At 44.2% G+C, this 144179-nt stretch overlaps 1 protein-coding gene across 1 annotated transcript; it reads right to left on the bottom strand.

Annotated features, from left to right (window-relative positions):
• Positions 1-73061: 73061 nt before the first annotated feature.
• Positions 73062-141120, bottom strand: CHD1L (chromodomain helicase DNA binding protein 1 like). Its single transcript, XM_062192098.1, is given in 24 exon segments — positions 73062-73923; positions 75219-75327; positions 75950-76064; positions 78860-78930; positions 80873-80971; positions 82731-82954; positions 83435-83598; positions 85138-85286; positions 90329-90494; positions 97176-97329; positions 98233-98347; positions 105287-105397; positions 107252-107325; positions 109155-109251; positions 111383-111460; positions 111463-111474; positions 113464-113619; positions 115799-115961; positions 121873-121954; positions 125054-125085; positions 125612-125726; positions 126203-126309; positions 131200-131312; positions 140996-141120. Coding segments are annotated over 24 exon segments (2694 nt in total). The 5' UTR covers positions 141105-141120; the 3' UTR covers positions 73062-73844.
• Between the last annotated feature and the right edge of the window lie 3059 nt (positions 141121-144179).

The raw sequence follows: 144179 nt of genomic DNA, 5'->3' as shown, positions 1-144179 counted from the left end.
TCATTCTAATATTGAAATGCTGTGTTCTTCTGTGGGGGTGGGGAGTGGGGGTTATGGTGACTTCTTTATTCTCATTTCTTGAATTTTGGCTCATACTTTTGGCATTTGTGGAGTTGATTTTCAATTTTTTTCTTCTGTTGGTTTTTATCTTTGGGGTTATGGTTCTGTGGTTTCATGGAATGTCTGCCCTTTCACTGAATACCAGAAGGTGTGTGGTGGGTGTGGCCAGGGGGCTCTGGTCAATCCTCTAGGGTGGGGCAAGGCTCCAGGGTAACACCCAAGTTGGTTATAGTACAGCTCCAATCCCAGCTATGTCCTATACCTTTTCTTGTAGTCACAGGGGCCCCAAAGTCTCAGCACTTAGGGTCCCCACAGATGCTGAGACCAGAGGGCACTGTTGGCACGGGTGCCCCTCTGTCTCTCCTAGGTGCCCAGCTGCCTTCCTACCGAGCTCTAATGCAGTGGGGCCTACAGGTTGTTCCCTTGGCTCATTGCTCTGGATCACAGGTACACACTAGAGTCACTGACTTAATGCCTGCCCACCTCAGCTGCCAGTGCTATGTTCAGGTATCTCATCCGACAAGCTGTCATATGTCTAAAATGGCGCCTGCCCTCTCTCAGTCAGATCATGGATTCACACAAGTTCAAGCCATTTCTTCTCCTCCATTGGGGGTTCCTGGGAAGTTTTCTCTCCACTTCTCTGCCGAGCATGTACTTCTTACACTATTCCCTGTGCTGCTTCTTCCTAGCCCTGAGAAGTGTGCCACTCCCTAATCCTCCATTTTTCCTCCACTGGCCACAATCTTTTTTAAAAAATATTTTATTTATTTATTTAAAAGTCAGAGTTACAAAGGGAGAAAGAGAAAACAAAGAGAGAGAAAAAAAGATCTTCCATCCACTGATCATCCCCCAATTGGCTGCAGTAGCAAGTCTGGGCTAGGCCAAAGCCAGGAGCCAGGAGCTTCTTCCAGGTCTCCCATATGCGTACAATGCCCAAGCAGTTGGGCCATCTCCTGCTGCTTTTCCCGGGCCATTGGCAGGGAGCTGGATAAGAAGTGGAGCAGCAGGAACTTGAACCTGTGCCCTTTTAGGATGTCCGCATTGCAGATAGTGGCCTGACCTGCTATATCACAACACTGGCCCTGAAATCTAATCTTAAATTAAAAACCACTTTTAAATATTATAATTATCTCTAATATTTTTGGAATTTCCTCTGGACCTTTTCAAGTTATGGCAAACTTACTTTGGAGGTGCAGCAGTGAGAGCTGCATAAACCCTTTCAAGCAGACACATATTAGGTCCCGGCTCTGTTTCCAGTGTAGTTTTTAATGGTTGTCTTCATTTTCTATGGATTTTTAGCAGATGCAGAATATTATGTACATATTCTGGGATCATTATTTAATAACTGTGAATATTTTTCCTGAGCAAAATCTGATAAGGGATACACTTTCAGTTTATAGGTTTATTTATATTGTTTATTTCTAAATCCATTATTTTTCCTCACACTCCTCATTATAACCTCTCTGAAAGTTGTGCCCACTGACACAGACTTATCTGATTATTCTGTAATTTCTCTTTCTTGGGGTGGCTCTCCACTGCCTGGAGACCATTTGTGTGTCTTAGAGACTGAGACTGTACTGTGTACTCCTTTGTCATCATGTATAAATCTATCAATAGACCCTGCCCTAATATGGATTCTTGAACAATTAAATAATTAAATGACTATCCAAAGTCATTGGTTCCATATTAGGAAGGTTGTTGGGTAGGGTAGTTATCAGCAGTCTCTAAGTGAATAATAGAAGGGCTCCAATGGAATGAGACGATTGCTTACACTGTCTCTCTAGATTCACCTGAGAAGTCTGGATACACCGAATTTTATTTCCTTTTCTAGAAAAAAATATTTTTTATTTATTTGAAAGGCAGAGTTACAGAGAGAGGAGGATAGCCAGAGAGAGAGGAGAGAGAGAGAGAGAGACAGAGAGAGAGACAGAGAGAGAGAGATCTTCCATCTACTGATTCACTCTCCAAATGGCCAAAGCCAGGAACCAGGAGCTTCCTCCAGGTCTCTCATACGGGTAAAGGAGCCCAAGCACTTAGGTCATCTTCTGCTGCTTTCCCAGGCATACTAACAGGGAGCTAGATCAGAAGTGGAGCAGCTGGATCTTGATCCGTTGCCCATATGGTACGCTTGCATCGCAGGCAGAGGCTTAACCTGCTATGCCACAATGCTGGCCCCTTATTTCCTTTATTTATCTATTTACTTGAAAAATTTGGAAATCATGTTGCATTAGTCAGCTTTTCATTACTATAATGAAATACCTGAGTCAACCATCTTTATGAAGAGAAAAGGTTTATTTAGCTCACAGTTTTGGCACTTCAAGTCCAAGATCAGATGGCCCTATTAGATTTGTCTGTAGTGAGGGCAGCAAATGGCAGTGGCAGAGTGTGTACACAAGGATCATATGGCAATCCAGGAAGCAGAGAGAATGGGTAAGTCCAAACTCGAGTTTTATAGCAATCATCTTGACAGAACTACCTTCCATGGCCATGCCTCCAGTGACCTAAGGACCTCCCACTAGACCCAACTCCTAAAGGTCCCATCACCTCCCAAAAATGCCATGCTGGGGACCAAGCCATTGACACATTGGGCCTTTGGAGGACATTCAACATCCAGACTACTTTCTAAACCATACCTGTTGCACAGTTGAAATACATTATTTTTGTTTTAGTCTTAAATCATCTTCTTTTATTCAACTTACCCAATAGGGAGGGGAAATTCACCAGTTGGCCCATATTGGGACCAATTCTAAATGGAGGTCATGTCTATAATTCTCTGACCTCACCGTCCAAAAGTGGATCATCCATCTCCCATTTTCATCCTTGGAGCTCTATGAAATTTACAAATGCATAAACAGATGGCAGTCTTAAAGAGATATCTTCATTTGCTATGACAAATTCCAAGTTGAATGTGTTTAGAACTTGGGATATGTATACCTCCATGTAGCTTTATCTGCTCTTCCTCCATCACTCATCACTTGAGAGGGGTGAGAGGAGAAAAACAGAAGAAGGAAAGCATTTTAGACTTCTGTGGATCTTAGAAGGCTAAAAGAAGTGGCTCTTGTTTTATTGATGGTCATTTCTTTAGCACCTACTTTGCTGCACCCAGAAGTAATCCCATTCTCTCCTGAGAATTCTGAACCCGAGGCCAAGTACAGATGAAAAGATGTGATAATAAAATGAGTACCAAAGGAAAAGAGGTCTTCAGAACTGAGCAAAGTGGTCAGTTGTGGTGAGAGTGAGCTGGAGGGAGGGGGAGAGAGAGATGACCTGGGAGACAGCATAAGCAATGGTCACGTTCCGCTGGAATGTGTCTGTCACTCTCTTAGAGATTCTCAAGCCAGAGGTTTTGGTCATATGTGGTTTTAAAGATTGTTAGTTACTTGCTGCCCTGAAACTAGAAACATCTTGTATCCTTCTTATTATTTTCACCAACTTCTTCTGTGATGTAACAGAAACTAGAAAATTCACTGTGACTACCAAGCTTGTTCCAGCTGTTTGCCTGATTTACTCAGGACAAGGAAAACCATCATTACTAAGTAAGACATGAAAGTGTTATCCTGCATAACAGAGAGGTTCCCCAAAGATTAGTAGGTTCACTCTGGAGTAGCTTTGCAATGGGATTAGGTATTCCATAGAAAACAATTCAAGGAGGTTGAGGCAAAAAGAGCATTATACAAGTTATTTTGAAACTATAATCTTTGGCAACAAGGATCAGTAACAAGGGCAGCATCAATCCAGCATTAATCAGGCAGTTGTTGGGCAGGTGTCCTTGCAGAATTGTTTTCTGTACCAGGTTGTGGTGGCCTTTGTGCAAAGCTGGGGTCCAGGCAGAGTCTTTTGTGGCAGTTCTTGTTACCGGGACTCAGCATGAAATCCCCTTTCATAATCTGGCAGCCTTATTTATTTTACTGTATTATTTTGTTATGGCTTGGCATAAGTGATTCCATTTTGATTTTGATGGCTTTCTTGCAGGAAACATTACTTCATGGTAAGCAAGATTTTGCAGCATGCACTGTTAAAAATTCGTATTGACATTGGGAACAACCACATGTAAATCCAACAAATCAGGACACGACAGTGCCCTTTTTAAGTGCTCGTCACATTTATCTCCAGAACTCATTCACTATCCTTCCAGAATTCAGTAATTAATCTGTAAAGATAACTGAAATGACATTTACAAGCACCGTAGATTAACTGTGGAAGAGTGAATTACTCATGTTAATATAGATAATAATAGTAAATATTTCTGAAATAGGTTTTATACTGAGTATTTTCTATACATGTTATTTAATCCCAACAATAGTAGTATGAAGCACATATTATTATTCTCTCCAATATGTAGATTAAAAACACTAAGGATCAAAGAGTTTAAAAGAACTCTCAATGATCACACAACTAGTAAGTGTAAGAACTAGTGGTGAGACTTACTCTGTCTTCTAGGCCCAAAGCCTTCGTTCACTTGTGTCAAGTGAAAAAAATGAAGAAAAAGAACTGATTAGAAATACAAAAAGAGTATGATTGGAGCAGGAATTTTGAATCAGGTTATGTAAAATGTCAAAAGCTGTTGATTTGGAATAAAGAACTGATTTTTTCTCTGACTTTACAGAAGGTACTACCAGATCTAGAATTTTCCTGCGCTGTGTCTTCTAAAAAATATCCCAAGTTTGTGATCCATATGTTTATGGAAGAATAAGAAATATACTTAGTCTTTATCCCTAGTTCCAGGCACAAAAATCTTGGAAGTTCAAGTGTGCCAGGAATGTTTACTTGGAATGACCCTATATTGATCAGACCTCAGTTTATGCTAATGAGATGATGGGGGTGGAGTGTCCCTAGATATACTTGGCATGAGAAGGACCAAGTGAGTAGAGTTGGAACTCTCAGACCCAACTACTGACTCCAGGGTAGGGGAAATGGATCTCAAAACCAAATGCTGTGAAAACTCTGGCACATGAATGAAGTCTGATGAGCTTCAAGGGGCTGCGAGGGTGGTGTGCCAGAGAACCTTCTAGTTGTTTCTGAGGTCTATCCTTTATAATAGCAAACTGGTTAATGTAGGTAAAGTGCTTCCCTGAATTCTGTAGCAATTCTAGCAAATTACTGGACGCTGAAGAGGGGCTTGTGGGAACTGCTGGTTGGTAGCCAGTGAGCCAGAAGTATAGAAGGCTTAGCCTGGTGACTGGCATCTGACGGGAGGACCAACCTGTGGGCTGAGCCCTCACATTGTGGTACACTGTCTAGGTACACTGTCAGAACTGAATTCAGTTGTTGGACAACTAGCATCCGAGAATGGCTCAGGTGTGGGGAAAATCCCACACATCCAGCGTTAGAAGGGGTCTGTGTGAGGATGTAAGGAGAGTGTGTTTTCCAGAATGGCGCATGTACAAAGCTGTACAATTGCAACGGTCATAAAGTATGGGTGGTTCCAATTACGCTATGATGTAAACAAGTAGTGCTGGCTGTTTCTACCCAGAATTATGAGGGAAATTATTCTTTAAAGCCCCGATATTGTGTAAACAAGTTGCTTGAGTGATTTTCCCAAGCGAAATAAAGGATATTATATCACAGATGCGTACATATTTCCCTTTATTTGCTTCTCCATGCTATTTTTAACGTGGAGATTACATCCCCATTATATTGCTTCTCTAGAGGGAATCTGTGACAGCTACAATATTCACTCTGAAGACCTGAGTCAGAGTGGTTAAATAGGAAGGACTTTTTGATGAAAAGAGATGTATTAAAAGGGACATTAAGAGTGATTAACTGCTCTACCTGAACTTGGCAATAAATTATCTGGAAGGAAGTCACTGAGTTTGTTATGACTTTATTGCAGTCCAACTTCCTGGTAGTGCAAGCAACCAACTGAGGAAAAGCATGAGAGAGCTATGCACAAAACAACGAGATGATGGGATTCTCACTTCTTGACCCATCAACAGAGGCCACAGAAACAAGGTTTTTGTTTTGGGTTTTTTTTAGTGGGGGGTAGGTGGTCAAGCAGCAGGTCATGCTTGTCATCTTCACCTGTGACTTTGGGGTACTCCTTGATGTTACTATGTATTAACCTTAGCCATGGAACTACTGCAGAAGAGACTTGGCCACACCTCTTTGGTTCCTAGAGCAAGAATGTATGTGTCTAGAGAAAGAGTGTATGTGTCTGGGAGCCCAGCCCAGATGGCTCCCAGGAAGTGAGCCATATTATCTGTGGAGGTCACACATTTCTGTAGGCAGCACCCAAGCTTAGGACTCAGGACTGGGTTTGAATGATAGCCAGTTTCCACTCTAACTGCATCATTCATCTCACAGCTAGAGGGGACCTTGACTGTGGTGAGCCTGTGGCTGATGCTCTGTCCTCATATCCTCGCCTAATGCAGTCGTCTCTGTTACAGCAGCCAGTGTGTACCTGTTCCTGACGATTCGCAGTTGCCCTTAAAAGGAAGAGGTAGCAAAGAACTGGAAACAAAAGCAAAATCATTCCATTCTTGAAGCTTTGTTTTTCTTTAGCTTCTCTAGGAAGTGTCTCAAGTTGTGTCCCCTTAGCTTGCATATCATATATTTTTATATGTGTACACACAATATGGAATGCATTCATATATGTGTATATATATGTATATATGGAATATAACCATTTTTATCACCATTCTTGGACTAAAAAGAAACAGAAATATCATGGAGTCTCAGTCACAAATGGTTTCTCCAGAAATTGGGTTCCCAACAACCTCATAAATCCATAATACAAAAGATAAACAGAAGTATATTTTAAATACCATGAAAATATCCCATCACCATAACCCCCTTGCCTGCCAGAGAAAAGACACTAAAAGCTGTCAAGAAACATAGAACATGGCTGGTTGCAAGTGCACTGACAGACATGAGTGACAGCTGACAGCCTGACAACAAATAGCGAGCCAAAGTCACTTAAAAACACGGAACAACTATTTTGAAAAAGAGAACAATCTGGGCCACCCAGCAGAGGGACAAACTTCCCTACACACTTCAGCAGTGGCTACAGCTGTCACTGTAGTATATAACACAGTATGCCTTTAAAAAAAAAAGATAACTATAGGCTATCAATAAATTATGAAATGGTACCTATCCTGTTTAACAAAGCAATGATACATCTAAGATCATTTTAGAAGAGATCATCCAGGATAAAAAGTCAAAAATGTAAAATACTTTGGCACATGAAGGAATCAGCTCCCATTATACAGAAAATTATGTTGACAGCTCATTTGGGGGTAGCAATGACATTTCTGCCTTTGATAAACTCAATGGGTGAGTCTCGCAGCATTTCTAATGTGAGCTTTTTTATTTCTTCCTAAAAATAAGAATATGGCTAGTCCTATTTGAGCCTGAAATTCCAAACACCATTCATGTGAGAGACTTATTTCTTTGTGGCAGTGCCCGGTGTAACCACCTGAATAAACGCCTCATTAGTCTTTCTTGTGATCTGACCAGATTCCATGGTTCTCAGTGTATCAGGCACATACAGTTCCTGGGATGAGCTTACTTCCACCCTACTGCTAATGTGGCCTATTTGGAATTAAAAAAGAAAAGATATAACCAAGTATTATTAGTGCTGAAAGGGACTAGAGTTTTCTAAGAATTTTAATTGAGAGATGGAGAGATTAGGGCCCAGTGGCTTACTCAACGTACATGAATGGTGAATCCACAGCTCAGGACCAGAAGCAAGGTCTACTGATTCCTAGTCCGGTCTGATGCTGCCTTTATCATGATTGATTCCACCAAATGAGTAATAGTCCTGGGACAGGGGCCGGCGCCGTGGCTCACTTGGTTAATCCTCTGCCTGTGGTGCCGGCATCCCATATGGGCGCTGGGTTCTAGTCCTGGTTGCTTCTCTTCCAGTCCAGCTCTCTGTTGTGGCCTAGGAGGGCAGTGGAGGATGGGATATCTATGGCACTTAGAGATGTCTTTGAAACTTCCCCAGAATCTACCAGTCTATTACAAATCGCTATTTAGACATTCAATGAAACCTACTACTCAGGTAAAAAGATAAGATGATCTTCATCAATTAATGACTCTACAAATGTTTGACTAAATAGCATACTCTGGTGGCAAAACATTTTTAAAGGAAAAGTCAATAAGAGAGATAAAGAAAACATTTAAATGTGTGCAGATTGTTAGTAGACCATTTCTTAAACCACATTCCCAAGTTGAAGTTCCAAGGCAGTGAGGGAAGTTGAGATGAGGTGGAGGCACAGAGTCTCCCCGTTATGGGGCAGCTCCTCAGCTGTCTGTCTTATGGTTCAGAACTGTGCATGAAGTTTTGTCTTAAGAGAATTTATTCCTATAAGTAGTGTCTGAAAAACATCACCTGTATTAACAAAGGAGCAGGACCCAATTCCTCAGCTGGAATTCTTGCACCTTGGTGGCCCGTATCTCAGGCTGAGAGTGCCAAGGCTATGCTTCAGCCTCTCATGGTTTGGCCTTTAGCTCTTTCTCTACCTAGTGCATCTTTGAGAATTCTGCTCCCTCATTGAAACTGAGGGCTTTGTGTATTAGAGTGTTCAGGTAGGGGTTCCCTACTTAGTGAATCAGCACATCTCCTTTATACCTGGTACTAACAGTGTCAGTGGTCTTCTAGGAATTAATCATTTGTATCCTTTTACAAATGTGAGGCCATGAAGAGTAATTGCAAGTCCATCTACTCCGAAGGCTTTCTTTATAGTAGTAGCTTTGAAGCATTGCATTCATTTAATGGTCAGTACTCTGTGAAGATTTATACAGAAACTATTTTAGAAAATCTCTTGTGGCAAATTAGATACAATATAAAGCTTGCCATTATAAACCATTTTTAAATGTATATTCAGTGGCATTAAGTACATCCATAGTTTACTGTTATTTTCTAAATCTTTCCCATCATCACAGACACCTGTACCCTTTAACCAGCAACTCCCTATTCCTCCTTTTCCCTGGTCCCTGGTAATCTTTATCCTACTTTCTGTCACTATGAATTTGCCTATTCTAGGTACCTCATATAGTGGGATCATGCAATGTTTATCCTTTTGTGTCTGACTTATTTCACCTATCATACTACTTTTGAAGTCTATTAATCAACATTGTAGGATATGTTAGAATTGCATACATTTTTACAGATAGATACTATTCCATTGTGTGTGTATACCACGTTTTGTTTATCCATTCGTCTACTGATGGTTTGTTTCTATCTTTAGCCTATTCTGGAAAATGCTGCAAGGAACACTAGTATACAAGTGTCTGTTAGTCTCTGCTTTCAGTTCTTTTGGGTAGATACCCAGAAGTAGAATTCCTGGGTCATGTAGTAATTCTATGTATGAGGGTACTTCCAAAAGTTAATGAAAAATAGAATCAAAAGATACATTTGATGCAAAGAACTTTAGAAATATACACAGTTTTTTTTTTCATAGTATGTGTTTTTCCATGAACTTTTTGAAGATTCTTAATATAACTTTTCCTGGACCCATTAAACTGTTTCCCACACAGCTGCACCACTGACATTCCCATGAGGAATGCAGAAGGGTTCCAATTATTCCAAATCCTTTTCTCACAGTTTTAGAGTGTAGGGAATCCATGCTCACAGTGTCAACAGATTTGATGTTTGGAGAGGGCCTTTTTATTGGTTCAGAGAGGGCACTGTCTGTTCTATCGTGTTCTATCACAACTGCATCCCATATCAGAGTGCTCTGTTCAAGTCCGGGCTCCTCCATTTCCGATCCAGCTTCCTGCCTATTCATACCCTGGGAGGCATTGTAATAACAGCTCAAGTACTTGGGTCTCTGCCAAACTGTGTAGGAGACTTGGATTGAATTCCTAGCTCCTGGCTTTGGCCTACTCCTGTTCTGGCTGCCGTGGGCCATGGGGAGTGAACCAGCAGATGAAAAATTCTTTCTCTCTCTCTGTCTCCTCCCCCTGCCTACCTATCAAGTAAAAAATGAAAATAGATTCTAAAAAATTTTAAAGAATATTATAACCTTGGGGGTCAGGGTTTCAACATATGAATTTTGAGATGAATATTCAGACTATTGCATTCATTTATCAGATTTCAGGCTTGCAAATATTTTCACTCTGCTGATAGAATCTTTGGATACACTAAAGTTTTTATTTTGTTGAAGTCCAGCTTAGCAACTTTTTCTTTTGTTGCCTATGCTTTTGGTATCATATCTAACAATCTGTTACCAAATCCAATATCATAAAGATGTTTCCCTATATTTTCTTCTAAGAGTTTTGCGGTTTTAGCTCTTATATCTAAATGTTGGATCCACTTTGAGATAATGTTTATATATGGTATAACGTAGTGGTCCAATTTCGTTCTTTTGCACATGGACATATGGTTTACTTGGAATCTACAGTTTATATATGCAGGAATATATATTATCACAAGGGTTAGGGCTATAAACTGCATCCAAGAGGGTTTGAAAAGCCCAAACTACTGCAAGTTTCAGACATCTACATCAAAAAAATAAAAATGCATGACAAATTTTCTGAGTTAATGTAGTGAAATTTTTTTGACTATAGATATTTCAAAATCACTATAATTTATTCTAAGAAGAAATGGCATGGAGAATATTGCAATTTCTGGAATTTTTGTGATGGGTTTTTTTTATCAAACTCTAAAAACTCTAAGTTTTTGCAAACTATTTGTGTATATGTCTCATGTGAAAATAACTTGTCAATATGAAAAGTAATAAAAAGCATGTATCACCCATTTCCTTATTAAGAACACATATAATCCAAAACTAGCAGCTTATACAGTTAGTCTTTTTTATGGTATGTTACCTATAAACTCCTGCCAGCCAAGAAAATACGCACTCAATATAAGTAATAATATAATTTCTAAGCAATTTAAATCTGTAGGACCTTTTTTAAGCTTCTTCTGTACTTACAAAGTAAATAATAATTGACTTATAATGTTTAAAATGCTTTGTTCCTTTCAAACCTGGCAGCAAATTATTTTTCCTTCAGAAAAAGGGGTGATCAGGGTGTCATATTTGTTGTCATATTTAAGTTGTCTTCAAACAAAAAGGTTTTGAATGCCATTGATATAAAAGGATCAGAAAAGGGTTATTCTAAATCAGAATCCTGCTCTCATGTCTAGACATTTGTTGAAATATCTCATCTGCCAATGCCTATTCCATCACCACCCTGGGTTCCTGCAGGTTTTTGGTGGGTTTTTTTTTTTTTTGATGTTGTTATTTTTTTTTCATATCAGCTAGAGAGAAATAAATAGTTTATACAAAGAACAATATACAAACTAAATAAAATATAGTAAAACATAAAGAGAAAAATCTCATTCCGCAGTTAGAGAGGAGTAACCTCTGGAAGATACACATTCAGCCCTTGGTGTCTGTGGATTCCACATCTGCATATTCAATCAACCATGGTTTAGAAATATTCAGAACAATTGCACTGTCTGTATTGAACATGTACAGACTTTTAATCTGGTCATTGTTCCCTAAGCAACACAACTACTGACATAGCATCTCATTGTACTAGATGTAATAAGCAATCTAGAGATGATTTAGAGTATGTAGAGGATAGGCATAGATTATATGCAGATACTAGAGCATGTTAAAGAAGGGACTTGATCATCTGGGGATTTTGATATCTAAGTGGAGTCCTGGAACCAATCTCCTGAGGATACCAAGGGAAAACAATATAACACACACACACACACACACACACATACATACACACACATATACATATAAATATGATTTGGTATGTATATATACATATGAAGTTGGATATATAGAATTTGATCTCTTCCACCAATATAAAGAATTCATCATTTAATTCTTTCTCATTCTTTTTTTTTTTTTTTTTGACAGGCAGAGTGGATAGTGAGACACAGAGAGAAAGGTCTTCCTTTTTGCCGTTGGTTCACCCTCCAATGGCCGCCGCGGCTAGCACATCACACTGATCCGAAGCCAGGAGCCAGGTGCTTCTCCTGGTCTCCCATGCAGGTGCAGGGCCCAAGCACTTGGGCCATCCTCCACTGCCTTCCCAGGCCATAACAGAGAGCTGGCCTGGAAGAGGGGCAACCGGGATAGAATCCGACGCCCCAACCGGGACTAGAACCCAGTGTGCCGGCGCTGCAAGGTGGAGGATTAGGCTATTGAACTGCGGCGCCGGCCAATTTAATTATTTTTCATAACTGCTCTTTTAAATCTCCTATTATTGAGTATTGAAGCTGCTTCTAATTTTTCCCTGTTTTAAAATTGCTGTGTAAACATCCCTGTAAAACTAACATACATAAAAGCATATATTGGATTGTTTCATCAGGATATAGTTCTGTAATTCAAACTGATAAACCAGATTATACATCCATTTCTAAAGCCTTTGGTTCCTATTACTAACTTGCTCTATAGAAAGGAAATGCCAGCTTACACTCCCTGAGCAAGTTATGAGAAAGACCCTTTCCCAAAGATTCTTTTTTTACTTTAATATGAGAGAGACTTGAGCTTCCTAAAGACTGGAAAACGCAGTAGTTGCAATGAGTGAAAGGAAAATAGAGGGGGAAGGATCACTGGCGGAGCAAGCTCTGAGAAAGACCAGAAATGGTGCAATTTGGAGCATGAGAGGAAGGTTCCTTCTTGGGCAGGAAGGACTCCTCTGCCTTGCCGTGTTGATGTGGACAAGCAGGCAACAGGCAGGGGCAGGAGGATGAGGGAATCTGCTTAACAGCCTCCTGAGCCTTGGGAAGATAAAGCGACTGCCTTGGATCACGTGGTGAATGAGGGATCCAGCTAAGATCTGAGATCACGTATCCCGACTGATACATGACAGTGGCCTCATTAAAACTGCACTTTTTAAGATTTGCTTAAGATAATTTTGTGTCTGCTGGAGATGATCATGAAATTAAATTTTTAAAATTTCCTATTATCATCATGCTCAAAGTATGACTATATATCTGCTGGATTGCATTATTGCCAACAAGAGTAGTACACCATTGGTCGAAACAATACAAATTCATTTGAAAATCTGGAAAATGTTGTTAAACATAAAGAAGGAGAATTTCATTGAAAATGAGCTTTTTAAAAAGTTGCTTCAAGTAAGCAATATTGCTTATTGTTAGAATGAAATAGGCTTTAGCATCAATTCTACTTTTACTTTTTATTGTCATAACTTTCATGCTAAGAAACCAAACTGAAGTAAATGAATAGCTGGAAATGGAACAGGTTGTGCTATGCCACTATCACTCAATTCCTTTAACTCCTCTCTGAGATATATTCTAAAGCCACATAGTATTATATAATCAGTACTATTAAAGGATATCTCTAGTCCTTAAATTTTGTTGAAAGCAAAGAGTTGGAAACCACCTGACTTATATTACAGATTGATTTGTTACCTATTCATTACAGTCATTCAGTTTTTCATTTTCTGGGAAGTATCCCAAAAAGACTTTACCAAGACTTGTCAAATTACTACTAATTATGCCTGTCACTCTCCCACTTAGAGGTACTTCCTTTACTCTATAGACGCAAACAGTGGAGAAAATCAAGTTACTGTTCATTTTATTACATCTTTGCAGGTCAATTTTTTGATTAAAATGCTTTTATGTTATGATATGCTTTTATCAGAGTCTTGGAGCCCACCCACCTCATTCAATTTATGGTAAATATCTACTGCACAATTTAATTGATAAAGCCAGCTCTCATTGTCAGATCCATCAGCTGAATCAGAAAATAAATGACATCATTTTTTGATTTAAATAAGCATATTACTATGCATCCCCATGACAGTCCTCCAACTGCTGATTTTTAATTCTAAGCTAGATAAGTACACAAAAATATAGAGACCTTCCTTCTGCTTTATTTCTTTCTGGGGGCTCCACTTGCTTTATTCTCACAGGACCAGGACAAATGTGCTCTTGTTAGGCAGTAGAAGAGGAAAGATCTTGTTGAAGAAAAATTGTCACATCTGTTGTATCTATAACCTATCTGGATTTATAACATCTCATAGGATCAAAATGACACCACTTAACAGAAATGTGTGGAAGACTGGAAAAGACAGTCACACCAAGGTGCTTTGACAACGAGATTTTCTGTAACTCAATATTGTAACTGGTCCCTCTGTTTGGCACTCTGAGGCAATGAAAGAGTTCATTTAGATGGGTAGTTGAGGGATGTTCTTGTAAAGAAGAAAGGCAAATGTAAAACTGGGGCTGAAAAAGAATCAACAGGAGACCTCCAGCCTAAAAAGAGTTCACCTAGCACCTTGAAAGTCTTTCCACAAACTAGGTGGGTTTGGGCTTTTAAAAAACAGTATGGGAGCATAGAGGGTAAAGCCACCCTCTGTGACTCTCCATCCCATGTGGGCATCAATTCGTGCCCTGGCTGCTCCACTGCCAATTCAGCTCTTTGCTAATGGCCCCGGAAAGGCAGTGGGAGATGGCTCAAGTACTTGGGCTCCCTGCCCCCAAAGTGAAAGACCCGGATGAAGCTCCTGGCTCCTGGCTTCGGCCTGACCCAATCTGGACCATTGCAGCCATCTGAATAGTGATCCAGCAAATGAAAGACTCTCTCTCGCTCGCTCGCTCGCTCACTCACTCACTCTCTCTAACTCTGACTTTTAAATACATAAATTAATCTTTAAACACCAGAGTGTGTATAGCAGACAATGGGCAGGAGACAAGCTGATTTGTCAAGTGCACCATTAATTGTACTTTTCAACTAATCAATTGACCTGAAACGCTGGAAGACTATTCTAAACAGTATCCAAAAACCCAACGATTAACCAGATGGTTACTGTGCCCAGTAGCACACTCAGAGATTTCCCCAAACGTTCACTGAAATTAACCATGAAACAACTAAAAGTCAAACAGGAAGGAGATGAATTTTTGATTAGTAGTTTCAGATGAACATACTGGACTTCCCCCAAAAGTGTTTTAATTAAATCACTCCCAGCTCTCTTAAAGGACAAATGATAAAGAGTACAGAGCAAAGCTATTCAGAAAATGATGAGAGAAACTGTACGACCACAAGCAGTTGAAAGAACTCCCAGAGTGATTAGTGCAGTGGTCGTAACTATAAACCAGCAAGAACTTAACTTTTTTCCATCTCCCTGTACCCACTACTCCTACCAAAATTGATTTTTTACAGGCTCGTCTTTTCTTTCCTCCAGTCCTCTTGCCTTGATGCTACTGAATCTGGAGCTGCATCACTGAGTTTTTGAGGAAAACAGAGGCCCCATCCCCTTTTCCACTTATCCTCTACTCCATTAACACTGCCTCTGGTTTGCCTAAAATCAGTTCTGACTATTAGTTTCATTGCTCACAATTATTCCAGATATTGACATGGGGAATGCAGACTTTCAGGTTCATTAGCTGCTGAACTTGAAAATTGGAAGCTAGGTGTTGCTCAGAAATAAGAGAGAGGTAAATCAGGGCTAATGGGATTTAGGCAAGAAGAGGTAGGGTTAATTTTTTAAAGTTTTATTTATTTATTTGAAAGGCAGAAAAGGGAGAGAGTCTTCCATCCACTAGATCACTCCCCAAATGGCCACAACATTCAGGGCTTGGCCAGGCTGAAGCCAGGAGCCTGGAACTCCATCTGGCTGCTTCCCAGGTATGTCAGTGGGAAGCTGACTTGGAAGCAGAGGCAAAGGCGGACTGTATTCTCGGCACTCCAGTATGGTGTGTGGTTGCCCCATGCAGTGGTTAACCCACTCACAATGCCCACCCATAAGGTTAAAGTTTCTAAATTATGCTAAATCATAGGTCAGAGTTAATGTTGAACTTATTCTTTTTTGCTTGAGTTTATGAATTTCTAATAGGAATCTGAGATGAGTTTAAAGTCAAAAATTAGCTATGAAGATCTTCAAAAGTAGATATTGAGAGGCATTTATTGTGGTGCAATGGGTTAAGCCATTCACTGCTTGGGACACCCACATCCCATAGTGGAGGGCCTTGCTCAAATCCCCTTTCCTCTGCTTCTGATCCAGCTTCCTGCTAATGCACCTGGGAGGCAGCATATGATGGCCCAAAATTTGGATCTCAGCTATTCACGTGAGAAATCCACATAGGAATTTCTGGCTCCTAGCACTGGCCTGAGCCAATCATGACTGTTGCAAGCATTCAGGGAGTGAACCAGCAGATGGAAAATCAATCTCTCTCTCTCCACCCCCCTCTCTGAAATTAAATAAATCTTAAAGCCAGAAAGAACAGACATCCAATCCTTCCTGGAAAACTGGGAGTAGGTGAAAGATGGAGATGAGAGGACTGTTTTTTCTTGTGATCTTCACTGGAGAGCTTTGTGTCAGTTCTTTGCTGAACCAGGCTGTATCCCCTAACAGCCTACCTCAGGAAGCCTAAACGCTAATCAGTGGCCAATTAAAAGTTTCACTGGGCACTATTAAAACTTTCAAAGTCAATGAGTTGGAGTAGCAGTGGCAAATGAGTGGCAATGGGGATTGTTAAATAGTCAGTGTTTGCAAGATACATCAGCCGTAGGAGTGTGCAAATTAAAAGATTTCTCCTGTGACACCAAGTCACTGGGAAACTCATTTAATCACATCCCTAAATAATTAGAATCTCCGTGCCTTCATTAAGAACCAAAAATAAGTGCTTGCACCATGTGCAGGTAAATGACAGCAGGGACATGCAAAAGTTGTTTTCTAGTTCAGACTCAGAAAAATGTGTCATTTTTATTGGTTGAAGAAAAAAATTCCCTGTAATAATTTTGTGATTATGCACTCGTTAGGAGCCATGAGAGAACTCAAGAAGCCCAGAGCACTCATAAAGTATCCTGTTATTTCTATCTCCTCCTCAATAACAGTTTTATGGTAAAACTAACATAATGAGACTCAGTACTCTTTAGCCCTTTTGCCTGGGGATTCCATGGCATTAGACACATTAAGGTTAATATAAGCCTCATACCAACAATAACAGGTGGCCAGAGATCTACACGGTTTACATTGCATGGAGAGAAACTTGTCCGAATATCTTTGGAGGTTGATTTGGCAAGAAGGAGTGCAGAAGGAATGAGAGAACTATGTCATCTTTTAGGCACTCTTTAATGGGAAGGAATGGGCCCCACAGATACTGTGGATAGTCTCTTGTACCAAGGTTGTCAGCTCTGTTGGGATGAGCCTCTGATACAGATGCTGTGCTGGACGCTGCCTTGACGTAGCTTCCACTCGAGCAGAAGTAGGAAGAATAATTGAGCTGAACTCCTACCAGGCTCAGAATTCTGGTGTAGGCATTGAGGGGAACAAAGTATAGCATCACTTGCAAAGCCCGACTTCAAGAGCTTATGTATGGGTGGAGAAGATCAGCAAGGTGCTGAGTGCTGATAATACAAGGTGTAGAGAGGCCCAAAGAGATTTCTAGAAGGCATTGTTAAAGTTCTTTGGAAAAGGCAGCTGGGAACTGGAAGAAGACATAGATTGTCTTTATAAGATAATGATGACTCTCCTAACTTTTGTAATGTGCCGGAGACTCTTCCAGGTGCTTTATTTCTAGGTATGTCTAATCATTATATGCTGGGAAATGAATGAGGTTCCAACCGTCTCCTCTTAGAAATACATTTCATATATCTAGGAAGATGATACAACAACACAAATAAATAGCAGTAAACAAGTTACAGCCTAGTAATTTATCACAAAGCAACACTTATATAACCAGTTAGTTATCACTGATCAGGGGAAAATGTCATTTGTCTTTTTGAGACTGGCTTATTCCTTTTTAAAAAGATTTTATTTATTTATTTGAGAGGTAGAGTTACAAAGAGAGGGAAATACAGAGAAAGATCTTCCATCCTCTGGTTCACTTCCCAAATGGCCACAACGACCAGGGCTGGGCAGATCCAAATGCAGGAACCAGGTACTTCCTCCGAGCTTTTCTCACGCAGGTGCAGGAGCCCAAGCACTTGAGCCATCTTCCATTGTTTTGAAGACTGGCTTATTTCACTAAGCATAACCACACTTCCCTCACTACCCTGCTACTCCCATCCCCCTCCCTCCCTCCCTTCCATAATCAGCTTTTTTTTTAAACATTTATTTAATGAATATAAATTTCCAGTGTACAGCTTATGGATTACAATGGCTTCCCCCTCCCATAACTTCCCTCCCACCCTCAACCCTCCCCTCTCCCGCTCCCTCTCCCCTTCCATTCACATCAAGATTCATTTTCAATTCTCTTTATATACAGAAGATCAATTTAGTATATATTAAGTAAAGATTTCAACAGTTTGCACCCACATAGAAACACAAAGTGAAACATACTGTTTGAGTACTAGTTATAGCATTAAATCACAATGTACAGCACATTAAGGACAGAGATCCTACATGAGGAGCAAGTGCACAGTGACTCCTGTTGTTGACCCAACAAATTGACACTCTAGTTTATGGCGCCAGTAACCACGCTAGGCTCTCGTCATGAGTTGCCAAGGCTATGGAAGCCTTCCAAGCTTGCCAACTCTGATCGTATTTAGACAAGGTCATAAAAGACAGGGTAAGGATAGTAACCAATGATCCTAAGAGTGGCATTAACCAGGTCTGAACAATTATACAGCATTAAGTGGGGAAGAGGACCATCAGTACACACAGGTTGGAAGTAGAGCCATTGGTGGTAGAGTAGAGGTTATGATTACAAAGGAATGAGGCCCAAGTGCTCTAGACAGAGTCTAGAACAAAGGACAGAGTCATTATTAGAGGAGCTAAGAAAGGTGCTGTCTAAGCTACAATTAAGTTTTCTGATTGAGAGGCAAATAGAACCTGATAGAAGGGGCTTGATAATAATCTGGTGGGCTTTAGGCCTTGTAAGTTAAGAGGCCCAGACATATCTATCTCTTCACATGGGGTACATCCTAAGGGAGGTGTGAACCTCCTAGGGGAAGGCACTCTGTTGACTTTCATTACTTAGCTGGCCTGGCAGGAGAGCTGGCCAGGTAAAGGCAGGTGGCATCTCTAACAAGAAATTTACAGTTCTGCCTGCAATGTTGCTGACCTTACTTGGCTGTCCCCTCAGCTGCAGTGGTCACTTTAGAAGTTGGGCTGAGTGAAGGGCTTTTCAGCTTAGAGCCAATAAGATCTGTGGCTCTGACCTGAGCATCCTCGACTCCAGGGCAGGTCCATTTCCAGTGATCCAACTCTTGGCAGAGCTGCCAGGGCTCTTCACAAGCTGACTTCTGCTGAAGCTCAGGCTTACCACATTGAAAGCCACTGCAGTGGACTGGCCTGTTGGGTCTCCTTGAGGGCAGATCACTGTACAGATCAGCCGTTAATAGGCCTGCCACCCATTGCTTCTGATGCCTAGCTTTCTTTTCCTCCTGGTTTTAGTTAAAGCAGACCAGAGGATGCAAGTCAAGGGAGTGCCCAAGTCCCATCTCTAATCTTCGGTGGCCTGAACTACAAGTCTATAGTCACAGGCATGTTCTATAGTAGTTTTCCTTTTTTTTCTTTTTTTTTTCTTTTTTTGACAGGCAGAGTGGACAGTGAGAGAGAGAGAAAGAGAGAAAGGTCTTCCTTTTTGCCGTTGGTTCACCCTCCAATGGCCACCGCAGCTGGCTCGCTGCGGCCGGTGCACCACGCTGATCCGATGGCAGGAGCCAGGTGCTTTATCCTGGTCTCCCATGGGGTGCAGGGCCCAAGCACTGGGGCCATCCTCCACTGCCTTCCTGGGCCACAGCAGAGAGCTGGCCTGGAAGAGGGGCAACCGGGACAGAATCCGGTGCCCCGACCAGGACTAGAACCCGGTGTGCCGGCGCCGCAAGGCGGAGGATTAGCCTAGTGAGCCGCGGCGCCAGCCTATAGTAGTTTTTCTAAGGTAGACAATGCCCTTGAGGAAAATTATATACTCACTTAAAAACTTTCTATCCCTTTGGTCTGAAAGGAAGGTTTTTTCTACTTACTGTTTACTTCGCTGATGGCAAAGTAAATCTAGCTATGAGATTATAATTTAAGCTCTTATTTTGGCTATGCTATTACAGAAAAATGTTAGCCATCTCTTTTATAAGGTCTAAAGATTAAATTGTGCGTCCTACAGATTCCTTCATAATAGAATTAGTTTCCTACCTTGAAGAGAATAGAGAAATGAAAGAACAAGTTGGGCTTAGAATAGAGAAATGAGGGAGCAAGTCCTAGATCACTTGCTGACAATAGCAATATCACATGAATACTTAGCAAACAGTTTCAACCATTAGATAACAACTTAAGAAAACATTTACCAGAAGGTCCAATGCCTTCTATAAATTTTAAGAATCATGTATTTGGAAACACCTCTTAAATATATCTAACATGGTGTAGTTTGTTTAACCAGTAAACTTAAGCACAACCATATAAAATGTTTTTAGTTTCTTTCTACCAACAAGTATAAACCATATGATGCAGAGATTCAGGTCACACGAATTAAAATGTATCTTTGATTAATTTTAGAAGCTTAAATGTATGGACAATCTTATCTATAAGCCAATTAAAATAAAAGTCTTAATAAAATTTTCCCATGTGTACATACAATATGTACACACATATAACATAACATTATAGACCAATATAGCAATTTTAATAATAGCTTTTAAAATCTTTAACTCTTTTTGTAGATTGCCAATTGATTTGAATTGCTTTTTGTTTTTAGTAACCTCAGTTAACCATACTTTCTCTCAGTTGGTACTGTTAATACATTATTGGCTTCATCTGTTTACAGAGCCATCCCACAGTACTGAATACAATAGAAGTGGCTGGAAAAAGTCCATAGGAACCTATAGGAGGACAGCTAAACACAGAACCAACAATGCTTTAGTTTTATGAGCAGCAAATCATATATAATTGTGGATGACAAAAGAATTTAAGTTGCCATGTTTAAAATTATAAACTCATCAGCCAACAAGAGGCACTTGCTTACTTCACAGTATTTTTGAAAGCACCTGTAGGCTTTGACAAGTATTTAAGCCTTTAGGCCTCTGGGGCTTTCTCATTAAGATAACTATCATGTCTAGTAACACACGATCATTAGACTTTTTAATTCTCAAACATTTGTATTAATAGCATTTTCCATTATAGAAACTTAAAATTTAGTACCACGTCACATCTTGACAGTACTTCTAATATAATCCAAATAGCCTGATTAGTTGGTGTCTCTATAAGATGAGAGACATAGGTCCTTCGATTTTTTCAGTTGGGCCCACACTGGAAAAACCAAAGTCCAAGATTTACTGGAAATTTTAGAGTCCAGATTGTTTGAAACTTTGATTTTTTGAATGCCTGTCAAGAATGCCAAGAAGGCTCAAAATCCAAAATATCTGGTTGAAATAAGATTCCTTAAAATCATGACATAACATAGACCAAATTTGATCATTGTTACAAGGTGATTATTCAAATCTATGAAAATAAGCACATATTTAAATAACCCATAGCTCTTAATAAAAATTCAGCTGTTTTTGAACAATTAGAATTTAACAGATATCAAGAGAACATAAATTACTTTAACACATTGCTTTAACAGAGAATCAGATTTTAATTCTATGTCAAAGAGAAATTGAGCTTCCTGTGATCTTTTGCTGTGAGGTTTCCTTCCTTTACCTTCTTTCATATTGATGACCATGTTTCTGTGTTTCTGTGTGTAACACATCTTTAAGCATCTTTTGCAGGGCAGGACAAGTGGCAACAAATTCTTTCAATTTCTGTTTGCTATGGAAAGTCTTAATTTCACCTTCATTCACAAATGAGAGCTTTACAGGATATAATATTCTGGGCTGGCAGTTTTTCTCTCTTAGTACCTGGGCTATGTCTCGCCATTCCCTTCTAGCTTGTAGGGTTTCTGATGAGAAGTCTGCTGTGAGTCTAATTGGAGATCCTCTGAGAGTAATCTGACGTTTCTCTCTTGCACATTTTAGAATCTTTTCTTTATGTTTCACTGTAGTGAGTTTTATTACAACATGTCGTGGTGAAGATCTCTTTTGGTCATGTTTATTAGGGGTTCTATAAGCTTCCTGCACTAAGATGTCTCTGTCCTTCTCCAAACCTGGGAAATTTTCTGCTAGTATCTCACTAAAAAGGCCTTCTAATCCTTTCTCCCTCTCCATGCCTTCAGGAATTCCTAGAACCCGAATGTTGGGTTTTTTAATAGTATCCTGTAGATTCCCAACAATATTTTTTAGATTTCTAATTTCCTCTTCTTTTCTTTGGTTTGCCTTTTTCCTTTCCTGTTTTCTGTCTTCTAAGTCCGATATTCTCTCTTCTGCTTCGCCCATTCTGTTTTTAAGGCTCTCTAATGTGTTTGTCATTTGATCTATTGAATTCTTCATTTCATTATGATTTCTCATCACTATCACAGTTTGTTGTTCTACTAGTTGTTTCATTTCATTTTGATTCCTCCTTAATATTTCATTTTCTTTTTTTTTTTTTTTTTTTTTTTTTGGACAGGCAGAGTGGATAGTGAGAGAGAGAGAGAGAAAGGTCTTCCTTTTTGCCGTTGGTTCACCCTCCAATGGCCACTTCGGCCAGTGCATCTTGCTGATCCAAAGCCAGGAGCCAGGTGCTTCTCCTGGTCTCCCATGCGGGTGCAGGGCCCAACCACTTGGGCCATCCTCCACTGCCTTCCCGGGCCATAGCAGAGAGCTGGCCTGGAAGAGGGGCAACCGGGATAGAATCTGGCACCCCGACCGGGACTAGAACCCGGTGTGCCAGCGCCACAAGGCGGAGTATTAGCCTGTTAAGCCACGGCGCCGGCCTAATATTTCATTTTCAAGAGAGAGATTTTCTATCTTGTCCATTAAGGATTTCTATAGTTCAAGAATTTGTTTTTGAGAACTTCTTAATGTTCTTATCAATTTTTTGAGATCCGCTTCTTGCATTTCTTCGATCTCATCATCTTCATAATCTTGAATTGGGGTGTCTTTTTCATTTGGGGGCATCATAGTGTCTTCCTTGTTCTTGCTACTTCGGTTTTTGCATTTGTTGTTTGGCATGTTGGAGATATTTGGTTTCTTCACTGTGGTGTTTTTTCTTGTTATACTATGGCTCTAGATTAAGTGGACTGTCCACTTTCGATGGAGCCTTAGAGGCTTGAGATAAGTGTGGCCTGAGAGCTCTGTTTGGTTCCTCAGGGTTGAGGGTGTGTCAAAGGTGACACTCCCAGGTTAGGCGTGGTAAATCTCTCTCTCTTTCATTCTTTGTTTTTTTATTCAAAAGGGAAGTAATTCCACACAGCTGAACGGAATTGGAGGTAGTTAGCAGGCGAATGATATACCCACAGGAGCCAGAGATTGGAGCTCTTTCCCAAGGACCACACAGTGAAACTCTGCTGCCCTCAGTGTGGGCTCCAGTTCTCCTGCAGTCTCCCACTGGGTTACCAAGTTAGATCCTAATCTCCTGTTATTTCACTCCCCCAGAGTCAGGTTTTTCTGCTAGGCTCAGGGCCGGTGCAGACCTGAGGTCGCCCTGCTTATGACGTATGTCCAAAATGGCGCCTGCTCTTTGTCTTGCTCGCCTTTGAGAGGTGAGCGGAGAGAGAGAAACTCGTGTCCATATCGGTCACTTTTTTTTTCTCTCTCTCTCTTCTAGTTAGCCTGGTGAACTTTTCCCCACGGGGTTTCAAGCCTCGTTCCCTCTAGTCTCCTCTTTCCGCTTGCCCGCCAGTGTCTTGGGCTATTGTGGTTCGGCTCAGCTCGCGTTCCAGCGCTGGTGTGTTGAGTCTGCCGCTTGTGTCCCGAACTTGGACTGCCACGCTCTCCACACAGGTCCACTGTGAATCACCAGTTCCGGAAGTGTTTTCTCTGCTGTTTCTTCTACTCTTCCTTGAACCTGCAGTATCTCCACTTTTAATAAACTGTCTCTTCCCGGACTATCAGTGTGCTCCCTTCCTATTCCGCCATCTTGCCGCTCTCCCTCCATAATCAGCTTTTAAAAAGACATAATTTCAATCCACTGCATATTCACAGGCTTAATTCACTACTAATCACAACAGTCAGAAAATGAAAAGTAGGAAGACCACACTTCCACAGAAGTATAAACAAGGGCTAAAAATAACAATCATATCCCAAAATGACCATTTCATTCCTATGCATTTTTTGCCACATATCAGAGAAAACATATGACCTTTGTCTTTTTCAGACTACCTTATTTCACCAACCATAATGGTTTCCAATTGCATCCATTTTGTTGCAAAACACAAGATTTCATCCTTTTTATGGCTGAATAATATTCATAGTGTATATATACAACATTTTCTATATCCAGTCATCAGCTGATGGACATCTGGGTTGATTCCATATCTTAGCTGTTGTGAGTTGAGCTGCAATAAGCATGGGGGTGCAGATCACACTTCAAATGCTGTTTTCATTTCGTTTAGGTAAATTCTCAGAAGTAGACAGGCTGGGTTATATGGTAAGTCTAATTTCAGATTTCTGAGGAATCTCTCGACTGTCTTCAATAGTGATTATACTTGTTTGCATTCCCACCAACAGTGCATCAGGGTACTTTTTTTCCACATACTCACCAGCATTTATTCTTTGTTGATTTTTGTATGATAGCCATTCTACCTGGGGTGAGGTGAAACTTCATTATAGTTTTGATTTGCATTTCCCTGATGGCTGGTTATCCTAAGCATTTTTTCATGTGTCTGTTGGCCATTTGTATTTCATCCTTTAAAAATGTTCAGTGCATGTCCTTTTCCTATTTCTTAACTGATTGTTTGTTTTAATGCTTTTGAGTTTCTTGAGCTCTTTATAGATATCAGTTTCTTGAGCTCTTTGTAGTTATCAGTTTCATAGTTTGCAAATATTTTCTCCCATTCTGTTGGTTGCCTGTTCAATTTGCTGAGTCTTTCCTTTGCAGTGAAGAAGCTTCTTAGCTTGATATAATAACATTTTTATTTTTTGTTTTTTATTCTCCGTGCTTCTAGGGTCTTTTCCAAGAAGTCTTTGCCTATATCAATGTCTTGCAGAGTTTCCCCAATATTCTCTAATAATTTGATGATATTGGGTCAGATTTAAGTCTTTAATCCATTTTGAGTGGATTTTTGTATAAGGTATAAGGTAGGAGTCTTGCTTCATACTTCTGTATGTGGAAATCCAGTTTTCCCAGAACCATTTGTTGAAGAGACTGTCCTTGCTCCAGGGATTGATTTTATCTCCTTTGTCAAATATAAGTAGATTTTAGATGCTTGGATTGATTTCTGGCATTTCTATTCTGTTCCATTGGTCTATCTATCTGTTTTCGTATCAGTAGCAGGCTGTTTTGACTATAACGGCCCTGTAGTGTGTCTTACAATCTGGTATTGTGATGCCTCCAGCTTTGTTTTTGTTGTTTAAAATTGCTTTAGCTATTCAGGATGTCTTGTTTCCATATGAACTTTAACATTGTTTTTTCTAGATCTGAGAATAATGTCATTGGTATTTTGAATGGGATTGCCTTGAATCTGTAAATTACTTTCAACAGTATGGACATTTTGATATTAATTGCTCAGTCTACTACCATTGAAGATTTTTACATTTTTGTGTCTTCTTCTCTTTCTTTTTTTATTGTGTTATAACTTTCATTGAATGTTTCACCTCCAGTGTTAAATTTATTCCAAGTTATTTAAATTTTTTGTAGCTATTGTGAGTGTTACTGATCTTACTGTTCTTTCACAGCATGTTATTGTCTGTATAAACAAAGGCTATCAACTTTTGCATGTTAATTTCATATCCTGATACTTTACCAAACTCTTGTATGAGTTCCAACAGGCTCTTAGTAAAGTCTGTTGGTTCCCCTATATACAGAATCATGTCTTCTGCAAACGTCTGCCCAGTGGCTCTGGCTAAAACTTTCAGAACTATACTGATGATCAGTAATGACTACGGACATCCTTGTCTGGTTCCGGATTTTAGTGGAAATACTTCCTACTTTCCCTCATTCAATATGATGCTGGCTATGGGTTTGTTGTATATTATCTTGATTGTGTTGAGGATTGTTCTTTCTATACCCAATTTTCATAAGCTTTTTTTTTTTATCATGAAAGGATGTTGTATTTTATCAAATGATTTCTTTGCATCTATTGAGATAATCATAGTTTTTATTCTTCAAATTGTTAATAAGATATATCCCATTTATTGATTTGTGTATGTTGAACCATCCTTGCATACCAGGGATAAATCCTACTTGAGCAGATGAATTATCATTTTGATGTGTCGTTGCATTCAGTTAGCTAATATTTTGTTGAGGATTTTTGCATCTATGTTTGTAAGGAAAAGGGGTACAGAACAAAGAGGAGACAGGCTACAACTTCGCAGCCAGACTGAATTTATTCAGGGAAAATAAATTCACAAAGGTGGGAGACCAACTGCCAGTGCTTACAGACTGAACACAATGGGCTGGGCTTTTTATATCTTATGGTGGGCTAAGGGTCTGGAAGGGAAGTTTTGATGACAGATGGAGGTGAGTTTCTCTGCACAGGTTGTTCACGTTGGATGTCAGCTTCCAATCCTGAAAAAGAATGCAGGCGTGGGGTGAGGAACAATACAAAGTGTGAGATAGAACTGGTCTCTTGAAAGGATGCAGGGATAAGGGGGTAAATTCCAATTTTACCTGCTTTGGGGCAAGGAGCTAGAATGCCTAAGTCTTATGTCTTTCTCCCATCAATGTTCATCATTGAAAATGGTCTATAGGTCTCTTTCTCTGTTGTATCTTTTTCTGGTAGGAGGAACCATTTATTGGTGAGGTTGATGTCAGAGTTCATGATACTGAGGAGAAAATGAGTAAACAGAAAGTGAAATGGATCCATGAAGTATACTCAAGAAAGTCAGAAACAAAAGAGGGAAAATGGGACAATGACTATAATGAGTAATGGATCAAAGAAAGTGGTCAGTTATTTTTGTTTTGTTTTGTTTGAAGATGAAAGGAGCCTGTGAAGAGAGCACAATGTTAAAAATACTAAAGCAATAGGAATTTGTTTATTGAAATTAACTTCCTGACAATGTAGGAATATGACTGATACAAATGCAGGAGTTAGTACTTGAGAAGATAAACTCTTATTCTCATAAAATATGAGAGAAATCAGATATAGGAAAGATACTTATGTAGAAATATCCATGCTCTATGATCTCTGTGTGAACTAGCAGAAAAGATCATTAACTAAGAGTGAAGGAACGGAGGCTGGCATTATAGGGCAGCAAGTTAAGCTGCCTCTTGTCATGCCAACATCCAATATCAGAGTGCCCAGCTCAAGTCCCAGCTGCTCTGCTTGCAATCCAGCTTCCTGCTGATATGCCTGGGAGGGTAGAAGAAGCTTGGGCTTCTGATACTCATGTGGGAGACCAGGATGCAGTTCCTGGCCCCTGGCTTTGACCTTGACTAGATTTGGCTGCTGCAGGCATTTGGTGAATGGACCAGCAAATGGAAGATTGATCTCTCCCTCACTTTCTCTCTCTCTCTCTCTCTCTCTCTCTCTCTCTCTCTCTCTGTCACTCTGCCTTTCAAATACATACATACATAAGTCTGGTTTTTTTTTTAAAAAAAGGAGGACACTGGGTAAAAAATGAAGTGATTCTTCTGGGGACATACACAACAATCAGTGAGATGTTGCTACCATGAATCAACAAATACCAGGTTGGATTGTATAGTTTCAGAAGGCCCTGACAACTGATGATAAGGTGTTGAGGGTTGGTTGGAGGGGTAATGGAGGTTGTCATGTTAGTTGTAGAGTAGAGGTAAAAATGGTGGCAGTGCATTTTGGGAAGGGTATCATTGAAACGATGACCAGGAAGACCTAGTAGGGAAGGACCATTCCGTAAGATCACAGGAGTAGATAACATCTCAGGGTAGCCAAAATGCTATTCCCAAATAAAGGTACTGGAAATTTGTATATGAGATGGAAAATGTGTGGTAGGCAAGGAAGCAGGGACCCAACACAAGAATCCCTGTGTGTAATCTCTTCCTTGTCCCATTTATCACAAGAGGTCTCCCTTGAATATGAATGCCACCCATTTGGTTTTGTTATGATGGGCCCTACTCCATTTCTATCAAGCTGTTCCAAATGTGTGTGTGTCATTTCTAAACAGATGGTTACCTTCTGGAGAGAACAGATTCTGTTTTTGAAAAGCATCTATTTTCTCCTAGCTGAGCTAAGCAGTGTGTGTGTGTGTGTGTGTGTTTCATTCACAGAAATCTATAAAGACAAGTTGAGTAAATGGACTGCATATTTAGGCAAGGTCGAAAGAGAAGCTGGAGATCTCCTGCTACTTAATCCCTATTACTCACAAGTTATAAGAAAAAACATTGCCATATGTAGACTATATTGACTCCTAAAACGGCTGGTATTTCTAATGTGAAGTGAAATTGATGTGAGGCAGTATGTTCTTTGTGTCTCTGGAGATAGAGATCAGGATTGAGACTGCTACTGATATTCCTCTTTAAAAAGTGCTGTTAACAGCGAGAGTTCTTTGTGTGTACGTGTGTGTGTGTGTGTGTCACATTTTTTGACAGATTTTAAAATTTATTAACATAAAGAAAACAGATTTTATGCACACTATAGGCAGTGTCCCAAGAAAGCAACCATACATCTCTCACTCCCCTACACCCTCATCTTCCTCCCTCACTTCTCTTCATAAGTTTTTACAAAGACATAATTTAAATCCACTTCATATTCACAAGCTTAATTCCCTACTAATCATAACATCCAGCTCATAAAAAGTAAGAAGATCACAGTTCCACAGAAATATAAACAAGGGCTAAAAAATCATATCCCAAAATGACCATTTCATTCCTATACATTTTTTGTACTCCATATTAACTGCCACATGTCAGAAAAAACATATATTTATCATAGTGGTTTCCAATTGCATCCATTTTGTTGCTAAACACAAGGTTCCATCTTTTTTATGGCTGAATAGTATTCTAGTGTGTGTATATATATATATATATAAAACATTTTCTATTTCCAGTCATCAGCTGATGGACATCTAGGTTGATTCCATATCTTAGCTGTTGTGCATTAAGCTGCAATAAATATAGGGGTACAAACAACTCTTTCATGTGCTGATTTCATTTCATTTGTGTAAATTCTCAGAAATGGAAGGTCTGGGTCATTTGTAGAACTATTTTCAGATCACTGAGGAATTTCCATATTGTCTTCTGTAATGGTTATACTAGTTTACAGTCCCACAAACAACAGATTAGGGTATATTTAGTCTAAATCCTCACCAGCATTTATTGTCCCGGTTGCCCCTCTTCCAGGCCAGCTCTCTGCTATGGCCCGGGAGTGCAGTGGAGGATGGCCCAGGTCCTTGGGTCCTGCACCCCATGGGAGACCAGGAGAAGTACCTGACTCCTGCCTTCGGATCAGCGCGGTGTGCCGGCCGCAGCGTGCCAGCTGCGGCGGCCATTGGAGGGTGAAACAACGGCAAAAGGAAGACTTTTCTCTCTGTCTCTCTCTCTCTCACTGTCTACTCTGCCTGCCCCCAAAAAAAAAAAAAAAAAAAAAAAAAAAAAAAACAGCAAAGTTAAGGGACAATTGATAGAATGGGAGAATATAGTTAAAACTATACAACTGATAAAGGATTAATATCCAGGACCTATAAAGAGCTCAAGAAAATCAACAACAATAAAAGAAACAATCCAGTTAAGAAATAGGCAAAGGACATGAACAGACAATTTTCAAAGGATAAAATACAAATGGCCAACAGACACATGAAAAAATGCTCAGGATCACTAGTCATCAGGGAACTGGAAATCAAAACTACAATGAAACATTGCCTCACTCCAGGTAGAAGAGCTATCATACAAAAATAAAAAATAAATAAAAAATAAAAATAAAAAAAAACAATAAATGCTGGCGCCGCAAGGTGGAGGATTAGCCTGTAAGCCACGGTGCCGGCCTATTATTGATGATTTCTTTCAGCAATATTTGATAATTTTCACTATAGAGATCTCTCACTTCTTTGGTTAAATTTATTCCTAAATATTAGATTTTTGGTGGCCTTTGTAAATGGGATTTCTTTCTTGATTTCTCTTTCTGTGAGTTCATCATTAATATACAAAAAAAGCTACTAGTTTTTGTATTTTTATTTTGTAACCTGCAACTTTACCAGATTGGTTTATCAATTCTCTTTTTAAAGATTTATTTATTTATTTGAAAGCCAGAGTTACATAGAAGGAGAGGCAGAGAGAGAGAGGCCATCCATTCACTGGTTCATTCCCCAATTGGCCACAATGGTTGGAGCTACACCTACCCAAAGCCAGGAGCCAGGAGATTCTTACAGGACTCCCACGCAGGTGCAGGAACCCAAGCATTTGGGTCATCTTCTACTGCTTTCCCAGACCATAGCAGAGAGCTGGATCAGAAGTGGAGCAGCTGGGTCTTGAACTGGTACCCATATGGGATGCTGGCACTGCAGGTGGCAGCTTTACCATCTATGCCACAGTGCTGGCCCCTGGTTTATCAATTCTAACAACTTTTTGGTGGAGTGTTTGGGTTTTTCCATGTACAACATCATGTAATCTGCAAACATGAATAATTCTTTTTTCCAATTTTGATGCCCTTCATTTCTTTCTCCTCCTTAATTGCTCTTACTAAAATTTCCAATACTATATTAATAGGAGTGGCAAAAGTGGGAATCCTTGTCTTAGATTACAGATCTGAGGGGAACTGCTTTCTGTTCTTCCCCATTCAGTATGATTTGGCTGCTGGTTTGTGATCTATGGCTTTATAATTTTGAGGAATGTTACTCCTATACCTAATTTGTGGAGGGTTTTTTATCAGGAAGGGGTGTTGAATTTTATCAAATGCTTTCTCTGCATCTATTGAAATGACCATATGGTTTTTGTTCTTCATTCTGTTGATGTGATTTATGACATTTATTGATTTGCAAATGTTGAACCACCCTTGCATAGCTGGGCTAAATCTCACTTGTTTGTGATGTATGGTCTTTTTTATGTGGTTTTAGATTTGATTTGCTAGTATTCTGTTGAGAATCTTTGCATCTATCTTCATTAAGGATAGTTTTCGTGTTGTCTTCATGTAGTTTTGGTATCAAAGCAATGCTGGCCTCATAAAAAGGACTTGACAGAATTCCATCCTGTTCAGTATTTTCGAATAGTTTGAGAGTATTGGAATTACTTCCTCTTCGAATATTTTGTAGAATTCAGTAGTAACACCATCAGGTCCCAGTCTTTTTCTTGATGGAGCACTTTTGATTACTGTTTCAATCTCATTACTTGCTATGGATCTGTTTAGATTGTCTGTGTCTTCTTGATTTAATATTGGCAGGTGATATGAATCCAGGAATTTATCCATTTCTTTGAGGTTTTCCACTTTATTAGCACATAGCTGTTCATAGCATTTTCTTATGATCCTTTGTATTTCAGCAGTGTCAGTAGTAATGTCTCCTTTTTCATCTCTAATTTTATTTATTTGAGTTTTTCTCTTTTTTCTTTGTTATTTTGGCTAGAGGCTTATCTATTTTGTTTATTTTCTCAAAAAGAACCACAACTTTTGATTTGTTGATTCTTTGTATTGTTTTTTCAGTTTCAATTTCATTTACTTCTGTTCTGATCCTTACTATTTCTTGCCTCTTGCTGATTTTGGGTTTGGTTTGTTCTTGCTTTTATGTCTTCAAGATGCATCACTGGATCTTTAATTTGAGACATTTTTCAAATTAAAGGACCTGGGCCATCCTCCACTGCTTTCCCAGGCCATAGCAGAGAGCTGGATTGGAAGAGGAGCAGCTGGGACTAGAACCGGCGCCCATATGGGATGCTGGCACCGCAGGCGGAGGATTAACCTACTACACCATGGCACCGGCCCCTAAAAAGATTTATTATTTCTATATATGTAGAAGAATGAAATTAGATCCTTACCTTCTACTATATGCAAAAATCCACTCAAGATGGATCAAAGGCCGGCGCCGCACTCCCTAGACTGGGTTCTAGTCCCAGTTGGGGTGCCGGATTCTGTCCCGGTTGCTCCTCTTCCAGGCCAGCTCTCTGCTGTGGCCCGGGAAGGCAGAGGAGGATGGCCCAAGTGCTTAGGCCCCTGCACCTGCATGGGAGACCAGGAGGAAGCACCTGGCTCCTGGCTTCGGATCGGCGCAGCACGCTGGCCATAGTGGCCACTTGCGGGGTGAACCAACAAAAAAAGGAAGACCTTTCTCTCTGTCTCTCTCTCTCACTGTCTAACTCTGCCTGTCAAAAAAAAAAAATCCAGTTGAGAAATGGGCAAAGCACTTCAACAGACAGTTCTCAAAAGAAGAAATACAAATGGCCAGCAAATATATGTAAAAATGCTCAACATTACTAGCCATCAGGGAAATGCAAATCAAAACCACAATGAGATATCACCTCATTCCTGTCATAATGGCTAAAATCCAAAACACAGAGAGTAACAAAGGTATGCGAGGATGTGGCAAAAAGGGAACACTGATACCTCATTGTGAGAATGTAAATTAGTGCAGCCACTGTGGAAAACAGTGCGGGGATTTCTCTTTTTTTAACTTTTATTTAATAAATGTAAATTCCTAAAGTACAGCTCTTGGGTTACAGTGGCTTTTTAGTGTGGAGATTTCATAAAAAACTAGAAATAGGGGGCTGGCGCCGTGGTACACTAGGTTAATCCTCCGCCTGCAGCGCCGGCATCCCATAGTCTTGGTTGCTGCTCTTCCAGTCCAGATCTCTGCTGTGGCCTGGGATAGCAGTAGAAGATGGCCCAAGTGTTTGGGCCCCTGCACCATCATGGGAGACCAGGAAGAAGCTCCTGCTCCTGGCTTCGGATTGGTGCAGCTCCAGCCGTTGCGGCCATTTGGAGAGTAAACCAACAGAAGGAAGACCTTTCTCTCTGTCTCTCTCACTGTCAGTAAGTAACTCTACCTGTCAAATAAATAAATAAAATCTTTAAAAAAAAAAAAAGCTAGAAATAGATTTCCATATGACTCAGCAATCCCACTACTGGGGATACCACCAAAGACTTGCGCACAATGTATCAAAGAGACACCTGCACCACCCTGTTCACAGCAGCACTGTTCACAACAGCCACAATTTGGAATCAGCCAAGGTGGCCATCATCGGATGAATGGATACAGCAAGTGTGGCATATATACACAATGAAATAATGTTCAGCTATAGAAAAAAAATGAAATTCTACAATTTGCAGCAAAATGGACTCTACTGGAGAACATCATGTTGAATGAAATAAGCTAGACCCATAAAGACAAATACCACCCTTCTCACTTATATGTAGGAGCTAAAATCTAAAAAACAAGAGAGAGAAAAGAAAGAAGAAAAACAAAGTTCTCTGTGTGGATCAGTATTGCTGCAAATACGGTTTTGTAAAACTTTGTTTTATACCTTTGTCAAACCAGTGGTTAAGCATATTATACTCTTATAGTTTTAATGATCTGTGATTAATTTAAAATTTACTGTATATGAGTGAAACAGTCATTTTCCCATTCAATTATTCTTTATAGCTGTTGTCTCTATTTCCACTAAACTAGGGACTTTTTGCTTTTTACTGGCTAATCTTCTTATTTGGTGAAGTAGTAAACCCTTTTACTGTAATGTAAATTGAAAATATGTTATCTAAAAAACTTTAAAAAAACGAAAAGGAAGGAAGGTAGGAGAGAGGGAGGAAGGGAATATCATTATGTTCTTAGAATTGTGTCTACAAATCACATTGAATCTGTTAAAAAGTAATTAAAAATGTAAATTTAAATCAGGCAGCATGTTCTCCCTGCTGGTTGCCAGGCAGCCTTGTTGGGTGATGAGGAGAAAGAAATGTACTTTTCTTTCATCAGGTTAAGTGGGCACCCTGCCCTGACCCTGGCGCTCCAGGCCGGTCTCAAAGTCCGTGTGGCCTGCAAGGTGCCCCCCTGGTGATATCACCAGTGGCATGGGCCGCCGCACTCTGCTCTCATCTCACTCTCAGCAGCGGTGTCTCCTCCAGCCCCTGACTGTGAGCGCCGCAGGCTGTGTCCCCGCTCTCTGCTGCTTGTTTGCTCTGTCCACCGCATCTCTCTTCTTTTCACAGAATTTCCACTGCAACTTCTCTCCAACTCTCCCCTGGGAATTCACTTCTCTGCTTTTCATCTATTATCTTCCCCTAATCAAAATCAGAATGTCATTTCCCTGTTTGGCCATCTTGGAATCCCCTAAGACTTCTTTCACATATTAAAATAAATGTGTGCTTTCTTTTTTCTGGTGGTCAGCATAAGACCAACAGAGAGAATGAGTGGAAGGACAAGAGAAGAGAAACAATGAGAGAGAAGGAGAGCGAGATTACTTCATTCTATGTCTTCATCATCAATAACTCCAGCCTATTTGTTTCAATAATGAACAATTATTAAGTTGTTCTTGAATGCCAGTGAAAGAAACGAAAGAAGACATAAATATTGGAAAGACGTATTATGCTTATGGATTGGAGGGTTAATAATGTTAAGAGGGGAGCCTGCGCCATGGCTCACTTGGTTAATCCTCTGCCTGCAGCGCTGGCATCCCATATGGGCACTGGGTTCTAGTCCTGGTTGCTCCTCTTCTAGTCCAGCTTTCTGCTGTGGCCCAGGAAGGCAGTAGAGGATGGCCCAAGTGCTTGGGCCCTGCACCTGCATGGGAGACCCGGAAGAAACACCTGGCTCCTGGCTTCGGATTGGCACAGTGCCAGCCATGGTGGCCATTTTGGGGAGTTGACCAACAGAAGGAAGACCTTTCTCTCTGTCTCTCTCTCTCTCACTGTCTATAACTCTACCTATAAAATAAATAAATAAAATTCTAAAAAAAAGTTAAGATGACACTATTCCCATAACTTATCTGTATGTAGTTTCAACATAATCTCTGTCAAAATCCCAGCTGCTTTCCTTTTTTTGTAAAAATTGACAAGTTCATCCTAAAATTCATATGGAAATGCAGGGGACTAACAAATTGGAAGACTCACACTCCCAATTTCAAAACATGTTTTGAATCTACAGTAAGCAAGATAATTAGATCAATGGAATAGAGTGAGTCCAGCAATGATCTCGTACATTTATGAGCATATTAATTTTCAACAAGGATGCTGAGACAATTCAATGAGGGAAAGAAGAGACTTTTCCAAAAATGCTGCTGGAACTAGACAGACACATTCTAAAGAATGAAATTTGACACCTACCTCATACCATATACAAAAATTAATTTAAAATGGATCAAAGACCTAAATGTAAGAGCCAAACATATAAAACTTTTCAAAATATAGATACAAATCATCATGACCTTGGATTCTTAAAAGTAACGCTTCAACAGTAAATCATAATAATCAAAGAAAAAATACAAAAGTAAAATTTCCTCAAAGTTAAAAACTCTGGTGTTTCAAAGACAACTGTCAAGAAAATGAAAAGGTAACCCACAGAACTGGAGAAAATATTTCCGAATCATGTATCTGACAAAATATGTAAGTAGCTCTTAAAACTCCACAACAGGAAAAATATCCCAACTTAAAAATGGACAAGGGATTAGAATAGACAGTTCTCCAAGAAGATAAACAAATGGCCAATAAGTTTATGAAAGGATGTTCACCTTGATAGCCATCAGGGAAAGGTAAATCATAGGCACAATGAGATACCATAGTACATCTACTAGAACGGCTTTCATCGAAAGGAAAATAACAATGATTGGCAAAGATGTGGAGATTTAGAGCCCTTGTGCATTGCTTATGGAATGTGAAATGGAGCAATCAGTTTGGAAAACAATTTTTGCACTTCCTCAAAAATCTTATATAGAGAGTTATGTCCTATCAATTTCACTCCTAAGAATACACCCAGGAGAAATAAAACATATATTGACACAAAAACTTGTACACTAATATACCTAGCAGAATTATGTATAGTTGTCACAAAGTGAAAATGTTCATTTACTGATGATTGGATAACAAAAATATGGTATATACATATCAAGGAACATTATTCAGTCATAAAAAGGACTGAAGTACTAATTCAAACAACCTTAAAAATATTTATGCTAAGAGGCCAGACATAAAAGACCATATATTCATTATCCCACTTCTATGAAATATCCAGAATGAGCCAAAGCAGAATAGTGGTTGCTAGGAGCAGAGAAAAGAGAAAAGGCAGGTGATTGCTAATGGGTATGGATTTCTTGTGGGGGCAATGAAGACATTGAATTATATAGTCTTGATGGCCACACAACTTTGTGGATGTACTAAAAATCACTGAAATGTACTTATTCAAAGGTAAATTTTATGGTATGTACATCACATGTTAATTTTTAAAAAGAATTATTAACACTTGAATTTGTTTTAGGTGGAGGGAAAATAAAGCAAGCCAATTGCATGATTATATTATCTGGCCATTTGACTAGATCCGTTTGCATTAGTCAACATGATCAGTCAACCCAACAGCCAGCTCCACATAGCCTTCGTCAGAGGCTGAAGAGAGAAGGATCATTTTATATCCTGACTGCCTATTAGACTGTATACTACAATGGCTGAGGCTGTCTCTTTTTATTGCACTTGTAAATATGCACTGAGGTGCTCAAATAATGGACAGAACCAATAAACATAATGAATAGATTAATAATAAAACCAAATCATGAAAGGAAAAGAGCAAAATGACTGGCATGCACTGTTGTCAGAACAAATCCACTGAAGTGAGAAAAACAGCCTGTTGGATTCAGCTGCTAAGGAAGAGCAATTTATTTAGAAAGCAGCTGCCTTTCCAGGATGGATTATCTTCTGATAAAAGTGATGAATATGGATGCAAGAAATGGGAGGGGGATTGGTTCAAGATTGCAGCCAGGATAACTCAATTGGTTGCCTTCAGAACTGCGCAGCTTGGCAGTGAATCAGCATCATGGGCAGGGCATCCGCTTGTCTGCAGCAGTGTGCAGCTGAAACAGTTTCCCATCTGCCCTCCGCATTACACCAGCTAGTCACAACATACCAGCTAAGAGGATTCGGGATTGTCAATTTGCATATTGTTCCTGTCACAAATACTTTATGGATGTAAACCAGTCTATTCAATGACTTTGATGCAGGTCTTGGGTGATGAACAACCAACTAACATGTGTAAGGTCTCTGCAAAAAAGCAAAAACAAAACCGCCCACAAACTAATAACAATAATAATAATTAACAGTAGTTGGCCGGCACCACGGCTCACTAGGCTAATCCTTTGCCTGCGACGCCGTTACCCCAGGTTCTAGTCCTGGTTGGGGCACCGGATTCTGTCCCGGTTGCTCCTCTTCCAGCCCAGCTCTCTGCTGTGGCCCAGGAGTGCAGTGGAGGATGGCCCATGTCCTTGGGCCCTGCACCCGCATGGGAGACCAGGAGGAAGCACCCGGCTGTAGTGGCCATTTGGGGGTGAATCAACGGAAAAGGAAGACCTTTCTCTCTGTCTCTCTCTCTCTCACTGTCTAACTCCGCCTGTCAAAAAATAAAAATAAAAAATAATTAACAATAGTCTTCTACCACCATCACCTCCCAGGAGTGAGGGAGCTGAAAGGCATGATGGCAGCAGGGTTGGGTAGGTAAGAGGCCCCTCCCATCTCCCTCATTCATTCACTTTGCTGTACTGACTCCTAGGTAAAAGGGCAGAATCTGCAGCTTCTCGCAGTGGCTCCCCAATTAGCAGAGCCTGAATATCACTGGACAAAATGGTCATATCCTCTTGGGTTGTGTCAGCCAGGAGCTATGAAAAAGCTCAGTAGTGATAAAGTAAGGTGTTTCTCCCTGGTCTACATCCAAATTCTGCTAACTGTTTGATCTTGGGCAGGTTATTAACTTTTTAAACCTCAGCTTCTTTATCTGTACAATAATCTACAGGAATATTAGAGGATTGGATGGGATAATGAATGGGGTTTCGGACACAGAGTACTTAGTACTTAGCTGCTATTACTCCTCTCTCTCCTTACCTAAGTATTCCCACTATATAAAAATAGGAGGAGAGAGATTTAGTTACTAGTTTAGAGTATCAAGTGATAAATATTCATATGAACAAATGGCTCTGCCAATAATATTCAACTGTGTTCTGAAAATACAGAGTATCATGGAGTTAATGAGAAGGTTTTCTTTCTGAAATTCTCCTCCTCTGAAATCATTTGCCTCAGTCGGACAACCCACAAGGCAGGTACAGGTGATTGCAGAAAACCTGGAAGCGGAGTCCTGCACTGACTCCCCCTGGGAGAGCCTTAAAAGGCGGGGCCCCCAAGGGGAAAATGGTGCTGCGGGGGAGTGGGTAGAGGGGGGCTTTCCACACAGCCACTCTGCTCCACGAAGGATCCTGGGCTCAGGGGAGGTGACCACGATTTCTCGAGGGAGGCTCCAGGATTCAGCGAGTCAATGACTCAGCGCCACGTCTTGCTGGCAGCCTTTGGTGTGTCTCCAGCTTTGGAGTTCAGGAGAAAAATAACATTAGGAACCAAAAGCAATGCTGCAGAGTGATCATGGTACTCAAATATTCCTCATGCAGGGTTGTGATGAGATGGAATTACTGAGTATCTTTGTGGGAAAGCTTACTACATTTGTCATTTGCATGGGTTTTTTTTAAAGCTGTCTTATCGTGGCACAGTGGGTTAAGCCACCTGCTGAGACGCCAGCATCCCACATGGGCGCCAGTTCAAGTCCTGGCTATTCTACTTCCAAACCAGCTCCCAGCTAATGCACCTGGGAAAGCAGTAAGAGTCCCCAAGAGCTTGGGCCACTACACCCACTTAGGCTGCAGGCTTTGGCCTGGCTCAGCCCTGGCCATTGCAGCCATTTGGGGATTGAACCAGCAGAAAGAAGATCTCTCTGTCTCTGTCTTTCTGGAATCCTGCCTTTCAAATAAAATAAATTTTTTCAAAGCTGGTCTTATGTGAAAATGCACACGGTTCCTTTAACTGGAAGTGCTTTGTTCCTTCAACAACTTCGAGGAGTAAGTGCTGTGAAAAACCATTGACTGCAAATTTAAGGGCTTCCTAGTGAGGAAAAGCTATTTCAGTATAGGACTAGCTCTGATTCTTTTTCTGTGGAGGATAAAATATTTCTCCCTTATTACGAAAAAGATAGTCACAGAGGTTCACGCTGCTGACACAGGTCACCAAACATAACTAATTGTTCGCATTCCCCTTATGTTGTTTGTAAGAAAAGAAATAAAGAAGGAAGAGCAGCAGATGAGCCCGAGGGGAAGGGAACGCAGGTTCTACATTTAGTCCTAATAGGCAGGCAGCCTGACGAAATACTCGTGGCTCTGGCTAAGAGAAGTTGTGGAAGATGAGCAAACTTTTGAGATCATCTGAAATCCTTGATTATCCCAATAAGAAATTTCAGGAAGGAGAGTCATCCGAGACCTCACGAGCAGCTGGAAGGGGATTACTCTGTTGGGATAAAGTTTGGATGTGCCCCAAAGGCATATGTGTTACAGGTTTGGTCACCAGGCTGGTGCTATTGGGCCTTTAAGAGGTGGGTCCTAGTGGGAGATCCTTAGGTCGCTGGAGTGTGTGCCCTAGGAAGGCAGGTCCTCCATGAACTTCATGAGAAGGTTGTTATAAAGGCCTGAGTTTGGGCCCACCTATTCTCTCTGTTTCCTGGCTGGCCATGTGAGCCTTCTTTTCCACGTGCTATGTCACTGCCCTCTGCGGCTCTCACGGAGGCCACACCAGTGGGATTGCCTGAGCTTGGAATTGAGCCTTTTAAACTGTCAGCCAAATACAGATTTTCTCTTTATAAAGTTAGTTGCCTCAAGTAATAATTTCATTATTGTGATGAAAAGTTGACTGTGACAGAAACTTTTTACCAAAACCTAAAGATACACATCAGGGTTGGGCTAAGCAGTTAGAGAGAATGATGCAAGAGACTCCTAATTTAACCTGCATCTGACTTCATCAACTCTTGTACTTTTCATATATTCATTCTACTACTTTCAATGGATATGGGTAATATTGGCCATTTAAGTAAAGAACTTTGTTTTAATAATGTAGATAATGTAATAAATAGCACAGAGATCTTTCTCTTTCAGTTATTTATGTTCAAGATTGCCTGGCTGTTTGGATCATGAGAAATATAATGATGAAATCAAAGTGTGGAGCTAAGTTTAAGAAAATAATTGGCTGCATTGTTTTCTGCCTGTAAAAAGTCAACCTTGACCACAATGTTCTCTGGATCGTTTTAGACGTTTTCTCCTTATTGTCTTATTTTTAAAGTTTTCCCTTATTATCTTATCTCATTTTTCAGAGTATTCCCAGGTAGGAGTCTAATCTAAGCTTCTTTCTTTAACTGACTTTAATTTCTTGTCTACTTTACACAGAAGAAAGAAGAGCCACTAGTGTTTGTCTCGGGGGTAAATGGTGAAAGTCGAGGGAAGTGGAAGGGGGATCTTAAGACAAGGAGGCAAACTTCTGAAGACCTTACTCTCTGTGTCCCCTGGGTCCAGGTACAATGACCCACACAGAAAGAAGGGAAGGGAAGAGCACACAGGAGGCCTGGGCAGTCTGGATGTGGTAGATAGCACGTTGCTCTTCCTCCTTTGGCTATGCGTGCTGATGATCACCTGGATGTTTGGACCATGACATAGATCATTTTGGACCTCGTGGGTGTGAAGACAAGCCCATGTCATACAGCCTGGACGTTTGCTAGGTCTGCCTCATGCATTCAGAACTAGAGGTAGACTCTCATCCAGGAAATTTCCTTAGCTCTACAATCAGCTCCTTGTAAAACAACGCGTTACTCTTCTGTAGCTGTGAAACGCCATCACGTCCCTTTTGGCATCTGAGATCTATTTATTTACCTCAGTATTTTTAATGTGTCCTAAAAATCACCCAGCAGTCAAAACATTGTAAGTCCAGCTGAGAGGCAGACTGTTCATTTACCCAACAAATGGTTACAGAATTCCTGCCTTGATGGGTTTAGCGCTAATACAGCTGTAGGGATTGCAACATGCTCTTTTCCTAGCGTGTGTCCTGGGAGAGATCATGTAGGACAGATGGATGAGTATGGCAACAGTACTGTAAGGGGGACAGATGGGAAGATAAGGGCAGTGCCCTGCAATGGGAGCCTAGCAAGGGTACCTGACTTGGGCAGGGGCGGCAGAGCAAACTTTGTGGACTGACATTTTAGTGAGATTCAAGGGGTGCATAGGAGTTAACCTAGTGAAGAAATGATAAAGACTATTAGGCAGTGGGAATAGCATATGAGAAAGAACAAAGGCAAAGGAATCCCAGTGTGGCTGCAGAAAGGGGAGAGAGAGAGAGAGAGAGAGAGAGAGAGAGAGAGAGAGAGGCAGAAGAAAGAGGAGAGAGGAGAGGAGAGGGGAGGGGAGGGGAGGGGAGGGGAGGGGAGGGGAGGAGAGGAGAGGAGAGGAGAGGAGAGGAGAGGAGAGGAGAGGAGAGGAGAGGAGAGAAGAGAAGAGAAGAGAAGATGGGAGAAGCCAGTAATGGGAGGCCTGTCAGACATAAACCACTGCCCACTAAACTCCCACTTCCTCCCAGTAGAAATAGCTGACCTCCCACTTCTTCCCAAATAAACCCCCACTGGAGTTTTCCATCCTCTCAGAAAAGTAGGTCTCTACTCAACCTCCAGAATAAATCATGAGTGACCTGAACCATTCTTAGTAATCTCGTTCCTGTCTTGACCAATGATTGGTCTACAAGCAGACACATGAAAAGAGTAGCCTGCTTGGAAAAGGCCATAGGGAACTGTTAGTGTCTGTGGCGAATTGGACTCCAGTTCAATCCAGAGGAGACAGAATAGTTGGTCAAAGATGGAGAGGAGTGTATCAGTCACAGGACAGGTTGCATGAAAAGTGTGGATGGGAAAGCAACAATGGGAAACTGAGTCAAAGTCACAGAACACAGATATGAGTGGGAGTAGATAACAGGATGGTGAAAAAGAAAAATAGCTATGTGGCAAAATGAAGTCAGCTAATTAGGGCCCTGTTAGTTGAATACAGAAAGTTCTTTGAATATGTTTAATATCAAGCTGTATTTATTTATTTTAAAGACAGAGTTACACAGAGGCAAAGAGGAAGCGAGAACGAGAGTGAGTGAGAAAGAGAAAGGGGGAGAGATAGGTAGGTCTTCCATCCACTGGTTCACTCCCCAAATGGCCGCAATGGCCGGAGCTGAGCCAATCAAAAACCAGGATGTGGCCAGCGCCATGGCTTAACAGGCTAATCCTCCGCCTTGCGGCACTGGCACACTGGGTTCTAGTCCCAATCAGGGCAGTGGATTCTATCCCGGTTGCCCCTCTTCCAGGCCAGCTCTCTGCTATGGCCCAGGGAGGCAGTGGAGGATGGCCCAGGTCCTTGGGCCCTGCACCCACATGGGAGACCAGGAGAAGCACCTGGCTCCTGCCTTCGGATCAGCACAATGTGCCGGCCACAGCGGCCATTGGAGGGTGAACCAACGGCAAAAGGAAGACCTTTCTCTCTGTCTTTCTCTCTCACTATCCACTCTGCCTGTCAAAAAAAAAAAAAAAAACAGGATCTTCTTCTGGGTCTCCCATGTGGGTGCAGGCACCCAAGGACTTGAACCATCTTCTGCTGTTTTCCCTGGGTACATTGGTAGGAAGCTGGATTGGAAGTGGAGCAGCCAGGACTTGAAACTGCACCCATATGGGATGCCAGCACTACAGGCGGCAGCTTTACCAGCTATGCCACAGAGCCAGCCCCAAATATATTTTTTAAAACATTTTATTTATTTATTTGACAGGTAGAGTTACAGACTAGTAAAAGGGAGAGACAGAGAGAAAATGTTTTCTATCTGCTATTTCACTCCCCAAGTGGCCACAACAGCTGGAGCTGGGCCAATTCAAAGCCAGGAGCCAGGAGCTTCTTCCAGGTCTCCCATATGGGTGCAGGGTCCCAAGTGCTTGGGCCATCTTCTACTGCTCTCCCAGGACATAGCAGAGAACTGGATCAGAAGAGCAGCTGGGACTAGAACCGGCACTGCAGACTGGAGCTCTAATCCACTGCGCCACAGCGCCAGCCCCCAAATACATTCAATATTAAAAAGGAGGAAGTGGGATGAGGCTATTATAGGGGTCCTTTATGGACCCTGGGTGTAAGTGTGCAGCTAGGCCTGAGGGAGAAGCCGGAAGCAAGGACTATTCTCATGTCTGTTTCTGTCTGCCCATTGGCTCCCCTTCTCTCTATCTAAACAGGTAGTTTTCTCTACTTCCTATTGTACAGAGTGACACAGATCCCCAGTTTACGTAGTCTATTTCCAACCCTATGAGTGATCACCCTGATAACTCTCAGACCCAATTCCAAATCTCTGCGAGAAAAAAATCCAGTTGTCAGAGCTTTGGCAGGCATCCTCCCTTTTCCTTCACGCAGGGCGTAGTCACGTGGTACAAACATGACATCTAGCAGTGAGCTGCTAGGGCTCAGGGAACTGTCTCACACTGTGATCCAGGAAGTCAACTCCAAGGTACTCAGGAGCCTAATCTATACAGGGGCTTGTTGGATTTAGGGTTTGGCATTAGTGAGGCGGGTGCTCTTTGGCCTCTCAGCAATTAGCTAACTCCTGGATCATCCGTCTGCCGAGCCCTTCCAGAGGTCTAGTGGGTGTGCAGAGAGCTGTTCCTCTGTGTGGCCTTGTACTATAACTGGGAATGGATGAAACCGGTCCTAACCTCCAAGTACATTTCTTCGCAGGGATGTTTGGCCCTCAGTAGGTGTGGTGAAGTTCTCTCTCTCTTCCTCCCAGAAATGAGTGCCCCTCGCCAGGCTGTGCTATCCTGCACAAGTACTCAACCTTTTGTGTACATCAAAATTAACTGGAGAACCTGTCAAAATTCAGAGTCCCGGGCCCAACCTCTAGAACTCCCACTGCAGTGGTTTTCAGACAGTGCCTTGGATTCTTCATTTTAAACAAGTACCCCTGGTGATTCTGATGCAAAAGTCCTTGAGCCACGCTTTGGGAAATTTGGGATTACAGGCTTGATGATGTTGCGGCCCTAATAATGCAACCATGTGGAAGTTACTCCCTAAAGCTAGATTTAACTCACTTTATATAGATGCATGCATCTGGCTGTTTCATTTTTCAACTCAAATTTGCATTAAATACAAAATCATGTGGGTTTATTATTTCTTGGCATCGTGTTATATTTATATTTGCCATTCTCACTCCTAGCATTGAAATTACCTCTTCGTAATAATTCTTGATGGGAGCCGCCGACTGTATTTACTCAGCAAACCATTTTCCTTTGTTGAAGAATTTCCTGTGGAGACAGTTGTTAATCAGACAATCTTAGTGTTTGCATCACTTGGCTAACATAGCTATGGAGTGGGGAGAAGGAATGGTTTAAGCTATTTCTACTCGTTTTTGTTGTTGTTGTTAGAGGCAGGGTATAAAAAATATATGACAAATAAAAATGTTATGTTGAGGAACAAATGACCTATTTATTCTAAAAATTAAAAACATTCCAGAATGCTGGAGGTTGTAAAGAAGTTAGGAGTCGCTCTTATTTCATTCATAATTGGGCTGGCTGTAATCACGTGAATTTCTGTTTATTAAGTGCTTACTACGTGTGAGGTATTTTAACTGCTTTCCGTGCGGTATGTCTTATAACCGTCACAATAACAGTTGCAGGCTGGGACATTATTCCTAACAGAAGTAGGATTTTAAAAGCACCTCAATAGGCTTGATCAATGGGGACAGTCAATGAATAGAGAGGAACATAAAGCCATTTGCCAGGACTAAGCCCAGCTGCACAAGTTTGCTGTAAGACTGGACTCCACGGCTGCCTACAAGACGACAGGGGTGCTCCAGGTGACAGCTCAGCACCTAGGCATCAACAGAACCTCTGCTAGAAAAGCTACGTGCTCACAGGTACACGAACAGAAGTCTCGTCTGCCCTGCTCTGTGCTGGCGTCGTCTCTTTGTAGTGGGGGGGAGGGGGGGGTTCGTTCCAGGCTGTGCAATTTGTGAGACCTTTGGACCAAACAGATCTCTACGGGAGACAGATAAGATCTTGAGACTGTTTCCTCTGAAGAACAGACAAAGGTGTGCAGGACAGTAAAGCTCCAATAACACGAAAGCTGCTTGAAGGGCTCAAAGGCCTGCAAGGTGAACTCATGAAGGAGGTACGCGTTGATCTGAGAGCAGCAGAAGGCACAGCGGGTGAACAGTACAGAGGGGCAAATTCTAACACCATGCAAAGCGCCAATTCTAACACCATGCAACGGGCTACTCTACAACAATAAGAGCTATCCAAATGATTGGGGGGGGGGGGGGCTTCCAGGAAAGACAGCAGGCTTCTCCTTACTGGGGGCTATAGTGGAGAGGCTGAATGCCACTGGTGTAGAAGTTTGGGAGGGGGCTGGAGTTGTGGTGCAGTCAGTTGGGCCACCACTCTTGGTGTCCGCATTCCATTTCAGAGCACTGGTTTGAATCCTGGCTGCTCTGCTTCCAATCCAGCTCCCTGCTAATGGTGCTTGAGAAAGCCATAGAAGATGGCCCAAGTGCTGCCTCCCTGCTGCCCATGTAGGAGATCCTGTTAAATAATGGACATTGCATCAGTGCTTTGAAGGACAAAAAATAAACAAGGTATGACTCCTGCCTTCAAATGAGTAACAAACTAGTGAATAGAGAGAAGTTAAAAAATGAATACAATCATGAATAGTCTAACCTTCCTGTTTATACCTGAGATTAAAATCAACTCAGAATCTTTGTAATCTCACTTTAAAAAAAATTTATTTGTTTGAAAGGCAGAGTTACAGAGAGGCATAGGCAGAGAGAGAGAGGTCTTCCATCTGCTGGTTCACTCCCCAGATGGCCACAATGGCTGGAACTGCACCAATCTGAAGCCAGGAGCCAGGAGCCTCCCCTGGGTCTCCTATGTGGGTGCAGGGGCCCAAAGACTTGGGCCATCTTCTACTGCTTTCCCAGTCCATAGCAGAGAGTTGGGTCGGAAGTGGAGCAGCTGGGATGCCACCACTGCAGGCAACAGCTTTACCTGCTATGCCACAGTGCCGGCCCCAGTACTGTCACTTGTTGGTGGCGGAATTGAGATGAGGTGATAGGATGACTATTGGACCAGGTGTTGCACGTGATAGAATGCAAGTGCTATGTAGGGGTGACACTGATACCGTGTGAATGTGGTATTCAATTCAGGAGATTCAGGCCTGTTCAAACCCTCACCCGTCACCTCTCCATGAAGAGATCCTGAGGGTTGTAGACAACAAAGGAAACCACTCTTCAATCTTGAGCTCAGGACTCTGCCACCCAGTGGGAGGAGAGAAATACAGCCAGGGCTGCCCCGGGAGGGAAGGACAAGGCGAGAAGAGGAAACACCACATTCGTGTACGCCGAGGCTGTTCTCGCTGCAATTCCCCTCCTGGTGACAGAGCTGGTTACTCCAAGGCTGGACTCGAACTCATGGAGCTGCTGCTTCTTGACTCCACATGATCCTTTAGAGGGCGGGAGGCAGAGAATGGCTGGGTGGATGGGGTCCAACAGGGGCTGTGACTTTCCTCCAAGCAGTCAACATTGCTGTTTCATGTTGTGAAATGAACGATGCCCATTTCCAAGTGACCTCACACAAGGGAACTTCAAAACCTTCATGGAAACTGGAATTAAAAGATAAGATTAGTTGCAGAGAAATTTAAAGTCCATTTATGGTTTTTTCATATGAACTTTTCCAAGATGTCTCATATACATGCATTTCAAAAAATGTTGGCACCAAAATAAAGTTATCTATTAATTCCAGTTTCCATGAAATTGTGAAGCATCCTTGTAAATCCATTTGTTGTGCTCATCACATCTTTCGAAGTGCTGTTAACTCTTGGAAGAAATATATTGGCCATGCTGTGACTTGAGACTGTGCATTTGTTAGTATCTGAGAGGATCATTATTTAAACATACCCAGACAAGAATTTACTGAGAGCAAACTATGTAACAGGCGCTCTCTCTCCATCTACTATTACATTATAAACTTTGCTCTCATAGTAGCTGTGCTTTGGGGATTCTTGCTAGAATAACAAAGGCTTTTGCTTTCCATCACACTTGAGTTTTGTACAAACACACTCTGTTCATCCTATGGCAGTCTGTATGCAAAAACTTCTGTGACTGTACATTGTTTTTAGTACGCTGGGTGTGTTTATGTTTCACAGGTGTGCTCCATCCACACATATTTCATCTGCCTTCTATGCCAACACCAAGCCCGGGGCGGTTCCTTCTGTTTTCTCTGCTGCCGCTCCCAGGCTGCTGAGAATTTCCGTGAGGAACCACAAAGCCCTGCTCCAGGGTCCACTCTGATATGTGCAGTCTCTCTGAGACTGCACTCCCCCTGCTGCTCCCACAATCCCTTCGCTCATCTCTTGTGGAGTTGCTGCTGCATCCCTCCTGGAGTCTGTTCTGATCTTTCCCAGATTCCTTAAGATGCCCCCCAGAGACCCCGCTCCTTCTCCAGGACCTCGTCGTTCCTAGCACACGGCCATCCTACCAGAATGCAGCTCCCCCATTCCTTCAAATGGATGCTCCCCTCACTTCACGCCAGAGACCCGGTCACCATGGCAACCGCTGCCAGCTTCGGTTCACTTCCTCAGAAGCCCCCAGCTGGCAGAGATGGCCGAATCGGGGAACTTCGCAGGGAAATTCTGGGAGCTCTTGAGACTGGCAGCTGAAATCTCAATGGCAGCTCTAAATTTAAGTAAGCAGAAAGAAACAGATCCTTTCGCACAAAGGACAAGGAAAGGGAGGTGTGGAAGCAGCCAGCTCTAGCCCTGCCAGCGCTTGGTGGGCAGCCACAGGTTCTATGACAATACAGAGGTACAGGGCAGTCGGGATTTGATATTCTGATAGTAAAAGACATGATTATGTCTTTGAAAACAAAGTTGATTTATTTATTAGAAAGGCAGAGTTACAGAGAGAGAGGGGAGAGACAGAAAGCGATCTTCCATCCTCTGGTTCACGCCCCAGATGGCCACAAGAGCCAAGGCTGGGCCAGGCTAATGCCAGGAGTTTCATGCAGGTCTCCCACATGGCTGTCAGGGGGCCAACCACTTGGGCCATCTTCTGCTGCTTTCCCAGGTGCATTAGCAGGAAGCTGGATGAGAAGTGGAACAGTAGGGACTTGAACTGGAGCCCTTACGAGAGGCTGGCATTGCAGGCAGCAGCTTAACTCTCTATTATCATTCTTCAAATGTGTGTATGTGTGTGTGTGCACGTGTGTCTGTCTGTCTCAGGGATGTGGATATTGAAGGAAGAAAGTGAATATCTAACACTGTTTCTCCTCCAACTATAATTTTAAAACTGATTTATGGAGTCAGAGGCCTAGAATACGGTATGTTAGAGCTGAGTTAGCAAACACCTGCTGCTGTCCTCTTTATGCCAGACACCATGCTAGGTTATGGAAGATAATGAGTATGATATAGAATCGACCCTAATGGGACACACGGAAATCCAGGGGGAAATACGAGCGTTTCAAATGAGACTTCAGCCAGGTCTCCCAGAGGCACATTTATCAACAAGCCTAAGCACGGGCAAGCCTACGTAGTAACTGCAAGAATCGGGAGAATGCTGTCCAATAAAGAAGTCACTTAGCCTTTGTAGCACAACCGAGTTACACAAGCTCTTCCTGGTATTTTGAAGCAGTTCTCCATAAGGTGCTAAACCTGCAATAAGGCACCCACCCCTCGCAGTTCTTGGATGCTGGACTTTTCCCTTCAACATCCTTTCCTCACTTGGGTAGCAGCTGCAGAAGTAGCTCTCTCTTGACCAAAATTTGAGGACAACCTGAGATTGCACAACAAACAATAGATAAAATATGGTCACTCTGTAACCCACAGAACAAGAAACAGTGGGAACACAGGGAAGAGGGCTATTTATTTTGCCATAAGGGCTTGGAGAAGAAGGATTGCCAAAGCATTATAGCAGAGAACATATTTGAGCTGTAATGTGTCTTCTTCTTTCTTGGTGATATCTAAATCATGTTCACATTTTGGAAAAAGTAAAAATAAGGCCGGCGCCGTGGCTCAATAGGCTAATCCTCCGCTTTGCGGCACCGGCACACCTGGTTCTAGTCCCAGTCGGGGCACCGGATTCTGTCCCGGTTGCCCCTCTTCCAGGCCAGCTCTCTGCTGTGGCCCGGGAAGGCAGTGGAGGATGGCCCAAGTGCTTGGGCCCTGCACCCCATGGGAGACCAGGAGAAGCACCTGGCTCCTGGCTTCAGATCAGCGTGGTGCGCCGGCCACAGCAGCCATTGGAGGGTGAACCAACAGCAAAGGAAGACCTTTCTCTCTGTCTCTCTCTCTCACTGTCCACTCTGCCTGTCAAAAAAAAAAAAAAAAAAAGGAAAAATAACACATTTACTATTACAAGAGCAACTTAAATTCATAGAAATTAGAAAACCACCACAACAGTTCAGATTCCAAGGCTTCCCAAAGTGGCCATGAAGCTTATGAGGATACTCTGTAGATGTTTTGAGTACACAGAGTCTAGAAGCCAAGTAATGAAGATAAGCATTTGTTATAATTAGATTTGTAAAAAAACAAAAACAAGGGGTGCTTGGTGCAGCGGTTAGGACACTGCTTAGGACGTCCGCATCCCATATCAGAGTTCCTGCTTCGAGTCTGGGCTCCACTTTTGATCCAGTTTCCTGCTAGCACACATTCTGGGAAGCAGCAGGTGAAGGCTCAACTACGTGGATCCCAGCCACCCACATGGGAGTTCTGGATGGAGCGCCCAGCTCCTAGCTGAGGCCTGGCCCAGTCCCAGTGTTGCAGGTATTTGGGGAGTGAACCATCCTATGAAGGATGGCTCTCTCTCTCTCTCTCTCTCTCTCTCTCTCTCTGGCTCTGGTTCTTTGCCTTGCAAATGAAATGCAAATAAATAAGTAAAAAATTAAAAACAAGAAACAACACTAAATAGGAATTGGAGAGTTGAGAGAGAAGGAAAACTATCTGGGAAACAAATTATTTTCTAACTCTCACCAGCTCAGTCTAGACTTGCCACAAGATCATTGCAAATTATGGATTTAGATGTTTTTATTAAGGATTGCCTAAAACTGAGCCGTACTCCTCCTGTACCACAGAAGGCATCAGACACTGATTTACTCTCCATTCCCTTAAGCTCGCGTGGCTTAATTTCTTTCTTCTCATTAAATTAGAATAAAAAAAATCTCTTCTTATTTTTCTCAAAGGGTTTGGAAAGATAAAGGAAACCATCAGGTCTTAAGAGTGTCGAAGCCTTAGGGACACACGTGACGCTCAAATACTAGAGATGTGTCTAATGTTATCATTTTTTTTAAATGTCTTTCATTATTGTGCCATGTCCTGAAATCCCACAAAAGCATAACAGAAATGGGTTTGGGAATATTACTAAATTAAATTTTTTTAAGAAAGAGGAAAGGGATGATGGCTTCCTTGATCATTCCAAATTCTAGGAAAAGTAAAATGTTAGTTACAATTAGATGATTCTATACAGTAGAAGCCAAGGCAAGGTGCTTAAAATGTAAACAAGGTTGATAAAAGCCAGGGCAAAAATCAAAATCTCCAGTTTCCTATGGGCAGTTCTCTCTGTGCTACCCCCCAGAATGTTTCTAGGGCTCCACCTGTCATCGCTAGGATCATCAACGTTGCTGAAAACACTAAAAAGGAGTTCATTATCTGACCTATTGTCTTAATTAGCTATGGTGCACATCTCCAGAGAATTGCAAGGGCTGGATATCGGGAACCCCTCTTTGATGACAAAAGACAGATGATTTTTCCTAAGGCAGATTGGAAATGACAACTGTCCTCACGTTTGGTCAGCTCAAAGAAAAATGCCACCTCGTTCACTAACACCAAAATATTCGCCTTCCCCTACAAAGTGATTCCCCCTCCTCTTCGTTCAGCCTCAGAGATAATACTAATGATTACCAGCGAAGGTAGTGAAAGCCAAGCTTAATCACCATAATTGACAATTAAGTTGGGTAACAACACAGAGACAGGTGATTTCACACAAGGCTAATGAAAATGGGCTATTAAAATCCACACACGTTTGGCAGCAATTATAAGCTCCTGGAGCCATTTGCTTTGAAATGTGCACATTTCACAGGCGGCTGCCTGCCAACAAGACAACTTTGAGCAGGACCGGGAGAGAAAGAGGAAAAAGACAGATTTGCCCGAGATTTCTTCAAGTGCCGTTTCCTTCCCATGGCTTGCTGGGTCTTTATCGTTACACGCGTGATATTTTCAAACCAAAACAAGATGCAAAGTTCACAGCTCTAGAGGATGTTGCTGTGTTTTCCGACAGAACCATAATGGAATTGGCAGACGAGGGAATGGGTGTTTGGGAATCCAGAGGGGCAAAATAAAGAGTGCTGGGAGCAAGGGCTGGGCCCTGTGAGACAGGTCTGCCTTCCTGGTTAGAGCACACGGAAGGTCCTCCCTGAGCACCTGCCACACAGGGTGAGATGGAGGTAAGAACTCCTGCTTCCCAAGGACGCCAGAATCATCCCTCAAAGGGTACTTGGGTTCAGAAGGGGAAGCCACTTTACCACAGTTTGATGAATCTCCTGGTCCCCCACTGTTACTCCCTTATACCCCCACTGTTAGTCCCTTATACCCAGCATTCTGCTACAAGTCTGTCTCTTTGCACTCGTGTTATCTGGGTATACAGGTGAGTAAGGAAGTGAGCGGGTGATTTCTGATGATGAGAAACCAAATGGCAAACAGCTGTGATGACTTGTCTCGAAGCAGTTGGGGAATGACATCTTTATTCAAAGACAACGGAGGAATCTCGTTTTTGTGTCCATTCTGACATCTGTTGTTTGGTGCACTTAGAACATTCACATTTAAAGTGACTATTTATATTGCTGGATTAATATCTACAATGTTTTTTTTTAATTTTTTTTTATTTGAAAGGCAGAGTGACAGAAGAGAGATCTCCCATCTGCTGCTTTGCTCCCCAAATGGCTGCAAAGGCCAGGGCCGGGTCAGGGCAAAGCCAGGAGCCTGGAACTCCATCTGAATCTCTCACGTGGGTGCAGGAGCCCAAGAACTTGGGTCATCCTCACTGCCCTCCCAGGTACATTAGCAGGGGGCTGAATCAGAGGTGGAGCAGCCAAGGCTTGAACTGGCTCTCAAATGAGATGCTGGCATCACTGGCAGTGGCTTAACCTGTTGTGACAAAATGCCAGCCCCACCTCCACAGAACTTAGTAAAATCTAACTCTTTTCTGGTTTTATATTAAATAGTACCTCTCTCTTAGTCTGTCAGTTACACTTCCTTTTTCATATTTTTTAGTGGTGTTCTATAATTTGCAATATCCATTTACAATCACAGTGTCTACCTGTTCATGTATAACGCAAATACCATATGAGAGTATTCCCAATTGCCTCTCATCTCTTATGATAGTGTTGTAATTCAGTTCAGTTTTCTATATAATTACCCAATCCACTGTTACTATTATTACTTTAAACAACTATTTTTTCAATTGAGAATAGAAAAACAAAGCATTTCACCCATGTATTCCTTCCCTGATACTTTTCTTAATGTGGATCTAAATTTCTGACCTATATCATTTTCCTGCTCCTTGAAGAACTTCTTTTATGCTTTTTGGTACACCAGTCTGCTACAGTGACTTCTGTTTTTGTTTGTGTCAGAAAATCTTTAGTTCTTCCTCACTTTTTTTTAATTATTATTATTTGCCAGGTAGAGTTAGAGAGAGAGAGAGACAGAGAGAAAGGTCTTCCTTCCGTTGGCCAACTCCCCAAATGGCCGCCACGGCCAGCACTGAACCGATCCGAAGCTAGGAGCCAAGTGCTTCTTCATGGTCTCCCATGCGGTGCAGGAGCCCAAGCACTTGGGCCATCCTCCACTGCACTCCCGGGCCACAGCAGAGAGCTGGACTGGAAGAGGAGCAACTGGGACTAGAACCCGGCGCCCATATGGGATGCCGGTGCCACAGGCGGAGGATTAACCAAGTGAGCCACAGAGCCAGCCCCAGTTCTTCCCCACTTTTAAATGATAATTCCAGCGGATATAGAGTTCCAGTATGGGGGCCAGCACTGTAGTACAGCAGGGTAAACCTCTGCTAGCGATGCCAGCATACCATATGGGCACCGGTTGAGTCCCAGCTTCTCCACTTCCAATCCAGCTCCCTGCTCATGCACCTGGGAGAGCAGCAGAAGATGGCCCAAGTGCTTGTGCCCTTGCACCCATGTGGGAGCGCTGATGAAGCTCCTGGCTCCTGGCTCCTGGCTTTGGCCTGGCCCAGCCTTGGCCATTGAGGCAATTTTGGGAGAGAACCAGCAGATGGAAGATCTCTATCTCTGTCTCTCCCTCTCTCACTGTAACTCTGATTTTCAAATAAATAAATCTTTTTTTAAAAAATGATTCTAGGTTGGTGCATTTGTTTCTTTAGAACTCTAAATACTCCATTCTCTTCCTTGCATGGTTTCTGATGAGAAGCTATCTGTAAAAATTTTTCTGTACTGCAAAGCAGTTCTTCCCCCTGGCTTTATTTGAAGGTTTTCAGAACATTGGCTATGATATACTTAGGTCTAATTTGTGTGGTTTTTGCTATGTGGTGTTCTCTGAACTTATGGCATCTGTGGTTCAGTGTCTGTCATTACTTTGTAAGACTTATGGCTGTTTTAATTTTGGCTGTATCTTCTCCATTCTTTCTTTACCATCATGCATAATATGTGTGTTACACTTTTGGAAATTGTGTCAATGGCTTTGGATGCTCTATGGAGTTTTTGTTTTTTTCGTCAATCTATCTTGTCTTTGTGTTTCTGCTTGGTAAGTTTCAATGGGCCTACCTTCAAGTTCACAGATTCTTTCTTCAGTCATGTTTAGTCGGCTAAGCCCATCAGAAACATACTTGATTTCTATCACATTTTCTTTATTTATAACATCTCTTTTTTATTAGAGTTTCCATTATCTGTTCTTACCCATTCACTTTTTTCATTAGAGCCCTTGGCATGTTAATTATAGTTAAATTCCCAATCTAATAAACCCCAAATTAGTGTCATATCTGAGTCCACTTTTTTTAAAGATTTGTTTATTTAAGACATAGAATTACAGACAGGAGAAGAATCAGAGAGCGAGGTCTTCCACCTGCTGCCTCACTCCCTAAATGGCTGCAACAGCAGGAAGCAGACCGACCTGAAGTCAGGAGCTTCTTCCGGGTCTCCCATGCAGGTGCAGGGGCCCAAGCACTTGGGCCATCTTCTAATGCCTTCCCAGGCCTTAGCAGAGTGCTGGATCAGAAGAGGAGAGGCCAGGACACAAACCGATGCTGGCGCTGCAGGTAGGGTTTAGCCTACTGTGCCACAGCGCTGGCCTCCTGAGGTTGGTTTTAATGCTTACATTGTTTTCTCAGATTTTTTTTTCCCTGCCTGTTAGCATGACTTGTTTTTTTCTTGTTGAAAGCAAGATGTGCTATCGCGGGTAATGGGAACTGAAGTAAATAGGGAGTTAGCATGAGTGTTTGCGTTTATCTGGCTAGGAGTTCGCTGTGTTCAGTGTTTGCTGAGGCTGTGGGGATCGGAGCCTTGAGTCTTCTTGTCCTTATTTTATCTCCCTCGTGGCTTTTGCCTTCTAAGAGTCTGTCTTACAGCTCTGTTATAACCCATTTATTCTACTGCTACCCTGTTGTGATGGTATTGGGGAGATGAAGGACTCATCCTTTATTTTTAGAGTTCAGGATTCCCTGGGCTGTGAATTCCTGGAGTTTCTTGTCCCTTTTCCCCCTTCCTTATGTCTGCTTGGCGGTTAGAGGGGCTGGAGCTGTCCAGCTGTCCTTACGTTTGGTCAGGTGAGGTTCTGGTGAAGTGGTTTCTCCTGAGGGCAGTCCTCCGCTGTGAGGACAGAACGCTCTGGGGTTAGTTCAAAAGAGTTCTTTCCCTTTGCCCCTGGCCACAACGCGAGGAGATCTTTCCCCCGTCTTGACTGCGAGCTGCTGGTCGGCCCTTTGAAAGTGAAGTCATGAAAGTGTGGGGACCCCTAGACTGGGCGCAGCAATGCTGTGCTCTCGAGGCGGTCTGAGGCCGGCCTCTAGCTTTGCGTTTACTTGCTTCTGCCTGTTACAGGCCTCAGCTGCTACTCTTCCTGCTTCTTGTGATTGCCTGTATTTGTGGTCTCTCTCATTTCTGGGGCTGGTGGAGTGCCCCATGACTTCTGCTCCCCAATGGATACAAGAACAGTGGGTGATTTTCAATCTGTTCAGCTTTTTTTCTTGTTGTGAGGATGGGAGTGACAAATGTTGACATGCTAGAGAGGCATGTCAACATTTAGTTCTAATGAGATTGCCCCAGTGGATCTCCAGGATTGGAAAGGTAAGTTTAATCTTGGCTTGATCCTTCATTAGCAACATGATCCAAGGATAATTACTTAGCCACTCTAAGCCCTGTCTCTTAGGGCAAAGAGGAACTGGAGCCTATTATGGGGAATTTCCTTAACTTCCTGCCGTGCCTGCCTCCTACTTGACTCTCTGGACACGCTGACCCCCAGGTGCTCTTCCTCTTACTACTTCCCACTTCTTTTTTTTTTTTTTTTTTTTTTTTTGACAGGCAGAGTGGACAATGAGAGAGAGACAGAGAGAAAGGTCTTCCTTTACCGTTGGTTCACCCTCCAATGGCCGCCGCGGTAGCGCGCTGTGGCCGGCGCACCGCGCTGTTCCGATGGCAGGAGCCAGGTGCTTCTCCTGGTCTCCCATGGGGTGCAGGGCCCAAGGACTTGGGCCATCCTCCACTGCACTCCCAGGCCACAGCAGAGAGCTGGCCTGGAAGAGGGGCAACCGGGACAGGATCGGTGCCCCGACCAGGACTAGAACCCGGTGTGCCGGCGCCGCAAGGCGGAGGATTAGCCTACTGAGCCGCGGCGCTGGCCTACTTCCCACTTCTGTCTGAGACATTGCCCCGTCAATTATTCCTCCTCTCTCTCACTTCTCCAACAGCTATCTACCTGTTTGAGTCATTGCGTTCCCACTCAGCATTTACAAAGCTCAGGCCCCACCCATACAAAAAGAGGAGGCAGGGAATAGGGCATTCCCACAATTGGGGGGAGGGGCGGGTATTTAAATTGGCATTTCCTTTCTGTAGAGCAAGTTGGTGATAAAACTCAAAGCTCTTTACATATGAATGTATAACTTGGTTTATTGATTCTAGTTCAGGTATTCCCTTAGGAAATAATCTATATGCGTGCTTGTATGTATATCTATTTTATGAGATTCATCACAGCAATATTTATGGGAGGGGAAACCTAGAAACAGCTTAATATTCAATAATAGGTGATCTGTTAAATTATACGCCATTCATTGAGGAAGCATCTACAAAACAGTGGAAAAATGAAGATTACAGAGTAATACATTTTTTAAAGAATATACATTCATATTACATAGGCACACACATGCACACAGATTAGACAGGTGATCTTCCAGTGGTTACTTCTGTATGTAGCAGATGATTCCTTTTTTCTTTTTATGTATAACTTTATTTTCTTTACTATTATTTATTACTGTAATTACTATCTAATATTACTGTATTACTTTTTTTTAACCCTTTACATGTCTTTCTAGCCAATACACACAAAAAGCAAGACACTGGAAGAGTCCAGGGTGGGGTTAGAGTTGTCGGTGGCAGAGAAGTTTCTCCAGATAAGATGGTGAGGCTGTGCTCTAGAACAACCTACTTTGACTCTTTTATATCAGTAGCATTAAAAACTTTCTTGTTTGCAGATAACTTAAATAGGCAAGATATGTGACAGCCCATCCATCCCATTAAAATTACCAAAAGACTTGTGAATAATAGATTTGAATGGAACAAAACATGCTTTGTAAACATTTTGCTAGTAGCTTTTTTTTTTAAGATTTATTTATTTATTTGAAAGGCAGTTACAGAGAGGTAGAGGCAGAGAGAGAGAGAGAGAGAAAGGTCTTCCATCTGTTAGTTCACTCCCCAGATGGTCGCATCAGCCAGAGCTGTGGCTGTGCCAATCCAAAGCCAGGAGCCAGGAGCGTTCTCTGGGTCTCCCATGTGGGTGCAGGAACCCAAGAACTTGGGCCATTTTCTACTGCTTTCCCAGGCCACAGCAGAGAGCTGGATCGGAAGTGGAGCAGCTGGGACTAGAACCGGCGCCCCATGGGATGCTGGTGCTGCAGGCGGTGGCTTTACTCGCTACACCACAGTGCTGGCTTTGCTTTTATTATTTACTTTATAAATATAGAAGGCTTATAAATCAAAGCCCTGGAGATTTACAAACACCTAGGAATGATATTCTGCTTCCATAGTGTTCCTCACTGTCAGGGATGCTTCGGAGAAGTCCTGACTTGCCTTCCGCTTCACTGATTCTGTCCCAGCAGTGCTCCGTTCACCAATGAGCTCATCAAAGGTGTTCTTCACTTCTCTCACAGTGCTGGTGACTTCTAGAATTTTCTTTGATTCCTTAGAGTTTCTATCGCCTTGCTTCTATTCCCCATCTATTCTTGCATGTTTTCTGCTTTTCCCATTCCAGTTCTTAACCTATGACTAAGTTATTTTAATTTTGGTCATTGAACTAGAGGTTGCTGGAACTGAATAAACACCCATGAGTCCAGGTGGGAGAAAGCTCCTTGCAATTGGAGAGACTGTCTGTATTAGAGAGTGCTCTGGGTGTGTTCCAAAGCTCCAAACGGTTATTTTCCCCCTCCCTCCCAGAGTCACAGGACCTTTCTCTTGGCTCTTCACTTTGAAGATCTCTGTGGGGTCTCTGGAGATAAAGCCATGGAAATGCCCCCCTAGCACTGCAGCCTCCCGTAGTTGCTCACTCACCTTCGATCATACCCAGCCTTCAGCAGTTTTTCAAAATTACCACTTAAAGGTTTCTACCACTTTAGGGCAACAGGGGTCTCTGTCCTCAGGAAGCAGACCTGGGCTGGGATTCTCTGCATTTGCCCGTTCGCAGTGTTCACTGGGGCGCTTTGCCCAGCAACCTCAATTCTCTGATGGATCCAAGAAAAATAATGGATTTTCAAGGGGTTTTTTAGGTTTCAATTTATGTTAAGAATGGGATTAGATAGTGGAAAGACAGTTGAGAGTGAGAGAGAGATGGATTTTATCCTTTGGTTCACCCAAAAATGCCTGTTGCAGCTGGGGCTGGGCCAGGCTGAAACCAGAACAGCTCTCCTGCATCAGTGGCAAGAACCCAACTACTTGAGCTGCCGCCCTGTGCCTCCCAGTGTCTGCGTTAGCCGGGAGCTGGAACCGGGAGTGGGGCTGAGACCTGAGGCCAGGTGCTCTGATGTGGGATGCGGGCGTCCAAATGCTGTCTTAACCACCAGGCCAAACTCCCAGCACTGGGAGTGCATTGCTCAGCTCTTTACATGTCAGGGTTGAAACACTAAGGCCATTATATATAAATGTAAAGAGCTGAGCAATGCACTCCCAGTGCTGGGAGTTTGGCCTGGTGGTTAAGACAGCATTTGGACGCCCGCATCCCACATCAGAAAAAATAAATAAATAAATAAATAAATAAATAAAATAATTGAAATCAGCTATTAAAGTTTTATGTTTAGAAAAATTTGACTATGGGATTCTTTTTAAACTGTAAATTCTTTTGTTTTTATTTGTAAGGCAGAGGGACACAGAATGACAGGGTGACAGTGATGGGGGGTGACAGAGGGAGTTGTGTGGGGGGAGGGGAGGATGAGAAGGAGGGATGGTGAGGAGGTGAGGGGGAGGAGGAAAAGACGGGGGGGTAGGTGAGGGAAAGGGTAGTGGGGAGGTGAGAAAGGGGGTGGGGAGGTGAGAGGGGGAGTGGGGAAATGAAAGAGGGGGTGGGGGGCCGGCACCATGGCTCATTTGGTTAATCCTCCACCTGCAGCATCTCATATGGGCACCGGTTCTAGTCCCAGTTGCTCCTCTTCCGGTCTAGCTCTCTGCTATAGCCTGGGAGGGCAGTAGAGGATGGCCCAAGTGCTTGGGCCCCTGCACCCGCATAGGAGACCAGGAGGAAGCACCTGGCTCCTGGCTTCGGATCGGTGTAGCTCGGACCATAGTGGCCATTTGGGGGTGAACAGAAGAAAGACCTTTGTCTCTCTATCTGTCAAATAAAAAAAAAAGGGGGGGTGGGAGGTGACAGAGGGGGGTGTGGGGAGGTGAGAGAGAGGGAGTGGGAAGGTGAGAGGGGTGGTGGGGGGTAGGGGTGAGGAGGGAATAGGTGAGAGAGGTGGGGTTAGGTGAGAGAGGTAGGGAGTAGTTGAGGTAGGTGGGGGGGCTTGGTAAGAGGAGTGGTGAGAGGAGGGGGTTGGTGAGGGGGGCAGGTGGGAGGATGGGTTGATGAGGGGGTTGTTGGGGGGTAGGTGAGAGGGGAGTTGTGGGGTTGGTAGAGGGAGGGTTTGGTCAGGGGATTTGAGGGGTAGGTGAGGGAGGGTAGTGAGAAGGTGGAGTAGGTGTAGGGAGGGAGGGTGAGAGATAGAGGGAGGCTGGTGAGTGAGAGGTGTGAAGGGGGCTGTGAGAGAAGGTGTGTGAGAGAGGAGGGTAGGTGGGGTATATGTGTGAGGGATGTGTGTATATGTGAGGGTTGTGTGTGTATGTGAGGGTTGTGGGTGGGTGTGAGAGGAAGTTGCCTGGCTCCAATCTTGGCTCTGGCCCCTGACTCCAGCTTCCTGTTTTGGACACTGGGAGGCAGTGGTGATGTCTTCGGCAGAGATACTGCCCCCGGAGGGAGACTTGGATTGAGTGTCTGCAACCTGGCTTTGGCCCAGCCACTCCTGACACTGCAGGCATTTGGGGAATGAACTAGCAGAAGAGATATCTACCAGGATCAAAATAAGAACTTAGTGTGTGGTTTCTAACACGGAGGGATAAAACGCACCAAGAACAGGAGGGCTTCATTATTTAAAGGTAGATTAACAAGCCAAAGACGCATATTTAAACTACACAGCAATGCTAGCAAATGAGCCACATATGTACTATGAAATTTTTGAGTAGCCACATAAAAACTTAAAATCAAACAGGTGGCCGGCGGCACGGCTCAATAGGCTAATCCTCCGCCTGCGGCGCCGGCACCCCGGGTACTAGTCCCACTTGGGGTACCGGATTCTGTCCCATTTGCTCCTCTTCCAGTCCAGCTCTCTGCTGTGGCCCAGGAAGGCAGTGGAGGATGGCCCAAGTGCTTGGGCCCTGCACCCTCAAGGGAGACCAGGAGGAAGCACCTGGCTCCTGGCTTCAGATCAGCACAGCGCACCGGCCATAGCAACCATTTAGGGGGTGAACCAATGGAAAAGGAAGACCTTTCTCTCTCTCTCTCTCACTGTCTAACTCTGCCTGTCAAAAAATAAAATAAAACAGGTGGCCAGCGCCACGGCTCACTTGGTTAATCCTCCACCTGCGGCACCAGCACCCCGGGTTCTAGTCCCGGTTGGGGCACCGGATTCTGTCCCGGTTGCTCCTCTTCCAGTCCAGCTGGCCCGGGAAGGCCAGTGGAGGATGGCCCAAGTCCTTGGGCCCTGCACCCATGTGGGAGACCAGGAGGAAGCACCTGGCTCCTGGCTTCCGATTGGCACAGCGCTCCGGCCGTAGCAGCCATTTGGGGGGTGAGCCAATGGAAGGAAGACCTTTCTCGCTGTCTCTCTCTCTCACTGTCTAACTCTGCCTGTCCAAAAAAAAAAAAAAAAATCAAACAGGTAACACTTAATGATTTTATTTTATCCAATATTTTATCATTTCTATGCATAATCAACATAATATATTTTTTTATTTGATAGTTAGTGAGAGAGACAGAGAAAAGGGTCTTCTATCCACTGGTTCACTCCCCAAATGGCCACCACAGCCGGCGCTACGCCAATCCAAAGCCAGGAGCCAGGTGCTTCTTCCTGGTCTCCCTCACGGGTGCAGGTGCCCAAGCACTTGGGCCATCCTTCACTGCCTTCCTGGGCCACAGCAGAGAGCTGGACTAGAAGAGGAGCAACCAGGACTAGAACCCAGTGCCCATATGGGATGCCGGTGCCGCAGGTGGAGGATTAACCAAGTGAGCCATGGCACCAGCCCATAAGAAATATTAATGGAATATCTTTATGTTCTTTGTTCATGCAAGACTGAAATCTGGTATGTATTTCATAGTTTTAGCACATCTCAATGTGACTTTTTATTAGAAACATGATCTATATGAAGTTTTCAGAAACTTCATGGAAAATGTGTATTATGAAAAAATATACATAGATCTTCTAAGATTTTTGCACCAAAACAAACTCATAATTCCAATTTCCACAAAATTTTTGAAGTGCCCTCATAAATGGCTTTAGTAGAATGTATAGTTGAGGGGTGGGCCTGGTGGCGCAGGTTGTTTCTCCTTGGTTTGCCCAACCCCCTGCTGGAGTGCCTGGGACCAAGTCCCACGTCCACTGGCGATCCAGCTTCCTGTTAATATGCGCCCAGGGAGGCAGCAGATGATGGGTTCGTACTGCCCTCACGGAGACCTGGATGGAGCCCCTGGCTTGTGGCTTTGGCCTGGCCCAGTGCTGGCTGTTGCAGGCATTTAAGCAGTAAATCAGCAGGCAGAAAGTGTAGCTCCCACACACGCTGACACTCCAGCTCTGTCACACTGTCGCTCGCACTCACCGTGTCACTCTCTTACACACTCTCACTCTCTGATTTTCTCTCACACTTTGTCACTCTCCCACTTTCTTAATCTCTTCCGGGGGCAAGGCCCCCAGCGCCCTCCCCCTGGGCTGCACCTCTTACAGGTGGCACTGCTCTACACTGCCACCGGCAGGACCAACGCTCCAGTACATGAGCCTTCGGAGAACACGCTCAGTCATATTCAAGACGCAGCGCTGGAACCTGTCATTCTTTTTACACGAAGGGAGCAAATTTCACATATTTCATATATACAGTTTTAAGAACATAATGATGGTTCCCACCCTACCCCCCCCTTCATTTTTCTTTTAATTTTTGCAATGACATACTTTCAATTTTCTTTATAATCATAAGCTTAATCCTCCACTAAATAAAGAATTCAACAAGTAGCAAGTAGGAAAACCACTGATCCTTGGGAGTATAAACAAGGGCAATAAGCAACAATCAAATCTCAACATGTCCATTTCATTCATATATATTACTTTATTTGTACTCTATATATTAGTTACCACAAATCAGGGAAAACATGACATTGGTCTTTTTGGGATTGGCTTATTTCACCAAGCCTAGTGGTCTCCAGTTGTATCCGTTTTGTTGCGAAACAGGATTTCATTTTTTATGGCTGAGTAGTAGTCCATCCTGTGTATAAATCACACTTGCTTTAAATAGTCATCGTTGATGGACGCTGGGGTGATTCCATATCTGAGCTATTGTGAATTGAGCTGCTACAGACATGGGGGCACAGATAACTCTTTCAGATGCTGATTTCATTTGTTCCCGCCAGCAGTTAAGTTGCTGTTCAGCTCGATCCCTCTGTGGCCTGTTTGTACGTTCTCTCCCAGTGAGGTCTACAGTGGTTTTTACTGGAGGGCTGACTCGCCTCACTTCTGAGGCATGAGCTGTCTGCGATGGCTGCTGATTGTGGACTCCGTGTGGTTTCTTCCTCTTTGCACTCTGGCTGATGGCATTGTTAATGATCACTAGGAACTGTTTGTCTTCTTCCTAACAACTGTTCTTCCCCCAGAAGCCGTTCTTGCTCGGTCTCATGGAGGTTTACCCTACCATTCAGTTCTCTATCCAGTTACTGCTTCAGAGACCACTACACACGCATCTCGAAGCCTTTGGTGAGTCTTCCTCCTGCTGGTTACTCTCTCTGTCCACAATTCAAGTCTCCTTAAACTATGGTCCCGTTTCCCTGAACAAGCATTCGTGCTTCGTTTGGGTCCCTTCCCTGCATCAGTCCATAAATTACCCACAAGACGGTTTGGGCGTGGGAAAAGCTCATCTTGTTTCTTTTTTTCTAAAGGATTCTAGTCCTCAGGTTTCTATTGTGCAAGGTCTGAAAACTTTGCCATTTTTTGTCCAGATTTCTGCCTATGGCAGGCCCATGACCCAGGACTCAGGTGTGTTGTTGTTGTTGTTTAGCAATGTCTCATAAGCCCAACCAACAACTTTCACTCACATTGTCATTAGCCATAACTTAGTGACATGGCTGCTTCTGCTGCAGGCTGGAGTTATGTCATTGTTTAACTGGATATATTATAAATACACACACACAAATATATACCAATGAAAATCACTTTTGTTTCATGGTGGGAGAAGGATAAATAGTACTTTGTAAATAAGCCATTTCTGCCAAAACTCTATCATATTCTTTTTTGTTATCAATGAGAATAAAACTTTCAAATAGCTATAAAATATTTTACAGTATGGATGTGGCTTTTCTCTGATTCCTTCTTTGTTAATGGACATTTGTCTGTTTTTTTTTTTTTTTTGCCACTACAAACCATACACACACACACACACACACATCTATAAGTACTGAAGTGATATTAAAAATAATAACAGAGGCCGGCGCCATGGCTCAACAGGCTAATCCTCCACCTTGTGGCACCGGCACACCGGGTTCTAGTCCCGGTCGGGGCACCGGATTCTGTCCTGGTTGCTCCTCTTCCAGTCCAGCTCTCTGCTGTGGCCCGGGAGTGCAGTGGAGGATGGCCCAAGTGCTTGGGCCCTGCACCCCATGGGAGACCAGGATAAGCACCTGGCTCCTGCCTTTGGATCAGCGCAGTGCGCCGGCTGCAGCGGCCATTGGAGGGTGAACCAATGGCAAAGGAAGACCTTTCTCTCTGTCTCTCTCTTTCTCACTGTCCACTCTGCCTGTCAAAAATAAAAAATAAAAAAATATTAAAAAAAAATAATTACAGTAAGACATGGAGCCCACCCAACCAAGCCTCGTTTGCTCACACAGAACAGATGCTGGCCTGGTTAGCTAGCGTTCCAGCGAAGGCAAGCACATCCTTCCCATGTCTGTGCTGTTCTATCTATGCGACACATTCTGAGGCTGGAGAACATGTGACAAAAGGCTCTGTGTGCTTTAAATGGGAACAAATATTGTCAGATGGCTTTCAAAAATGGCTTCGATGCTTACATTTCCACCAAAAAAATGTATGGAAATAACTTGTCAGTTGTGATGAACAGGATGTATTTTCACTCAAATGTTGGCACTGCGCGTGAGAAGTGTGCATTGTTGCTTTAATTTGCACCCTTCAGTGCTGGGGAAGCAAAGCAACTGTTTGCACGTATTTCCTAGTTGCCTGCACTTCTATCCACTGTCTGTCCTACAGTCTTATTTCCTCTGGCTTTTCTTTAGGTTTCGGTTTGGTATGTTCACGAAAGTCATACATTTCCTTTGTTTATATAATCACAAAGTTAGAGTCAGTATTATAATGCTTTTTTCTCGTATCTGTGGCTGTGTCTACTTTCTTGTTCCTAGTCTTACCTGTCTTTGTTGTCCTTTTTCTCCCATAATCAAGCTTGATTTACTTTTATTTTCTACTTCATTGACTTAAACTTTTCCTTAATTCATTCCAATTTGACTTATTTTATTCATTTATCTTTTTTTTCTTTTAAAGATTTATTTATTCACTTGAGAGACAGGGACAGAGAGGGACAGGGACAGAAGAAAATAGAGACACAGACACAGAAGGAGAGACAGACATAGAGACAGACACACAGAGAGAGAGAGAGACAGATACAGAGACAGAGAGGTCTTCCATCTACTGGTTCACTCCCCAGATGGCCGCGGCAGCCGGAACTGAGCAATCTGAAGCAAGGAGCCAGGAGCTTCTTCTAGGTCTCCCACACTGGTGCAGGGGCCCAAGCACTTACCATCCTCTACTGCCTTCCCAGCCATCAGCAGAGAGCTGGATCAGAAGCAGAGCAGCCAGGACTCACACTGGCACCCGTATGGGATGCCAGCACTGCAGGCTGATGCCCAACCTACTGTGCCATAGCACCAGCCCCTCAGTTATCTTTTCAAAAAGATTTATTTATTTGAAAAGTAGAGTTTCAGAGGGAGAGAGAAAGAGATCTTCCATCTGCCAGTTCACTTTCCAACTGGTCACAACAGCCAGGGTTTGGCCAGAACAAAGCCAGGAGCCAGGTACATCTTCCGGATTTCCCACGTGGGTGCAAGAGCCCAAGGGCTTGGGCCATCTTTTACTGCTTTTTCATGTTCATGAGCAGGGAGCTGGGTGAAAAATTGAGCAGCCAAGACTCAAATTAGCACCAGAAATGGGATGCAAAGATTTTAAGTAGCAACTTAACCCACTGTGCCACAATGCTGGCCCCCATTTATATCTTCCTAAGACGAATACTAAATTCTTTTAATTTTTAAAAAATAAGTGCTGTAAGTTTTCCTTTGAGTATAAATTTTGCTGTGTACATATATAGGTAGAAAATAGTTCTTTTGGGGGCCAGTGTTGTGGTGTAGCAGGTAAAGCCACCACATCCCATATGGATGCTGGTTCATGTCCAGACTGCTCCACTTCCAATCTGGCTTCCTGCTAATGGCCTGGGAAAAGCAGCAGAAGATGGACCAAGTATTTGGGTCCATGCAACCACATGGGAGACCCAGAAGAAGTTCCTAGCTCCTAGCTTTGGTCTGGCCCTGAGCTGACCATTGCAGCCATCTGGGAGAGTAAACCAGCAAATGGAAGATCTCTCTCCCCACCCCCCCACTCTCCCACTCTTTCAAATAAATAAATATTTTTAAAACAGACAAAGTCACAGAGGGAGAGACAGAAAGAGAGGTCTTCCATCCGCTGGTTCACTCCTCAAATGGCTGTTAACAGCCTGAGTTGGGCTGATCTGAAGCCAGGAGCCCGGAGCTTCCTACGTGTCTCCCACTTGCGTGCAGGGGCCCAAGCTCTTGGGCCATCCTCCACTGCTTTTCCAGGCTATAAGCAGAGAGCTGGATCAAAAGAACAACCAGGACATGAACTGGCATCCAATTGGGATGCCGGCACTGCAGGCAGAGGCCTAGCCCACTATGCCCCAATAAATAAAGAAAATAGTTCGTTTAGTTGATTTCCCAGATCTTATAACTTCAAGTTTAAAGTTTTTTAACTCAAGTATTATCTAGAAGTGTTTCTTAAGTTTCATATACTGAATTTATTTATAACTCCATGCTTTTTAAAAATCTTTTAAAATTTTAATTTTAGAGGCTATACGTATCTATAGGATACTGTATGACATTTCAGGACATATACACACTGTGTAATGTCCAGTTGGGTAAGCATATCTGTTGCCTCAAACATTTATCATTTCTTGGTGATAAAAACATTCAAAAATCCTTTCCTCTAGCTTGTTTTGAGAAATAAAGCACATTATCTGTATTCACCCCACCATGTACATCAGGGCTTCTTATTCCTTTCTGATAACATTGTACCTATTAAGTAACCTTTCCCCGTTCCTCCCTCCCCTACTCTCCCACTCTAGAAACCACCATCATACTCTCAATTTCTGCAAGGTAATTTTTTTTTTAGATTCTACATGAATAGAATGCTGGACTTTCTGTGCTTGGCTTACTTCACTTAGCATAATGACCTCCAGTTCCATCCACACCGTTGCAGATGACAGAATTTCATCCTTCTTCATGGCTGGGTAGTATTCCCATGTGCACTTGTACATTTTCTTTACCCAGTCATCAGCTGATGGAGACTTGGGCTGTTTCTACTTCTTGGCTGTTGTGAGCGGTGCTGTAACAAACATGGACATGCAAATGTCTCCTTGAAGAGTCATTCCATCAGCCCTGGGTATACACCAAGTAGTTGGTTTGTGGGATCCTATGGCAGACCTAGTTTTAGTTTTTCAAGGAACTGCCATACTGTTTTCCACAACAGCTGTAATATTTGACGTTTACACTGACACTATACAAGGGTTCCCTTTTCTCCGTATCATTTGCCCACACTTGCTATCTTCTTTTTGATAATAGCCAATCTAACAGGAGTGTGGTGATTCCTGTTTGTAAAAACTCTAATTCTATGGGGACTGTAACTAAATAAGAGTTTTCTTTTTTTTTTTTTTTTAAGATTTATTTATTTGAAAGTCAGAGTTACAAAGAGAGAGAGGCAGAGAGAGAGATCTTCCTTCTGCTGGTTCACTCCCCAGTTGGCTGCAATGACCAGAGCTGTGCCGATCCGGAGCCAGGAGCCAGGAGCTTCTGGGTCTTCCACCCGGGTGCAGGGACCCAAGGGGTTGGGCCATCTTCTACTGCTCTCCCAGGCCATAGCAGAGAGCTGGATCAGAAGTGGACAGCCAGGTCTCAAACTGGCGCCCATGTGAGATGCTGGCATTGCAGGCAGCCTAACCTGCTATGCCACAGTGCCCGCCCCTTCTCTTTTGTCTTTCAAGACTATTTTTTCCTTCTCCCTTCCCCATCTGCCCTCCTCTGCAAAGGCACTGATCCCATTCATGCAAGTTCTAGCCCCATGACCCAATCCCCTCTGCTATGGGTTGGAGATGAGTTTGGATGCTCAGTGTTCCCCAAAGGCCCATGTGTTACAGACTTGGTCTCCTACATCTTATGTAAATGGTACTAAGAGCATGGAAACAACATAATCATGGTGTTTGGAGGCGGGGCCTCAAGGGGTGATTGCACTGCATTTGGCCGTTTGGGTGGAGCCCCCTTGAGTAAGTCCTGTTGGCTTTGGACAGATGTGCACATGCTCTGTACCACCTCAGGATGCTGCCAGCAAGCACGCTCTCACCAAACAACAAAACAGTGCAGCCAGACACGGGCCACGGAACTTCCAGAACTGTAGGCCAAAATAAGCCTCTTCTTCCCTAAGTTAGCTTTCTCGGGTCTTCCATTTTAGTAACAAATCTGACCAACACTCTGTGCAAAACGGCCCCCTTTCTAATTCCATCATCTTGGTGATCATATGAACACTCAGACCTTAGCACTTGCCACGAGTATCTTCACGTTTCATGGGGTGACATGGTCTGCAATCGTACCTATTTGCAAGTATCTTTTCTCTTTCCGTCTGACCAGGATACCGTGGCTGGTGTAAGGTTGCTCGGCCACAGGCCTCCTAGTTGCTGTGTGGGATTACTGCAGTGCCCTCCAACTTCCAGGGTTGCCGACGATGCGGTTCTCTTCCTCTTCTCTTTGAGAATCACTTGATCTTGCTCGTGGGAGTTCCTAAGATTGCTTTTTATCACCAGATTTTAAGAATTGTACTAGAATTAGCCTAAATTGTATTTTTTTCATCAATCTTGACTGGCACTCAAAGCAATTTATAAGCTCAACACTTCATCCAACCCAGGAATGTTTTCTCTGTCATTAGGCAGTGAGGCCTCGCCTCCTTCTGTTCTATCTTTTTTTAGCACTGGTTATTTGCATACTGGCTTTCCTAGTATTATCTCCAGACTTTTCCTCTTGTGGTCCCACTCTTTAACATTTGTCTCTGCACTTCAGTCTCTTCCATCTGACCTCCCACTATCCTAGTCTCATTCTACCCTAAAATTCATGTTATAAATTTTTAGTTTAAAAATGTTCTTAGATCTAGGAAATATTTTGCAGGTGCTCTTATTTTTGTGTGCTAATTTCGTGTCCAAATTATCTTTCTGCTGTTGCAGTTAGCAAAGGGCTTACTCGGAATGTTTGCTTGTTCCTCCCTCCCTCAGAAACATATGCTTATTTGTAGTCTTAGGCTGGCTGTGATCCTCCGCCTTCAGCTGCGGCAGACTCGGGAGTAGCAGCCAGGAGCATCAGGGAGGCAGGTTGTTGCCCAGCTATTGTCAACGGCCATGGAGAAGCCACTCTCCCTTCCCTCAAGCTCTCCTGGTGGTGGTGCCGAGAGGACCTACCTGCAAGACCGCGTCTCCTGCATCGGTGATGCGATCCTGATCGCACTTGCCAGATTCCTCCACTATAAAGGGTACCATACCATTATCAGTTCCACTCTAACATCTCATCTTTTACTCCTTCACTTTATGCCTACTATTTCCATTTGGTTCTGTTTAAAAATACCTCATTTCACGTTGGTAGTATCTACCCTTAGGTCTTGTACTATATTTATTGTTGTAAAGTTCTTGATTTTTCTGTTCTTTTGTGTTGTAAATTTCCTACTGTGGCAGTTTTAAACCTCGGGTGTGTGGTTCTAAGCTCTGTCCCCATGGGGTGTGACTGCTGCGGCTGGTAATGTGCTTTGGGAAAGGACAGCTGTCCAGGTCAGCCCTGCTGAACTTGAGGATGGAAGGGAGGCGAGCCCCAGGGTCACAGATCCACAGCCATTTTACCATTTAGCAATACCCCTATCTTGCAGTTCCTTAATGAGCTAATTTACCTCTGATCCCTCAAATGGAAAAATCATGTTGAGATGGGTGATGATGACCCTCCCTAGGCTGTCATCTACTGGCTGTGAGGATCTGAAGGGGAAGATGCTTAAGGCTTCCTGGTCCCTGTCTGTTGGCCTCACTAGGCTCTGTCCTGCCTTGGTTTTTATCCCTAGCACCATCTGGTTCTTGCCTCTAATTTCTGCAGGAGGTAGTAGTCAATAATGGATCCAAGGGGGGAGGCATGATTAGAACGGCCCCTGACACAGCATCCTACAGCCATACCAGCCACCAGCTGCCCTCACACCAGGTCAAAGCCTCTCCATTGCCCCCAAGGACTTTCCCTGTATGTGCTGTTAGATTTCAGCTTCTATTTCTAGTTCCTCTAGGGTGATTTTGGAGAGAGGAGCTCTTGTTGTTTCTTGGCAGGAACTAGAATGTATTATTTTTGGTACAAAATCTTTAGAACATGTAGTCCATAGAGGTAGAGAATAAATCCTGTTAAGGATTTGGTCTTTACCGGAAGAGCCACTGAAGATTTCAATCAAGATGGGTGATGACATCAGATTTTACTTTGATGAGATTACTCTGGCAACTACGGATATTTGTCGATCAGATTAAAGGAGAGCCAGAGTCAACACAAGGAAATAGTTAGAAGGTCCTTAGGGTTGCCCAGGTAAAAGATAAACGGTGGATTAAAGCAAGGTGATGGTGGAGATGAAGAAAAGTAGATGAACTCTACAGTACTTGGGTAAACTGTTGGATCTTGACGATAGACTGGATGTATAAGGCAATCACAAAAACAGCAAATTTAATACTTACATTTTGGGTTGGCATAACTGAATGGACATCTTTATTTTCTTTGGGAGAATGGGAAGGGAATGATCCATTTTGGGCATGTGCACTTGAGACGGCTTTGAAATACCCTGAACAGATAGATGTCAAGCTGAGCATACAGGCTATGGGGCTCAGAGAAGACAGCTGAGCTAGAGCTAGGTGACTGGTGTTTATAAATGGATGAAGTGGCCTTGAAAGTTCAGAATGTGAAGACAGGCTGGGAATGAGCTTCGAGGAACTCAACATTTAATGGCTGTGGTGCGCAATGGGCTTACATTGTGTTGAAGCTGCACCCTCCAGGCCCTAGCAAGCGACTGTATCTGGAGACAGGGCCTTTAAAGAGGTGATTAAGGTAAAATGAGACCACCACAGTAGGCCCTACTCCAACCTGAGAAGTGTCCTTGTCAGAAGGATGGACACACAGACATCAGGGATGTGCATGCACACAGCAAAGAGCAGGTGAAAAGGCAACAGGAGGGCGGTCGTCAGCAGTCGGCAAACCAGAGGCCTTGAAAACCCAAGTCTGTGCATTGCATCTTGGAATTAAAGCCTCTTGGAATTGTGAGGAAGTAACTTCCTGCGGCTTAAAACACCAGTCTGTCATTGTTATGGCAGCCCCAGGAAACTAATACTCTGGGTTAAAAGATGGATGGGTGTGTGTGTGCGCGCAATTTGTGATGACAGAAGATAAGGTCCTAGCGGGTTTTTGTTTTGTCAGAGTATCTTGTCACAGAAACCATGGCAAGTGTTTCAACAAGGGGGAAACGGTCTACAGTGCTGAACTCTGCTGAGGTCAAGGTGAGACCTGAGAAAGATCCTCTGGCTCTCATGACTTGGAGGTCACCAGGAGCCGTAACAAGGACTCTTGGTGGAGCGACACGGCAGACAGAGGTGAGTGACAAGTGAAGAAAACCATGAAGACAACTTCCTGAGACTGGGCCGTGACAGGCAAGGGGATGGGGCACTAAGGTGTGTTTTTTATGGGAGACTTGATCTAAGCATGGGCAGAGAGGAACAGGTGGTCATTTTCTGGCTGGTGGAGGGTCCGTGGTTTTTAGGCAATCCTTGCTTCCTACTATAAAATGTCAGTTTGACTTTACCCTATAACTATAAAAGTGCCATTTACTGTCATTTGGTTGGCTGGCATTCTATTTTCAGTGTGGTGGTGGGTCTCACTTTAAAGCCATTGGTATTTTAGTGACAAGTTAGGGAGAAAATTCAAAGGGCAGTTGCTACTCACCAGAAAAAATGACAAGTCTTCTCCTGTATTTTCAAGTTTTATGTTGAAATACTTAAGCCATCTGGAGTTTATGATATAGGGTGGAAATCTTTCCCAAAACTGATAACCAGTTATTTCCATACCATTTTAATTCAACATATACTTTGAGTGTTTACTAATTGTTTTGGGTGCTACAAAATATGAGCTAATCTTAAAAGCCTCAAAACCTAGGCAACGGTTAAGTAAATTATCCCAGTGAGTGCAACAGGAGGTACAACACAGTAAATGTCAAAAATCCAGCCGACAGCACCAAGTGGTAATGTAGGAAACCACAAATTATGGGGGAAGGTAAGCAGGGCTTCAGTGAGTAGACAGCAAAACACAGAAAACACACTGGCCTAGAGACAGTTTCAGGCCTTAAAATGGCTTACTCAAGCTATATTTGAAGAAGTCTAACTTAATAAAGATCAGAGGCAAAAAAGTAGAAGTTGTAGGTTTATTACAAGGTAAAGTCTATTAAAAAAAACCTTCAAGAGATTTTACGTAGAAAGTTTCAATCCACTTGTATTCTTCACTATCTCAATGAGCAGGGTTTAATACAGATGTTTAGGACAGTGTTACCATTTGAACAGGATAAGGCTCAATGAATGCCTGTAGGCATTTAAGTCCCAAAGTCTTTTGTTAATGGTTAGTACATCAATGTTAATGGTTCATGGAGATCTATAGGTCACTGGGGTTTGTGCCCTTAAGGCAGTTCTCAGGAGAGGGTTGGTGGCATAAGCCAAGTGTGCTTCCTCACTTGCCACTGTAATTGTCCCTCTGCAGAGTTCCACTATCCTCATCAGACAGCAGACTAAAGGACCAACTGATCTTGGACTGTGAACCTCCAAACTAAGCCAAAATAAACTTCCTTCCTAAGTAGTCTCTCTCAGGTACTTCAGTTAAAGTAATAAAAAGCTGATGCAGATAAAATGCTCATCTGTGAGAAATTTTGTGCCATCCTCGGAGGGATGGGCTGGATGGCATCAAAGATGTGTGTGGAAGAAAAAGAACACCTCTGGGGTCAACAGAGTAGGTAGCTTCTTTTCTTTCTTTCCAAACAACAATACCTCTTTCATGGGAAGAGTGATGGATTATAAAAGATTTTCAGGGACATAGGAGGGCAGTGAGGAGGTGGGCAAGGAAGGCAAAGGGTGGCACTGCTTCATGCAGAACGTGCTCCAAGGGTTTTTGGATCTCCAGTGCTGTTTTCCCTACTTACCAGGAGGCAAGGATGCATGGTCCCAAGCAGAAAAAGCCCATCGGGCTGCAGCACAGCAGACAACTCCCTCAAATGGTCATCTATGTTCCCTTTAGTTCCTTGCTACAAGGCTTCTCTCACATACCCAGAAACATCCCTAACTAGTTCTATGTACTCTGCTATCAGAAATGAGAACAGCATTCTAGAAGGGTCTATAGCTTTTGTAGAGTGCCCAATAAAGCTTTCTTTGCATTTGCTAACATCTCACCTATTTGTATTTACTTTGCTGTGTTATTCAGAAGCACCTTGTAGTTCAAGTCAGGTTTCACTATATTCTTCCTTTTTCAAATTCTGATTCTGGTTCTAGTTGCAGAAGAAATTTAAGATGCAAGTCAAGAGGTTAAGGGCTGGTGGGAAAAGGAGTAATGAAACAAATGTATGATCTGATAAGTCTCCTTTTGATTGAAGGGTGAAGGAGTCAAATACAACAGGAAAACCTAGTGCTAAAGGAACTACCTGCTTTAGAAAGTCATGGTTCTGGCTCCAACTGCAGTAGCTAATAGCCAGGATGGGTCCCCTGCACTACAGGGTGAGGCTTCACGGCACTCTGGGAGTTGAGGGCCTCAAAGCAGCAGCTATCAATAGTCAGCCCACTCTGACACTTCCAAGAAAGTGTGAAGAGCCACAACTTACAAAGTCTTCCCTCAGTACTTCTCTGGTGGTTCTTGGTCCTCTACCCTCTCAAATTCCACTTGTCACCTTGTGCCAGCTTTGTGTCATTTTCCTAATTGATTTCTCATAGCTAAACTGCAGTAGGCGGGTAGGAGAAGTCACATTTGACCCACCTCTAGGTCACCGTGCTTTCTTCCAGACCTCGATGTGCTGAGCAGTCCAAAAAGAAGTGGGTAGGGAGGAGTGCCACCCGTCTAGATCAAGAATCTTTCTTCTCAGCCTCCACCCAGGTCCTGTCTTCTGAAGGCATGAAGGGCTGAAGGTGCTTCCTTCTCCCAGAGCTGCCTTGTACTATTACCTCTCCCATCTCCTTAATGCATACAGCCCTTCTCTCTGTAAAGGAGGAGGGAAAACTAGATGTAGGGGAAAGAAAGCAATGACATTCTTAGAGATAGAACATTTATTATTACACAAGTAGCAATGCAAACTGGGGCCCAAGGGCTTTTCAAAACAGGAAAGGTCTTCAGAGAGTTCATGGAAAACGTGTATTACCTTTTAATTCTACTTTCCATGGACTTTTTGAAGTAAGCTGGTAAATTGTGTATCCCTGCATTACAGGTACCAAATCAGAGTAATATACCCAGCTGAGTAAACTCAGGATTCAGAAAACAGACCGTCTCAGAGGGCCACCAGATCTTGACTCCTTGCTGAAATACTCTGACAGTAGCTCTGGGAAAATATCTTATTAGCTGTTTGCTGAAAACTGGATCTGATGCTGGGCCGAATGTCAAGGCACCGGCTGTCTGGAGGAGGAAGAGGAAGGCTGTGAATGAAGGGCAGCAGCCTTGCTTCTAGGAAAATAGTATCTGAAGAGGATGGTCAAGGAGGATATTTCATCATGTAAACTGACGTTACCAAAACTGGTAGGTCTCTAGTTTAGAATTATTGTGATAACTACTCCAGAAGTATTGTACCTTAATTCCCTTTCATCATATCATAAATGCGCCCAACAGTGCCATTGTTATGTGATGCATTAAAACTTGTCTAATTATGCAAGTACATAAAACATGACTTCTCTACCAGGCTTCACTAGCGATTTAAGTGTCTTGAAGAACATCACTAAGTGGATATATCTCAGTAAGTAAAAAAGATGGAGTTTCTGTATGACTGTAAGATTTGAGGATCAATTCAGTTCTTTCTGGTGATTTTGGACTTAGCATAATAATTCAAATAATGTTAACATATTGAAGAGGTCACCAGAAGAAAATACTGGTTTAGCCAAAGTAGATTATAACTTAATGATCAGAGTGAACTTCACATACTGCCTTGTAACAATACATCCAAAAGGCTCAAAAGTAAAATAGTTCACTGATTTAGGTCAAGGGTTTGTTTTAGGGAACAGAATGATGGTCTCAGAGTTGGGCTTTGGTCCACCGATCTGAAGAATTGCCAAGGAAGTGATGTGAAAAAGATTCGACACAAGGGAATTTCAAAAAGTTCATGGACAGGTGGCATTAAGACAGTTGATGGGGTTAAGCAGCTGCGTCGAATGCCCACAGCCCCTATCAGGTGCGCACTGAGTTCTGGCTACTGTGTTTCCAACCCAGCTCCTTGCTAATGCACACAGAGAGGCAGTGGATAACAGCTCAAGTGCTTGGACCCCTGCCACATACATGCAAGACCCAGATGGAGTTCTTCAGCCTGGCCCAGCTCTGGCAGATAATAGATCTTTTTTTACCTCTCTGTTGCACTGCCTTCCAAGTAAATGCAAGTTTATTTTGCTACATAATATATACTTTTCACGAACTCTTTAAAGACCTTTGTATGCATAAATTTAAAATTGTTTTTTGAACCCAAATACTTAACTTCATTTTCCATGAACTTTTTGAAGCTACCTAGTACGTTACAAAATGGCAACTGTTCAATGACTTCTCCCCTACACGTATCTTTTAATCTGCAGGCATCCAGGAAGGTTTCAGTGTATACATTAGATACAGACAACTTGGAAAGTATTGGCTTTTGGCTCCCTAAGAAGAGTAGAATGAGGAAAGTGGCAGGAGAGGGTGCGGCCTTGGATGACAGAATAACACCAGAAAATGCACCAGATTATCCCTCTTGAGCTGAGAAAACATACCATTAAGGGTAACACACAAAAGGATACATGTAAGTTGGGATGCCTCGTGCTGCCAAGTGTTTCCGAATAAGTCGCTCAGTACCATACCAGTTAAAATCTTTTGTGGCATGTCCAATACGCGGCAGATGAACACTTGCTATTAAAAACAAAAAGAGATCATGACATCTTCACTCATCAAAAGTTCATTGATGGTTATAAAATACACACAGGAGAAAATAACTGAAAGTTCCACTCAAAGAATACAAACACAATGCCAAAAATATCTGGGGAGGGACCGTAATAGGGGAAAAAATGAGTAATTCTATTGAGCACAAGGACCCAGAGGCTCTGCGAATAAGGAGATGGAAGATGATTGATGGTGGAGTCACAATTAAAATAAGCAACGATTATCTAACAAGCTAATCAATTCCATAAACATTGAAACACTTGGTTTAGAAACAAAACTAAACTCCTTCGGCAGACAGTGTATGTTACTGGGGACTATGTCTCTCCAAGGGCAGAGACAACAAACAGCACATGATCAAGTTACTTCATCTGTCCAATCACGATAAAATACCCAGCAGATGGCGATGGTCCGCAGAGATAATGGGCATAAAAATGACTCGCAAAGGAAAAGCTGTGTAACAAAAGCTGAGGGGTTTCTTACTCCTGTGGTTTACCTTCACCATGCACGCTGAATGGGGTCCTAAGATTTCTCACCTCCCTTCCAAACTTAAGTCACAGTTCATTGACACCTGAGCAAGGTGTTAAAAGTTTACCTTTCTTTTTCTTTGCTGCTAAAAATATCTTCTTCAGGCCCTCTTCCAGGGCTGCCATCTTAATGCCAGAAAGGACATTGGAGCGATCACGGTGCTGAGCCACGACCAAGGCCAACTAGGAAGAACAACATTAAAGGAGTGCCATGAGACAGCTATGTGGCCACCTGAGGGACCTGCCCATGGAGGGGACACAGCCCTTTATGAATCCATCTCTTGATGTTCTGCCTCCTCTACCCTACTAAATGTCTGACCTCATGCCCCATCATTACCATTCTGATTTTCTGGTAACTTTATGTAGGCCTTTCTTCCTTTTTAAAATGATATTAAGGGGCTGGCGCTGTGGAGTAGCAGGTAAAGCCACAGCCTGCAGTGCCAGCATCCCATATGGGTGCCGGTTTGAGTCCCGGCTACTGCACTTCCAATCTCGCTCTCTGCTATGGCCTGGGAAAGCAGTAGAAGATGGCCCAAGTCCTTGGGCCTCTGCATGCACGTGGGAGGCCCAGAAGAAGTTCCCAGCTTTGGATTAGCATAGCTCCAGCTGTTGCAGCCAATTGGGGAGTGACCAGCGAATGGAAGACTTCTCTCTCTGCCTCTCCTTCTCTGTGTAACTTTTTCAAATAAATAAAACGATATTAAAACCAGAATCCAAAACATGTACTTCTTCCCCCTTTAACTAAAAAAATTATGCATATTTCTATACATATATAAACATAACTATTTCCTTAAACATTTATCATGGTACATTCAAATCCTTCCAGTTTTTGAGAGAAACACAGTCCATTATCTACTGCTGCTCTATTGTGCAACAGAAAATCAGAACTTCTTATCCATATCTAACTTTATAATACAGCACCATCAGTCACACTCTCCCCAGCCTCTGGCAACCCCCGTTACACTGTCAACATCTACAATAAACTGTTCTAGCCACCACAGGAGTGAGACTGTGCAGTTCTCGTCTTTCTGTGCTGGCTTATGTCACTGAATGTGATGACCTCCAGGAGTTGCATCCGTGTTGCTGCAAATGACAAGATTTCATGCTCCGTTATGACTGAGTGGCACTCCATTATACAAATGTACCACATGTTCTTCACCCACACATCAGCTGACGGACAGCTGGGTTGGAGCCATCTCTTGGCTATTGTGACTAGTGCTACCATAAACACAGGAGTGCAGATGTCTCTTTGGCTGATCTCCTTTCTCTTGGATATATACCCGCGAGGAGGACTGCTGGATCATATGGTAACTCTATTTTTAATTTTCCAGGAACCTCCATAGTGAAAAACATTTACTTTGTAAATGCTCTCAAGGGTAAAGAATTCTTCAGAATCTTAGGAATTAACAGGACTTGGGAGGTTCTTGTATCCCAGCCCTCCAACTGATGCCAGAGTCAGTCTACAAGCCTAGACAAGCAGTCATTCCATTCTGTTCAAACGGTTCCCAGGAGGACAAAATGCCAACTATCTCCCTGCACTAACCTAAGTGGGACAGAGCTGAGAGTGGCAAGGGGACTTCTGGGGTAACATTGTTACAATCCCATCAGACATGGCCCTGGGCTTGCTGTAAACCATTTTCTTGAGTCACCGAATGCGAAGTTTCTCATGCACAAACTGTGACACTCCCATTGTTGAGTATTTTAGAAAGTACTGAGTGAGTAAACAAAAGGAAACATTTTGTTGTTAGCCACATAGACCACCAACCTCAAGGGAATGGTATTTCAGCAAGGTGCCTAAATCTCTTCTTTTGTAACTCAGTAAGATTTGGCTCAAAATTTGATATGGATTCAGGCCCTGGAAAAAGGTAGGCAGGAGTGTTAAAGCTCCAACTAGGTCTCCTGAATGACAGGCAAGCAGGAGACACCTGAGGTACAAATGGGGGATTGCAGTGTGAACAGCAAAGCTGGGTGGTTTCTCTCCCCGTTTGGCTGGCTCGAAGGCACCATCTTACACAGGAAATGTTCATGTAGTGATGGAACCCCCAGTTTCTAGTCCTGTTTTCTTACCCTTTCAGTGATTGCTTATTGCTCATTTCCTCTGAGCTAGTACTGTGTGGGGTACAAAGGATAAGAGTCTGATACATGGGAGGGTGTAGGCCAGAGGGTGGGACAGGACAGCTTCCAGGTCAGTGGGAACCTAAGGGAAAGGGGAAACGCAGTGGAAGCAGCGGGGCCAACCTGTTTGTGCTCCCCCAAAACTCAAATGTTAGACATTGTTAAGATAAGGCCTGCCCTTGGCCAGCGCCGCGGCTCACTTGGCTAATCCTCTGCCTGCAGCGCCGGTACCCTGGGTTCTAGTCCCGGTCAGGGTGCCAGATTCTGTCCCGGTTGCCCCTCTACCAGTCCAGCTCTCTGCTGTGGCCCGGGAAAGCAGTGGAGGATGGCCCAAGTGCTTGGGCCCTGCACCCACATGGGAGACCAGGAGGAAGCACCTGACTCCTGGCTTCGGATCAGCGCAGGGCGCCAGCCGTAGTGGCCATTTAGGGGGTGAACTAACGGAAAAAGAAGACCTTTCTATCTGTCTCTCACTGTCTAACTCTGCCTGTCAAAAAAAAAAAAAAAAAAATTAAGGCCTGCCCAATCTAGCTGTTGTCACGAAGAGAAAATCTGGACATGCAGGAAGACGCAGGGATGCACATCCAGAGGAAAGGCCACGTGAGGACACCGTGAGCAGCCAGCCATCTATCCGCAAGCCACAGAGAACAGCCTCCTAGGAATCCAACTCTGCTGACAGCCTGGTCTCAGCCTTGCAGCCTCCAGAACCGGGAGGGAAGACATGTCTCTTGTTTAAACTGTTGCGATGGCGGCCCTGGCAAACCAGTGCATGGTGGCAGAGGCCAATGGAGGCAGGAGAGATTTAGAGAAGTTGCTGTAAGCCAGATCTTAGCTCTGGTAAGAGAGGTGATAGTTCTACTTACCAAATCTTGGCCTTTGCTTCTTGACTCCTTATCATCAATAGGAAACAGAAGGACACTTCCCAAACTCAAGTCTGTAGTAACAAAGAACAGAAAGAACGTGAAGGTCACTGAAAGGGGACCAGTCTGGTTTACTCTGTACCTTGCCTTCCTTTTCCAGATCCACTTAGGTTTCAACCCCAACTCCCTTCAGAATATTTCACAGGCTTTTCTCCCTCTTTTGGCCTTGGTCAACACCTCAGCCAGGTACTCATGCACATATCTGAGTGCTAGTGATTTCCTAATTCAATGCCCTTCCAGTGTTACCAACACGGTATCCCTGTAGGCATTGGAGAGAATGCAAAACCAGAGCTCCTGGGGGCTGGGGAGGGAGCACAGTGAGCTAAAATTCCTTTGAAACTCTTGGTTTGTCTCAAATCATTCAAATATTGCATTCTATTATATCTATATAGCTACTAGTATATATTTTTCCTGTCCCATCTAAATCAAATAAAATGATGCTCTAGATTAATGTATTACTTTAATTCTATGGCTTTACATAACTCAGTTTAAGCTTTTTGTCCAAACAAAAATAGATGGAAAAAAATAGATTAGAAACTCCATCTTTTAAGCCATTCTAAAATACTGGGTCTGCTATACCATTCCAATCTCCCAAAGGACAGACCGTTACCCATCGGTACAGTAGGTGTCCTGGGGTTACGAGAGACAAGGTGAGGGAGCCTCGTGCCATTTCTACCAGTTCATATTCATCCCATATGTTCTGGCCCAAAATAATTTTCACTGTCTTCAGGAAGCCCACAGTCTCCTCTACTCTGCTGAGCCCTACTTCAGTCCTCCTTCCGAGGAACGTGCACACGCATCTCCACCTCCTCGGAGAGCACTCAGACCTCAAGTCCATGCAGTCAGGCCTCAGTCTTCACGTTCCCTTCAAAGTGCTCCAAGGTCATGTGACTGTGGAACAAATCCAGTGGCACTTCAGGGTCTGATTCTAGAGGCCACTTCTCCTCCCTTGTACCCCCAAATCCTAGATCCTCAAGGTTCTCATATTTTCCTGATAACTCCCCCTGTCTCTTCTTGCCTCAGCTCCTAAGTGTAGTGTCCTCCTTGGTGTGTCCTCTGCACTCTCACTTCTCCCTCCTGCTTTCAAACAAGGACTCCAAAGAGTGATGTCTTAGTCTGTGCCTCTGGCTCTGACCTTCCCTGAGTCCTCTGCTTTTCCAACTGCTCAATCGATGTCTGTGTCTCGGCTGACTATTTCGGCACACATTCAACTCGTCTTGGTCATTTATTTTAATAGAAAGAATATTCACTCTGTATCTTTGCATCTGTTTCCAACCCTACAGAACTGGGCAGAATTAGGGAAAAAAACAAAGAAATATGGAGAATCCTTTTCTACTGGACAACTTTATTTAACCTCTCTACTCCATCAATTTTATTTCTTTTTCCACTTTATGATTCCTGAACATAAAAGGAGATACCCCTTTTGTTTCTCTATGCCAAGGGACATTACTATTTGGCTTTCCAAGTTCTCTTGGCTCCAAATAGCTTTATTTCCATCTCCACGGTGCTGTATCCCAAGCTGCACTGACCTCCCAAGCTCTTGTTAGCATTTTAACAGTGTGTCCACTTCCTCTCCAGCAGTCTGATGCTCTCATGAGCTATTCCCTTATGAAGGAGGGGTGACTTGGCTAAGTAATGAAGCCATCGTCATGCCACTGCTCTCAGCGTGTATGCAGAGACTGACACTTTTCACAACACTTGCACAATCATCATCCTCACCAGCGTCCCAGGAGGGAGGTGCAACAAGTATTATTCACACATTACAGACGCGCTAACAGCCACAGCGAGGGAGAAGCACGGCCTCGAAGCCACATAACAAGTAGCTAACTGCTGTCAGAATGCAGTCTCCAGCCCACTCTGCTCCTCACCTGGTGCCTTGTCACCCACAGGACACGGTCTTGAGTGTCCTCCCTGTCTTGGTCCATCCCTAACCCTTCCCTCTGCCATGCTTCTTACCTCTCATTTTCCCGGCCAGCTCATACACTTTTCTTGGCTCAGCGGATCGTGTTTCCAGAGCTGTGAATAAACCACCTCTGCCCCAGCGGCCAGAGTCATCTGATAGAAGAAAAAGTAATTTTTCATCTTTGGGAAGGTGAGGGGAAGAGGCAAAGCCCGGTCCTTAATTTTGAACAACAAATGAACACAAATAGGCTAGCAGAAGACTGGTTTTTCAAAGGGGAGGAGGAGAAGAGTATCTGATCTCCAGGGAATATCATACAATACAGAAGCTTAAAAATAAACTACAGGGGCCGGCACTGTGGCCAGGCAGGTAAAGCCGCCGCCTACAGCGCCAGCATCCCCTAAGGGCGCTGGTTCAAGTCCCGACTGCTCCACTTCTGATCAAGCTCTCTGCTGTGGCCTGGGAAAGCAGTAGAAGATGGCCCAAATCCTTGGGCCCCTGCACCTACATAGGAAGACCTGAAGGAAGCTCCTGGCTCCTGGCTTTCATTGTGGCCAATTGGAGAGTGAACCAGTGGATGGAAGACCTCTCTCTCTGCCTCTCCTCCTCTCTCTAACGCTTTCAAATAAAAAAGTAAATATTTAAAACTAAACTATAAAATATGTTTTGGGGGTCGGTGCTGTGGCACAACAGGTTAAAAGCCCTGGCCTGAAGCGCCGGCATCCCATATAGGCGCCAGTTCTAGTACTGGCTGCTCCTCTTCTGAGCCAGCTCTCTGCTATTGCCTGGGATAGCAGTAGAAGATGGCCCAAGCCCTTGGGCCCCTGCACCCATGTAGGAGACCCAGAAGAAGCTCCTGGCTTCGAATTGGTGCAGCTCTGGCCGTTGTGGCCACCTGGGGAGTGAACCAGCAGATGGAAGACCTCTCTCTCTGTCTCTACCTCTCTCTGTAACTCTGACTTTCAAATAAATAAAAAACACAAATCTTTAAAATAAAGAAAAATGTTTAAAAATTTTAAAAAAAGGATAAAACTTCTGAAAGATATACCAAGCCATCAAAACAGGAAAGAATTTTTTTAAAAAAAGTAAAATCAGTGTTCTGCATAAGCAAAATCTCCATCATGCATCTGTAATTCTGAGGGGTGACTAAGGGAGACTGGAATGGAGATGTGACACGACAGGAGAGCGAGTCGAAGCACTGAAAACACAGCCACACACGACTCCCATCTCACAGGGAAGGAGCAGGGACGGTTCAGTGGCTTATCAGCACCAACACAGTCGGCTGTTACCTCGTACTTCTGTCATCCATACGACAAATATTAGTTTACGTGGACAATGCATCCGGCATTATACCAGGCACAAAGGCTATAGATGTGGACACACACCCACACCCACAATCCCCCGTTCCCACGAAGCTTAAATGAGACAGTCACATAAATGAGTACAAACACAATATCAGGTGTTGCTATGCATAAGGGCAACAGCGTAGGAGGATCCAGAGTAACAGGCATGGGCCTGGGGCCTGTTTTATGTACAAGGTGAGCAGGGAAAACCTCGGACAAGCAGATGCAAACAATGCTTGAGGTAGTTATTTGAGGAAAGAGGCTTTCAGACAGAGAAAATAAAAAGTACAAAGGTCGTGAGGGAAAACAGAGTTGTGTGTTGCCTCACTTCTCCCTCTTGAAAACCCTGGGTAAGGCTAAGGCAGATTCCTATCCCAGAGATAGGAAGTTGAGGCTCAGGGAGGTCAGGAAACTCCCACGTGAATGACAGCCCTACAGTCAATCTACACATGCTATTAGAATCCACAGTTTTCTGACCACACAACACTGCACTTGGTCACCCCAAGGTCAGGGCGCTGCCTCTTCTTCCCCAGTTCCTGGCACCACAAAGACTGAGATCCCTGCTACTTACCTACACAGTGCACAATGAGCGCATCCTCTGCCCCAGCCTGAGGGTGGGTGACATCACCACTGACGTACTTGATGGAGGTTCCGTCTGGGTCTTGGTAATCCAGCTCAGCAGAACTCGTGTCCTCCCCAGCCTCAGCATCTTCCCCAGCCTCGGTATCCTCCGGCTCGCTCTCCTCGGAAGGCAGGCAGAAGGACTGGTAGTCGTTGGACTCCCACCAGGCCATCCTTAGCAGGCCAGAGAAGAGAAATTAACCTTCCTTAGAGCACATTTTGCACTGCTACTCACAAACGGTAACAGCCCAGCGCAATCAGAAACTCGCCCTGCATCACGTTGGCTGCTTATCTGTAAATAAGTAAGTCTTCCTGAGGACCTGCCTGCCTCCGACCACACCTCAGTGATGATCACCCACCGATGTCCCTGTTTTCAGGACAGGACTAAATGGGATAAACTACTCCATGTCAGATCACCATAATGTCCTAAATTTTTTTTTGTCCCAATGGAACTCATCTTCTTTGCCCGTGGTCCTCTAGACTTTTAAGTAGGGTAAATGTTGTAGTTTAGTGTTTTAACAGTATTCTTTTACTAACAGGAACTACTAACTTTACAGAAGATTCCTGCACTTAAAGTGATGTTCAACTACAGACGCACTACACGAGAGCGACTCCCTTCCCAAGTGCGGCCCTTGGTTAACAACACAAACACACTTCTTCTGGTGTTCAGCTTCTTCCTTTTTCCTTTTCTTCTCCTCCATCGCCCTCTTTCTCTTGGCTGCTGCTTCCCGTCTTTTCTTCTGTCTCTCTTCCAGCTCCTCCGGGCTCAAAACCCGCTTCCTCTTGGCAGACCCCTCCACAAGGCCTGGGATGAGAACCTGCAGGGAGGACAAGATTCATAGCCAGGACGGAGGGAGCTGCTTGCTCCTCTGGGGGTCTTAGCCATCTGTCCTATACAAAATATGTTTCTGTACATCCGTGTAATATTTCACAAAGCACTGCATCTCTGTGCACTGGCAGCAAGAGAAAAATCTGCACAGCTCGAGGCATGGATACCACGATTCTGTGCTCTACAATTAATCAACATTCATTCTTTAGGATGAAGGTACTTCAGAAAAGTAATCTTTTTTCCTTGATTCAAGATATAGCCTGCAGGTTGCCATTTTAAGATTGACCATTTTTAATGGAAACCTTTCTACAAATTATTATATAATTATTTTCAATTGTTTTATTCTGAGGGGGAGAGGAGAAAGGGAGGAGAGGGAGAAGCCTGAGCCAGAAACTCAATCCAGGTCGCCTCATGAGTGGCAGGGACCCACACACTTAAGCCATCACTGCTACCTCTCTGCACCTGCAATAGCAGGAAGCCAGAGCTGGGCATCAAACCCAGGTACTCCAGGTGTTGAAAACAACATCTTAACTGCTGGATGGAACAGCACCCCTATAATACTTTAATTCACTCCATCTATCTATCTTAAAGGCAGAGAGACATACAGGGATATCCCATCCACTGATTCTCTCCCCAAAGGCCAGGCTGAAGCCAGTCACCAGGAACTAGTCTACGTCTCCACAATGGTGGCAGAGACCCAGGTACCTGCGCCAATACCAGGAAGCTGGGAGTTGGGAGCAGTGAGGACTGGAACCCACTGATGACTTAACAACTCTGCCAAAGGCTCACTCCTATAATAATTTTTTCCAGAGTATTTCAACATCACAATTATTGTAATGATAACTAGCACCCAATAAGCACATACTAGTGACCCTTACATACACCATTTATGGTTTGCCATCCTCTTTCAGTGACACAAGATCACAGCTATCAACAGCAGAATATGGTCTCTTGGTATGATATAACATCCCTCAGGGGTGGTTAAAATGGATGGGCTGCTTATCTCTACATTAAACAGTACAATCTACTCTCTTTGCTGAAATTTTTATAAGGTTCTTATTATGTATATAATTTATTTGAAAGGCTGAGAGACAGACAAACAGCAAGCTCTCGTCTCCTAGTTCACTCTCCAAAAGCCCACAACAGCCAGGGCAGGGCCAGGACGAGACCAGACGCCAGGAACTCCATCTGGGTCTGCAGAGACCCATGTACGCTCTTGAGCCTTCACTTGCTGCCTCCTGGGGTGTGCATTTAGGAGCACAGCCAAGGCTCGAACCTTGGCACTCTAATACAGGAAAAGAGCCTGTTTACTGCAACACCAAAACTCACACCTCTCCTTATCAATGCTTCTGAAGCCAACTCTTTGCATCAATTATACTAGGGTACAGTTAATTATGCTTACAATTCAACACATACTTATTTCGTAACAAGTCATCCTAAGAGAAAACAATGGTTTCAGCAGTTTTTCCTCTTCTTTGGGCAACAGTTTAGAATAACTTATTCTTTCACATAAGTTAATGGTTCTTACGGTGCCTTTGTTTCGCAGGGACCGGCCCTCTTGAGTAGTCTTCTCCAAAAGGGTTTTCTGAAGATTCACCAGTTGTTCGAATGATTTTCTGTCTTCCTTACTAGGCTCTTTGGAATAATCTTTACCTTCAAATAAGTACATGTGGTTTTCTAAGAACACAAAGATACAAAGAGAAACATTAGATACCAAAGAATGGATTAATGGTATTCCAAGCAAAAATGAAGATGAACTCTACATGGACTGAGACCAGCTTGCGAGGAAGGTATTCCACCTCCCACTGTGCTGACACTGATGTCTTTAGGTTCTATGTGGGATTCCATGAGTCCACTTTTCAAGGAGAGAGCACAGCTCAAAGCCCTTTTGCTTCATCCCTCAATGGTCTGTGATTCCCTGCTGGGTCCCTCCATACTGCTGAGTCTTGGATCACGTATCACTCATTCCATAACTACAACTCTTCTAACAAAGTCTATACTGTTTTATTCCAAAAACACTTTTTAAAAAGAGATTTATTTATTTACTTGAAAGTCAGAGTTACAGAGAGACAAGGAGAGAGAGATCTTCCATCCACCATTGCACTACCCAGATGACTGCAAAGGCCAGGGTTGGGCCAGGCGGAAGCCAGGAGCCAGGAATTTCATCCAAGTCTCCCATGTAGGCAGCAGGAGCGCAAGTACTTGGGCCATCCTCCACTGCTTTTCCCAGGCCATGAACAGGGAGCTGGACAGGAAGTGGAGCAGCCAGGACTCAAACCAGTGCCCATATGGGATGCCAGCTTCACAGGCAGTGGCTTTACCTGCTATGCCATGACGCCAACCCACAAACACACTTTTATTACTCAACTTTTTCCCCCTTCTTGTATAATATTAAAAGGAGTAAGTGACCAATCTTTGAGAAAATGAAGAATTACAAAAACTATCCCTTGGATTTATAATGCTCTTATGGATCTCATGAACCAGCTTCATGATCCTCACGACAATCCCCATATAACCAATCCTATCTGTGAAAAGGGAAACTGAGGCTCAGACAGGAACTGAGGGGCTGCCCCATTCTCACCGCCAACAAACACAGAAGGCAGGATTTCCTGACTGTCTAAGGCCAGGGTGCTCTTTTCAGTATATCACCTTAGACAACAGTGGAGAGGGAGCAGGCTGGCAAATAGTAACTATCATAACAACAAAAAGGACACTAGTGTAACCTTCAACAGCACTTTATACTATCAGAACACTTTCAACAGCTGTTACCACACTTTGTTGTTGCAGCTGTGTGGAAGAGGAAATATCAATGGCACCATTTCACTGATGAGGACACAAAGGCCCAACGAGGCGGAGTGGTCTGTACAGATGATGAATCAAGTCATGACCGCCAAGACCAACCACAGACAGGTAACGTGATATTCAAAGTGAGGCACATTTGACAGCACATGTCACCAAATAACGGTACTTTCTCAGCATTATGAAATCAGTTATAAGTGTGTTTTCCCTGGAGAGTATGAAAGCAAAACATTTTCATTCTCAAGAGATCAATTGCTTCACACTTGTACCCAAATCTAACCAGCTGTAATTCTAATTGGCATTTGCTAATTAAATCAGCAGGGGGCTTTCAACGAGGCGCTCTATCAACAAGTGGAAGAAAAAAGAGCTGCGAAGTGTCAAATGTGATCAACATATGTAGCTTCATACTGCATGCACTTCTCAACTTATAAACGTGTTTCAAAAACCCTGGCATTCCAGATAAAGCAACTTCGCTCTTTATTTTTCATTTGATTGCAGCTGCTTTACCTCCTAATCTTTCATATTTATTAACATCATTTTTAATCATGCTCCCTGTCTTCACTCTGCAGCCAAGAGGAGGCTGGAGCTCATTAGGCCCAGACCCTCATCTATGTCCTTTCAGTGGGACCATTACCATAGAGTAAGCCTAGACCAGGTATCAGAGACAAAATTCCCAATGTAAATGCAACTGGGGAATTCCACTGGCTGTTCAACTGAAAAAAATGTAATTTTTTAGGCAGCTGGATTGACTAAGAAATATAACTATCTTTCTGAAAATTGCATTTCTATCATTTTCCAGTAAACATTAGGAAAATAAGCTGAAATTAGGTGAATGTGGAAATAGGTGTAGGCTCTGGCATTTAATATAATCAACATGTAACTGAAAAATATGACCACGTGCATGTTTCTTTTCTCACCTGAAACCACTAAATGACAGGCAAGGGATTAAAAAAAAAAAATCATGATGCAACAGTTGATGAGAAAGTTCAATAGCTGGAAAATGCAGAGTGCCTGGAAGGATAAGAACAAATTAACAAGAGCCGTGGAAGCAAAACACAAGTGCCTAGCCAAGGGAGGAGTATGAGAACAGAGAGCACCTCAATCATTCAGGGTAGGGAGCCTTGTATTCTGCACAGGGCCATTTGTAACATCATTTATAACATCATTTGCAAGCCATACTACATGATCAACTTAAAAATTAGTCTGCTACAGACTTAGTTGTGAGTCCCGCCTGTGGCTGCCTTAGCAGGGCCAGACCACAGGCCTTATCCGGCCTCCAGGCCAGACATTCCCCACCACTGGGTCTAAAAGCCTAGAACTTACAATTACGGGGCTCCATTCCATGTGAGGCCTGATGGGAGAAGATCTACACACTAAATAATGGGGACAGCATGAACCTCTGACTCACCCTGTGTTTTCAATGTAAGCAACCAGGCCTACTCCAACCCCTGCCTCTTCCAAGGAAGACAGGAGGATTTGCCTCTGGAGAAACAAGCTGCCCAGTGGAAAGACTTGAAGAAGGACATCTGGGAAAGCTCACTCAAGGTGGAAGCTGGTTCACCAACAATAATGCTGGACTAAGGCCCAAGGGCCATATCCCTGCTTGTGCCAGAGCTGCCCGTCACTGTGTGGCACTTTACCGCCCAGGTGACCAGGCCACCGGAGGACACCAGACGTTTCCAAAAAACTATCAACAGAACAAGGGAGTCCAAAAAAATTTAACAAATAGTAAGAGAAGGAAGGACAAGCAGCTGGAGGAAAGATGCAATGCAGTGGGCAGAGGAACTTTTTTTTTTTTTTTTTTTTTTAGTTTATTTATTTGAAAGGCAGAGATAGAGAGAGAGAGGTAGCGAAAGAGATCTTCCATCCACTCATTCACTCCCCATTTCCCCAAATAACCATAACAGCCAGGGCTAGGTCAGGCTGACGCCAGGAGCTCCTCCTGGGTCTCCCATATAGGGGTAGGGGCCTAAGCACTTGGGCCATCCTCCACTGCTTTCCCAGGCACGTTAGCAGGGAGCTGGATCAGAAGTGGAGCAGCCAGGTCTTGAACTGGCACCCATATGGGATGCTGGCACAGGAGGCACAGGCTTAGCCTACTACGCCACAACACCTGCCCTGAGGAACACTTTTTGAGAAGATGTAATAAATATTGTCTCTGGAACACATTTTGAAAAGCTATAAAAAATGTCCTCAGAGAGGACGTTATGTCCTTGAAATGAGGACAGGAAACACTTAAACAAGCACAGAACAAGAAAGAATTCTTAAAGAACACAAAAAGGAGTGTAAATATTAAAGGATTGTAAAGATAAAATATAAGAAAAATCAAAGAGCAGTTTTTGTCAAATAATGCCTAAATTTCAGTTTCTATGTATATTCTACCAAAAACATACAGATTAACAAGGATTCGTAAAACCTACCCCTAAGCCATGCCCACTGCAAAATCTGGAATCAGAAAATTACTGGGAACTTCAGTTTGCAGGGAAGTAGAGAAATGAACATCCAAAACCAGCCCGACAAGCCCCAAAGCCCACACCAGAGCAGACAGACGGTCAGGCAGAGACTGCACAGAGGGGCAGGCACTGGGGCTCGGGAGTGTCAGACTAAATGTAGCCCTCAAAGGAGGGCCACACCCCCAACTGGGGACAAAATGAGGACAGTCTGAGACCTGGGAGATGAGAGAGTAGCTGCCAAGGAACTGAAAGGAAGGGGCTAAAACACATGGATGCAGAAACTGGAGAAGGTACTGCTTCTGGGGGCCAAAGAGAGCAAATTCAGAGATGAGAGACATCCCTTGACAATGTTGTGGCAAAGGCAAGGAAAGAAGCAAGTGATGGAAATTCAGGATCAACAGAAATAAAAGAGGATTATAAAGTCCAAAGTCACACCAACCCTACCACCACCAAAAACACCATCTAATAAAGAAACTCCAATTCCCTCGAGCAGTACAAGACAGTTCTCTTGTATTTTTTTTTTTTTTTTTTTTGACAGGCAGAGTAGACAGTGAGAGAGACAGAGAGAAAGGTCTTCCTTCCGTTGGTTCACCCCCTAAATGGCCGCTACAACCAGCGCACTGCACCGATCCAAAGCCAGGAGCCAGGCGCTTCCTCCTGGTCTCCCATGGGGTACAGGGCCCAATCACTTGGGCCATCCTCCACTGTACTCCCGGGCCACAGCAGAGAGCTGGCCTGGAAGAGGAGCAACCGGGACAGAATCTGGCTCCCCGACCGGGACTAGAACCCGGGGTGCCGGCGCCACAGGCGGAGGATTAGCCTAGTGAGCCGCGGCGCCGGCCAGTTCTCTTGTATTAAGGAGTCCACACTGAATCCCTGCTGCCACCATACAGGAAAACAGTCACTGCAAAATAACTATGACACGTTAGGGAACATCTGTATAAAGCTATTATGTGGGAAGCAGTCAGAATCCGAAATTCAAAAATGTAGAACAGAAAAGAACACAAATATTGAGCAAATTTAGGGGAGGGGGTACAAAATCCTCTCCTATACCTCATAGGGTATTGTGAAAGTTAAATGGAAAAAGGCACAAAGCACACCACACAGTGCACACCACTGGTGAGCACACAGTAAATGCCCCAGCAAGGCTCGCTGTGATACAACAGAAGGGGAACCACTGTGTGCAGATCAGATTCTTGCAACCAAGGGAGGAATGGTACAGATGCAAATCCTTGAGATGGATACTACCATAAGCAGCAGTATCATGACTCTTGTTTAAAGTTCAGCTCCAAGGGAGCAGCCAGACAAATTTCCAGTCAGTCTGGGAGGAGTTCTTGGACCAAGCAGTGTCCTCTAGATAGTATCAGGGCCCAAGAGCGGTAGCCAGCACTTTCCATGGGTGCTCATCTTGCTCATGCTCTAGCAGGGCGTGGCTGTGCCATCTGCTGTGCTCCAGCCCCAACTTACTTCCTTCCTCTTGCTCTCTGTCCCCTGCTTCTGCTGCAGGCAAGGCATCAGAGACCCACTGTCCATCTTTCGTTTCTCCTAGGATGGCCTCCAGATCGACTTCATCAATGGTGCTCCCCTCAGAGGACAGCAGTTTATCCAAACCGAATTTGAGTATCTCGCTCAGCTTGAATAGAGAGAGAAAAAACAACCATCAGGGCATGTGTCATTTGCAGAGTGGCTGAAGGACACCAGGCACATTTCTTCCCTGATGGACAGTCTTGCTTCTCTCCCCATCAGAGACGACAACAGCCAGGGCTGTTTAACAGATGGCTAAGCAGAGGGCTGATGAGGATGATCAGAGCTGTTGGCCTTGACAATTCTCCAACACAAAACCTTCTGATGAGCCTCCATGTTTCTTGAAGGATAATAGTAATTTCATGCATTTTCTGTAACACCAGTCACTGAATTTCCTCTTTGCAGGCATTCCCAGCAGCCCCCAGAGAAGTCAGATAACCTGCTAACTACCTCCCACTGCCAAACTTAAGAAAAAGAGGTGATTGTATGGGGCATTTCACCTCCACCATAAATGGACCTATACAGGCCACGGGCTGGACGTGGCCCAGCCCTGCTACAGAAACACCTTCACAAAGGACAGTTACAACTCCTGACACCAAGCCAAAAGGCCACTTCTCAGTCTGCATCCCTCGGGATATTCCTCTGGCACTGCACTACTGTCCCTCATTCCTCATCCCTTTCTAGGTACACGCGGCCAACTGCCTATGGCTGTAGGAACCACCCAGGAAACTTAGATAACTTTTCCTGGATTTCTCTCACTGCCTCCAACTTTGTGCCTCCCTAGGTACTAACTCTGAGATTCTGAACCAAATGAGGTTCTCAGATTGGGCTTTTGTTCACATCTTGGTCTTTTAGATAGGGCCAATTCCTTTTAGATCATCTCTCTTAATGAGTGACTTGGAAATCTTCAGGTCTTCTGTAATCGCTTAGAAAAAAACTGGATAATTCACATGGGCATGAACATAGCTGGGATGGATATATTTACTCTTAGTATACATAACTAAGGCAACTGATTTTGGCATCTGGTACCAAAAATAGAAGAACTGCTGTGTGTGTGTTAAGGATTATTCCACAGAGGGATCCCTCTTTCACCCACCACAGATCTACGCTTGCCTCCTGACTTCCCTTATTACTTGTGATGTGTCTTAAAGAATGACGCGTGTTTATGAGCAGCAGTGTATTGTAGTCAAATATATTGGAGGATGGAGGTTAGAGAATGCTTGGATCCCAGTCCTTAATCTGAGCGAACTGGGGCAAATTAGTCAGACCCTATCACAGTGTCTGATCAATAATGACCTGCATATAAGACTAGAACAGAGCTAAGAAATTCCTATCACCTAGTCAATGCAGAGCTGAAGAAGCAGCAAGAGCAAAGGAAACTGCGGAAGAAAAATAAGGAACCCCCCCCCCCCAAGAAAATTCACTGTGAAGAATTCAGTAGATGCTTTTGCAGACTTCAGCAAACTCCATAAAAAGTATGAACGCATGGACTCCCCACCCCAGAGAAAGGTTTTCATTAGCAGAGCAATGGTCATAGTGCCTTCCCTACTTACTAGCAAATCTATCATGGGAGGGGTAAAACAAGCAAACCAACCACGGACGTACATCTGGAAAGAGTGACACCTCTTCAAGAAGAGCCTCGCTCAGGTGGGTCCCTCAGGAGGTGCCCAGAAGGCAGCACTGTTAGATGACAGCTCCATGTGTGTTACAGCCCCTGAGGACCTTCCAGTGATACAGAGGTGGAAGACCAGGATATTGCTGGTTCTGACCCTGTATAGGCCTGGGCTAATGTGTGTGTGTGTTTGTCTTGCGTTTGGTTTGGATGATTTATTTTATTGATTTGAAAGGCAGAGATATATATATAGAAAGAACTTCCATCCACTGATTCACTCCCCAAATGGCTGTAAAAGCCAGAGCTGGGACCGGGTACCAGGAGCTTCATCCATGGGTAGCAGGGGCCCAAGTATTTCGGCCAACTTCCACTGCCTTCCCAGATGCATTAGCAGGGAGCTGGACCAGAAGTGGAATAGCTGAGACTTGAACCAGCATCCACATGGGATGCTAGTATTGCAGGAGGCAGCTTAACCTGTTATACCATAATGCTGGTCTGTGTCTTGGTTTTTAACACTTAAACAAACAAACAAACAAAAAGAAAGAAATTTAAAAAAATTTTACATAGAGAAAGTTTTTAGAGTAAAGACATGAAGAAAGAAAATGTCTTGTATAGCTGTTCAATTTTTTTTGAAGTTATTATTTATTTATTTGAAGACAAAGTAAAAGAGAGGGACACACACACACACACAGATCTCCCATTTGCTGGTTTACTTCCCAAATGTGTCCAACAGCCAAGGTTAAGCTGGGCTGACACCAAGAGCCAGGAACTCCATCAGGATCACCCCTGTACTTGGCCATCCTCTGCTGCCTCCCAGGTGCATTAGCAGGGAGCTGGATTAGAAAGCAGAGGCAGGACTTAATCCCAGGCACTCTGATATGGAATAAAGGTGTCCCAAGTGGCAGCTTCACCTCCTGCACTACAACATTCATTCCTCAATGTTCTTGTTTTGGCAAGAGTCAAAAAGTTGAGAACTTTATAAAGAGAAAAGTTAGGGGCCAGTGCTGTGGTGTATCAGGTAAAGCCTGCAGTGCCAGCATCCCAAATGGGCACTGCTGCTTCACTTCTGATCCAGCTCTCCACTATGGCCTGGGAAAGTAGTAGAAAATGGCCTAAGTCCGTGGGCCCTTGCAACCACATGGGAGACCTGGAAGAACCTCCTGGATCCTGGCTTTGGATCAGCCCAGCTCTGGCCATTGTAGCCATTTGGGGAATGAACCAGCGGATGGAAGACCTCTCTCTCTCTCTCTCTCTCTCTGCTTCTCCTAATAAATAAATCTTTAAATAAAAAAAAGTTATACTAAGTTGAAGTCAATTTATTATTGAAAATGTTTAACAAAATTCAGTGTAGCCTAAATGTACAGTGACTAAGAAGTTCGAAGTGTTCGAAGTTCTAGGGCCTAGAACCTTTATTTCTGCCAAGGGCCATTTGGCTATTAATAACATCATTTGTGGGCCATACAAAATTATCAACTTAAAAATTAGCCTGCTCTTGACTCACTGAATTCTGAGTCCCACCTGCAGCTGACTTGGCAGGGCCAGATCACCTCCAGGCCTTCACATTCCCTCACCAGTCAGCCACTGACTCGCCCACAGCAACTTCCTGTCCTGCTTGCTTCCATTCATGCCAGGTGTCCTATGCAGGTCACTATTGTTTTTTAAACCTTTTTATGGTATTTTTCTGTACCTTTCCATGTTTGGATACTCGAATACCATTGCATTATAACTGCCTACAGTATTCAGTACAGTAACATGTTGAATAGGGGTGCAGCCTACGAGCTATACTACACCATCTAGGTTTGTGAAACCATACTCCATGATGTTTGCTCAACAATGACACTGCCTAACAATGCATTTCTCAGATTGCATCCCTATGGTTAAGTGACACAATGAGCATATGACTGTACTTAGGATGGAGATAAAGAGTGTTGCTATTCACTGAAGCAATAGGAAAAGAGCACCTCAGACAGCATTTAGCAAATAACAGGCATTCAACAAGCATTCACTCCACCTACATCTGCCTTTCTCTGTGTCAACTGTGTTCTCCCTGCAGGGTAACAATCTTGCTTCCCACATTCAGGGCGTCAGAACTCCAAAATGCTTAGATGTACCAAGCCAGACCACAGCTTTTACTATTGGATTCCTTTGACAAAGGAAAAAAAAAATTAAAAAACAAAAAACCCTTATTTCTTTTGAGAGAAGGACATTGAGTTATTACCATCATGTTTGGAAATGGCCAAAAACTCCATATATAGAGTCTGGACAGGGAGAATGGGAGGAGAAAAATCAGACATTGGAGCCTGAATATAATTTTCCAATAACCATGAGCCGGGTTAAAGTTCAGCTGAACCCCTCTCAAAAAGGCAATACTCTGTGTTCCCACCTGTTCCAGTCTTTGGCTCCGTGGCACAGGGTATGTCCACATGTTTCACAAGGATGTCCCCAAGCAGCTATATCACAGGGGTTGCCCCGACTGGGCTCCCTCCACCAGGAGAGTTCACACATCCCACTGATGGCATTTTCTTCACTAACAGCCAGAATGTGGGCCTTCCAGAGCCCCTTTACCATGCTGAATGGCGAACTCATCTCTCTCAAGGGTACACAGAAAACTGTATTTAAAAGTCTGTACAGCGTGGTCTCTCTCTCATGGTTTCCACTACCATCTATAATTACCTCTTAGGTAGTATGAAAACAAAATGTGCAGCCTGTCCTGCTCCAATTGTAGGTAATTGTGCGCATGACATCACGGTCAGCAACGAAAGAAAACACATTACTCCCTGAGACCAAAAAAAAAAAAAAAACCCAAGGTTACTCTTTCTAGCTGTAGTCTCCAAATAAATGAAACTTTTTTTTTTTTTGACAGACAGAGTGGATAGTGAGAGAGAGAGACAGAGAGAAAGGTCTTCCTTTTTGCCATTGGTTCACCCTCCAATGGCCGCTGCGGCTGGCGCATCTCGCTGATCCGAAGCCAGGAGCCAGGTGCTTCTCCTGGTCTCCCATGGGGTGCAGGGCCCAAGCACTTGGGCCATCCTCCACTGCACTCCCGGGCCACAGCAGAGAGCTGGACTGGAAGAGGGGCAACCGGGACAGAATCCGGCGCCCCGACCGGGACTAGAACCCGGTGTGCTGGCGCCGCAAGGCGGAGGATTAGCCTACTGAGCCGTGGCACCGGCCTTTTTTTTTTTTTTTTTTTTTTTTTCAAATAAATGAAACTTTGAACCTTTCCTGTAAGTTAGAGTCCCTAACAAAAACGACATGGTTCAAACATGATCGGTTTTTGCGCATGTAACCATGTGATTTAAAAACTGCTCAGGTTGGCCGGCGCCGTGGCTCAACAGGCTAATCCTCCGCCTTGCGGCGCCGGCACACCGGGTTCTAGTCCCGGTCGGGGCACCGATCCTTTCCCGGTTGCCCCTCTTCCAGGCCAGCTCTCTGCTGTGGCCAGGGAGTGCAATGGAGGATGGCCCAAGTGCTTGGGCCCTGCACCCGCATGGGAGACCAGGAGAAGCACCTGGCTCCTGCCATCGGAACAGCGCGGTGCGCCGGCCGCAGCGCGCTACCGCGGCGGCCATTGGAGAGTGAACCAACGGCAAAAGGAAGACCTTTCTCTCTGTCTCTCTCTCTCACTGTCCACTCTGCCTGTCAAAAATTAAAAAAAAAAAAAAAAAACTGCTCAGGCTAACTGTAAACTTGGTAACTCTGCTTGTACTACTGTGTAACTTGTTTCCCTTGTGTGTTGTGCACCTGCTGTATTTCTATCTGATAAGTCCTTTTAAGGTTTGATTTCCCTTGCAAACTTTCACAAATGAAATTCTTTCCTTTTATCCTGGAGTCTTCAAAGCTCTAACAATAGTGTATGTTTAAGGTTGGTGCTGGGGCGTAGCGGGAAAACTGCCACCTGAAGAGTCAGTATCCCATATGGGTGCCGGTTCAAGACCCAGTTGCCCCTCTTCCAGGCCAGCTCTCTGCTATGGCCTGCGAAAGCAGTGGAGGATGGTCCAAGTCCTTGGGACCCTGCACCCACGTGGGAGACCTGGAGGAAGCACCTGGCTTCTGATCAGTGCAACTCCAGCCATTGCAGCCAACTGGGGAGTGAACCAGCAGAAGGAAGACCTCTCTCTCTCTCCCCCCCCTCTCTCTCTGCCTCTCCTTCTCCCTCTGCAACCTTTCAAATAAATAAATCTTTAAAAAAAAGTTATGTTTATATTCCATTTTTACTTCAAACTCAAAGCCTACATCATGTCCATCTTCCTAATACTCTGCTCTCCTTTCTATGTTAATTTTTATTTGCATCATAATCCAGGCCTAAGACCTTACTAGCCATTTTTCAATTTTGCATCTCCCTAGCTGCCCACCACCAAAGCAGCTGCCAACTCCTATCACTTCTTCTGCAGTGTTTCTTACACCACACCTGCCCACTGCTGCTGCCACCTCGGACATATATAACTCACTTCATGCCTGGATCTCTCTAGCATCCTGGATGCTGTTCTGCACCCAGCCCCCAGGGCAAAAGGCAAGGACTTAGGATACACTATAGCAGGGGTTCTAATTTTAACTCAAGGGCTGCTGGGGAAGAACTCGAAATCTTCCTGCAAAAGGCAGCTCTAAGAGCCTCCAAGTCAACATCTGGTACCCATCCACAATCCTCTTCCTCAAGCCAGTGAACTCCGGCTCTTCCATCCATTTTTCCTATGGCATAATTTTGAATTCCTGATCTTGTTCGCCCTCCTCTGGGTTTGAAGGAAGTAGTTTGAGTCATCAATCAAAGGGGGTGGGATCAAGGAGGAAATAGAGAATTAGTCATTATTTCTTATGCCAAGTTTTTTTTTTTTTTCTTTTTTTAAAAAAATCTAATTCTTCTAACAGCTCACTGGGATAACTAGAGATACCCTCATATTTTGAAAACTAAATAGAGAGTAGAGCCAAGAGGTTAAGCCATTTGCTTAAACCACACAGCCAACAGAAAAGCCCATTTTATTTTATAGTCTACTGCTTTTGTGCATCCGATGCATCCCTAGCTCCTACAGCACCCTGCAAGCAGTGGGTACAGGAAAGGTCTGAGTTCAGCCAGGGAAGAGCGGGCGGTTAACCCTGGTTCTTTTCCTTTGCATTCCCATCCACGGAGAGCAATGCCCACAGTCTGTGACAGAGCCTAGGGTGAAGCATGCTACACTCTACCTGGAGGTCGGCCTCTGCCGAGGGTCTCTGGGCTCCCAGCGTGAAATGGCCTCCTTCTATGATCATGTTGGTGAGCTGCAGCTTGGAGACTGCTTTCCTATAGACGATTTCTTCCACGGTGTCTCGGCCAATCAGCCGAATAACTTTGACAGACCTGTGAAATGACAGTAGTGTGCTGAGTTATAAGCTGGGCAAAAGCATGTAGCTACACCTAAAAGAAAACATAGCCAAATACCATATATACTGCACAACTAAAGGAGACCATTTCATCTGGACCCAAGCATTTCTTGGAGATCTGGCCTCAAATTCCTCTGAATGTTTTCCGAAGAGTCAAGAAAAGAATGATGAAGTGACCACACTGAGATTCTTAATCTCGGGCCAAGGAAAACTTCTGATATGCACTACCCTTAGGTCAAAGGGTAACATCTTTTTTCCTTGGTTCCATAACCCCACAACCCCATTTTTCTGAGTTAGACCCTAAAACAAGAAGGATAACTTAAATAAATATATTCTAAAGATTCCTTCCAATCCTTTCAAAATTTACTTTTCTGAGGTTTCTAAATATTTATTTATTTATTTATGTGAGAGACAAGATTGAGAGTGAGTGTGCATGCTCCCATACACTGGTTCACTCCCCAAAATGCCTGCGATGGCTGGGGCTGGACCAGGCTGAAGCTGGAGCTGGAAACAATCCAGGTCTTCCTGATCTAGACCCAATCATTAAGCCATCACCGACGGCCCGCAGGTGCGCATTAACAGGAAGCTGGAATTGGGGCACAGCCAGGCCTCAAACCGAAGAACTCCAATGTGGATTGCAGGCATCCCAATCATTACCACTAGGCTAAAATACCAGCCTCTGGTTTTCCATTTTTAAAGTAAACTTGGACTGATCATGTGATCCACCCAACACTACTCAGGAGTTAAAAACAGGGCTGGGCTAATGCCCGGTGGTCTCCAATTTGCAGTTTGGGACTGTCATCAGGACTGTCTCCAACCCCGAACCACTGCCAGGCAAGCCAAGGAGGTGCAGACATGCTGAGCTGCTTCAAGCACGTACTTGTTCTGGCCGATTCGGTGAGCTCTGGCAGCTGCCTGCAGGTCATTCTGGGGATTAAAATCGCTGTCCACAAAAATAACAGTATCTGCTGCTGTTAAGTTCATGCCAACTCCACCTGAAAGTGAGGCAAAAAGAAATACGATGAGCGGCACAGAGACAAGGAACTGGGAGACAAAGACACAGACGAGCGTGGCTCAGGCCGACGGATTGAGATCAGTCACAACAGCCTGCTTCTCTTTCAGAGACACCCTTCCCCGTCTCCAACCGCAGAGCCATCGAACTCCCACTGACTGCTTCAGAGAATTTAATTCCTGGTATAACAGAATGAGGGATGCCGGGGTGGGCAGTGAGAGAGGACATTTCAGTTGGGGTAGTAAAACCATTTTAAGACTCCTGGGTTTAAATGCCTGGACAGAAGCCGGCTTAGCGCAGTCTGTGCTAGAAGACACAGGGGGAGACAACTATGGTGACGAGAGGTCTGCAGTGGGAACTGACCCGCCAGGGTCACGAGAGGCTGGGATGATGCTCCTCGGGAGTGTGAGGCCACCCCTCTCTGACAGGAGAAAGCTGCAGTGTTCTCTGTACAGTGTCCACACTCGTCAGACACAACGTACCACAGCCAACGGGGAGACGAGAACACTCCCAGGAACAACTTGCTGGTCTGTCTCAGCCCCAGGAAAAGGGCTGAGGAGGTACCTCGGCTCACAGGACTTAATTAAGAGAGCCAGGAAGGCAAATTACAGCCTTCGATTTGATGAATGTGGAAACAAATGCAAAGCGGACGCCATCTCACCAAGGTCGTCAGAGCTCGCTGCTGGAACAAGCCGGCCTGAAAGGGCCTGCTCCAGGGGCCTGGTGGGGCACCGCCTGGGGAAGGACTAGGACTCCAGGCGGGGTCTGGACAAGAGAAGCAGGAACGCTCTCACCAAAGCCTTCACAGGACAGAGATAATGGTGGCTGATTACAGAGATCTAAACTATGCCTAGTGATGGCGATGGCTACATTTTTGCCGTGGCTATCACAGTGGCTATGATAAAGACACTCATCAAGCACTGTTCTATAGGGAGGGAAGGTGTGTGTGTAACTGCTCTTACTATTGCTGTCGTGCCAATTTTACAGATATTGACATGAAAACCAAACTGGGTTAAGAAACGTAACTAAGGTTGCACAGCCAGGTGATGTGGGCGGAGCCCAATCCTTCAAGGTCTGGCTCCGGAACCTGCGCTTTTATCCACTACACTGTATACCTTCCAGGTACTTTCCATTTTAAAACGTGCTTTATGAATATTGTCTTCTTCCTGGGTCAGGGCTAAGTCTGGGATAACATTTTGATAAATAAGCTGTATGCATATTAGGACAGAAGCACATTCATGAGTTATCACTGCCACCTGGTGGTAATGACTCACTTGCAGAAACATGTGAGAGTTGGAGGGGAACCTGTTCAGTACATGAAAATGCTGCGGAGCCTCAGCAAAAATACGGGGCCGGTACACGGCCTAGCGGGTTAAGTTGTCACCTGCGACACCAGCATACCATATGGGCGACAGTCAAGAACCAACTGCTCCATTTCAGATCCAGTTCCCTGTTAATGCACCAGTGCTTGGGCCCCTGCCACCCACGTGGTAGATACAGATGGAGTTCTGGGCTTCTGGCTTCGGCTTGGACATTTGAGGAGTGAATCTGTGAATGGAATATCTCTCTCACTCTCTCTTTCTAACTCTGCCTTTCAAATAAATAAATGAAATTTTAAAGAAAAACAGAACTACAACAAAAACACAATCACAAACGTCACAATGTTTGGAAAAGACCAATGTCCAGGCCAGGTCCAGCTCCTAAAGGATCCTCTCTAAGTCCTCCAAGAAGATGGACTGAAAAGCAAAGCTCTCCTTCTTCCTGATTTTAAACATTTCAAATCAATGCTGCTCTCTCTGGATATGAAGACGATAAAATCATTAAGGCATAAATGGAGTTTTCCCAACCCTGACAACTCCTTCTAGTTTCTTCTGAGACCACCTCTGACACATCTGATCACGCAAAGAGAAGGCTGAGATGCAGGGAACAGAGTGCACCCACACAGGTCTGACTGTACCTTGTTAATTTTCTTAGGGGAATGAGACATATGCAGGTGACAACAACCTCCTTACAGCCAAGGATTACATCTAATAATTCTTTCATATACTCTTAGAGTACTAGGTACTTCATAAATGCTTTCTAAACAAGACTGAACTTTTATAAAGAAACTGGTCTTGGGGCAGTGCTGTGGCACAGAGAGTGAAGCTGCCCCCCTGAAGTGACAGTATCCCATATGGTCGCTAGTTGCGAGTCCCGGCTGATGCGCCTGGGAAAGCAGTGGAAGATGACCCAAGTGCTTGAGCCCCTGCACCCATGTGGGAGACCCGGAAAAAGCTCCTGGCTCCTGGGTTTGGATCAATCCAGCTCCAGCTGCTACGGCCATTTGGGGGAGTGAACCAGTGGATGTAAGATCAATATCTAACAGTTCCTTTCAAATAAATAAATCTTTAAAAAAAAAAAAAAAAAAACGAAAAGAAAAGAAACTGGTCTCTTCTTTAACAGAGAACAAATAACCCTGCATCTATACCATCAGGATTTAGCTCTATGAAAACTAAGATTAAGTTGAAAACTAAGGTATAAAGGATGTCCACTTCCACCACTCTTATTCAATATAGTACTGGAGCAAGAGCAGTTAGGGGGTGGGGGAGAAAGAAAGGAAGGGATTCAAAACTGGGAAACAGGAAGTCAAACTACACAGGTCTGCAGTGACATGATGTTGTGCATAGCAAAACCTGAACAGTCCACGAAGAAGCTGTTAGAAGTAAGAAATCAATTCAGTAAAGATGCAGATTATAAAATAAACATTTAAAAAGTAGCTTTTTTGTATGAACTCACAGAAAGAGAATCAAGAAAGAAATCTCATTCATAATACCCACCAAAAAAATCAAATATTTAAAAACAAATTTAACCAAAGAAGTGAAAGATTTCTACAATGAAAATTATCAAAATTGACAAGGACACACAAAAATGCAAAGCTATTCCTTGCTCATAGATGAAAAGAATCAGTATCATTAAAATGTCTATACTGCCCGAGGCAATCTGCAGATTCAAGGCAAACCCTATCACAATGACATTTTTTGCAAAATTAGAAAAAGCAACCCTAAAATTCATATGGAATCACAAAAGACCCAGAATACCCAGAGCAATCCTGAACAAGAAAAATCAAGCTGGAGGCATCACAATATCTGACTTCAAAGCATATTACAAAGCTATAGTAATTAAAACAGCATGGTACTGGCATAAACACTGATTTATAGAGAGAGAGCAATGGAACAGAATAGAGAGTTCAGAAATTAATCCATGTACATACAGCCAACTGATTTTTGACAAAAGTGCTTAGTCCATACAGTGGAGTAGGGAAAATCTCTTCAACAAATTGTGCTTGCAAAACTGGATATTTATATATATGTAGAAGAATGAAATTAGATCCTTATCTCTCACTGTATACAAAAATCAACTCAAGATGAGTCAAAGACCTAAATATAAGACCTGAAACTATGAAGTTGCTGGAAGAAAACATAGGGGAAACACTCCAAGATACTGGTGTAGGGGAGGACTTCTTGGACAAGACCCCCAAAACACAGACAACAAAAGCAAAACTACACAATTTGATACACACTGTATCAAACTCAGGAGCTTTTGCACAGCAGAAGAAACAATTAATAGAGTGAAGAGATGTCCAACAGAATGGGAAAAAAATATTTGCAAACCACCTGACAAAGAATTAATATCCCAAATATATCAGAAACTTAAAAAACTCAACAACAAAAAACAACCAATCCCAGGTAAGAAATGGGCAAAGGACTTCAATAGACAGTTCTCAAAAGAAATATAAATGGCCAACAAATATATAGAAAAAATGCTCAACATCACTAGCCATCCAGGAAATGCAAATCAAAACCACAGTGAGATATCACCTCACCCCCGTCAGAATGGCTAAAATCTAAAACACAGAGAGTAAACAAATGCTTGGGAGATGTGGGGAAAACGGAACACATATATACTGTTGTGGGAATGTAAATTAGTGCAGCCACTGTGGAAAACAGTGTAGAGATTTCTTTAAAAACTAGAAATAGACTTGCCATATAATCCAGCAATTCCATTACTGGGTATACACCCAAAAGACTTGAACACAATGTATCAAAGAGATACCTGCACCACCATGTTCATAGCAGCATTGTTCATAACAGACAAAATTTGGAATCCACCAAAATGCCCATAATTAGATGAATGGATAAAGAAAATGTGGTACATATATACACAATGGAATACTGTTCAGCTATTTAAAAAAAAGAATGAAATTCTACCATCTGCAGCAAAATGGACGCAACTAGAGAACATCAAGTTGACTGAAATAAATCAGACCCAAAAAGACAGACACTACCTGTTCTCTTTATATCTGGGGCTAAAATTTAAAAAATAAAAAAAAAGAAAAAAAAGAAATATCTGTGTGTATCAGTATGGCTGCTAATATATGGCTGTTGTATAACTTTGTCAAACTAATGGTTAAGAATGTTATTCTACTACAGTTTTAATGATTTGTGATTACTTTAAAATTTACTGTATATGGGTGAAATGGTCATTTTTCCATTCAATTATTCTTCATGGCCATTGTATATTCCCACTAAAGTAGGGTTTGTTTGTTTGCTTTTTATTTGTTATGCTTCTTTCTGATGAAGTATTAAGTCTTTTTATTGCAATTAACTTTAAAATGTTGCCTCAAAAATGAAAAGAAAGGAAGAAGGAGAGTGGGAGAGAGAAAGGGACTATCAGTATGTTCTTAGAATTGTACCTACAAACCACACTGAATCTGTTAAAAACTAACTAAAAATTAAAATAAAAGAAAAAAAAACGGGCATCACATTGTAAGATGCCCTTAGAGGGGCACTGGTTTCACAAAGAGAACATTTCAGAAGTATTACTTCTTTCATAGACTGTTAAAATGTGAGCTCATGGTATGTTATGTATTTTACTCAGGAAAACAGGTCAACGTATCAGTATTTCTGAATACTGGTCAATAGAGACTGACTAAACAAAATCTTTGATATAATATTGCCTTCTGTCTTCCACAGAAAGCCACACCATAATTTGGTATAACCTTCGTGGAAGTAATATGAAAATATGTACTAAAATTCTTAGAATATTATATTTTATTTGACCCAGAAATCTAACATCTATGCATTTATTATAAGGATACACTCCTAGATGAGCCTAAAGTTGTGACTTTTAGAATGGTAATAGTAAAAAAAAAAAATCAAAATATTAATAAATGGAAAACTTCTTATCCATTTTAATTAAAATTTTTAAGCACTTTAAAAAAATTGTATGTCCCTTTTCCAAAATTATTTTAATATAACAGAATTGAATGGTAGAGGCAATATGCATTTAAAAATGTGCTACAGTACCTTCCATCATATCATCTATTTGAAAAGTCATAAGTAATCTAAACTTTAAGCGTAAGTAGACATAACACTGTTTTTCATACACAAAAACTATGAGATGGAACAGTATTTCATTCTTCTCTTAACAAATTTCTCTCACTAGGGACACTAAATACTGCTTTCTGTGTCCAAGGACCACCTGTAGATCTGCAAAAAAGCTACTTTGTCCAATTTCAAATTAAAGTCCTTTTTTGTTCATTTCAAAGAAGTCTCTGTAAAATGAAGATACATTTTTCATATGAAATAGATATGCAGTCAATTAAAAAAAAAAAAACCAAGTAAGGTCTGCTTGCTCCAGGACATAAGAATGATTCCATCTCCAAAAACTGACTGCCAATTACTCAGTAGTATAGGAAAGCACTCTGCAACCAGTAAAGCACTAGAAACATCATATATCAGATTCAGACAATGCCACAGATAATTCTAAATAGCTGGAGGTTTCGCGATCATTATATTTTTAAGCAACTACATTTCTGTTTAGCTTCTACAATTCTTTTTTTTTTTTTTTTTTGACAGAGTTAGAAAGGTCTTCCCTCCGTTGGTTCACCCCGCAAATGGCCGCTACAGCCGGAGCTAAGCCAATCCAAAGCCAGGAGCCAGGTGCCTCTTCCTGGTCTCCCACACGGGTGCAGGAGCCCAAACACTTGGGCCATCCTCCACTGCCTTCCTGGGCCACAGCACAGAGCTGGACTGGAAGAGGAGCAACTGGGACTAGAACCCAGCGTCCATATGGGATGCCGGTGCCGCAGGCGGAGAATTTACCAAGTGAGCCACAGCGCCAGCTCCTAGCTTCTATAGTTCTACTGCAGATCTCTTTGGGAGGAAGGGCAACTAGCAAAGAGGTTGTCAACTTACTTCTCAAATGCACTATTAGGGTACAAAGCTACTTCCCTGAACATAAATAAAACTTTCCACAAAATTACAGAAATCTCTCAGGATGTTCCCAGGCCAATGATGAAGCAGTTTAGACTTTCCAGAGCTGGCATTGTGATGTTGCAGGTAAAGCTTCTGCTTGCAGCACCAACATCCCATACTGGTGCCGGTTCATGTCTTGGCTGCTCCACTTCCAATCCAGCTCCTTGCTAATGGCCTGGGAAGAGCAGTGGAAGATGGCCCAAGTGCCTGGGCCCCTGTAGTCAACATGGGAGACCTGGAAGAAGCTCCTGGCTTGCCCAGTCCTGGCCATAGCAGCCATCTGGAGAGTGAACCAGCATATAGATGACCTCTAACCCTCCCGCTCTCTCTGTAACTCTTTCAAATAAAGAAATAAATCTTTTTTAAAAAATTACTTTCCAACAACTCCTAGTTCCAGTTTTACTTCTCTGAGATCTTGGCTTGGATGGGCAGGATGAAAAACAGTACCACGCTGAAGTCCAGTACCTTGATAAAATACATTAACTCCCTCAGTTCCCCTTTCTTAACATTCCTCAGTAATGATCTCACCTTTCAAAGAATTCTAGGGAAGCATTACTAATGATTCCACTGCAAAAGTGCTCTCTCACCCCAAACTGTCTGCTTTCCCCGATGCCTGTGTGGCCTACCTGCTCTGGTACTCAGGAGAAAAGTAAAAATGGGCTGCTGTCCAAAGTTCTTGATGGCCAGGTATCTCTCCTCGCCTCTCACGGACCCATCCACACGCTCGTAACTGTAGCCTGTACACGGTGGGGGTGGAAGGGGAGATAGAGAAATTGTAACCCTTTTCAAGGACTCCTTGGTGATTAAAAATCAGGTCAGCCTCAAACCAAACACCAAGCCTGTCTCTTTTCTTATATAGGTATGCCCCTGTTTGAATAAACCCTATGGAGAAAATTCTAAATTTGGGAGGACAAATTCTAATATATTACTTTGGGACTTAAAAACACAGGCGGTCAAAATTTTTTTGCTGTTTTTTTTTTTTTTTGCTGTTTTTTTTGTTTTGTTTTGTTTTTTGTTTTTTTTTTTTGACAGGCAGAGTGAACAGTGAGAGAGAGAGACAGAGAGAAAGGTCCTCCTTTTTCTGTTGGTTCACCCTCCAATGGCCACCGCGGTTGGCATGCTGCGGCCAGCGCACCGCGCTGATCCGAAGCCAGGAGCCAGGTGATTCTCCTGGTCTCCCATGTGGTGCAGGGCCCAAGCACTTGGGCCATCCTCCACTGCACTCCCAGGCCACAGCAGAGAGCTGGACTGGAAGAGGGGCAACCGGGATAGAATCCGGCACCCCGACCGGGACTAGAACCCAGTGTGCCAGCACCACAAGGCAGAGGATTAGCCTGTTGAGCCGCGGTGCCGGCCGGCAGTCAAAATTTTATGCAGTTATGGAATCTGCACTCAGTCATGACTATTCCTGGGAGAGCCTGAAGGTCCACGCTGTGCAGTAGTTTCTACTCCCTAAGACACAACTCTGACTTATGCAAGCAGTAAGACAAGCACTTGGGAGCAGGTGAGTAAACCCACCTGATGGCCCTGTCTGCCTGTCAGTGAAGCTTCAGGGTTTTCCACTTGTCACCACGCATCGGGGTCAGGAAGGGGAGTTATATATTCAGGCCTTCTTCATGCATTATAGCATTTATCCAAGTGTCCACTGGACCAGATACACTGCAGTATTTGGGGGAGCATCAGTTTGGTCTAAGAGACTCACTCTGGACTTTTTAAATTGTACTATCTGGAACCGATACTTCCTTTACTTCTGGGCTCAAGATCAACCAACAGAGGCCAATGTTGTAAGCACAGCAGGTTAAGCCATCACTTGTGACACCAGTATCCCATATCAGCATGAGTTTCAGTTTGAGTCCCAGCTGTTCCACTGCTGATCTAGTTCCCTGCTAACATGCTTGGGAAAAGCAATGGAAGATGGTCCAAGGGCTTGTGCCCATGCCACCCATGTGGAAGTTCCAGGTGGAGTTCCTGGCTTCAGCCTGGCCCAGCCTTAGCCATTGCAGTCATCTGGGGAGTGAATCAGTGGATGGAAGACATCTCTCTCTCTGTCTCTGCCTTTCAAGTAAATAAATCTTTTTTTTTTTAAAGTCAACCAATATTATGGTTTTCCCCCATCACCCCACATAAACTTTATTACCTATTAAACAGCAGTCCTAGGTAATAATTTACATCTCCTATTGTATATATAGAATTGACTGACCTGATCTTCCCCCTGGTTGATGTATAGATCTTTTCTACTGATGCTGACTAAGTACTCAGCTGTGGCTCTGCATGTTATACATACAGAACTATTGATTTAGCATACATTTGCAAAAATACTCAACATTTCTGCAGCATTTGCTCCAGTGCCCATGATTTTAAATCACGTAAGTGCTGGGAATGTGGGTGCTCACTTCTGCCCAGCACCTCGACTGCTGTCAGTCCTTGCCCTCACACAACTCTCCTTACTTTCACATCTTCTTTCGGTTCTAAGTAATGTTCTTGCGTGGCTTTCCTTTATAACATTCTCACAACCCGTATTTCTCTTCCTGTACCCATCTGAGCGTTAAATCTAAAAAATACTTAGGGAATGCAGTGGCCAAGGGTGTCACCTCTGTAATCCATATAGTCTTGGAGAATATCCAACATCTGGGTCATCTGGGAGAAAAGTAAAACCCGATGGCCCCTGGCAAGAAAAAGAAAAGGAGAAACTGCCAACTCTAGTTATATTTAAGGTGAGTTTCCCTCAGGCAAAACTTACCAAAGAACACAAGCTCATAAATAAACGAAATACAAGTACTGAAGTAGAAATGTAACTGTCATGTCCTGTACGGACCTTCTCAGAAACTTCCAGTGTTTTACATTAAGACTCTACCCTCACATACAGCTGTATCCTTCAGAGCAGTGCTCAAACGAGAGTGCAGACATTCCCAGGAGCACATGTCAGCACGCCAGCGGGTATAAGAAGTCCTACAATAACCAAGATGACTCTTTCTGGGACACCAATTTACACAATGAAAAAAATTTAAGCTTTCATTTTAACAGCAAAATAAATATACATATGTTAAGAGTAAATGCAGGGCTTGGTCCTTCTTTCTACCAGCCCTTCCTTTTGTTTGAAGTGTTTCTTCTTCTTACGTAAATAAATCTTCACTTCTTCTACTCTCAAAAAAAAAAAAAAAAGTAAAACACAAATTCAGATGCACATACACACACACACACACATAAGCACAACCCAGAGAGCCCGAAGAGCCCTCCACAGCTGTTTTCTACTTGGGGGTATAAAACTACTATGCTCACATCAACAGCTGCAATGGCTGGAAAGTTTGTAAAGGATCACTTCAGACAAGCAAGGGGGCAGCTGACATCTCATTTCCCATAATGCATGAGAAAACTTACATATAGGAAAAAAAGACAAAAAAGGAAGACATAAATGATGGATTAAGCCAAGGATGAACTGAAGCCTAGAGTCCCTCATTACCAGCAAATATTTTAATTTTAAATTTACACAAAGAAAGCAGCACAGCGCTGTCAAAGCAGTATCTTCATTATAAAAATCAGCTTAATCTGAGCTTGCAAGAAGTGTACAATGAACAGCTGGGGAGCTCTCCTTCAAGGATCTATCCCCAGGTAAAGGGAAAGAGCATGGAACCTGAAGATGTGGGTCTCAATTCTAATTGCATCTCTGCCACCTGCTGGCTACGTGGCCTTAGAAAAGTCACAACCTTTCTGGGCCTGTGAAATAAAAAAATGAATAGAAGGTATTCATGGGCCCTTCTCCAACTACAACACACTTACAGTACTTATATTGGAAATACAAGAAGATGTACAATTATTTAACTTGTACATTCCTAAGGTTAAGCAATTTTGCCAAATCTGAAGTTTAGGTTATGAAGCTCAGGCCGTGTCTGGGACAGCTGGACCAAAGGGACAACACTGAAGTCTTTGAGAATCTGGGCTTTCTCTACCTCCTCTTTCCCTCTGCTGACTGGGAGGATTAGGTACAAGCTGGACACCAGGCTGTTGAACACTAATTTATCCTGGTGTTTTGATGCCTAACTCATGTCTCTGGGAAAGAGTTCCCCAAGTTCCCACTGAGTTCAAGTCACACCCACAAGTCAAGAAAAATGAATGAGCCCTTGCTATATGACAATTTAAGGCAAGGTACCAGTAAGCAATTATGAAAGAAATGTTTCAGGGTGTCTCTGTCCTTAAGGAACCAAATAATGTATCTGGAGTGATTGAGACCAACATGCACCAGTTACCCAGACAGCAGATTAAGGGAGGGCACTGCCACGTGCTGGATTGCGATCGTAAGTGCTGTAGGAATTCAGGAAAGGATGACTGTGGGAGGAGTAGGGCGAGTGTGGAGTCACAGAGACCACAGAACCTCAATCAGCATCTTAAAAAAAAAAGGAAAAATGAAATCCATCTAAAAAAAAAATCACTAAGTTCCTCATTATTCAGGTCTCCGAGTTACTAGCTCAGAGCATACAATATGAATCTACCACCTACCTGGAATACAGGAATGCCAGGAGCTTATCCAGCAGGTGAAGTTTCCCACTAGCTTCAATCAGGTGGTCTCCAACTTCAAAAGGCTCTGGTTCCACGCCTGGAAAACAAAGAATCCACTCCCAGTAATGAGCCCTCCGTCAGGGCAGACTCCTTGTGTAGAGAAGTGGATAGACACCTATGCTACAGTGACAGGTCAAGCCCCTTCTAACTGATAATGGACCCAAATCTCATCTCTCCTTGAGGTATTTTATAAGCATTTATTTGTAAGATGATTTCATTGCTGCTTAACACCAATCACAGAGCCTGGAACACCCAACAAACCTAATAAGCATTGATCTAAGGATCAAATCCACCCTTCAGGAAACTGAGGCACAGGAAGATGCTAAAGGTCAAAGAGACCAAAATTTAAAATCTTGATTCTCTCACTGTAGAAAGTTAATCAAGAAATAGGCTTGGGGGGCACTGTGGTGCGGTGGCTAAGTCAGCATCTATGATGCCGACATCCTATATGAGCGCTGGTTCAAGTCCCATCTGCTCGACTTCGGGTCCAGCTCCCTGTTAATGCATCTCAGAAGGCAGAGGAAGATGGCCCAAGTGCCCAAGATGGCCCTACCGGGGTGAAGCTCCTGGCTCCTAGGCTATTATTAGCATTTGGGGAGTGAACCAGAGGATGGGAGATCTCTCTCTCTCACTCTCCTCTCTCTCTAACTCTGCCTTTCAAATAAATAAACAGGCTTAGATATATAATCTAGCAATTCTCAAGGTATAAGGTGGTAGTCAATTACCTAGGCACTTTTTGAAAAAAAAAAAAAATCAATATGAACATGTTCCTAATCCCCCCTTTCTCTTAAAAGTTCTGATATGCACCTAATCAAGATTCTGTGAAAAAAAAATTTAAAGACTTATTTATTTATTTGGAAGGCAGTTACAGAGCAGGGGTGTGGGATGGGGGAATTCAGAGAGATCTTCCATCTGCTAGTTCATTCCCCAGATGCCTGCAAGAGTTAGAGCTGGCCCAAGTGAAAACCAGGAGCCAGGATTTCCATCCAGGTCTCCCACATGTGTAGTCATTTTCTGCTTTCTTAGGCCCATTAGCAGGGAGCCTGATTGGAAGCGGGGCAGCTGGGACTTGAATCTGTGTTCACGTGGGATGTTGGCATTGCAGGCAATGGCTTAACCTGCTGTACCACAATGCTGAACCCCTGTGGAATTTTTAAATACCTCATAACACTACTTGGCAAAGATTTTCTTAAAATGACTACAGCAAACTCCCTGCCTAGATTCTAAAGTAAAGTCACAGAAGGCCTGGACTTGCCCAACCACAGAGTGAATACATAAAGCCTCCGACTGCACGACAATGTGCAGGAGGCAGCTCAAAGCAGGCGGGGCGCTTACAGAAGCCTGTGAGTGAAGGGAGGCAGCAGAGGAGATGGAGAGGGAGCAGGGGAAGGCAGAAGGAGCAGCACAGAAAGTGTTACCCCAGAAGCTTCGAGAAAGAAGCGATGGACTGTGCTGAAGGGGTACCGAAATGTGAATGGACAGCTACTGGCTGGGCAACACCAGGATCACCAGTGAGCTTGGAACAGTGATGACAAAAGGCTGAGCAAGCTCAAGACAATGGGAAATCTGATCATTAAGAAAGAACTGGATAACCCCGCATGATGGCACATTCCATACAACCACCAGCCTTGATTCTTCAAAGTTGTCAATGTCATGGAAGACAAAAAAGATAACAAAAACCAGAGATGCTGAAGAAAGCTTCTAGATTATTGGAGATTAATAGCCAAGATCTATGATTTAGATTTAAAAAACAGAAATAAAAAGAGCCATAAGAGCCATAAAGGGGACAACTGAAGGAATCTGAATATGAATAATACATTATAAGCACCAGTACACGTTGATCATCTGTGATCCAGAACTCTGAAATCCAAAACGTGCCACATAATCAAGAAGTTTCAGTTTTGGAGCTCTGTGAACCTTCGGATCAGGGATACTCAATGGGTAACATCTGAGCAAATATCCAAAATAAAAAAAAAAAAAAAACCTTCAAAATTTAAAACTTTTGGCTGCAAACATTTCAAATTAGGGATATTCAACCTGCCCAAAGAAAACAAGGACAAACAAAGCAGACATAGTAATAGAGGCAATTCTTTTTTTAAGAATTTTTAAAATTTTTTGCCACAAAAAAGTTACCAAAAAATAATATAAGGAAAAGGGCACTGTCTCACCATCAAATAAATAAGGGTGATCCACACACTTTCGAAGCTGGGATAAGATGTTCTGAAGTTTAACTTTCTTTGCCATACATTTTCAAATGCATCTGAAATTGAAAAAATATATATATATATATATTTATATATAGTGACAGAGAGAAAGATACTATAGAACCAAACACCCCTGCCCCCCCCCCAAAAAAACCTAGATTTTCATAAATAACCTTACTAATTTCTTTCTTTTTTTTTTTTTAATGCAAACTTGTCAAGTGCCTTTAGGATTTGGGATTTCATTTCAAGGAAAGCAGTGGTTTCATCTCTAGTGCACTGGTGCTTTTTTTTTTTTTAAGATTTATTTATTTATTTGAAAGTCAGAGTTACAGAGAGAGAGGAGAGGCAGAGAGAGAGAGAGATACATGTCTTCCATCCGATGGTTCACTCTCCAATTGGCCACAACGGCCAGAGCTGTGCCAATCCGAAGCCAGGAGCCAGGAGCTTCCTCCGGGTCTCTCACATGGGTGCAAGAGCCCAACGACTTGGGCCATCTTCTACTGCTTTCCCAGGCCACAGCAGAGAGCTGCATTGGAAGTGGGGCAGCCAGGTATTGAAACGGCGCCCATATGGGATGCCAGCGCTTCAGGCCAGGGCGTTAACCCACTGCACCACTGCGCCAGCCCCAGCTAATTTCTTTTTTTTTTTTTTGACAGGAAGAGTGGATAGTGAGAGAGAGACAGAGAGAAAGGTCTTCCTTTTTGCCGTTGGTTCACCCTCCAATGGCCGCTGTGGACGGCGCATCTCGCTGACCCGAAGCCAGGAGCCAGGTGATTCTCCTGGTCTCCCATGCGGGTGCAGGGCCCAAGCACTTGGGCCATCCTCCACTGCACTCCCGGGCCACAGCAGAGAGCTGGCCTGGAAGAGGGGCAAGCGGGATAGAATCCGGCACCCCAACCGGGACTAGAACCCGGTGTGCCAGCGCCGCAAGGCGGAGGATTAGCCTGTTAAGCCATGGTGCCGGCCGCCCCAGCTAATTTCTATACTATGTGTCCTTCAATCCTAAACTGACTTCCCAGATTTCCCTGAATTGAGAACGGCTCACTCAAATGTAATTTGCCTATCATGTTGTTTAAAGAAGGAAACTTAAACCATAAATTGAACTCTATAATACTTTGTAATTCTTTTTTCCAAAATTCTAAATTTGCTTATTTAATTGTAAAGTCAAGACCAAAAAAACCAAAAACCAAAAAAAAAACAACAAAAATTGAGAGACTGTTCCACTCCTCCTGATGAATTTAACAAAAAAGCAACAACAATTTCCAGCCCATTAAATACAAGGGAGCTTCAAAGAGTTGGTAGAAAAAACAGAATTAAGAGATGAGTTTCCGGGGCTGGCGCTGTGGCATAGCGAGTAAGGCCGCCACCTGCAGTGCCAGCATCCCATATGGGTGCCGGTTCAAGTCCCAGCTGCTCCACTTCTGATCCAGCTCTGCTATGGACTGGGAAAATCAGCAGAGGATGGCCCAAGTCCTTGGATCCTTGCACCAACTTGAGAGACCGGCTGCTCCACTTCTGATCCAGCTCTGCTATGGACTGGGAAAATCAGCAGACGATGGCCCAAGTCCTTGGGTCCTTGCACCAACTTGAGAGACCTAGAAGCTCCAGGCTCCTGGCTTCGGACAGGCCAAGGTCCAGCCACTGAGACCATTCTGGGAGTGAATCAACGGATGGAAGACCTCTCTTTCTCTCTCTCTGCCTCTGCCTCTGTAACTCCACCTTTCAAATAAATAAATAAATTTTTAAAAAGAGATGAGTTTTCCGTGAATTTTGTGAAGCCCCCTTGTATCTATCAGGGTGTGAGGAAGGCAAGCACAAAAGTGCTTAATTTCCGTAAACAGGGCGAGAAAAAAAGAGCATTTCAGAACAGCAAACACCAAGTCTGAGTTACATTTGAGATTCTCTGCTACAGCCCCCACTGTGGCTGCCCCAAGTACCACACAGAATAGAAAATCCTGCCCCCATTCTTGCTGTGCAAAGCTGAGTGTGATTCTAAACAGCAAACCTCTCCTTGTGTTCCCCAGGGACAAGCACCCTGCGCCTACCCAGGTCCTTCATCAAGACGGCCTTGTAGCACTTCTTCTGCAGCGCGGACAGGCCGTGGTACAGCACCACTTCCGTCTTCTTGGGAAGCTCCGCGGCCACCTCAGCCTTCACTCGCCTCAGCAGAAACGGCTGCAAGAGCTCGTGCAGCTCACTCGCTGTGTGAGGGAAAAACACAGGTGTGGGACAGAGCGGGGCCGAGGCACTGAAGTCCTAGACGACACACAGCCATTTTAACTTCTCATTGCCATTCTGAGTCTGCGCGCCAAGCGAGAATTAAATTTCACTTTTTCGCTGGATTCTTCTTCCCAAATCCTTCTGGAATCATAACTGGCTCTTAATCCAAGAACCAAGAACACTCAAAGAACTTATTAATAATCTCAGTTGCCTGAAGCTCTTCTGTTTCCAGAGTATTTCTACATCTAATCTCATTGATCAGCAGAATGGCACAGAAATGTAAGGAAAGTAAAACTGTCACTATTCTCACAACCAAGTTAAGTGAGGCTCAGAGAAATGAAGCAACTGATCCGAAGTCACACAGCTGGAAATGAACGGTGCCAGCACTCAAGCCTAGTCCTTTTGACTTCGAGGGCCTTGTTTCCTCCCCAGGTATGCTGCATTTTAATACCTAGCCTAAACTGGAATTACACTATCTGTAAGGTTGACATATGCAATAAATAAAATAAATAAAAAAGTACCTGGCTAAATGGGACCAAGGGGCCAGCACCATGGCACAGCAGGTTAAGCTACCGCCTAAGATGCAGACATCCCTTATGAGTACCAGTTTGAGTCCCAGATGCTCTATTTCCAACCTAGCTCTCTGCTAAGGTGACTGGGAAAGCAGCAACAGACGACCCAAGTATTAGGGCCCTTGCCACCCACAAAGGAAACCCAGATGGAGTTCCAGGTTCCCACATTCGGCCTGGCTCAGCTCCAGCAATTACAGCCATTTGGGGAGTGAACCAGTGGAAGCAAGATATCTCTTTCTCTATCTCTGCCTTTCAAATAAGTAAATAGGTATTTAAAAAAAAAAAAAAACTGAAAAACAAATTCAAGTATCCTAGGAAATATTTGGTTGGATTTCCTCTATTTTATCTGGCAACTCTAAACACAGGCGCAGTCAGAGCAGGGTCCCCAGGCAATCTTCAGCCTATAGAAAGGAGATTTTTGCTGTGAGAAGCCTATTCAACTCACACTTACCAAATACTTATATGCTCACTAGCTGACATGCTTTCCATTTATTCCGGATCATCATCCTACAGTAATATCACAGGTAGAGAGAGGTAACTCTACAAGGCAGAGGGGTACGGTATGAGGGAAAGCTGCCAGCTGTCTAAAAAAGGCTTCCACACCCCAAGTCAGAGAATTTATGCTTAAAAAAATACAGAGAAAACCTTCACTTCTGATATACGTGTTTGGGAAAAGTTAAGTTTAGGCCTTATGCAGAACAGAAGGATTTCAGAGTTCTTCAAAAATGAGTCTGAGTTCACTTTTCCTTTTAAAAACATCTGAAATGCTAGAGCAACTATTCATTGTCCTGTTTTGGGTGGTACAAACCAGAAAAATCCAGTTCTGTTGCTACTAATCAGGGTATCAGATCTTGCACTCCAGCTACCTCAGACTTTTGGTTTCAGTGTGGTGGTGTCAGAGGCTGGTGTTATGAGCTAAGCTGCCATTTGCAATGTCAGCATCTGTATCAGAACGCCAGTTCAAGTCCCAGCTGCTCCACTTCCAATCCAGCTCCCTGCTAATGTGCCTCGGAAAGCAGAGGAGGATGGACTTGGGCCCCTACCATTCATGTGGGAGACTTGGATGGAATTCCAAGCTCCTGCCTTCTCCTGGCCACAGCCATTGAGATCATTTAGAGAACGAACCAGCAGACAGAAGTGTGTGCTCACATGCTCGCTCTCTCTCACTCTACCTTTCAAATAAACAAATCACTAAAAAAAAGAAACAAAACACTGGTGTTGCAGGATGCGGAACAATAGTTTGGGACTGCAGAACTCACTTTTCTGCCTCAGGAAGTGGCATGGGGAGGTCATGATTTTACAGACAGTACAGGTTAGAAAAAAATACAGTCTGCAAATCTGTGGGCACTTTGTACCTCTTCCAAAAATGAACCAGAGGAGGCCTCTTGTAGAATCCTCTAACAAGCGAGTCAGGTGCAGCAGACAATGGAAAAGTCTCAGAAATCGAGCATCCACCTGTCTTAGTGGTTGTTCTTCTCCGTGGAAGACATTCTCTGAGGACTGATTCTTTTCTACCTATAACCTTTCCATGCAAGGGCAGTTTCTGTGCCAAGACCTCTTGGGGATGATTTGTAGGAAGGGAACTTGCCTGACTTCGACTCTTTCTCAATACCCTGGTAACGCTGAACAAACTCTTCCACCTGTTCTTTGCCAAAGAGATCAGGCTCCACAAAACTGAGGAGGGAGTAGAGCTCCTGGAGGCTGTTCTGGATGGGCGTCCCGGTCAGCAGGAGACTGAAGACTACTGAGAACTTAAACACATAAAATTTAAAATCTGTAACATTCCAAAGCAAGACTGAGTTACCCACCACCACCTCTACCCATAAAAGAGTGGCATGATTTAATGGAAGACCAAGTGACATGAAATCAGAAGGCTCAAGTTCAAGTTGGATACCAGCTGTCTGATGTAAGAAAAACAGCTCTTCAGGGGCCAGTGCTGTGTGGCATAGCGGGTAAAGCCACCACCTTCAGTGTCGGCATCCCATATGGGCACCCGTTTGAGTCCTGGCTGCTCCACCTCTGATCCAGCTCTCTGCTATGGCCTGAGAAAGCAGTGGAAGATGGCCCAAGTCCTTGGGCCCCTGCACTCGTGTGGGAGACCCCAGAAGAGGCTCCTGGCTCCTGGCTTTGGATGGGCACAGCTCAGGCCGTTGTGGCCAACTGGGGAGTGAACCAGTGGATGGAAGACCTCTCTCTCTCTCTCTGCCTCTCCTTCTTGCTCTCTGTAGATCTTTCAAGTAAATAAGTAAATCTTAAAAAAAAAAAAAAAGAAAAGAAAAACAACTCTTCAGTTTCAACTCTAAGAAAGGGATAGGGCCAGCACTGTGGCATAGAAGGTTAAACATCCACTTGCGGCACCAGCATCCCATTTGGGCACCGGTTCCAGTTCTGGCTGCTCCACTTCCTATCCAGCTCCCTGCTGATGGCCTGTGAAAGCAGTAAAAGATGGCCCAAGTGTTTGGGCCCCTGCATCCATTTGGGAGACCCAGAAGAAGCTCCTGGCTTCAGATAGGTTCAGCTTTGGCCACTGCGGCCATGTGGGGAGTGAGCCAGTGGATGGAAGACCTCTCTCTTTCTATCTCTCCTCTCTGAGTAAGTCTGCCTCTCAAGTAAATAAATAAATGCTTAAAAGGTGGGGGGGGGGGTGATAATAATCCTATGACGAGCATACTTTTGCAAGGATTATCACTTTGTGAACTCTGAAGTTGTACATGAGCATTCAACATGGCTGTTGTAATTTAAACTATGTCAGAAATTCAGACTATGTGTTATTACCTATGTGGGCATGTCTACTGAAGTGCCACTATCTCAATGCATATACTCATGCAGTTTGTGAAGTCCAAAGCTACATCCAGCCCTACCACTACAAGCATGAAGACCTTTATTAAAACATTGGGGCCGACGCTGTGGTGTAGTGGGTAAAGCCACCATCTGCAGTGCTGGCATCCCATATGGGCACCAGTTCAAGTCCCAACTGCTCTGCTTCTGATCCAGCTCTCTCCTGATGGCTGGGAAAGCAGAAGAAGATGGTCCCAGCCCTTGGTTCCCTACATCTGCACGGAAAACCCAGAAGAAGCTCCTGGCTCCTGGCTTCAGACTGGTCTAGCTCCGGCCGCTGTGGCCATTTGGAAAGTGAACCAGCCGATGGAAGACCTCTCTCTCTCTCTCTCTCTTTCTGCCTCTGCCTCTCTGTAACTCTTTCAAGTAAAATAAATAAATCTTTTTTTTTTTTTTTTTAAACAGGCAGAGTAGACAGTGAGAGAAAGAGACAGAGAGAAAGGTCTTCCATTTTTCCATTGGTTCACCCCAATGGCCACTGCGGCCGGCGCACCATGCCGATCTGAAGCCAGGAGCCAGGTGCTTCTCCTGGTCTCCCACATGTAGGGGCCCAAACACTTGGGCCATCCTCCACTGCCTTCCCGGGCCACAGCAGAGAGCTGGACTGGAAGAGGAACGACCAGGACAGAATCCGGTGCCCCAACCGGGACTAGAACCCGGGGTGCCGGCGCCACAGGCGGAGGATTAGCCTATTGAGCCGCGGCACCAGCCAAAATAAATAAATCTTTAAAAAAAAATGCCCTTTTGTAAACCTTTATGCTGGATCAAATGAAAGACAGTAAGACTTCTGAATGTTTCTGGATACAGGGCCATATGCAGTCTCAAATAGAAAGGAATTTTAGAAATCCTGAGAAATAGAAAAACATCAAGAATAATAATGAAGTAAAAGGTTAGGAAAAACAAGTCAAGCAAAGGACAACTTTTGAATCAGTATTAACAAGAACTTAAACCATTAGAATTAAATAATACGGCAAAGTGGGAAAGCCATATCCTATGTAAGGTATTAAGTATCAAAATACAATATGTGGCCGGCACCACGGCTCACTAGGCTAATACTCTGCCTGCAGCGCCGGCACTCTGGGTTCTAGTCCCAATTGCTCCTCTTCCAGTCCAGCTCTCTGCTGTGGCCCGGGAAGGCAGTGGAGGATGGCCCAAGTGTTTGGGCCCCTACATGTGGGAGACCAGGAGGAAGCACCTGGCTCCTGGCTTCGGATCGATCGGCACAGCGCGCCGGCCATAGCAGCCATTTGGGGGTGAACCAACAGAAGGAAGACCTTTCTCTATGTCTCTCTCTCTCTCTCTCTAACTCTGCCTGTCAAAAAAAAAAAAAAAAAAGATACAATATGTATATGTGCATATATTTACACAAAGGATACTTTAAAATAATTTGTGGAAAATGGAATTAAAAGTAGTTTGGGTGCAAAACAATTTTGAAATCTATGTATATGGGACTACACAAAAACTTCACGGAAAATGCATATTATGAAAAAGCTATACAGGGATAGTACACACATTATTTATTGCATCTTTGTGTTTGAAGCAAACATTTTTATTTTTTAAGTAACACATATGTACTTATATGTGGACATACACACACACACACAAAGTCAAGAACACGTCAGCACACACACCAAAGTGTTAACATAGAAGGATTACTGAGGTGTTCTCCCTTTCTGTCTTTCCACGTTGATTTGGGAAGGAATCATAAGAAGATACTGTTTTTATAATTAGAAAAGTGGCAACTGAGAGAGCACAATAAATTAAAACTGATTTTAAAAACCTTTCTTTCAATCTCCTTTGTTTCTCTTTGAAATGTCAAGTCAATGTCCACCCACTCATAGCAGCTCTGCTTGCTGGGCAATGTTTTCACAGTGTCTTAAGTATGGGAACTGGCCAAAAAGAAATGTTCCCAATAAGCAGTTCACCTTTTCACAATACATGTTTGCCAGGTAGAGCAGAGGTGACAAAAGAATATGTAGCCACAAAGAGAACCGAGATGGCCAGTTACCATCATCAGCTTATCCTACGGCACAGATTAACCTTTGATTCAAATTAGTGTCCATTTGGCATCAAAACTTACAACTGGACAAAAAAGAAAAAAATCTGAAAACAATCTCAGCTTTTATTTTATAAATTTTTTTTGTTTCTAAAATACTTTGCCAATATTTTTCAGGTTATTAAATATTCTTCTATATAATGTCTTATGGCAGTCTTACTTTGTAAACACTATGGATGTAGAACAAATTGTGTAACTAAATCTCCATGTTTCATATTTAGGTTGCTTCTAACTCCTTACGAATAGACTGGTACACCTTCCCCCACCTTAGTCCAATGAACAAATGCATTTCTTTCTAAGCACCTTGCTAACCTGCAATCCAAACTTCACCTAAAGAGGCGGACTCAGATGGCCCAGAACAACTTCGCACAAACCCCACTATGCCTCGGCTTCTCTGCAAATAACGAGCCTCTGGGACCAGTGAGAAGACTCAGTTCCCCAGATCCAGCTCCACGGTGCTCTTACTGCACCTGCTTCCCTTCTCCCATTGTGAATTAGTCACCTGCTCTGTTAGTTTATGGAGCAGTTGGTCGTAAGGTTAGACACCAGGATATGACAACTGCTATGATTTGAACATTCAAAATTCTCCTTCAAAATCCAGGTGTTGCCAATGTGATGGTATCAAGAGGTGGGGCCTTGATGGTATTAAGATCTGTCTGGGCCTTGAGGGCTCCTCCCTCAGGGATGGGATTAAGGCCCTTATAAAAGAGGCTTCACCCAGTTTCTTGTCTGCTCCCTCTTGCCCTTCCACCTTCTGCCACAAGGATGCAGCAAGAAGGCCCTCACCAAATGCTGTACCTACAGATCGAGATATGTTTGTGGTCATCACAGACCACCCAGTCTGTGGTGTTCTGTTACAGCATCACAAATGGACAACAATCTCTTGGAAAACAGGCCTGTTAACAGTCCCTACAAAGAAAGCAAAGAACACCAGAAAGCAGCAGGGACCCACCAGGAGACAGCAATCTTTCGCATTAATACACAGTGCCCAGCATCTGCACCAAAACTCTAAAATCTGCACCATATAGGCCAGACCTAAGAATTTTCTACAAACAACCTCTAAATTCATTAACTGATCTATTATAGGTCAGGGACCAAACTTTAATTATCATCGCAGAAATTAACATACATGGTCCTTTAGCAGCTCAACAAAGAAGGGAACTTCGCGCTCCACTGGCTCCTCAGAGAAAAAGGGCGAATCTGGGCTGCTACAGTATTTCTCAGCTACTTTCCAGAATGATGCAAGATCAAGAGAGTAAGGGCAAAGTACCTAACACTCAAAAGTACGATACAAACAAGAGACTGAAGGGAACAGTCAATGGCATGAAATCAGCCACTCCTGATGCCAGGTGAACCGCAAATTGGGTAAGGAGTAAAATCAGTTCAATATACCTTGCTATTGCAGGCTGAAGAATTATAATTTTTAAAAGAAATTGCCCCTTTGAAGATGATCAAAAGAGTAGAAACATTTCCAGAACCACATGCACTTTATTGAGGTAGGTCTTATTTATTTGAAAACCAAATTTTAGTAAATATGATCTAAAGAGCACAGAAAGCAGCAGCAGCTAGGCCTTATTAAATACAACTCCATCAGCCATAAGATGTTCATTCAGCACTGCACAAATCTCACTGGGAAAAAATGTTTCAATTTGTTGGTCTCTATACTGGTCTAATATTTTTTTAACAAAAAGTCATGGGGCAGGTGTTTGGCACAGCAGTTCAGGCTCCACTTGGGACACCCATATCCCATATTCAGATGACTGGGATCTAGTATCAGCTCAGCTCCCTATTCGAGCTTTCGATTTATGTGCGCCCTGGGAGGCAGCAGGTGATGGCTCAAGTAGTTGGGTCCCAGCTACCCGTGTGGGAGACCTGGATTGAGTTCCCAGCTCCTGGGCATATGCGGAGTGAACCAGTAGATGGCAGGTTCATCTGTCTCTGTCTCTGCTTCTCAAATAATTTTTTTAAAAAAGTTAGAGTAGGGAGGGAAGGATGAATAGGTGGAACACACACAGAATTTTTCAGGCAGTGAAACCACTCTGTATGGCACCATGATATCAACATGTCACAGAACATACAACACTAAGAGCGATCTCTAAGGTGAACTACCAATCTTGGACAAGCACAATGTGTCAGTGCAGGCTCATCTCCCCTAACAAATGCACACTGCTGTGCTGGATGCTGGCAGGAGGGGAGGCTGTGCACGTGGGGTGCAGGAGACAGCATTTTGGAAATGTCTTTACCATCTGCTCAACTTTTTTTTTTTTTTTAAAGATTTATTTATTCGAAAGTCAGAGTTACACAAAGAAAGAAGAGGCAGAGAAAGAGAGAGAGAGAGGGAGGGAGAGGGAGAGGGAGAGGGAGAGGGAGAGGGAGAGGGAGGGAGAGAGAGAGAGAGAGAGAGAGAGAGAGGTCTTCCATCCACTGGTTCACTCCCCAATTGGCCGCAATGGCCAGAGCTGTGCTGATCCAAACCAGGAGTCAGGAGTTTCCGCTGGGTCTCCCACACAGGTGCAGGGACTCAAGGACTTGGGCCATCTTCTACTGCTTTCCATAGCAGAGAGCTGGATCAGAAATGGGACAGCCAGGATTCGAACAAGTGCCCATATGGGATGCCAGCACTGAAGGCAGCACCTTTACCCGCTATGCCACAATGCCAGCCCTCTGCTCAACTTTGTTGTGAATCAAAAACTATTTCAACATAAGGTCTATTTTTTAAAAAGAGGGGAGTGGTTATATAAAGTAGTAAGACTGCCTGGTGAGGTTACCTCTGAGAGGGTCTTATGCAGCAGGGAGCTTTGGTTTTTCAACCTGTGAGCTTCATCCACAACAAGGACACTCCAAGGGAAGCTGTGAGAGAAAATCCAAGCTTTCAGTGTCATGTAACCCAAACACACGCATAGCTCACCACCAAGAGTCTTACAGAAAAACTGTGAGTGTTGTTAGAAAGGCCAGCAGTACGCTCATTCTATCAGAAATACACAAGTTGCCTTCCTCTTCAGATGTGGACATTTAAATAATACCTGGATAAGGCAGTGAAATTAAGCTTTTTTTTTTTTTCTCTCTCAAGTTGGAAGACACCTAGGCAGGAAGGGGCCAGAAATAGAAAAGGGAACATTATGACCTCCTGCTAAGCACCACTGAGCTTAGGGCTTCATGTGTTATTCAGTCCTAAAGCACACCGCAAGTAGACCACTTGTGCTCGTTTTATCAACCAGAGACTAGAGCTCGGAAAGGTTAGCTGATTTGGTCAAAGTCACAGACAGAGCTCAGATTCAAACAAGAAAAATCGAGACAAAGGTGATATTGTAACTAAAGATGTATGGTTTCAAATAGGGAAATGTGGCAGTGATGTCCAGGGAGACACAGCTGTTGGATTTAACATGCAGGTCACTGGCAGCTGCTGCCAGAGCATGTTTCACAGCATAGGTTACAATAGCAATTTCTGAATAAGTTTCAGGCATAAAGCCTATTTTTTGACAGATACTGCTAGGAAGCCATTCCAATAAAAAAAATCGTAACATGAAAGATGTATGCATGAATATCTTCCAAGGTGCATTATTTAAAACACTGAAAACAAAAAAACAAACAGGCCTTACGATGCAGCAGGTGAAGCTGCCAGCTGGGACATCCACAACCCACACTGGAGCGCCTGGCTCCACTCCCAGCAGTTCTGCTTCCCATACAGATTCCTGCTAATGCTTCCCGGCAGGCAGTGGGTGATGTTCCAAGTGCTTGGGTTTCTGCAACCCATATGAGAGACCCAGATGGAATTCCTGGCTCCTGGATCTGGCCTGGCCCAGACCTGGCCATTACAGGTATTTCGGAAGTGAACCAGTGAATAGAAGATGGACCTCTCTGTCTCTTCTTCCTTCACTGTTATTCTTTCAAATAAATCAATCTTAAAAAAAAAAAAAAAAAAAACTAAAACCTTTTAAAAACCTAATTGTACAACAGGTAATGAAATACTATATAGCATTTTAAATATAATGTTGCAATAAAAGGCCTACTTTATAAGCAATATAAGTATCATAATTGTTTTTTACACATGTGAAAACCAAGCAATAGTAATAAAGTGGAAACTATAAGATTTTAACTTTTTATTGTTTCTAAACATTATGGAATCCATTACATTATCTTTACATTTAAAAACCAAAATACAGATGGGTATTTGGTTCATCAATTAAAATGTTACTTGGGATGCCAGCAAACTATATAGCAGATCTAGCCCAGACCTAGATTGTGGGCACTTGGAAACTGAATTAGCAGATAGGAGCTTGCCCTCTCAGTTTTTCTCTCTCTTTCTCCAAAATAATTAAAAACAGAAAACAAACTTGCTATTTATTAGTAATGTCTCTTTGGATGGGTTGCCTAATCTCTCAATTTCCTTATCTGTAAAATGGATTAATATTTGCCTACTAGGATTTCCCTAACGAACAGAATAATTTACATAAGTACCCAACAACACCTGTATCCCAATTTTACTATCTTTTCACATCTCCCATATCTTTCCCTGATTAGGGACATCTGCACATTTCTTAACCCCCTCCTGGAGTTTGTGTCTTCTTAGGCTAGTTCCATGCTTTACTTTCCAGGTGTTGCAGGAACTCTTAGGACGGTACCTCTCCAATGACAGACCTTCAAAAGATATTAAGCTGGATATTAATGAAGAGAAAAAGAGAGGAAAACATATTTTAAGAAAAGATGATATTGGGCGGGTGCTGTGGCATAGCGGGTAAAGCCACCACCTGCAGTGCCGGCATCCCAAATGGACACTGGTTTGAGTCCCAGCTGCTCTACTTCCAATCCAGCTCTCTGCTACGGCCTGGGAAAGCGGTAGAAGATGGCCCAAGTCCTTGGGCCCCTGCACTCTCAAGGGAGACCTGGAAGAAGCTCCTGGCTTCTGGCTTCGGATTGGCACAGCTCCGGCCATTGCAGCCAATTAGGGAGTGAACCAGCAGATGGAAGACCTCTCTCTCTCTCTCTGCCTCTCCTTCTCTCTGTGTAATTCTGACTTTCAAATAAATAAATAAATCTTAAAAGAATGATATGATCATTGAAATGAAATGTAAAAAAAAAATTACTGGATTGAACTCACGGAATCTTATGATCTAGAGTTTAGTATTTCAAAATAAGATGTAAATAGAAATTGAATTTACAAGAACCTGGATGAGAAATAACACTTAAAATACTTATAAAGCACTTTGAAAAAAAAATTTCTGAATGTTAAAGAAAGAATCTCTACCTAACCATGGCACAGTTCATCGGTTATGGAGAATGAGACCCTGTCACTGTGTCTTCCTTTGTTATTTACCTAAAATCCACTCATTGTTTAATTTACTTTGTATGTGTTATCTTGGCTTGACCACAGATTGCAGCATGCCATTCCTACTGTCAGGGGGTTACTAAGCATCTAATTTAAGTTTCCTGCACTTTATGAGCCAATGTGAGTATGAGGCCTAAAAGCTAATTAATTAGAAGTATACTTGCAAGTCTCTTTCTAAAAAATTAATTCTATAGCAATGATTGCCACTTTAGGTTATTCCCAGGAAAATGCTCAACTGATTCATCTCGCGTATTATAGGACAATCTCCAAACAGCAGACCTGAACGGTATCTATGCAAGTTACCATGTACAGAATCTATTAGCTATTAACCTCCTGCCATGTATATTCAATCTCATTTAACTCTAACAACAACTGTCCAATGTAAGAAACTTAATTATCCTAATTTTACATAAGAAGATAAAGTTCACGAAGATTACACTAACTCAAGGACACACAGTTAATGCATAGAGGGCTAGAGGGTAAGACTTCTACCACACTGCCTGTCCACAAACAGGACTCCCGGAAGATATACCAGGAAAGAGGCAAAGCACTAAAACACAAAGGAAACGCGTGACTCCTGTGACCCATTAAACACAATTTCTGAAGTAATACAACCTACTCACGATTTTAGAAATGAAGCATCTTTCAAGCAAATCTGAAAAATTAAAAAAGACACGTTATAAAGTCTGGTGTTGGTAGACTGATATTAATAAGCTATTTTCTTGTTAATTCTTTAAGCTACAGAATGTATCTAAGTCCTGAGCCAATTTCTATAGAGCACTATCTTAGAAACAAAAAGAAAGGAGGCACAGTTAAGTGGGAGGTCTTGCTTATAGTGCCCAGACAGTCGTAGCTTGAAGAAAAAGGCATTCAAATGAGACTAGAATTAAGTGTGCTTCATTCCTACCCTCCAGTAGCGGACAGGCCCACAATACCTGCCTGAGCGCCCTTCGTCAGCCAACAGGCAACTCAGGTTCTTTCCTCAGACCCACCAGCAGAGGGTGGCATCTGCCCCAAGCGAAGCACAGTGATCCTTCACTTCTTTTGGTCACAAAATCTAAAGAAAGTGGACTTCCCAGAAAAACAGGCAGTCTCTAAAAACTTAAATATACCTTCAACAGATTCTACAATTTCTGCAGTCCCAGGTCAGGAGTCTGTGCCACAGAGAATCTAATGTGTACCTCATAGGTGGTCAGCAGCACATGAAACTGTAACTCCTGTTTTAGGTCTTGCTGAAGGTGGGCTCTCTCCTCCTTGTCTCCTGCATATGTGACACAGGAAAGACCTGGAGCAAATCTGAATCCAAAAAAAGAAGATCGATGAATACAAATGCTAGTGCCAGGAGACGGGCTGTGCATATCTGGAAAATCACATTTCATGGCAGGATTCCAACACAAAAATCCCACGTGGCCCTGCACCCAGCAAGAATCCTGGGGCTCTAAGTCTTTAGTTAAGGGTTAAACGTCAGGGCAAGTTCCCATATGAACAGATAGAAGGGTCAGATCTAATAGGATCTCATGCTGACTACATGTCACTATGAAAAAGATAGTTTCTCCTTCTATTTAGTAAAATTTCCTAAAAATGAGTATTGACTTTTAAATTGCCAAGTAGTTAACAATAATAACATCCACTAGATTCTCCCCTATTAGATCCCACATTGCTTTAGTTGGGAGTTTTTTGGAATAAATAAACTCACTGATCTCAATATGTTGCTTTGCCATATTTTACACATCAACATAGATGGTAAGACTTCAGCCACATCTACTCTGTACCTCTTCAGCTCTTCTTTCCAGTTGCTCAAAACAGACAACGGAGAAAGAATCAGAAATGGTCCTTCATCATTTAACCGTCCCGCCAAGTAAATGAAGAGGGCAATAGTCTGGAAAACAGAAAAAGAAGGCAGTTTTGACCACACTCCCCCAGAACCAACCACAAAGTTCCCACAACCCTCTGGAGAACACAGGCCTTAAACAAGATTTGCATTACAAAGAAATAATTCTTCCACACATTAGGAGAGTAATCCATTCCTACAGTGAGCTTATGTAAGCCTCAATATACTTGCCAAAGAAATTGATGGTGTTTAATAATGTGAAGCTAACAAGCAGTGAGGCCCAATACTTATGCAAGTGAATCTCTAATGCAAATAAAAAGGCAGGAAAGACAGAGTTGAATAAAAACAATGTGCCTGATGGCCAGACGTGGAAAACTACAGCAACACAGGAAGTGAGAAGAGTGGTCAGTGGTCTCCTCCACAAGAAGAGACATAACTGAGAGAGTTATAACAGAGAGGGGATCAGTGCGCAGGGGGCCTCCACCGCCCGCCAGGCTCTGACCCCCTTCCTTCAAACCTCCTCCTCCCCCTGCCCTTCTCCTTCCTCCCACACGGATTTACAGGGAGGCTTCTCTTGGCCAAGCAAACACTGACGGAAGGAATGACACGAATTTTACAAAAACCCTCCCAGAAAACTGACAAGGAAGGAATACTCCACAATTCATTCTGTGAGGCCAGGTTTGTCCCAATACTAAAATCAGACAAAAACACTGCAAGAAATTACAGAACAATAATATCATTCATGTACATAGATGTACAAATTCTAAATAAGATTTCAGTGTAGCCAAACAAACTCAGAGGTGACACATTTTTCAGGGAGCTTAAAGCAGAGCTGAACAAAAACCCTGGGGAAAGGCAAGCACAAGGGAGGCCCCGAAGGAAGTCAGGGGGAGATTCCGAGGACCCTGGCAGGAGACTGCACAGGGCACTTCCCCGAGACAAGAGCTTGTTGCGCAGCTCCCAGAGACCTCTGGGAAACGGATTTTGTTCCCGCTTCTTAGCTTTCAGTTCAGGAATGTACCAGGAACAGGTTTGCCTGAGAAAGCCGTGGTGGGGACACAGGAGGTACCTCAGGGCACCCTACACAGAGGTTACACTGTATTCTGAGTAACTCCAAGATTAATGAAATGAACCTGGCTTGAACAGTCTCCAACACATACACATACACACATATGCAAAACTGAACTAGCTTGGCTCAATAGGCTAATCCTCCACTGTGGGGAAATTAGTTACATGATGGTGCCCAAAGGAAGTAAGGTGGGCGGAATCCAAAGTTGTTTACCACTAAAACTAATTGGCTGTGCAACATCAGGGGAGGTAACAAAACTAGTAACAAGTGTATAGACATAGGGCTAGTCCTATAGAAATCCCCCTGTAAAATGACCGTTTAAGTGATTGGTTGGTCCTTAGCCCTGCCCCAATGACTCTGCAGTTCTGTGCTATAAAAGGTTCTGTTTCGCAGGAAGTAAATGAGTCCTTGCTAGACTTGGCTCCCCGCTGCGTCTGATTGTCTCCGGGATCGGGAGGCTGGGGAACGGGCGAGCGGCGCACTTACCTTTCCTCGGACCCAGTCCATCCTTGTACGGGTGGACTAAGACCCAGCATCTGGCGCCCAACGTGGGGCACGAGCAGTTACTTTTCGGCCGAGGCCAAGCGGTCTCTCAGGGTAAGTGAAACCCTAGTATGGGTAATGCAGTTTCGTCCAGAGTGGACCTGGCCTTAAAGGCCTTACAGGACTTGGGAGAGCCCAGAGACTCAGAGGAAGATGGCGGGGAAAGAGAATGGGCTAAGTTTAATCAAAAAGCAAAAACGAAAGTAAAAGCCATCCCACCCAGCCCCTCCACCCCAGGAGGGCCGGAATCCCCCCCATACCTCCTGGGGGCAGAGGCGGCCTCCCCCTATGTAGAGCCGCGGAGGGAGCTACCTGATGCAGACCCTTCCGATTGCCCAGGAAGAGGGAGGAGAAATGAGGTAACTTATGCGGGAGCAGCCGCTGGCATGGTGGCGGCCATGCCGCCCGCTCTGCTGGTGCTGCTGCTCCTGGGGCCAGGCGGCTGGGGCCAGGCAGAGCCCCCATGCAACACCCTGCAGGAGGATCACCCCGCTGCCTTCCGGGGACGTGGCTGCCGCCTTCCAAGGCCCCTGGGAGCGCCTGTGGTGTCGCCTCACCCACCTCGCCGAGGGCTGCTGCGCGCTGGCTGCACACCTGGCCGGCCCGGACCCCTCGCGGTCGCCATTGGAGCTGTGCGAGGAGCCGCGCCTGGCCGTGGAGCTGGGTGGCACCGCAGCCCTCTCGCACCTGGACGAAGCAGTGCAAGTACTGCGCTGCACCCCTCAACGCAGCGCATGGAGCCCGGCGTGGACCAGTGGAGCCGGAGCGGCGGCGGCAGGGGTGGCCCCGGGCCAGCAGTGGCCTCAGCACAGGGCCAACAGCTGCTGCCCACCGATTCGAGCAGCGGCACGGACCGGGAGGACGACGATGGCGATAAGCGCTGGCGCTGGTGGCCCAGGCGGGAGCCCCAATGTGGGGGGGGAGGGGAGGACTGCAGCTCCGGGCCCCTCTCTCCACCGCGGAACAAAGCTGGAGATCTGGGGCCGGGAGAGGAGAGGCTGGGGCGACTCGTGGAGAGGCTGCGACGGGGACGCGGGCCGGCCTCGGACCCCAGTCCGAGGGCGCCGAGCGAGCACGCGCCTTGCAGCCCCGCGGCGCTCCCACCGGGTATGGGGCGCTCCGCGGCCACCTGAGGCTGGGGCCTGGCCCGGCCTCCGGAGGCCCGCACGCGCCTTGCACCCTGCACCCGAACACTCACTGGACCTGGCCGGAGGCGGAGGGCGGTACGTCGCAGGACTGCGCAGGCACCAGTTCAGAGGCGCGCCCCGCGGATACCTGTTCCTGGCCCTCCTGCTGCACGGGCTGGGAGAGGGTTGAGCACCCTGCTGTCAACACCCACTTGTACCACGCCTTCCCCATGCTGCTGCTGGACACTGCCCTGGTCTACGTGCCCATCACGTCCCAGGGCAAGGAGACCGACCTGCCAGGACTGCCTGCAGTCCTACCTCCTGGAGACGCTCATTCAGCTGCCTGCCAGCTCCGTCACCAAGGTCTCCATCCAGTTTGAGTGGACCCTGCTCAAGTGGACTGAGTACACTCCAGACCTCAACCATGGCTTCTATGTCAGCCTGTCCATCCTCAGTCCAGCTACTTCGTGAGACTGTACACGGAACTGCTGCTGGTGAGCCTGCCCACGCAGGACTTCAGCATGCCCTACAATGTGATCTGCGTGTGCTACGGCTCCTTTTCCACATCGAGGAGCCTAGAACCAGCGGCCTGGCCAAGAGGCTGGCCTAAAGGAACAATCTTTAAAAGAAAAAGGGGGCACCAACCCCCCTCTCAATGGGTGTGTGAGACTACAGGGATGGGTCATTGGATTAGTCAAAAGGTTCTCAGGAAAAAATCTGGAACGGATGTCAAATTGTTAATGAGACTTTGGGCCAATGGGTGGCACCCCAGAAGGGAGGGATGTTTTTGTTATGCAGGGCTACAGACTCATACCTTGTATTGGTGCACAAAAATGATTCCTGCGTGCTAGTGTCCCTCATCCCCCATGTACTGTAACCACGCTCCCATAATTACAAGTCACGTGACACCCCAAGACGGGTAAAGCACCCAGCGTCCTGCACCAACCTAAGACAGGGCTCATGGCCAAGCTGCCTGGGTTACCGATGACGGGTAAGGGCAAAGACGGCTGGGGGCAACCTAAGACAGGGACCGCGTGCTAAAACAAAAAAGGGGGAATATGTGGGGAAATTAGTTACATGATGGTGCCCAAAGGAAGTAAGGTGGGCGGAATCCAAAGTTGTTTACCACTAAAACTAATTGGCTGTGCAACATCAGGGGAGGTAACAAAACTAGTAACAAGTGTATAGACATAGGGCTAGTCCTATAGAAATCCCCCTGTAAAATGACCGTTTAAGTGATTGGTTGGTCCTTAGCCCTGCCCCAATGACTCTGCAGTTCTGTGCTATAAAAGGTTCTGTTTCGCAGGAAGTAAATGAGTCCTTGCTAGACTTGGCTCCCCGCTGCGTCTGATTGTCTCCGGGATCGGGAGGCTGGGGAACGGGCGAGCGGCGCACTTACCTTTCCTCGGACCCAGTCCATCCTTGTACGGGTGGACTAAGACCCAGCACTCCACCTTACGGCGCTGGCACACCGGGTTCTAGTCCTGGTTGGGGTGCCGGATTCTATCCCGGTTGCCCCTCTTCCAGGCCAGCTCTCTGCTGTGGCCCGGGAGTGCAGTGGAGGATGGCTCAAGTCCTTGGGCCCTGCACCCGCATGGGAGACCAGGAGAAGCACCTGGCTCCTGGCTTCAGATCAGCGCGATGCGCCAGCCGCGGCGGCCATTGGAGGGTGAACCAACGGCAAAAAGGAAGACCTTTCTCTCTGTCTCTCTCTCTATCCACTCTCCCTGTCCAAGTCATTTTGGAAAACACAGGGCACTTCCTCTGTACGTTTCCAACATGACAGAGAAATGGAAGTAGCCCCACCCCCTCACTGAGGAAAGGACACTAATAGTAAAAGTGATCCAGTTAACTTCATAAAGCATTGCTTAGGAAGTCAGTCAAGTTGATCCCCAAGCAGGTGTATTTGCTTTACACAGAGAAAAATCCTATGTCCAGGCCCAGTAACTGCAATCCTAACTCAAACACATCTTCTCAGATACAAGTCAAAGGCAACAAACACAAGATAAGCATAGTGACACAATTTAAAACCACCCTCAAAACTAGAAAAATCAAGTCCCAGCTTACAACCTCTTAATAAAGGTCCAGGCATTTCACATCATTGTATAAAAATACATATCTCAGCTAGCCGCTGATGGTAATCAGTTGTGAGGAGGTACTTCAGTGGAGGCACACAGCGGTCATCCCACAGTAACATACCTGGCAGGTCTTACCCAGCCCCATCTCGTCTCCCAGGATGCAGCCATTTTGACAATGGAATCGCTGGGCCAGCCAGTTGACTCCCTCCAGTTGATAAGAGCGTAGACGAATCCCTGGAAATAAAAATAAAGAAAATCCAATGAGCAGACATTTTAGCACATGCAAAGGCGTGCTCTAAGGCTTCCAATGAAAAACATGGCCTAAATTCTCATTGACACCAAACCTTATTGGCCATATCCTTCACTGGGACCTTATGGACATGCAGATCCTTGATGAGTTTCGAACTATTTCAGACCTAGTCACCATCATACTCAAAGCCCTAACACAGCCTGTCATTGTTGCCTGACCCACTCAACAGATGAGGATTTGGTCTCTGTACTGCCTGTGTCTCAGGCCAGTGTCCATTCTTGGAAATGCAACAGCGCTGATGCAACTTAACAATAAACAACACATGCTCTGCACATTTCTGCTTGCTTAATCACACCCGTCCAAATCTGCCATCAGTGCTAAAGGAAACAAATGAGATAGGACTACACGAAACTGTGCTTCAACAGAGGAGCAGTGCTGTCAAGAACGGAAGACTACACGGAACGTTTGCTGCCTTTCTTTTCCCTTTCCCTTGGGGAAATAGAATAGCTGTACCTTGGGAAGGGGGAAGACTCTAACCACACCACATTTATCTATCTGTATCTACGAGGCAGATGGAGAGCTCCCATATGCTGGCTCACTCCCCCAAACACCCACAACAGCTGGAGCTGGTGACTTGACCCGGGCCTCCCCCTTGAGTGGCAGGGACCCAACTGCTAAAGCCATCACCTGCTGTGACTGAGCAGGAATAGGCAGCAGAGCCAGCACCCAAACCCAGCCACTACATTACGGATCTGGACATCTTAACCACTAAACCAACACCCAACCCCTAAGCATACTTTTTATATAGAAACTATTAGTAAAGTAAACTCTCTGGTTAAACTCCAAACTTTTAGAAATTATACTATAATAGAACATTAAAACATTAATAATAGTTACTTTTTACAAATCATTTACTAAACTCCAGGGAGGGTAATAAACAACATGAAGTATTTATCTCATTCTTATAACAATATATACAGAACAAAAATAAGACGACTCCAGAAAGCGAAGAAGGAAACTGGGGGACCGGCACTGTGGCACAGAAGGTAAAGCTGCCGCCTGCAACAACAGCATCCCACAGGGTCACTGGTTCGTGTCCCAGCTGCTCCACTTCCGAACCAGTTCCCTGGTAATGGCCTGGGAAGAGCAGTAGAAGATGTCCCAAGTGCTTGGGCCCCTGCTACCCATGTGGGAGACCCAGGTGAAGCTTCTGGCTTCTTGGGGAGTGAACCAGTAGATAAAGATCTCTGTGTGAGTGTGTGTGTGTGTGTGTCCCTCCCTCTTGCTCTTTCAAATAAATAAAATGAGGAAGAGGAGGAGGAGAAATCAGCAAGCTGAAAACACCAATTGGTGCAGACCAGAAACCTAAATAAAACACGACCACCAACTAAGAACAAAGCCTGTTCCTGCTGGAAAGCAGTGGCCTAGTAAAACAGAGGTTCAGACAATAACGGCTCTATTCTAGCTAAACATCACAAGAAAACGCCTGCGGCCCCACCCACACCGACAACAGTGAAAGCCAAGCGAGGCACGCAGATTTTTTCACTCCTGGCTGTAAAGAGGTGCCTGATGCCCCAGCCAGGAATGGTGTCAGGAAAGGTCAAACAGGGAGCAAGATCTTTATTCCCACCACCCGTAACCACCCCCTACCCCCCCCCCCCCCCCCCCCCCGGTGTCTGCCTTCACCTGCAGTGTCAGTGGAGGCCACACAGGGAGCCGGAACTGCCCCCTCCCCCAGCAGAAAGGAGACGCCCCTTCCACCTCCCCAGCTGTCAGCTGAGGGGGAGCCTGAACTTCTGTCTTCACCTGGCAACAACCTCCTCCCCCTCTAAGCAGTGCCAGACGAAGACAAACTGGAGATGTAAAATACTCACAACACAAAAATGTCCAGGTTCCAACTGCACATCATTCATCACACCCGAACTGGAAGATTTCAAATTGAACGAAAAAAAGAAGACAATCGGTGCCAACACCCAGACAATACAGATGTTAGAATTACCTGACGAGGATTTTAAAGCAGTAATGATAAAAATGTTTCAATAGCAACAGCAAACACACTTGAAGAACTGAAGAAACAGAAAAAAAAAAAAAATCTCAGCAAATAAAAGATCTAAAGAAGAACCAAATGGAAATTTTAAAACTGAAAAATACAATAACCAAGGTAAAAAGCTTGATGAACAAGATGACTAGCAGGGAGGAAAGAACCAGTGACCTAGAAGACTGAACCGAAGAAATTACAGGATCAGAACAGAGAGAAAATATGCTGAAATACAAATGAACCTCAGAACTGCAGGACTAAACAAAAGATCTAACTTTGTTCAGTGGTGTCCCATAAAGAAAGGAGAGAGGGAGAGAGAGAGAGATAACAAAGCTGGAAAAAATACTCAAAGAAATAATGCTGAAAACTTTCCAAATTTGGCAATATATCTGTAGATTCAAGAAGCCGAGTGAAACTGAAACAGGAAAAGCCCAAAGAAATACACGCCAAGGCACATAATTATTAAACTGCTAAAGACAAAGGAAATATCTTGAAATCGGCCAGGAAAAAAATGTTACTTACAGGAGAAAAACTATCTGAGTTACAGCAGATTTCTCACCAGAAACCCTGGAGGCCAGAAGGAAGTATCACATTTTTCTGAATGAAGAGAAAAGAACTGTCACCCAGACTCCTATAACTAATACAAATATTCTTCAGGAATGAGTGGAAAACCAAGACAATCTCAGATAAAGGAAAACTAGGATAATCTGCCACCCACAAATCTACCCTCCTAGAAAGGCTAACGGAAGTTCCTGGAAGAAAAAAAAAGAAAATGATAAAAAATGGAACCTTGGAACATCAAGGAGTGAGAACACAGCAAGCAAAGCGACGCATCAACAGACCAGGCTTCCTTCTCTTGAGTTTTCTAAATGGCGCTCAACAGCTGAAGCACAAGTGATGACACTGTCTTCCGTGGTTCTAAAGGCATCCTGAGCAAATGGTTAAGACAAGTATGTTATAAACAGGGGGAGGTAAGGTTTCTATACTCAGGTAAAAACCACAACATCAGTAGTATGTGAGTATGAGAGTACTTTTGGATAGTTCGTGGAAAATGCTCACTATCTTTAAATTCCATTTATCCACAAACCTTTTGAGGCACATATGTATGACAACCATATACAAAGATAAACTCAATAACATCATAGGTAAATCATAATGAAATTCTAAAATAAGATTCAAGCAATGCACAGGAAGCCAAGAAAGAGAAACAAAAAAACTGAGAAAAAGAGAAAGAGAAAAACACTAAGATAAATAAAAAATATTAAAAATAGGGAGCAGAGGGGCCAGCGGCCATGGCATGGCAGGTAAAGCCACTGCCTGCAGTGCCGGCATCCCATATGTGCACCAGTTCAGATCCCAGCTGCTCTACTTCCGATCCAGCTCTCTGCTGTGGCCTGGGAAAGCAGTGAAAGACAGCCCAAGTCCTTGGGGCCCTGCACCTGTGTGGGAAACCCGGAAGAAGCTCCTGGCTCCGGAATGGCACAGCTGTGTCTGTTGTGGCCAATTAGGGAGTGAACCAGTGGATGGGAGACCTCTCTCTCTCTTTGCCTCTGCCTCCCAAGTAAATAAATCTTAAAAAAAAAAAAAAAAAAAAATAGGGAACAGGTATTTAGCCTAGTGGGTAAGATGCCCATATCCCATGTCAGAGTTCCTCATTTTGATTCCTGGCTCTGGCTCCTAACTCCAGCTGCCTGCCAGTAAAGACCCTGGGAGAAAGCAGGTGTTGGCTCAAGCAATTGAGTTTAGCCACAGCCCAGCCCCAGCCTTGCAGGCATTTGGAGAGTAAACTAATAGATGGGAATGCTCACACATTCTCACTCTTTCTCTCTGCCTCTCAAACACATAAATAATTGTTTAACCACAAATAAAATGACAGACTTAAGAACCTATGTATATTAATAATTACATGAAATAAGTAGTTTGGCAATTAAAAGACATGGATTGTCAAAGTGGATTTAAATACATAACCCAATTAATATAGTTTCCAAGAAACTCATCTTAATTATATAGATAGGACAAAACTAAAAGGATGAAGTGGTGGACACAACAGTAGGCCTCACAAAGATGTCCCAACTGGGAATGGGAAAGGGAAGAGGAGAAGGGGTGGGAGTATGGGTGGGAGGGTGGATATGGTGGGAAGATTCACTATATTACTAAAGTTGTACTTATGAAATTTGTATTCTTTAAATAAAAGGTTTCTTTGGGAAAAATAAAATAAATCTTAAAAAATACAAAAGTCCTACGGCCGGCGCCATGGCTTAACAGGCTAATCCGCCACCTGCAGCGCCGGCACACCAGGTTCTAGTCCCGGTTGGGGCGCCGGATTCTATCCCGCTTGCCCCTCTTCCAGGCCAGCTCTCTGCTATGGCCCGGGAAGGCAGTGGAGGATGGCCCAAGTCCTTGGGCCCTGCACCCGCATGGGAGACCAGGATAAGCACCTGGCTCCTGGCTTCGGATCAGCGAGATGCGCCGGCCGCAGCGGCCATTGGAGGGTGAACCAACAGCACTATCCACTCTGCCTGCCAAAATAAATAAATAAATAAATTTAAAAAATAAAAAAATACAAAAGTCCTAAGTCCTAATTCCAGAATCAGTGAGTATGTCACCTTCCATGGCAAAAGAGACTCTGCAGGTATTACTAAGGGTGAGGGTCCCAAGATGCAGCCATCACCTGAAGTAAGCCTGGAAGACCCAGGTGGGCCCAATCTAATCACATGCGTCTCTAGAAAAGGAGAACCTTGCCCAGAAGGACCTAAGAGACGCACTATTGCTGGCTTTGAGGACGGGGGAAAGGAAACACATTCTCCCCCAGAGCCCCCAGAAGGCCCAACACCCAACAACCGTAGCATATACACCTTCTGAAGTGCCGTGGGACGTAAAGCACATTTAGGGCTGTGTTACTCAGCTTTTCATTGTGAGACTCCTGAGGAGCTGCTGCAGAAGGAAGGTCTGAGGGTCCCAGCTGAGGAGCCGGCGGCCCCATTGCTCTGGCATCTGATGCTATGTGGAGGATCGCATGGTGAGCCAGGCGCAGAGGACACAGGGAGTCTGCTCTTCCTCCAGCTTCTATGTGCTCCTTCGTTAAGAAGTCATGATTCAGGGGCCGGCGCTGTGGCACAGCAGGTTAAAGCCCTGGCCTGAAGCGCTGGCATCCCATATGGGCACCGGTTTGAGGCCCAGCTGCTCCACTTCCAATCTGGCTCTCTGCTATGGCCTGAGAAAGCAGTGGAAGATGGCCCAAGTCCTTGGGCTCCTGCACCCATGGGGGAAGATCTGGAGGAAGCTTCTGGCTCCAGATCGGCACAGCTCCGGCCGCTGGGGCCAACTGGGGAGTGAACCAGTGGATGGAAGACCCCTCTCTCTACCTCTCCTTCTTTCTCTGTGTAACTCTGACTTTCAAATAAATAAATAAATCTTTTTTTAAAAAAAATTCATGATTCAAACACTTGGCTCTACCCTAGCAACCCAAACCAATCACTTCCAAAGGCCTCACCTTCAGACACCACACTGAATCAAGCCTCCACACTGAATCCATCAACCGTGAAACCATGAATCATGAACATCAGATTTGGGGGCTTAAAAGTCTACAAGAGTCTGGGGTTCCAAGTGCTGTCTGAGCCATAACAAAGGCTACAAACTTAAAAGAAATGTATAGTGTGTGTTCTCTGACCCACATTAGAATCAATTTGGCAAGAACCAACAGAAATGTAAGTGAAAAATCTCCAACCTCTTGGAAATTAAAGAACACACTTCTAAACAGCCCGTCAAAGAGGAAGCCTCAAGGGAAATAAACACACTGAGCTAAATGAAAACACAACACATCGAAGTCTGTAGGGCGGGGCTGGTGTTGTGGTGCAGTGGGTTGACACCAGCATCCCATCTGGGTGCTGGATCACATCCTGACTGCTCCACTTCTGATCCAGCTCCCTGCTAATGCACCTGCAAAGGCAGTGGGAGGGCTGGCGCCACGGCTCACTAGGCTAATCCTCCGCCTACGGCGCTGGCACACCAGGTTCTAGTCCCAGTTGGGGCGCTGGTTCTGTACCGGTCGCTCCTCTTCCAGGCCAGCTCTCTGCTGTGGCACGGGAATGCAGTGGAGGATGGCCCAAGTGCTTGGGCCCTGCACCCGCATGGGAGACCAGGAGAAGCACCTGGCTCCTGGCTCTGGATCGGCACAACATGCCGGCCATAGCGGCCATTTGGTGGGTAAACCAACGGAAGGATAGACCTTTCTGTCTCTTGCTAACACTGCTTGTCAAAAACAAAAAACAAAAACAAACAAAAAAAGCAGTGGGAGAAGACCCAAGTACTTTGGTCCCTTCACCAATACAGGAGACCGGGATGAAGTTCCAGGTTCCTGACTTCAGCCTCGCCCAGTCCCAGCCATTTGGGGAGGTGAACCAGCAGATGGAAGATACCTCTCTCCCCCTCCTCTCCCTGTAATGTCACTCAAATAATTGGGAATAAATCTTTAAAAGAAATCATAGGGTTAAAAACTAACTTAAAATAGATCATGGGCATAGACATAAAACCACTTTAGGAAAATAAAGGATCTACAACCAGGCTATGAGTTCTTAACAGCTGACACCAATAACAAATAGGAAAATTGATAAAGTTTAGCTAAAATTTCTGCAAACCACATATCCAAGAAAATACTAGTATCCAAATTATATAAAGAACTCTCAAAACTAAAGACAAGAAAAATCCAATTAAAAATGGGATGTGTGTATCATTAGCCAAAGGAAAATTCATATTAAAGCCACAATAAGATGTCACTCCACACGTAAAATAGTCAATTTTAAAATCACAATATCAAACACTGGCAAGGATGTAGAAAAAGTGGATCTCTCACATATTGCTTACAAGAATGTAAAACAATAATGATGTAGGCAGGTATATAGGATAAAACGATTAGGTCTGTGAGCTGGAAGACCACGCCATCACCACACCCTGTGTGATCTCATGCTTCTTCCCGACCACACTTGTGCACCCACCTGCCAATCAGACTAACCACTCCCCTTCGGAAGTAGATTAAAGGCCTGGAGCAGGTGGGCCTTCTTTTTCCTTCCTGCCCTTGATCCCCTTCCTGCCTGCACTGTCGGCCACCCGCTCCATGCTTTCAGGCCCACATGCTCCTCCGGGGCTGGCTTTTGGCCTGCTCTCAACTCTGTATGAATCCAGATTTCCCTTCTCTTTTAGAGAGTGCCCGCACTCTCCTACGCATTTCTCTCGCTCAATAAAAAGCTTAAAAACTTATCAGGCTGCCTGGTTTATTTTACCAGGATTCAGAATTCTCTGAATTCACGGCAAGAGCCCACAAGGCTTATTAATACGGAAATATTAATAAGCAAATCGGTATCAGTACTGCCACTCTAGAAAGTTTCTTTAAAAATTAATCATGCAACTACACATGACCTAGCCACAGCAGTTCTACGTGTTTATCAAAGAGAAATGAATATTTATTTGTACACAAAAACCTGCCCATGGATGTCTTATAATACTTCTTTATGTAATAGCAAAAACTAGAAATAACTCAGTTAAACTGTGATATATCCAAATCTGGGATATAAAATACTCGCAACACATTTTTCAGAATGCATCATCATGAAGCAATGCACGAACCTGGGGAGAGAGAGGGTAAGGGAGCAAAAAAAAAAAAAAAATTATCTTAAGGATTTCCTATAGGGTATTAGAATACTAAAAAAAAAAAAAAAACTGTTGAAAGGGCTGGAGGAATGGCCTCCTAGATAAGCTTCCAAACACAAATGCCAGATCCTCATCACAGAACCAGCCAGGAAGCCAGGACCCAACCAGGAGGCCACTGCACCCTCACCCCAGGAACCCACCACCTTGGCTCAATGCTCACCAGCAAAACAGATGCCCCGTGTGCTGCCCAAGACCCAGGAGGGCGCAGTCAAGAAAAAGCAGAACACCAAGCCCCTCCCACACTGCCTGTGGCCTCACTTCAGCCTCTGAATCGCAACAACAGAACTAGAGGGGAGCTGGGAGAGGAACCCTTCGGTTTGAACCTCTAGGGTGCAGATTCTCTTGCCCGTGTCTCAGGTAGATGACAAGCAGTGAAAAAGCAAGGAAGACATCTTTAGGTTCCCCCTTAAGAGCCGAAGATGAAGATCCAAATGTCCATGGATACTAGCAAGTGATGAGAGCCTTACACCTCAAATCAGGAAACGCCGGGGTCGTGAGAGTACGCTGAAATGAGCAAGACGTTTGCATACTCTTCTACAAACGCTGCCTTCGTGAAATAAAAATCCACGGCTTTGACAAACACTTGGCTACACGGAGATGTGTAAGTATTACTCACATTTTAGAAAGCATCTAAATAACAACTAAGAGGAGCTGGCGGCCGGTGCCACGGCTCACTAGGCTAATCCTCTGCCTGCAGCTCTGGCACCCGGATTCTGTACCGGTTGCTCCTCTTCCAGGCCAGCTCTCTGCTGTGGCCCGGGAAGGCAGTGGAGGATGGCCCAAGTGCTTGGGCCGTGCACCCCATGGGAGACCAGGAGAAGCACCTGGCTCCTGCCTTCGGATCAGCGCAGTGCGCTGGCCGTAGTGGCCACTTGGGGGGGGTGAACCAACGGCAAAAGGAAGACCTTTCCCTCTGTCTCTCTCTCTCTCTCTCTGTCCACTCTGCCTGTCACTAAGGTATATCCACGTACAGAAACTTTCTGTAACCATCACAAATGATGTGAGGACGACTAAATGACAAGGCAGCAAACAAAGATTTCCAAAAAGTCTGTACACAAAACCCCATTTTTGCATTGTCCCCCTCCTCAAAGGGGGGGGGGGCATTACATACACACGGGGAGCAGACAGGCCAGCGGACGTGTTAGGAGGGCTGCGGCCTCGCGTTTCTGTGTGCAGAGAACCGCCCCGGGTGCGCCGCTTCTGTCACCAGAAGGAGAAACCACCCAGAACGAACCCAACCCGGGCACAGAGGAGAGTTTCTCCGAACGCCCGCCGAGTCTGCCAGGCACAAAAAGAACCGTATTCAGCAGGGACTCCGAGCCCACGCCGGCTTTCTCCGCCTCTCTCCCCCACTGCCAGCCTGCGGCTCCCCGCCCGCGCCGTCGCCGACCAGGCCCGCACCCGGCGCGGCGCGCTCCCCCGCCACCCACACACACAGAGCGGGTGAGGAAAGGGCCGGCGGCCCGCACCCCCGGACCGTGGGGGCCCGCGGGCGGCGCGGAGGGACTCGAACCCGTGGCCCGGGGCGGGACGCGCAGGACGCCCGGGGCTCGGCGCGCGGGTCTGGGGGTGCATGCGCCGGGGCCGCCCCGTCCGGCAACTGCGCGTGCGCAGGAGGCCGAGCCGCCACCGGAGGCCGGGCGGCGGGTTCCGACGGCTCCCGCCGAACCCCCGGGCCCGACCTCCGAGCCCGCCCGAGCGGAAGCCGCCGGGCCACACTGCGGGGCGGCCTCGATCCGGGCCCGCGACCGCACTCTCCCCGCGCGCCGGCCTGCAGGGGCCACGGCCCGGACGTGGCTTCCTCTCCGGCCGCCCGCACGGCCGAGAGAGAAAAGGCCCTGGCGTCACCGGGCGAGCAGCCCGCCCGCGGCCAGGCACCCCGGGTGGCTCGCCCGTGCGCACGTTCTCCCGGAGCCTGCTCACCTGTCAGGCCCCACTGTTGTAAGTCCTGCTCCTGCACCCGCGCGCGCACCGGCTCGGCTCTGCCCTGGCTCTGGAGGGCCAGCAGGAAGCCGGGTCTGCCGCCCTCCATCAGGCTGCGAGCCGCTCCGCCCGCCGCGCTGCGCGCCCTTCCTGCTCGGCGCGCGGGGTGCCGGGCCGCCCGCCGCCCGCCGCCGCCAGGGGGCGCGCCCTGCGCGAAGTTCCGGACCGAGTTACGCCTGGGGGCTCCGTGCGGACTCAAATGTGCTTCTGGTGTGCCTATGCGCACGTGTAAGGCCACCGTCTGCCCAGAATGCCCACCTAGGGGTCCACGTGAGCTCGCGCTGACTGTCATGCTCAGAGACTCGGCTGGGCTCTGGGGAGTGCGGAATTCAGGAAGACCCGAGCTCTGCCCTCCAGCAACGTTGCATAGCCCCGTGTGCTCAGCTGAGCTTGCATGAGTGGTTTAGGCCCCCTAAACCCCCTTCCTGATTCCCTGTTAGCTGAAAGCCACAGTTGGGAGCTGCAACATTGCAGTAAATCCAAATCGTGGAAGATGTCATTGCTGCAATGCGTTTTGGGGAGCAAGTCAGATTAGAGCAATGTGTTAGGTTAGGAGCCACTGCAGAGCGAGGGAGAGGGAAGGACAGATCTTCTGTCTGCTAGTTCACTCCCCTGACTCCATCCTGGTCTCTCACATGGGTGGTAGGGACCCTAGTGCTTGAGCCATCTAATGTTGCTCTCTCAGGTGCGTTAGCAGGGAGCTGAATTGGAAGTGGAGCAGGTGGGACTGGATCCAGCACCCACATGGAATGCCAGTGCCACAGGTGGTAGCTTAACTCACTGCATCACTCCCACAAAACACTTTTTTTTTTAAGATTTATTTATTTATTCGAAAGTCAGAGTTACACAGAGAGAAGAAGCAGAGAGAGAGAGAGACAGTGGTCTTTCATCCGCTGGTTCATTCCCCAGATGGCCACAATGGCCGGAGCTGCGCCAATCCGAAGTCAGGAGCTTCTTCCAGGTCTCCCACGCAGGTGCAGGGGCCCAAGGACTTGGGCCATCTGCTGCTGCTTTCCCAGGCCACAGCAGAGAGCTGGATGGGAAGAGGAGCAGCCGGGACTAGAACCACCCATATAGGATGCTGGCGCTTCAGGCCAGGGCATTAACCCGTTGCACCACAGCGCCAGCCCCCACAAAACACTCTTTATGACATTGGAGCTAGACTGCTAATCTCATGGGGCTTAAACGGGGAGATGGGCAGTAAAATTAAGTTACTGCTCAATGCTAAGACATAAATAAAATTGTCACATAATGGAGCTACCTTGATTTCATACTGCAGCTTTCCCACTCGAATTTTCCCTCAGGACCTTAGATTTATTCTTCAGTGGCGTCTCTAAAGTGCCTTCTGTCCTATGTGGCTGCTCATGTTTTTTTTTTTTTTTTTTTTAACTTTTATTTAGTAAATATAAATTCCCAAAGTACAGCTTATGTATTACAATGGCTCCCCCCCCCCTTAACTTTTCTCCCACTCACAACCCTCCCATCTCCCGCTCCCTCTCCCCTTCCATTGACATCAAGATTCATTTTCAATTATCTTTATATACAGAAGATCAGTTTAGTATATATTAAGTAAAGATTTCAACAGTTTGCACCCACACAGAACATAAAGTGTAAAATACTGTTTGAGTACTAGTTATAGCATTAATTCACATTGAACAACACATTAAGGACAGAGATCCTACATGAGGAGTAAGTGCACAGTGACTCCTGTTGTTGACTTAACAATTTGACACTCTTGTTTATGGTGTCAGTAATCTCCCTAGCTCTTGTCATGAGCTAGGGAAATCTATGGAAGCCTTTTGAGTTTGCTGACTTCAATCTTATTTAGACAAGGTCATAGTCAAAGTGGAAGTTCACTCCTCTCTTCAGAGAAAGATACCTCCTTTGATGGCCTGTTCTTTCTACTGGAATCTCACTCGCAGAGAGCTTTCATTTAGTTTTGTTTTTAGTTTGTTTGTTTTGCCAGAGTGTCTTGGCTTTCCATCCCTAAAATACTCTCATGGGCTTTTCAGCCAGATCCACATGCCTTAAGGGCTGATTCTGAGGCCAGAGTGCTGTTTAGGACATCTGCCATTCTATGAGTCTGCTGTGTATCCCGCTTCTGCTCATGGGTTTTGCATCCTGGTCTCCAAATTTTTTCTTAGATCCTCCCCTCCAGGAATCCCTGGTAGATTTGTCCGGTAAAGCAGCAACAGCAGTTGCCTGCCACTTAAACCAAAGGGTGCTTATTATTTTTTTAACTTAACAGGATAACAGAGATAGGATCCTAGCTATAAGCTGAGTAGACTTACTGAGTCTTGTATGTAAACTTCAGATGTGCCAGTGAGGCAACATAGATACCAATTTTTGTTCTGCATGCTGTATGAAAAGAGTCTAGAAGTGCAGGCTAGAACCAGGAAGACCAATTAAGAGATTCTTGGAATAGTTGGAGCAAGAATTGATGGTTTGGAGGCCAGCATAGTGGCAATGTCTCTATAAGGAGACATATTAGACAGGTAGAGCCTGGTGACCCAGTGCTGTGGCATGGTAGGCTAAGCCTCTGCCTCCCATATGGGCACTGGTTCATGTCCCAGCTGCCCCTCTTCTGATCCAGCTCTTTGCTAATGGCCTGGGAAAACAATAGAAGATGGCCCAGGTGCTTGGGTCCCTGCTACCACATAAGAGACCTAGAAGAAGCTCCTGACTCCTGGCTTCAGATCAGCCCAACTCCAGCTGTTGTGGCCATTTGGGGAGTGTACCAGTAGATGGCAGACCTTTCTCTCTGTCTCTTCCTCTCTCTGTCTACAACTCTACCTTTCAAATAAGCAAATAAAAAATTAAAAAAAAAAAAATGTAGAGCCGGCTGGCGCCGTGGCTCAACAGGCTAATCCTCCACCTTGCGGCGCCGGCACACTGGGTTCTAGTCCCGGTTGGGGCGCCGGATTCTGTCCCTGTTGCCCCTCTTCCAGGCCAGCTCTCTGCTGTGGCCAGGGAGTGCAGTGGAGGATGGCCCAAGTCCTTGGGCCCTGCACCCCATGGGAGACTAGGATAAGCACCTGGCTCCTGCCTTTGGATCAGCGCGGTGCGCCAGTCGCAGCGTGCCGGCCGCGGCGGCCATTGGAGGGTGAACCAACGACAAAAGAAG

The sequence above is a fragment of the Lepus europaeus genome, chromosome 5 (assembly GCF_033115175.1).
Source record: "Lepus europaeus isolate LE1 chromosome 5, mLepTim1.pri, whole genome shotgun sequence".
In the NCBI taxonomy this organism is placed as follows: domain Eukaryota; kingdom Metazoa; phylum Chordata; class Mammalia; order Lagomorpha; family Leporidae; genus Lepus; species Lepus europaeus.
The sequence above is the reverse complement of the archived record's forward strand: the minus strand, read 5'-3'. Positions and strand labels throughout refer to the sequence as shown.